The following is a 142,647-nucleotide window of genomic DNA, read 5'->3' on the forward strand; positions in this document are numbered from 1 at the left end:
CTTTTCCTGCTTCCTTTGTTTCTAGACAAGGTGGTGGAGGCACAGTGGTTATCAGGGATTGGTTATCAGGATTACACAGAACCAGAAGGAGAGTGGAAACAGAGCTAAGACAGCAACCACTGCCTTTAAGATATAACTGGTGGTTGTGCACGCCTTCAATCCCAGCACTCAGGAGACAGAGACAGGTAGATCTCTGTGAGTTCAAGACTAGCCAGGTCTACAAAGCAAGTTCCAGGACATCCAGGGCTACAGAGAGAAACCCTGTCTTGAAAACTCCCACCCCTGTGCCCCCCCAAATAGCTCTCAAAGCTGAGTCTGGTGATTCAGGGCTTGTCATCCTGGCTACTCAGGCAGCTGAGGCAGGAGACTCACACGCTAAAGACCTATGTAGACTACAGAGTGGGTTTAGTCCAGCTTGGCAGCTTTGTGAGACCCTGTCTTAAAGTAAAAAGTAAGAGGGGGTGGGGCTGGAAGTCTACAGCTTGGTGATAGAACTACACTATGAGCCCTGCGTCTCTCATTTCAGGATCTGAACTCATTCCCCAAATTCGATTACTGTCCGTCTGTCATTTGTGCCGTTCCCCCATTGCAGACCAGGAACTGAGAAGAGCTGAAGCTCCTAACCCTCCTCACAAAAGTGACAGATCTCCTAGGCTAGCCCAGAGACTGTGAAGATAAGCAGGAACAAGCAGGGCCCTTCATCTTTCAGGCCTGTCTGCATCTCGGTAGGGCCAGCCCTGTCGCAAGGGGCCCTGGATGAGGAGAGCACTGTCATTCCCTCCTGCCGTCACTCAGCCTGCTGCACCTTGTGCAAAACTATTTCATCAGGTGCTCCAGGTCAGCAAAATTCCCACAGCAGAAAAGTAAGTGGAAGCCTTGACAGAGATGCTCTAGAGGCCATTATGGCTGCAGAACGGTGACCCTGTCCTCCAGGGTACATCCTGCCCCACACTGGGCTCTCGGGGTAGCAAAATTAGACTTGGAACCAACTCTTTTTCTTAAATTTAGCTTCTAGCTTGGCACATAGTAACTGTACACACTCGTGGGGTAAGGCCGGCCTTTCGATTCATGGAACCACGTGTGGCGATCTAGTCAGAGAGGGCAGAGCTATCAAATATTTGTCTTCCCCTTATATATATTATTGACAGCATTCAAAATCCTCTCTTTGAACTGCTTTAGGATGCACACTAAATTCTTTAAAATCTTTATATGTGTTTATTGTGCTTGGGCCTGGGCTGAGAGTGCAGGATTGTCACACCTATGGCACAGAGTGTGTGCGAAGGCCAGCGGACAGCTTTCACAAGTACCAAGCAGGTTCTAGGGATCAAACTCGGGCCCTCAGGCTTGGCACCAAGTACTTTACCCACTGAACCATCTTGCCTGGCCCCCTACAGTAAATGCTTGTTAACTACAGACCACTTCCTAGCAGAAGGCTAGACCTCATTCCCCTGTTTCCACTGCTGCTATCCCCAGTCTCGTCTCTTTTCTGCTGCTGTGCCAAACATCTTGGCATAAGAGCACCTTAGGTGAGAAAGAATCTGGTTAGCTTATAATCCCACGTTATAATCCATTGTTGTGTAGTCAGAATCAAACACCACGTTCACAGTCAAGAGCAGAGAGAGAATGATGCCTGGATCCCTGCTTGCTTGATCCCTCCTCTCCTGCACTGTTCGGGATCTTGCCTGAAATGATGTCACCCACATTAAATATCAATTAAGGCTGAATAACAATCAAGACCCCCCCCCAGATATGCCCACAGGTCACTCTGAGGTGGATAAAGGTCTCAGTCTCTTCTCAGCTGATTTGAGGTTGGCATTTAAAGAGATCCATCACACCCAGTGTCTTCCTGCCTCTCTTATGCTCTCAAGGCCACTGTTCTACTCGAGAGCAGGGGCGGCGGGGCCTTACAGTCTCTGTGTCAGTCGTTACTTCAGAGAGTATCACTGAACTTTGTCTCCCTGAGTGATGGTGATTTCTCCTGGGGAAGCTGAGTGCAGCAACTGTGTGCCCACACCACCCTGGTGATGGGTCGTGTAGCAACAGCATGAAGCACTTTCCACTTCCAAACCTGTAAAGAGGCAAGAAAGTGCCTCTTCCTGGGCACGACTGTCCCTACTAGTTTTGGAAGTTTCTAGCATTGTTGGACTCTCTGAAAGCTTCGTCCTCCATCTGAGAAGGTTGTAAAGGATGAAGAGAAGAAGGAAGATGAGGAAGATAAGGTGGAGGAAGAGAACTCTATAGATGGAAACTCTATAGGTGCCTTTGCCCTGGTCCGAAGGACTCAGTCTTAAGGGCGATCCCTGAGAGAATCAAGAGAAGGCAGGACATTCTTTTTCTCCACTGCACAACTATGGACTATTTTGGTTAGTATTTTTGTCTCCTCACATTTTTTGGCTTTTATATCTAAAACAAATAAATAAAAACAGCGTGTTCTGTGAACTCTATAGAATGTGAGCTAATTTGGTCCTGTCCTTTCTCAACCCATTTGTAGGCTCTGTCCATGGCCCACGAACATTAGAAAATAACTTGTCACCCACTCAACTCCCCGTCTTATTCTTAAAAGAAAATATTTATATTATGCCACCAAAAGGGTTTCCATGGCAGTGATGACTACAACACTATCGCCTTAGCAACCAGTTGATCTGTCTTGAATGAGTTGAAATCCCCTTTACAGACAAATAAGGAAAATCTGTCAGAAGCCCTGCTGGATTCTGGGGAAGCCTTTGAAGATGCGTCTTCACCCACTGCCTAGATCCCCGATGGTTCCTCCTCCTCTGGCATGGCCCCTCCTGCCACTGTGAGCCCTCTTAGTGGCCCCTTTTCTAAAGCCCACGATTCAGATCCTCAGGGGAGAAAGCAACGGGTTAAGGGTTGGCATTCAGAGCCATGCCAAAGATAGCAGGAGGCAGGAGAAAGACACACACTGTCCCTTTTTATAGAGGCCTGGAGCTCAGCCCTGTAGACCAATGCATGCGTTTTCATTCTCAGCTCAAAAGTATTTTTGAGGAGTAAGTTTTACCAGACCATTTGGCCCTGAGATGGCAGATTGCCAGAGCATGTTGGTAAGTCTCTTTTTAGGCCTTGGTGAAGTGTGGGTCAAGGAATTTTTTTATGAAACAAGATATATCATCATCTCACCCAAAGTCACCTGGGAGTTCCCCCTGCTTACCTACAGGAACTGCACAAAGAACACTGGAACAAGAGGATCCAATGTTTCTCAAGCATCTTCTCAGCCATCAGCCACACACTCCTCCTAGTCAAGGCAGTTATTCGTGTGGTGAGCACTAGACTTCAGGACGCAGCTTCTGCTGAAGGGGCTCTAGTGAGCTGGCCACAAAAATAAATAAGAGTCCTCTCTGGGATTCCATGTGATGGAACCGATGGAAGCATCTCCATGTAATTCAGATTCTGTGTGATGGAACCCTAGGAAACATCATGGTGTAATTCAGATTCCGTGTGATGGAACCCAGAGAAACATCGTGGTGTAATTCAGATTCCATGTGATGGAACCCAGGGAAACATTGCGGTGTAATTCAGATTCCGTGTAATAGAACATGGGAAAACATCGCGGTGTAATTCAGAGTAGTCTCTGGAGTCTCCTTCCCCCCTGACTTCACAGAAAAACAGCTTGGAAAGCTAGGAGTACTGGCCTATTTTCTTTCATTTTCTCCCATGTCTGACACAAGGGGAGCTTGTTTTTTAAGAGAGGGAGAATGCAGTGTCAATCATTTTACTAGTAGGCTAGGGAAACACATGGCAAACACCAGGAAAACCCATTTGGCGTGGAAACTTGGAGAAATGCATCAAATTATGGAGCCTGGGGGTGATAAATAAGAGTATTGCCGTCTCCCTTTCCATGCTAACTGGGGCTTACAGAAGTCAAAATGGGTGTCTTGTCCATGAGTGAGGTGTGTGTCAGCCCAGCTCCAAAGCACAGCTTCAACTCCTGCACCCTCCTGCCATGAAAGTCAAATGTCCGAATCAGCCACTTTCTGTTATTGAATAATCTTTTTATACACTAAACATGTGCCTTTGCCAAAGTGACTTCTGATTGGTTTAATAAAAGAGCTGATTGGCCAACAACTAGGCAGGGAAAAGTTAGACAGGAGAGCCAAACTAGGAGAACACTGAGAAGAAGAAGGGCAGATTCTGGGAGTGGCAGAGAGAATCAAGATGGGCAGGCCACTGAGAAAAGCTACCAAGTCACCTTGCAAAGTGTAGATAAGAAATGTTGGATACTTCAAAATGTAAAAATGAGCTGGTAACAAGCCTTAGCTATTGGATGAACATTTATAATTAATATTACGTCTCTGTGTGGTTATTTGGGAGTGGCTGGTGGGACAGAAACTTCTGCCTACAATTTTCAGAGGGGTAAATCATTTTTTTAAAAAAAACAGAATCAAACATTTGCTTCAGAAGGAAGTTGAAACACACGGCCAGAGCCCTTTGTCCTAGTCTGCTTTCTGTTGATGTGATTAAAACTCTGACTGAAAACAATTCGGAGGGGTTTATTTGGCTTACAAATCTCAATCCAAGTCCATCCTGAGGAGATGTCAGGGTAGTAACCTGGAGAGAGGAACTGAAGCAGAGGCCATAGAGGAATGATGCTTACTGGGTTTCTTCCAATGGCTCATTGTACTTTCTTTTTAAATATTTTTTTTAAATTAAAATGTAATTGTATACTTTCCCCTGTTCACTTTTCTGTGTACTCTGCCTTGCTCTCTCTCAAATTCATGGATTCTCAATTTTTTCTTTAATTACCAATATATATATTCATGTGTATATGTGTAAATATATATATATAATCATGTGTGTGTATGTGTACATATATACATACATTTATAAGTATATATGTATAGTCTATTCATTCTATATAATGTTACTTGTATGTATATGATTTCAGGACTGACCACTCCTAGACAAAAAACTATAGGCAACTAAAAAATGCTAAGAGCAAAAGAAATAGTCTTTCCGGGGAAAGAGTCCCCAATTGATTATCTAATGCCACGTGGCCATTTTTCTTTCTTTCTTATATAATCCAGGATTACATAGCAGGAGTGGTACCACCCATGGTAGGCTAGGCCTTCTCACATCACTCAGTAATGATGATGATGATGATGATGATGATGATGATGATGATAGCCCCCAAGAGGCTTGTCTACAAGGCCACTCTGATGGAAGCATTTTCTCAGTTGAGGTTTCTTCTTGCCAAGTGGTGCTAGCTTATGTCAGTTTGAAAAAAAAACTAACCAGCACACCCTTCTTGGAAAGCAGAGTACCTGACAATATCATGTCTGATGTATTCAGATGTCTGACCTGAATGGCAAGATGGTGAAGGTGAATGACATGAGATGAAGGTGGGCACCTGACAGGAACTTGGCCTCTGTACGCATGTTTATTTGTAAGTGAAGCAAGCGGTATTTACACAATAAATCTCTGTTAAGCTTCTTAAGTCCTTGGGTTACGTACAACGAGACTATGAAAGAACCGATCACTCTGAAAAACCTTCCAACACTATTATGTCCCAGCGGCTCAATCTCACACTTAGGCAAATTGGCAGCATTTGTGGGCTCTGGTGTATGTCGATGTAAGGATTGGGGCTACAGCCCTGAACTAGAGGGTGTGCCTTGATGCTGACTTTAACTAGATTACATTGTGGGTGCCAACTTTAACTTGATTCCTGCCCCCAGATTTTCTTAAAGGTCTTCTTAATCTTTGTAAAGAGCCATACAAAATCCTCTTTCTGAACTCTAGAGTGGATCTTTGTTCCTTGTAACAGGAAGACTCTATCTTGCTCCCAAGTCTATCTAAGACTGTGTTTGTACAATAGACTGCTGTATACAGTAGGCAATAGCTAGTGTTTGGGATAGGCAGCCCTATAGAATCCAAGAACCAGGATTAAGCTAACTGCCTGAAGTGGGGTACAAGATGCAACAGTCTGGTTTAGAAGCCAAGAGTTCTGTGAATAGCACATTCATTCCCTCAGGTTCCTACCTGGGATTCACCTAGATAGGAGCAAGGTATAGCTGATATTCTGATACCTGGGAAAGTCAAGTAAAGTTCAATAGAATGGTAGGAATGCTGATCACACAACCAAATAGAGTCTTAACTTTGACCTTCTGCAATTCCAAGGCAGCTAGAACAGTCATTTGTACGACGTGTGAAGAATGGCCTCACAGGCTCATACATTTGAACTCTTAGTCAGCAGGGAGTGGCCCTACTTGAGAAGGACTAGGAGGTGTGTCCTTGTGAGAGTAAGTGTGCCCTCATTAAAGAAAGTGTGCCATGCTGGGAAGTGGTGGCTCACGCCTTTAATCCCCAGCACTTGGACAGCAGAGATCTCTGTGAGCTTGAGGTCAGCCTGGTCTACAGAGTTCCAGGACAGGTTTCAAAGCAATACAGAGAAACCCTGTCTCAAAAATAAAGAAAAAGTAAGAGTAAAGAAAGAAAAAGAAAAAAGAAAAGGAAGGAAGGAAGGAAGGAAGGAAGAAAGAAAGAAAGAAAGAAAGAGTGTCACTGGAGCCCAGTGTCTCTATCTTCCTGGGGCCTGAGTATCTGGATGTGGAACTCTCAGCTACTTTCCCAACACCATGTCTACCTATGTGCCACTATGTTCCCCACCATGATGATAATGGACTAAACCTCTGAAACTGTAAACAAGTCCCAGTTAAATGCTTTATAAGAGTTGTTACGGTCATGGTGCCTTTTCACAGCAATAGAACACTGACTAATACAGAATATGGTATCAGGAACGAATTGTGAGGGCCTAACCCAGTAAGTTTCAAAGGGAAGAATACTAGTAAGTGGCCTAGAGACTGTTCTCATGATAGTTCGCCAAAGAATCTGGCTGCTTTCTATCCTTGTCCAAACAAAAACAAAAAACTGCCTGAGGTTCTATTGAAGAATCTTGGATTAATGGTATTGGCAAGGGAGAGTTTAAGACAATTTAGTATTGACTCTGCCGTATGGTTGTTAGTAGTCACTTTTATACAGATAAATGACAAGGAGCAAGCCAAGCAAAGGAAACCGCAAAATGTGCAGTTTGAGGAGAAAAGGAGCTAATGGTGTGTAATAGAGCTAAATCCAGTGATCAATGAAATAAAAAAGCTTCAAAAGAAGCCTGATGCTAAATAAAACAAGGGCAAGAGCCCACCCAGCTAAGCTTCCAACTTATGAGAAGGAATAAAGAAAAGCTTATGCACTGAGGGAAAACATCAACAAAAGGAAGGTGATGCCAATGTAATTGACCAAGGAGGACGAGCTCCAGCACCATCAAGCATGAGAACTTAGCAGCTTTAGCCATGTGATTCTGATTTAGAGTCAAGAAAACAAGAAAGGGCTTGTGGAATCTCCCTCCATGGCTAAGGAAAGCAACTAAGGCCAGGCATTTGTCAGAGGTGTCCCTGAATAGAATCCCAGAGAGGCCACTGTGTGAAGATTTGAAGGTGAAGCCTGAATTGCGTTGTCGACTCCAAGATATTGGAGAGGCTGGAGCTGTGGGGCACCTGCTAAGAGAGATTCTAACAGGGAGTAGAACCCATCAAGAAGAGAGAAAGAACTGTGTTGCAGACAATAAAGCTTGAAGGAGATGGAGATCTGAAGGGCACTTTGACATCAGACATGGAGATGCAGAGTTTGCAGTTTTCCTCGCTGGTTTATTGTCTTGCTTTGGTCCAGTATTTCCTCACTATGCTCCCTTTCCTCCCCTTTGGAATGATAAATATTCTGCGCCAGTGGATGTTGTTGGAAGGGTTGCTCTGCTTTTTGGTTTTGATTTTACTGAGGCTTACAGAGATTGCTATGAGTCTCAGAAAAAACTTTGAACTTCCGACTTTACAGAGTTTTGAGACTGTGAAGACTTTTGCCATTAGACTGAATGTATTTTTTTATTTTTATATGGCTAAAAGTTTCTGGAGGCTGGAGAGCGGAGTGCGGTGGTTTGAGTAAGAATGCTCCCCATAGGTTCGTGCATTTGAATGTTTAGTCATCAGAGACCTGCACTGCTTGAGAAGGATTAATAGGCCAGTCCTTGTCAGAGTCATTGAGGCCTTGCTAGAGCAAGTGCTACTGGGGATGGGATTTGAGGTTTCAAAAGCCCAAGTCAGGCCCAGTTTCTCTCTCTTTCTGGGACCTGCATATCTGGATGTAGAACTCTCAGCCATTCTCCAGCACCATGCCTACCTGTGTGCTGCCGTGATCCTCACCATATGATAATGGACTCAATCTCTGAAACTATAAGCAAGCCCCAGTTAAAGGCTTTATTTTATGAGTTATCATGGCCATAGTGTCTCTTCACAGCCAGAGAACAGTGGCAAAGACAGCAATGACGAGAGGAGACTCAAATGGGTTGCTGGGTAAAATTGTCTGGAGTTTTTTATAGAGTGATGACCAAGGACTGAGATCACATTAGTATTTGGCCAATTGGAAGACTTCATATTGCTGACAAAGCTGAAGTCAGAGACAGATGAGATGGGACTTCATCCATCCCTGGTGCCCAGCTCTTTTTTTCTGCTGCTAGGGTTTGGAGGTGAGAGGTCATTGTCAAGGGGACTGACCGAGTTCACTGTGTGGAGTGCGGAGTAAGGACTGGACCGCAGAAGACCAAAATGCAAGAGGAGCAACAACCACAGACACCAAGAAAGTGAAGTCGACAGAAGAGCTCGTGAGGCTGCAGATCTCAGGACCACCAGGACACTGCCCTCAGAAAGCCCAAGGGACAGGTGAAGACCCAGGGCTGCAGAAAAGAGAAGGGAGGTGCCAGTCACAGCTGAAAATAGAGAACAAAGCCAACACACTTTATTAGAACAAATAGCCTCCATCAGGAGATGAGAGGAGCCCTGTGGTCCCAGGTCCCTCCCTTGAGTAGGTTCTCTTCTTCCTGCTACCTGTCAGCCAGTGTAGGGCACAATCAGAGTGGATTGTGCTCTGTTCACATGTTGCCCAGCTGGGCACCAGGGACGGATGAAGTCCCATCTCATCTGTCTCTGACTTCAGCTTTGTCAGTTGCTGACCTGGACCTGTGTGCTAGCCGTGAGTCACAAGCCCTGTTGCTACCTCTGTCTCCACCCTGCGGGTGTCTTAAGCTCTCAGTTCTCACAGCTAACAAGAAGCAACTGCAACATTCTGGGTCATCTCTTTTTCTGCAGGGTGGCCCGTCATCTCTTTTCTGAAATGAGGCAGGTTTGTTAGAAGAAATGGGGAAGTCTTACTTACAACTCAGTCTGTTATAATTATCCACACTAAAAACAAAAATATGTAAAAAGCCATATATCCAACATATGTTACCCAGGGATGGAGTGGCTTAGAAAAGCTTCCCAAGCTAGCCTGCCAACACCGGCCTTACTCCTTAGAGGCATTCTGTCTGTCTCTTGCCAGATCTGCCTGGCTGTTTCATGCTCAACTGTGAGGGCCTTTGCCGCAACAGGAATGGGACATACAGAGTGAAAGAAAGGCCAAAATCCCTGAGGCAAAACATAAGTGAAGAGAAACAGGTTAAAATATGTTTTAAGAGCTAGTGAGACAAGCATAAGATAACTCCCAAATTCAAGGACTCTTTTTAAACCAGAATGCCCTCATTGTGTGTCTAAAGTAAGCCCAATTCTGTTCATTTCCTCCCTCCCAGCCCACTTGTGTCCCCTCCCACACTCTCCTGGGGACACCTGGGGACTTCCCACTGTCCTTTCCCTGAGCATTTCCAAACCACGGTGCTGATTTGACCCATCTTTACACATGGTCAGGTATGTTAGGAGGCTGAGTTAGTCCCATTCCTGTTGCTGTGATAAAATTCCCTGACAAAAGAAAGTTACGGCAGAATTTAGTTTAACACCCATCTCCCCCAGGAAGACAGTCCATCTTAGACTGGTGAGCCAGTAGAGATAAAATGGGAAGTGGTGTCAAGCTCTCCCCAGGGACATGTTTCTCCCATCAAGGCTCCACCTCCCAAGGGTTCCAAAACCTCCCTTAAACCACCAGCTAAGCACCAAGCATCCAAACACATAAGCCTATGTGTGACATTCCACATCCAAACAGCTACAGACACACTACTCTAAACAAGCCACAGTGTGACAGAGGACGAGTGACAGTCCTCCCAAGTGAACAATGCCAAGGCACAGGTTCTCTAGCTAGCACACCTCTTGCCCATGCCCACCTGCAGGTCTCTCTGGACAGAGGGTCATCAAAGCCTGGGCATTCCAGCCCCTCACTCCCCATCCAGCTGTAGGGATGCCTTTTTTCATCCTACCTGGTCCTGCCTCTGTGACTTCGGCATGTATACACCTTAAGCTGGGTGACATGGTATGGACCTCTTCATTCCTAAAACTCTATGAGTTAAGAATCCCGTTGCCCTTTGGAATGGAAGGGTCTGTTTCGCCCTACAGGATCTCTATCACTCTACTTTGGACCTGAAGGCTTAATCTCTCCCCTCGGGACCTCATCATAATGTCTGTGATGTGGTAATTTTCCTAAAAGGTTCTTCTGAAAGGCAATTCATCTTGGCTTCCTTTCTATAGCATCTCCACCCTCCCTCCCCTCCTCTCTCCTATATGCCCCAAGTCTATCTTGCTTCTGCCTCCATATCAATCTCTATATTAAGCACCTATCACAAACCAGGTCCTGTATGGAAGAAAACATCAGCGGATTAACTCAGTGTCCACTGTCCAAGAGTAATGGGTCCAGAATGAGTGTACCGGTAATGGTGAAAAACTACAAAGTCTGTTCTCTCATTATTGCCCCAGAGTTCCACAGTTAGGCAGACCAAGACCTAGAGCCCAGCACCTATGTGCTTGTAGTGTTCTATCATGAAGAGGACTTGGGGTTTAGGGATAAACTTCAGGTTCTCAGGCAGGTGGTATAGAGACGTGCAGTGAGGTTAGCAGAGACTGTGTTGACTGGGAATATATGGACCCTTCTGTCTCCACTCTCAACCTTCATCCAGCCTACTCAGCATAGAGACAGAGAAAGGGGATACAGTCCAGCCTCTTCTCTCTGTGGTTAAACACACTTGAGACTTGTCCAGCTTTATTTACATGACTTAACCAGTAGGCTCAACTTAGGCAGGCATAAGAATTCTCTGGGGAAGCTGGGTGGTGGTGGCACATGCCATTAATCCTAGGTCTCAGAAGACAGAGGCAGGTGGATCTCTGTAAACTTGTCAGCCTGGTCTAGAGAGTAAGTTCCAGGACAGCCAGGACTGTGACACAGAGAAACCCTGTCTTGAAAAGCAGAAACAAAACAAAAAATCCAGGAAGTAAAATATGGATTTCTGGGTCTGCTCTGGAGATGCTGAAATGCTGCCTGATGTAACTAACTTGTCATCCAGAGAAAAGGGATGTGGAGGAGTTGAGTACCAGGCTGGTCCCTAGTAGTTGGGATTCAGAATAGACTAGGTGAGCCCACTGTGACTCTTGGCTAGACCTCTGATTTCTGCATACAATCTAAGGGAGTGGTGTGGGATAATGCCAGGGGACCCTCCAGTTCTGACATCCCAGAATCGGGTCATTTGACAACTGCTGTGCACTCAAATGTCTTGAATTCCTGGGTGAGCAGAAAGACACAGAGTGGCCAGGGCTCTGGCCGCACACACCCACCTGCATGTTGTTCTTTGGGAAATGCTCTTTTAAAGATGAATCCTTGGCCCGGTCAGAGCACGTCATGTCAGCCTGTACTTTCCCATCAGTGGCAAATGTTGATAACTGGGCCCTGTGCACTCCTATCACCACTGTCTCAATTCTGCTTCTTCCTGTTGCCATGTCTGATCTCCCAGGACGTTTGTTTATACACTAGGGAAAAGATCACATCACAGACATAAAACATGGGACCCTTCAAGGAATGAGAAAAGAGGGGGGAACCAACTCCAACGGGAGAGATGAAACAGACCCACCTTCCCTCTTGGAGTCCCAGGACACCACAGAGGGCGCAGTCGTTGGGGTTGGACTTGAGGCCCAGACTCAGTTCTGCCACTTACTAGCCTGGGGAAGTGTAGAATTAACTTTTCTGAGCCTTTTTAGAGTTTCTTAGTCTGAAAAAAAAAATACAAAGAGGAATAATGAAACTTACCCGCAGGGCTACTGTCTTAGGTAGGATTTCTACTACTGTGAAGAGACACCATGGCCACAGCAATTTCCTTATAAAGGAAACCATTTAAAGGGGTGGCTTACAGTTCAGAGGTTCAGTCCATTATCATCATGACAGTACACAAGGCAACATGCAGGCAGACATAATGCTGGAGCTGAGAGTCCAAAGGAAACTGGAAGTGGTCTGTCTCTCTGAGCACGACTAGAACATATATAAGACATTAAAGCCCTCCTCCACACTGATGTCCTCCAACAAGATCACGCCTACCCCTTTGAGGTCGCACCTTCTAATAGTGCCACTCCCTTTGGGTCCCATTTTCTTTTAAACTGTGAGGTTTAAAGCCGATTACATGCATGAAAGTGTAGGCGCTTAGGATGCGGTAATAACTCTCACCCTTCCCTCCACCTCCAGTCCTCCCTTGCTGGGGCTCTGCTTTTGGGGAAGGCGTAGCTACAGTCTCTCCAGCCTTAGGAATCATCCAACTAGAAGGTGTGGAGGAGTGAACCTCTTTAGTGTTATTGAAAAACACTCCAAAGAAGCATTTATACCAAAAGTAACTCTGAGGGAACAAAGGGACGTGAACAAAGAAAAAGAAATAAATTCTTAAAATGCAACGCAGATTACGGCTCCCGCATGAGCCTTTGACAAGCTTCTAGCAGTTGCAGTCTTCAGGGACAATGGTACCAACTGGAGCTGGGGGCTGACCTCGGTGGAAGATGGAAGATCTGCCCCTCCTGCAGGCCTCTAGCCTGTTCTCTCAGCCTGAGGACGGTGGGAGCTCAATTGCTGATGGCTCAAAGCCCTCCAACTCACCGATCAGCTTTGTAACTGCCTGAGGGCTCCCATCTAATGCCCACTTACCCCTTTCTTCCCACATGGCCAGTCGTATGTGGTCTCTACCATAAAGCATGGTACAGTCACCTTCCTATGAGGGTTGTACATGCCATCATGTGCCCCAGGGCCTCCAAGAGACTGATGACTTCCACTAAGGTGGATGTTGAACAAACAGAAGAGGCTAACGTAACCACTGCTGCCTTCCCTGCATCTGAGCTGTGGGAGTGGGGGTCGGGCGGCTTTTGAAGGGCAGATGACAAAAATACCACCGGGAATCCTGGAACTCCACAAACCACCACCAATACCCATGCTTAGCCCTGCAGGTTTGGGACCTCAGAGGACAGGTTTTATACAGCTGCCACCTTGAGAGTAGAGTTGGGTAAAACAGGCCTTGCTCTAATTTCAGACAAATCATAGAGGGCTTCAAGCCCACAGCTCTCAAGGACTGAAGGAAGTATAATGTTCTCAACTCAGCATCCAAGAGAGAAAGGCAAAGGTAACATCAAAATGAAGGTTACCTTTGCCAGCACAGCTTCCAGCCCGATGAAGGAGGCCAAGATCAGCTCAGAGAGCTAGAGACCCTGCCAGGGAGTATTTCAGGTGAGCCAGGGTAGGGTCCCAAGCTGGCAATGAATGTGCAGACCCTCTTATCGCCTGAATACTGGGGCTATGGGTGTGTGGCACCCCTCCTAGCCACACCGGTGAGTTAAGAAGCTGAAGGTGGTTAGCAGGGGGGAAAGAGGCATTGTAAGCACCTGGACTGTACATGTGCAGGCCCAGCTACAGGTGATCAATTTGTCCTAATTTGGGGAAGAACTAAAGCCAGAACGCAGAAAGCACAGAGAGGATCTCTGTTGCTCAGAATGGCTAGCTCCGGGCATGGAGCCACTGTGTTGAAGATTCGGAGGAATGATTGCTTGTCATTTTAGAGAGTCAGGCACCATGTATGACAGACATGCCAGCGAGCGTCACACCGGTTGGGGAGTGATAAATGACCTCAGGAGATGCCTCCAGAGGTGAGGTGGCTGCAGGCAGCCTTCCGACCAGAAGGAACATGACCGGCTCTAAACTTGCTCTGTCATGAGTGGTTCTACCTGCCTCAGCTTCCACCTTTCTGCTTGCTGTCAACGGCTGCTCAGGGGCTTGCCGTGGATTCTCTGTGGACAGGGACTGTTCTGGTGGGTCACACTGAGTGCGGCCATGCCTGCACGGTAGAGACAGGCTTATTCTGCCAGAACGGGTGAGAGAGTCATTCTACATTATATCCTTTTAGTATCAGGTCCTGGCCCAGTGAGCTCTGACACTCATCTTGCCCACACTCATCTTGCCTGGGTATGCATTATTTATAGGGTAACTGCAGGAAAGCCTAGCTGTGTATGAGAGTCATATGAGGGGACACTCTAAATGGCTGCTGTTACAGGCTCTCTGTGGGCCATTCTTACTTTTCCTTGGCTCTTCATGGAGACTTACCGTCCTACACCCTAGAAAACTGGCCCCAAGCACAACCCTCCAGTGCTGTCATAGCTGTCCATTATCACAAGAACATCTCCTGCATTTTAGAGCAGACACAGGAGGACCATTCTGTTTCTAAGTTGGAAACACAATGACTAACAGGGACAACTAGACATCTCTTGTGCTGAACATGCCACATCTTTCTGTCCAAAGTGCTTTTCTAGGCTTTATGGCCATGACAATTTGGATCAATCAGCTGGAACAGAATGTGAACCTTGAATTTGTTTTGCTCAATGATGTTTGACTCCCTTCTTGGCTATGCTGGAAAGGTATCATCAAGTTTTCCCTAGGATAAGAATAAAGCATCTGCCTGCCCAGGGAATGGTGGTAAGATGGTTTTATTCTCTGAATACCAACTCTTCTTTCAAAGAATGATCTTTCTTTCTTCCTTCCTTCTTTGGTTTCCTTCCTTCCTTCTTTCTTCCTTTCCTTTCCTTCTCTTCCTTCCCTCTTCCCTTAAATAGGATCTTGCTTGTAGCCCAAGCTGGCCTTGAACTCAGTCTCTTTTCAGTCTTCCAAATGATGAGATTACAACCATGCACCATGCATAACTCTCATTTTTAGTGGCCACTTATTCGAGCTCCAGCATTATTTTCCTCTCTAAAAACATCATTTGGGGGATCTGCCAGTCTCTCATCGTATGTAAACTGGCATGTAGCAGAATTGGAATGTCTTGACCCTAAATATGGAAACTGAACAGTTTCTGGGGAGTCCTTTCACCAGATTCTCTGTCATCCAATTATAGCAAGGGAGATGGACAGGTGACCTATGTCAACCAATCAGAGTCTCCTCTAGGATCTTATGTGTTGAGTAGGGTAACACAGGGATATCAAAATGGCAGAAGCAGCCACCTGAGTACGTCCTGCCCTGGTTTCAGGCCTGCATCCAAGCTCTCAACCAGTCTTCTCTCATTTGCATAAACCCTCTAGTGGCTTCCTAATGAACCACATCCCCCACCTTTTTTTCTTTTTCCTTAGATCATCTTTGAAGACTTTGTCCAAAAACCAAAGAGGATTTCCTTCCCTGGAATCACTTTGATTCTCTAAAAAGAAACTGGGAGATAAAAAACCAGAAGACAAGGTATCGGGAAGTCAAAGAACTTTTCTGTCTCCTTTATTTTCCCTCCGGATGTTGCTACTTAGTGACTGGCTAAGAGGAGAGCTGCTCCAATGAACCGCAGTCACATAAGAGCCAAGAAGCCAAACCAGACAGCTCCCACTCCACCATTCCCATGAGTGGCGCCTTCATACCAACTGTAGCAGGCTCGGCCTCGAGTTGAGGGGGAGCGCCATTGCATTTACCAGTGAACCACAGCTCTTGGCCCAACCATGTCTCTGTTCTCATTCAACCTTCTCCACAAGGGAACTCTTAGGAGAAAACCAAAACAGCAGAAGGGATAGAAAGAATGGAATAGAGGCCGATGCTCTGACTCACTGAGCCCAGTGAAGAAGAGGAGCTAAGACATTAGGAGCATGTGCTCCTTGCTTACTGCTGAAAGCACAGTTCATGCTGGGCACTCAGACTTGCAACGTCCATCTGGAGATGACCTGTGAGTTTAAGTGACCTACGAACTAACAAGGCGATGTGACTCATTCAAGCTAGAGATTCGTCTCCATAGCCTCTAGAATATTGGAGCTTGTTCTGGCCACACCCACCCTGAGACACATCGCCATCAAAAGAGTGAGGAAAATCAGGATCTTAGAAAGAAGCAGAAGGATCTTATGGATTAGAAGGTGGAAATGGGGAGCAATCCCTGCCACCCACATCTGATGGGGCCCTGGACTTCCTGCCTTCTAAACACACCTGAAATCCATGGTTAGAAACTTCACCACAGCAGTTTTGACTCACAATGAGGTAAATCTTCTAAACAGAGAAATCCAATTTACAACAGGTTATTTACAGGTTACTTATAGGAGGCTGACAGGGTAAGGGACAAGAGTCAGTTGTCACACTGAGAGCCTAAGTCCTCATTTGAAAGGAAAGGAAATGATAGTTCCAACCTTCAGGGATTCCTAAGGACTAATGAGTTCATACTTTAACTGGCACTGAGCGGTGTCCGATGGAGACATAGACTGGCTGTGTAGATGTCTGATATTAGCTAGGGCTCTGTTTGTGAGGCAGTGAAGCATCTAATACTGAAAGCGGTGGCACCTGGGATGTGTGACAGGTGTTAGAAACACTTCAAGCAATTCCTGTACCCACTGTAAAATGGGATCAGACATGGGCTCTCGTGCAGGAGGCTCTGGTTTCACATCATAGAGCTACCACCATAACCTTGAGCCAGGCATAACATCCCCAAGTCTTCAGATGAGTTTGCTCCCGAAGAATTCAATAATTGCATGCACAGAGACCAGCTATATTATTTGTCTGTTTCATGTTTTTGAAATCTCAAAAGGTAACATCCAGCATCTGTACTGACCGCCTACACGCGTGTTTCCTGGCTCATTAGTGGCCAGAGTGGGTGTTATCAGTCCCCATCCTCCTCCCTCGGTACCCTGAAGCTCCCTGGATACCAGAGCTGGGCCTTGCAGCTTTCTGGCTGGTCTTTTTGTCCTTTCATGATGACTGCCAGCTCCTTTCTAGATGCGTTGTGTGACTCACCCTTCTTTGCAATTAACTGTGATGTTCTGCTGGAGGCTTCCATTATAAATGATGAGAACAGCTACTTTGGCCTAAGCAGGGTCTGGCAGGCTAGATTGTTTGACCTTGAGAGCTACTACCAAAGGACAGAAAATGAGCCCCATGCACAGACCATGCCTGGCTGGCTTCCTCTGGTGCCCAGCTCTGTCCCTGATTCCACAAGGCATATCCTGTCCCCAGGGTCAGACCTGCGCATTCACACCCACTCTCTGGCATCCCGGTGACTGACAGGAGCCAGGAAGCTAGGCTGGTGAGAGAGGCTGGCAAGAAAACATGCTGTTTCTTCTCTTGGAGTCCATCTTTCTTTTTATTCAGAATGCTTTAATTGTACACCTACTCCGTGCCAAGCACACTGGGGAATCAACCGAATCTGAAGCCGTTCTTGTTCCTTAAGCGTGCAGAATTCAACAGCAAGCGTCGGGAGACCCTTGAACAGTCCCTGACTCCACTAGAGACTGGGCGCCTGTAAAAGCAACACGAAGAAGAGGCAGTCCAACAAGCCAGGGCCTAGAACAGCTTTTGCAGATGCCCTTTAACTCCGTCAGAACTCCAGGAGGTGTCCAAGCATTACCCCTGCTTTATAGATGAGGAACCCGGGGCTCTGAAGAAATGAACAACTCAACCAAAGTTCCATTGACAGAAAGAGAGAGCATCAGGAAAGATTCCCAGTCCAAAACCAAGGTGTTTGTGGGGGTTTTCCCCCAAGAAAGCCAGGCTTCTTGTTTCTTTGAGGAAGCTGAATTTGCTTGGGCCTTAATAAGGCTGGAATCTTGTCGAGCAGCTCTAAGACGGAGGGCTTCCCTCCTTGCTCCGGACAGCTACAAATTGCCCACTACATGATGAGGCTAATGTCCTTCCTACTCTCTCCGAAGGAGCTGGTGAAGTCTGACAGTAAGCTGGAAAGGGCTAGCTAGGCTACTTGCTCTCCCACCTACAGCTTTGCTCCAACCCTTAATAATAATAATAATAGTAATAATAATAACTTTACTTTCAATCCAGATCATATTGCCTACCCTTTGAAACCAACAACCCAGATTTATTTAGCCCCTGCCAGGAGACATTGCTCAGTGAGGCACCATTAAGAACCCATTCAGCTCTAACAAACCAAGCACAAGCTCATCCCTGTGTTTCCTCAAGTTTGTTCCCACTGTGAGGCTTTGGATTATCTTCCCCATGACCAAGTGCTGTGAGACAACCAAGTTCAAGTACCTCTTCTTACAGACCCCACAAAGAGGTTCAGAGAAGGGAAGGAGTGACTTTGGGAGCATGGAGAAAAGACATTAGATGAGATTGTGCGTCCCGGAGGGCCAGACCAGATCTGCTGAGCGTGACTGTGGCGATATCTAGGTATTGGGTCGCCCCACTCCTTCCTCATCACCACTCCAACAACACGGGCCAGCATCCCATGTTCCACTGAGAGCCTGGACAGACTGAGGAGCCAGGGAAAGTGCCCAAGGTCACAGAAGAAGCACAGCAAAGACGAGAACCTGTACCTACCTGTCTCTAAAATCCCGGCTCCAAAGCAGGAAGAAGCGGGTAGTTTCCTTCTGCCCCCTTTGTGGCTTACAAAATCCCCTTTGCTATGGACCCTGGAGGTCTAGGATCCATCAACTCACAGGGACTCTGCGTGGAATAGTTACAGAGGGGTGTCCCAAAGTAGTAAGCAACCCCAGATAAGCACAGATTGACACGTAGAAGGCTGAAGAGAGGGCACTGGCATCTCTGGCTTCACTTCTGGGTGACTTTTGCAGTCCACAAATCAAAATTCATGTCTTTCCAACCTCCAGAAAATTGTATATCTACCTTTTGAAAAATTATAGTCAACCTGCAGAAGGCTCTGGCTTCTTCTGGTGACACAGGGCCATCCTGTGGCCATTTCTCTGGACATTCCATGTACTGAGAAGACTCCCCAAGGCTAAGGAGTTCACTAAGATCTCTCTTCTCCTCTGGACCTACACGTGATCCTTTATTCCCCTTGTCTCCTCTACACTAACAGTCCATGTGTGGTCATGAACTCTGGAGGCCCCATTACCATTTCAACACAGCCTCACTTCCTCCAAATTGCCACGTCACACATCTCTCGTGCTTAAGTTCTTCAAATCTGTGGGCCCCCGCACCTCTACTCCACATCTCAGGCAATGGTGTCCCCCCTTGTTTTGTGGCCTCACGGTCTTCATATGTACATTATTCCCAATATAAGCATCAGTTATTATTCATATAATATTGAGCATGCGCCAAGCACCCTTCTAAGATGCATGCATGTGTGTGTGCACACATGTGCACACTTCTCTGGTCCTCACTGTCCTCTGAGGTGACATTGGTTTCATCTCTACTTTATAGGGATGGAATAAGACATAGGAGGTCAAGGGGTCACTTTCTAAGATCACCTGGCTTGTTAGTGGCAGACCCAGAAGCTGAGTTTCTTCATCTGTCATCCCACCCATAAGTCATGCCCTGTTTTATGTGCCAGACTCTCGGGCTCTTCCTCTGGTCAACAGGGTGCTTGAGATGATGTCTTAGTCCTCCAGCATCTGTGCATCTGTGCTTGGTCCAGTGTCCCATCTACTGCAGAATCTGGGGATATCCCCATGTCCAATCTCACAGTGTGATACAGCATTCCCATAGCTCCAATGCATCTTCATGACTCATAACATGTCCTAAGCCCTGTTTGTGACCCCATCTGTATGGTGTGCTTAAACTGAGTACTTCATCCTGTGAGACTTGAGGGGTGCAATAGGCAGAGACAAGCACTCACCCCATTTCTGAGTCAATCTTTCTTCGTCATTCAAAGGTACTGGGTATGTGTGTACACAACACAGAATTTTGGGTGGTGGCAGCAGATTGGGCACTGTTCCAGGGACTGAAAGCACAGGGGAGCAGCAATAAATACAAAAGCAAGTCTTCCACATCATGGCAAGTGCATTAGTTACTGTTCTGCTGCTGTGATAAAACAGCATGAACAAGGCAACTCACAGAACCAAAGGTTTACTTGATTATAATTCCTGAGGGATGGATCCACCAAGACAGGGAGGCAGGGCAGCAGATGGCAGGTGTGGCGGCAGGATCAGGAAGCTGAGAGCGCACATCCTTAACTGCAAACACAAAGCAGAGAAAGTGAGCTGGAAGCCTTTAAACTCACAAAGCCTGACCCTGGTGGTGCTATTGTTTGCAGCAAGGCCGAACTTCTCTGTAAACTCTCCATATAGCACCACCAATTGGGAACCACGTGTTCAAAGGCATGAGTCTATGGAGGGCATCTCTGTTTCAAATCACCACAGCAACCATATTTAGGCATTGTGTGATCCTTTCCCTGCAGAGATGTGAACTAACATCTACTCAACCCAGATAAGCCATTGACGTTAGACCAAAGTAAAGATGCCAGCAAAGTCCAGCTCGATGAACCAAGCAGTATGAGGTTACCAGGAGATTCTTTCTGGAGACCTGATGAGGAGGAAGAGAGAAATGGGCTGCCATCTAGAAAACAAGGCTCCAGGCAGAGGGGTCGGCCATCCTAGGGCTCTACTGCGGGCTTCTGTGGAGGATGAAGAGCAAGGGACCACGGGATAAGCAGCAGGGTAAGCCAGGGCGGCACTAGTAACGTGATACAGATCTTCGTGGGTCATGGTGAGCATCTGGGTGAGCTGAGAACACCCCCAGAGAGACTGTACACAAACCCAGCACAATCTGCCCCATGTTGGAAAGCCTGTGACGTTTTCCTCAGAGTCCCAGCTCAACCGCAGTGTTTTCAGTGACGCTTAGCAAGCAGTCCTTTCTATTGCTTCTGCCATGACTCAGAATCCGCCGAGTCTCCAAAGTGCCTGTGGCAGCTTGAATATGCATGGCTGTCTATGACTACTCGGTCCCCAGTTTGCAGAACTGTTGGTAAAGATTAAAAGGTGTGGCCTTTTTGAAGGAGTATGTCATGGGGAGGGGGGCTTTGAGGTTTCAAAAGACTGGCTTTATTTACAGCCCCCCCCCCATTTTGTGGGACAAATTGCAAGTTTTCAGCTTTTCCTGCCACCATGGTTTCTCTTTGCCATCATGAACTGTAACACTCTGCAGGGGTGAGCCCCAATTAAATGCTTTCTTTAATAAGTTGCGTTGGCCATGGTGTCTTATCACAGCAATACAAAAGTAGCTAAGACAGCCCTCATTGTGTCCCTCATGATTCGAGCTGGCTTCAACTAGAAGTTGTAATCTAATAGGAGACAGCACTTAAGGAACAGTTGAAGTTCTGATGGCAGGGAAGCCCAGGGGCCCTGTGAGCATTGAAAAAGGGGGCTGCTCATACACGCATGGAAAGTTGGGCAGCTCTGACGGGATATGGTGCTTAACTCAAGACTTGAATGATAAGGAGGGGTTGGCTAGGGGCGGAGGAGCCAGGCTCATGGCAGAGGAATCGGTGCTTTATAGACATCATGGTCTTGGTTTCCTTACCCACCTGTCCTTCAGTACCTAGCAGGCTAACTCCATTGCCAGCTAGACTGGGCAAAACCGATCCTCCTGCCCAATACTGATGCAAAAATCTGTCATCTTTGGCTCCAAGACAAAGTCACATTTTAATCTGAGCTGAGCCTTTGACCACTCAGTACTTCCTCTTTCCCTGATAATTGACACCACATTCCCAACAGCACATTCTCCAGACTTCTGTGCTCTCTCCGAGACCTGACTTCATAATATAATAAATTCCTAACTCCTCACGTACCTCAAAGAATGTTTATCTCTGCAACCATCTCCTTCAGGGGTCTCAGGAAAAAAATAGTCATTCTTGAGTAAAATGACTCCTGGAGAGAGATTAGGCATCTATCAGGCCTTGCCTAGATTTTGCTGCTGAGTAACTTAAAAGACTAGGGTGATAAGAGTTCTTTCTTTATAGAGGGATTGTAGCTACAAATGTGAGTACAATTCAGAATTAGAAAAAAAAATCGCCTGTCTTATGTAGTCCTGTTTGGTTTGAGTGAAAATCATGAGCAGATGAAACAATGAGCTCGCAGATTCATGGGCATGTTCTCAGGGAGAGTCCTATGATGCCACCAAAATCATGGCTTAATCTTACCACAATCACTAAGAATGGGTAGCCAGTGATGGGGACCTCCTGATTAGGTAAAATATACAGTAATTTTGCTTTAACCCTGGGATCACTAGGACACTTTACCAACTACTGATATCTGGGATCCATCACACAAATTATCACCTTAAGTGTCTGGGGTACAGCCTGGGTCTGGAGATAGTATAAAGTACCGCCATATAAATCTAATCAACAGTCAAGGTTGAAGCCACTGCCACATGGACAGAAATCACTACATATGCTCATCCTAATCAGGCCTCTCAAGTTCATCTCCATCTGGAGAAATTTCCGTGGATTGAACATTGCGTTACTCACCAAGGTAGATCATAAAAAGCCTCACAGTTCTTCTGGTAGAACAACACTCTTGCTGTCTGGAAGAGTGGGCAAATCCAGCTCTACCCTGTCCTGTCTGTCCTTTTGGCCACAGATTATCTTGTAACTACAGTCTTTCCTGACTGAACAAGAAGGACAGCAAACAAATATGAAGCGATCTCCAGGAGAGTCTTGAGTACACTCAGATTGACTTGGCCGTATTCCATCAGTTCAGCTGTGACTGTTGGTTTACTATCTAACAGTGAGGTGTAGTATGTTGTGACGGCCCTGAAGACTGTGACTAAGTAAAGGTCTCGCTAATAAGAAGGCAGGCCGTCTCTCCTCCATGATTTCAGTAGTATCAATACATTATTAAGACAAGAAATGGAAGCAAGAAGTGGCCACATCTATGTATTATGGGATGTCCTGTTCTAAAACTGTTTGTGTTAATCATGCTTTTTTACTTTAAAAAAAAGGCAAAATAAAGCCCAATTACTTGAATTTATAAGAAGATTGACTTTAACACTGATCTCTGCTCCTCAGTTCCATGTTGTGAGCTTGCAACAGAAAAGCTGCCCTGAAAGATGAGCTTAGCGCTGAGACTGAGACAGTGGCACAGCTGTTAGGGGAGTAACTGCCAATCCTGAAATCCGCTGGAGCAAAGCAGCTCCCCCATTTTTGGCCAAATTAAAGCAAGCTTTTGTTAAAATGTTAAATAATGACCAAGATGGAAACTTTCCAGGAGAATGGCCCTGAAGCATGTGTTGTTGGGCTTATAAGAATGAAATCCATGGACCAGTGTACTTTCCCATGAAGCTTTGTTGTTATTTTTCAAGAACTACAACTCCCAGAATCCCAGGAAGTTACTAGGTGTTTGGCAGGTGTGGCTTACAGGTTAACTTTGGGTCTAACATAACCCATCACTTTCTGCTTGGGTTTGAACCCACTTCAAAGAAGAAATTCATCCTCCGAGGCACCGTAAACCTTGTCAAAAGCCCTTGGCTGGGGAGGTCATGGGCCCTATCGGGGTACCTACCATTATTGGTTTGGTGATGGGAAATGTCAAACTTTCTCCTAAATACTTGTTTGTACCCACAGATTAGTACTGCTCTCAGGCTAGTTAGAGAAATTTCTGTTTGCCATGGCAACAATTAACGCAGACTTGTAAACTGGTCAAGGTGCCAAGAGTAAGTGACTGTTGAGTGCTCAGCCCTTCATATCCCACCCCAAGGTTAGGAAAACTCTCTGAGAACAGAGGAAGCGTGTAAGAGCAGGAGGAGGGGAAAGAGTGTCAGGCAGGCTGTGACTGATGTCTTCTAGGCAGGCTGTGGCTGTCACACCCAGGACCCCACAGCTGTGGTGCTCACCTGCCATTCCATCACAGATGGGGAGGGGCTCATAAGGTCTCGAACCTCTCTGATGACTAACCATGACTTGAGAGGTAGGGTCAAATTCCTTATTGATACAGTCACTGGTAAGAGCTCAAATTAACCCCCGGCCCCACCCTATCCCAAGGTCAAACTCCTGCAACCAATTCTTATTAAATGCAATGGGACACAGAACAAAACCCCAAAACACCAAAGGCAGGGGTGGAGGGGAAGGGGGGAACATGACATGACAAAACACAACAACAAAAATATGTGACAGCAGAAGGAAGACTTACTTGGAAGAAATTTAGTATGGGGGATGGGTAATGGAGGTATCATCATATTGTGTGTATATGCCCATGTGTGTGCACATGTGTGTTCATGTGTGTGCGTGCACGCACGCACGCTTTGGAATTCTTACAAAGTAGCTGGAACTCAGAATCCTGCACACTGTTTGACCTCTTGTCTGGGCATTAGGGAAATGGCTAACTTGTGTAAGCTGCAGACCTGGTCCTCATAACAGTACCTGCCAATCAGTGTTGTGGGGAACACAACCTGAGACTACAGTACTAATCACAGGATGGTTCTGAACTAGAGAAAAGAGACACACTTCCCCGCCCCGCCCCCACCCCTAAAAATACCACGTTTTGAACCAACGGCATCACACATGCTCAGAAAGCAGTCTACCCGGAGCTTCCTCCAGCCCCAGATCTACACCGAATGATGTTTTCTGAACCCCCTGTGCTGTTGCCCAGGACCATGTTGCTCAGCACTCAGATCTTGCCAGGGTAGGGCTGTTTCAGGTGCCAGAAGCCTGCATTTGCTCCAGCATGGCCCCCAGTCAGTAGCACTGTGTCCTGTCCCCCAAGCTGCGTCCTGGGGGCTCTCAGTCTTGAGCCTCCCTCGGGCCCGGAGGGAGGACCCTTGTGGACAGTCTGCCTGTTGCTGGCGGTGGTGGGCGGTGGGTGGAGGCTCTTGTTGGAAAGCTCAGGGGAACAGATGGGGTTTGACAGTGGCAGCTTGGTGTATAGTAACTAACTACTCATCATGAGGGGCGGTCCGGAAGGAGGCCTGCAGTTGAGTGGGCGACAGGGATCACACGGAGGGAAGTTGGCAAGCTGGAAGGCACCGTGTGGGTGGAGGCGCAGGCGGAGCTGCAGGGCAGCCTGCTCCTGAGTGAGGTGAGCAGGCTCAGGGGGCCAAGCATTGCTTATCAAGAGAAACACACTGCGTAACATTTGCTCAGCAGCTCGCAGAACCCAGTGTCGGTGTACCGTTGCCGTGAGAGGCGGGAGAGCCGTTCTTTTCTTTTTCTTTTTAAAAATGAAATAAAAGGCTGGGGGGGGGGGGAGGAAATCTCAGCGGGAAGCAACAGGTAACAAACTATTAAATGAAGAAGCATGGGAAGGGGATGAGGACGAGGGGGTACGAGGGGTGGGGAAGAAGGTGGACACACATGCTATAAAGGTTTTTCCACAAAGTGGAGAGGAGATTCTGAAACAGACAGTTCTTTCTCCCCTTCCCACTCCCCCGCCCCCAGGAGGGCTTGGGTCTTTTAAATGATTTTTAGTAGTTTAGGGTGGTCCCCTTGCCCTAATTTTGATTTATATAACTTAGAGAAAGTGGCTCCAATAGGCCCCCATAACTTCATATAAGCTGAAACATGTTTATTACAGGCTTCGAACACATCTGACCATCTCGGACTAGTCAGCCGGAAGGGAGGTCCTGCTGGTGAGGGAAAAGTCCAGAAGGCCTTTGCCTCAGTTCAGGACAGGGAAAGAAGAAGCAGAAGTTTGCAGTCTTCCTTATTTTTCCACCTCTCAGAAAAGGTTCTAATTGCACGGACAATCTACAGATTTGCAGAGCCCGGTTATATGTAGCTGCCTTTGTAAGGGATAGGAAGGTTGAGATAGGGAGAGGTGGGAGTCGTGAGCACAAAAAAAACCAGATAGCTGCCATCCTTCTGGGAGGGGCCCCTGACCAGGGTTGTTCCACTGTATCCTTTTCCAGGCAGTGACTAGTTGATCTCTCTCTCACTCGGCACTCCTGGGGCCACAGTTTGAGGGTGCTTGGGGGACAGGGCTGTGGATACACGGCCCACTCCTGCATCCTGTGGAGGACCACTGTGGAGGTCAGCTAGAGGGCAAGAGTGTCTTGATAAGACAGAAGGAACAGGGCGAAAGGAATGAGGGAGCCTTGGCAGAGCCTGGATCTCAGGGTAGGCAGCCACCGCCTTCGGCCAGAACCCCTACAGGGCTAATCTACTCTGGTCCTGGTTCAAAAGATGGCAAACCTGGAGGGTTTCCTTTACAGAAGGAAGCAGGGCCCCATGCGCAGCCCAGCCCATTTGCTTTGATCGCTGGAGCAACGGGGTTTTTACCCTGACAGTTCTTGACATTTTGTCAACCACGTGGGAAATTATTCCTGCCAGCTCATTGTGCTAAAGTTTAGACTGTTGCTGACACCCTTGGAAAAAGAAAGGCCTTTTGCATTTGATCCGAACCAATTCCTGTTAGGAAAACATTCTTTTATTTCCAACATTCGGTTTCAAAGCCCCCTTCTAAAGTGGGGGGGTGGGGATGGGACAGAGAGCTCGGGATGCAGCTCAGTGGTCTAGCACCTGCTGACAGCATACAGGGCCCTGGGTTCCACACCCAGCACTGCATTATGGTGGAGGCTAGGCTATGGAGTCTAGAATCGAGGCCAACGTACGCTGTATGGAGAGGCTGGGCAGGAAGGTGAGAGGAGAAATTGGTGCTCAGCTAAGCAAAATAGTAAGCCAGGATCTAGATTTGTCTGTATAGACCAGTGGTTCTCACCCTGTGGGTGGTGACCCCTTTGGAGTTGAACAACCCTTTCTCAAGGGTGGCCTAAGACCATCAGAAAACACAGCTATTTGCATTACGATTCATAACAGCAGCAAAATTACAGTCATGAAGTAGCAACGAAAATAATTTTAAGGTTGGCGGTCACCGCAACACGAGGAGCTGTATTAAAGGGTCACAGCATTAGGAGGGTTGAGAGCCACAGGTTTAGAGGCTTTCTAGGCCTTCCCATTCTGCTTCCTTACATTTGCTCATTTGCAGTGGACCAAACTCCACACATGGTCTCATCCAGTCCTCAGAACCTCGACATCCACGAACTCCTTTAAGTTGCTGTTTTACAGAGATGAAAACTCAGGCTTGGAGACGGGAACACAGCGTCACTGTGGTTTAGGAGGAAACACTTGTCTGCGGGAAAAGAGACCTGGGTCCTATTCCTGGCCCTGCCCTCCATGGTCAGGCATACAGGCGTACATCCTCTCCTCTCAGACTTCCTTGTCTGCAAGAGTAGCTGACCAGATGGAGTCATATACCCATCCGATCCCAAGAGGGCTGCTGCAGTCCTCCTGAGGCGACCAGGAGGCTCCTTGCAGGGGGACAGTAACACAGCAGGACCTGCTGGGCCATCTGTTCATGTGCTACAGTTCACACCTCTGTCTCTGCAGCTACACAGTTACAGTTTCTTAATCCTACCAGCAAGATGTTTAGAGTTCCATTAACTCCCCCATTAGACAGGACATGCCAAGCTGCTAAGAGCACCCTGGGGAGTGACACCTCATACTGTCATCTGCCTTTCATGAGATTGGTTTTTAAACTAGTGTTTGTGCTTATTAAAATATCGACTATGGGTTTAAAATCAGGGAACTCAAGACCAGAGCCCATGCAAAGGTGGAAAAGGGGACCGTGCCCCATTCACTACTATGAAGGGGACAGCTGAGGGGCTGGGAGCTGCCCAGCTGCCTTTGGGAGGCTTCCGTTTGCTAGTGGGAGTTGTCACCCGGCTGTAGTGGCATTTCAGTTGTATTTTAATAAAGAAAGACTGCCTGAAGATCTGAGAGAAAAACAGTCCTGCTGGCCAGCCTTGCAGACCAGGTTACGGTAACACGCACCTTTAATCCCAGTAATCACAAGGACACAAACCTTTAATACCAGGAGCCACACTAGTTGCCATAGAAATCGGGAGGTGCATGCCTTTAATCCCAGTGGTACACTCCTTTAATCCCAGCCCTAGAAAGGAATATAAGACGTGGGGAGACAGCTCTCAGACACAGTCTCATCCTGAGATTCCGGGAGGCAGGATCGCCATTTCAGACTGGGGTTGAGGTCAGAGCCCGTGACTGGCTGTTTTGCTTTTCAGATCTTCAGGAAGAACCTCAGTTTCTCTCTCTGAGTTTTTATTAATTGTGCTGCACCCGGTGAATTAAAGCAGCAGCTGCAGACAGATGTGAGTAGATGCCCACAGAACTAGAGAGGGAGGCAGTGAGGCCTTGTGAGGCATGGTGGACAAACTGAGTTTGAATCTGAGCTTTGTCAAAGGTGCTGTGAGCTAAATATTCTCTCTCTCTCTCTCTCTCTCTCTCTCTCTCTCTTTCACACACACACACACACACACATTTGTTTCATCATCCTTAAGAGGGATGACAAGGATTTGCGTGTAAGGAAAATATCTGGGAGATGATCCCAGGAAGCCCTGGTAAGAGTAGGGAGGTGGGACAGGAGAAATCTGTCACTCAGCTGCTCCCCATGCCATGCTGTGGAAGCCCAGTCCTGTTGCTGTGGGGTATATATAACTTACGTCATCATTAGTAGGGGATGTTCCTGGCTTAGCATTGCTGAGCATCCTCAAGACAGGCTGAGAATTTGTTAGAGGACCTGAATGGGTTTAAGGATTCTGAGAGAATAATTGGTCTTCCTATTACCACTTCAAGGTGCAGAAAGAGTAACTTGCTTAGGTTATGCAGCTAGCAAGTGGTAAAACCAGGCTTTGTAGCCGAGTTGCCTGGCCTAAATAATAATTATACTAGGCTGATTTTCTGAACAAAAATAAAGAAGGGGGAGGAGGAGGAAGGGTGGAGGTGAGGATGATGCCGATGATGATGACCACCCTCTCCTCTGTGGCGGATTCCCTGAAGCCTGTCTTTCATTGTTGTGGCGAGCCTGTCTTCATCTCAGGAAGTCCAAATGGGCAAGGCTGTCTAGATACATGGACTCAGAAGGCACGAGCCAGAGTCCCAACCCAGCTGCAGGATGGGCGACCCGGCAGCTGGCCAATGAACCTGGAGACTCTGGTCAACACCTCCCTTTCTCAGGCCAGCCTTTGGTCGCGTTCCCCTACTCACTCAGGATTTGTGCCTGGGCCTCGCCTTTTCTCCAGACCCGGTGGCTGAGCACAGGCTGCTGCTTGTTCTTTCCTACAGGAGTGTTCTGCTTTCAGTGAGGATGTGGGGAACCGGGAGGATGAGGGGGTCTTTCTGTCCCCTGAAGATGACCTGGGACTCTAGGAAATGACACAGCCCTTGACTCCCGCTAGCTCACATTCTGAGGAGAAATGAGAGATGTAGTTGGTTAGCTGTGACTCTGGACACAGAAGACAGGTGTGCAGGAGAAGTTGCACACATTGTGGAACAAGAGCTCCTGTGGGAACATTTGGGTGCTTGCGAACAAGAAGAGTCACAGGCCCAAAGGTGGGCAGGGTATCCACCACAGGAAACAGCGTGACTCTGTAAGTCCTGGAAAAAACAGCAAGAGCTCTTTCACCCCAGCTGTATGTGACCCGGGCCTTAGGATGCCAGACACTCAGTGGCCATCAAAACGAGCCTGAGACCGTGTTTGCTGGCTAGTTTCATGTCAGCCTGACTCAGGCTAGTCATTTTGGACAGAACCTCCACTGAAAAAATAATTCTACCAGATTGGCCTATAAGCAAGCTTGTGACTCGTTTTCTTGACTGATGACTGATGAGGGACAGCCCAGCTCACCCTGTGGGAGGTGCTATTACCCCTAAGCCGGTGGCCCTGGGTGCCTTTGAAAGCAGACTGAACAAGCCGTGGGGAGCAAGCCAGTGAGCAATAGTGTCCCATGGTCTCTGCTTTGGTTCCCGCGTCTAGGCTTCTGCTGAGTTCCTGCCCTGACTTTCTCTGTGATGGGGCGTGACCTGAGAGTTACAGGATGAAATCAACCCTTTCCCACCCACGTTACTTTCAGTCATGATGTTTTATCTCAGCAATAGAAACCCCAACTAAGACCCTGTTATCTCATGACAGTGATAATTAAAGACGTGGACACACAGGGGTAAACAGACTAAAATAGGCTTTCTGGAGGAACTATGAAGGAAAGTCACGAGCTCATTGTCAGTAGGAGGGCCCTCAAGAGGGTTGCCGTGGGGGGTCTTGTATAGTGTTTTTAAAACTTTTAGAATGACATTTATTCGTGAGTGCATGCCAGGAGACAACCTGTAAGATTGATTATCTTTTTCCACTACGCGAGTTCTGGGAATCAAACTCGGGTTATTATCACGCTTGATGGCAGCTCTTTTTAGCTGCTAAGCCATCTTGCTAGCCCTGTGGAAAATTTTTACGAGAATTTTGGAAGGAATTAGACAAAGACCGAGGTAATTTTTATGAGATTAATCAGTTCTCTGAACTCATCTTTGGTAACCTAATCAAACTGTCTCCGGCTCTGCATGCTCTTCTGGACTAACCAGAGAGATGGTCAGATGCTGTTCACCAGGTGAGGGTGGTTGACGTGTGCCTCTATTCTCCGCTTTCTGCTTTGACACTGCTGACCTTGGCCCCCTGCTGGCCATTAACTAGCTAGCGGGTGACTCTGGATTGCTGCTCTTTGACTTTGGTTCTCTTCTTGCTGTCTGTTACACTGCTCTTGCCATGGCTCACCTGTATTTTTTTGCCATGGGCCTTGCCCTTGCCACCTATAAAAAGCTGGCTCCTGCCACAACCCCCTAGAAAAATAACCCACAATTCCCTGAGCACAGGAATTGGAGGCGGGGGGGGGGGAGGGGGGCGAGGGTGAGATCAGTCCCTGGGATGACTAGAATGAAGGTGTCTCACTTGGAGCTGGGTTCTCTGAAGCTGGCTCCTCAAGCAGTGCTCCCATTGGCTGGAACAATCTGTGTTCATGCTGTGAACTGTGGCACTGGTCCAGTGTCTTACACTGTGATGGTTAAAGACACTTCATTTTGTGCTAGACATCCATCTTGGTACCTAATAGCCATTTGTCTCTGAGTCCAGTTCCTGGAAGATAGGTCACAGCAACCCTACTCCTTGACCTACCCACCCACTGAGAAATGTGCAGCTATGACCATCTGCTTGTTATGATATGACTCTGCTGATTTTTGGCTTACTTGCTTATGCGTACATTCAAGGACTATGTTGCATTCACCTTGTCCGTTTGATCTTGGCAGAGCAGAACAAGCTCTCGTGGCTTTTGGCTTTAAAAGCCCTTGCTTCACCTGCCTCTGGGCACACATCTCTGATTTGGGTTAGAGACTGTGGCCCTGATAGCAACCTTAATAAATTTGCTCAATTATAATCTGAATTGAGTCTGGGGATCTTTTCCAGTCTTGAACTCCTCAACAGCATCATCGAGAGCATGTGTCATGGCTCTGAGAGTTGGCGTTCTTTCCCGCACACATATGAACCCAAAAGACCCGAAGGGTTTACCAACGAGATGTCACACCACATGTTTTAGGAAGAGTGCCTGCGCTTGACAGGTTAGTGAGCCATGAAAGAGCAGGCGGAGATGCCACATCCCGGTCTTCAGCAGACGCCCAAGTCAGGGAAGTCGGGGACAAAGGGTGACTTTGAGACATCCTTGTAGGGTGGAATGGGAGAAAAAAATTATGCCAACATGATGGCTGCATGCTAAGGCCTGGAGAGAGGGGAAGGGGAAGAGGGAAAGAGAGGGAGGATAGAGGAGGAGAGGTCAGCCCTGTCACCTATACCCTGGGTGTGCTCAGATCATCTGGAGCAGGATGAGGAGAAGGAGAAGAAGAAGGGAGAGGGAAGAGAGGAGAAAGGAGGAGAGGGGAAGGAAGAGAGAGGAGAGGAAAGCTGGGGAGACAGGGAGACTCTGGAGTCATAGAGGTTAGCTCAAAGAGAACAGACTATGAAGAGAACCAAGAGTAAAATGTCAGTGAGCTCTGATGCCTTAGAGACAGGAACGGGGAGGAAGCAGCGCACATGGACACTGGCCTCTATCTTTTCTGTTAAGTAGGAGGTTATCTATAGAGACAGGTCATGTGATGGGGCTTCTGAGGAGGAAACAGTTGCTTGCGGGAGTGCATGAAGGAGTTGACTGGGGACACAGAGGACTGCCAAGCACAGACTGTGTTCTCCTGCACTGACAGCTGTCATCAGTCAGGGGACCAGATGGAAAGATGAGGTAAGACTCCCCTAGCACAGAAACTGTACCCCATTAGTGAAGCAGGTACCGCTAGGTACAGAATTATCCTTGTGAACCATCACAGGGCCTTTGGTGCTGATTTGCTCATAAAAGCATGAAAAGAGAAGTGGATGCCACTTCAGTGAAAGCCAGGGCAAGCCTCTTTATAATTGTGGATCTGAATTTTAAAAAAAAATGGCAGTCCATACATCAGATGTCTGAACATTTGAGCACAATGAATTAAAATGCTAGCACTGCCAGTATGTATTCCAGTTGGTGTCCTATCCACAGGATCATCTCGGAACGCAAGGCTCAAGGAGCTAAGATCTCTCTCTCTCTCTCTCTCTCTCTCTCTCTCTCTCTCTCTCCACCTGTGCCTCTAGGACTTTTCGGATCTGCTGGGATAAGATGGGGAGGGAGGCTAGACATAGACTAGGGTTCCTAGCTGCTGCTCTCTGAATCCAGGACAGTAATACAGCTAGCCAACTCTTTATGAAACAAGGCAGGAAGGTTTGGATGTGTCAGCTCACCACCTCAAATCCCCAGGCAGTTCTAAGCACAATACCCTAATAGAGAGAAGAGGAAAGCATGGTAATTTTGTGGAAGTGAGACCGGTTAGACACGGTTCTGGAGACTTTAAAGACACTGCAAACCAAAGCAGAGTATCTGGACACAAGCCAGTTCCCTTCGCTCCTGAATTATTGAAGATAAGAAGGGTGCATCTATAGCATAGATTCCTACTCATTAATAGAAAAGAACTCCTGATGTGTGGTACAGCACAGATGCATCACCAAGCATCCTCTGTGTGGGAGAACCGGACACAGACCGCCACACTGCCTGATCCCACTCAGGACGCTGGGAGAATGGCCACCAAGGGAAGGACAGTGGCTCCGGCCTAGATGGGAGCATCAGGACAGGCTTCAAGCAGAGGCACCTAAGACACAGAAGAATTTGACGGGGATGACAATGCTCAAACCTGATTTTGTTGGTGTTTACCCAGCTGTATATTTGTAAAAAGTCAACATACCAAACACTTTAAAAGGTGGATTGTATGGTGCTTGGAGGATGTCTCCATGAACTTACCCTTGAAAGCAGTTAGTCAGAACTTCCTCACTTCCTAGGCAAAGCCTGTGACTTTGTCCCTGACCCATCCTTTCACATCCACGAATCCCAGGCCATTCCTGCCTATGTGTGAAAGCGGAATAGCCCATCTTAAATGTTTCTCTGGATGTTCAGAAACCCCATAATCTTTGTAGACCTAAGAATGACTCTGTGGGCCATCTTTTTAAACAAAGAAATCAATACCTTTTGGGGAGAGCGGCCTTAATGACCGACCATGGTGTTTCTGCTACCTCTGCTCTCTGTCTGAGAGAAACTTTGAACAGAAGACGAGATAGGCCTTCTGACACAAGTAGACAGATTGCAGAGTCCCTGTTGCCTGGGGGACCTCATGTAGCTGAGGCAACACCTACCAGGCACACCCTCCCTAACGTGTGGACCTCATCCTATTAAGCCCTATTCGTCACTTTGAGGCAACTCCTCCTGTGCCTCGGGCACTGTTTGAAGCACCTGACCCTTGCCTATTACCGGACTCCACTAAATTTACTTCATAGACCAAAATTGCCACTCTCCAGAGGCAAAGGGTAAGTTTAAAAGTGGGATAAATCCTCTCTATTTCCTCATTCCTCTTTACTCCCTCGTGTGCTGGTGGGGTGCACCCCGTGAGGGCAAGGGTGCCTTCCTGCCGTGGCTCACAATGATATGGGACTCTTCAAGCAAAGTCCTCTTCTTTCTGGGACCTGAGAACAGCGTGAGAAGGTCACAGACTAACGGTCTGATCTGAGTCCGAGGGGACACCAAGCTCTTACATCCTGGGCCTGTTCTGCCACTGTTACAGCTCCTAGGTAAGGAGAGATTTAGGAAGGTTGTGTCTTTGTTCCAGTTTTTAAGAGTTCCCTTTTGACGAGCTCCCTAGGTAGTCATTTCAAAGCGGATATCTTCTCCTACTTTTCTTGTTTTCCAATTTGACATTAATTTTCATAGCTTAGGTTTTCTGAGAAGATACACCCCAAAGCCAGGCCATCCAGCCCCTTCTTTGTTCGCCAGATCTTCTGTGTTTCTTTCCATTGTGGAAGAACAGGACTAGAAACCAGAGACGTGGAGGGCACGGGGCAGGAGAAGATATAATACAACCAGCAATGCCTTAGCCTATCAGTCCAGCACATGCCTGCTCTCCTAATTCCCTCCCAGGCCAGCATGCTAACTCCCACTTACATTCACTTACACCTTAAGGGTCCTCGACACTGAAAGCGTGGTTATGATTATAAGAAACATGAGGCTGACAGTCTTCTTGAAGTTCTCACACACGGGGAAACAGTTGGCCCGGCCACTGTTTCAAAGGGCTCTTCTTGATTCTGGGGCCCGGGAAGTCTGAAGTCACCTCTACAGGCGCTTCGTCTTTCTGTGCCTCAGTCTACTCAAGTGGGAGGCGTAGCTGCATCCTCTTTTCCCATAGTCAGTCTGAGAGCCAAAGTCCTGCGTGTCAAGAGCGTCACCGGGACAGTGTAAGTGTACCTGTTGCCCAGGAGCCCTGGGACACTGAGTAGGCAGGAATGTGGGTCTCCCTCACAGCTGTGGGGTTGCCAGGCTTTTAGAAGAGTCTTCAGGAACTCATCAGTGATTCTGGTTCATAATCCCCTCACAGGCAGCTCTCCTCCTGGCTCATTTATTTATTTATTTATTTATTTATTTATTTATTTAAGATTTCTGCCTCCTCCCCGCCACTGCCACCGCCTCCCATTTCCCTCCCCCTCCCCCGATCAAGTCCTCCTCCCTCGTCAGCTCGAAGAGCAATCAGGGTTCCCTGCCCTGTGGGAAGTCCAAGGACCACCCACCTCCATCCAGGTCTAGTAAGGTGAGCATCCAAACTGCCTAGGCTCCCACAAAGCCAGTATGTGCAATAGGATCAAAAACACATTCCCATTGTTCTTGAGTTCTCAGTAGTCCTCATTGTCCGCTATGTTCAGAGAGTCCGGTTTTCTCCCATGCTTTTTCAGACCTGGGCCAGCTGGCCTTGGTGAGTTCCCGATAGAACATCCCATTGTCTCAGTGTGTGGGTGCACCCCTCGCGGTCCTGAGTTCCTTGCTTCATGCTCTCTCTCCATCTGCTCCTGATTTGGACCTTGAGATTTCAGTCCAGTGCTCTAATGTGGGTCTCTGTCTTTGTCTCCTTTCATCGCCTGATGAAGGTTAATATTCAGGAGGATGCCTATATGTTTTTCTTTGGGTTCACCTTCTTATTTAGCTTCTCTAGGATCGCGAATTATAGGCTCAATGTCCTTTATTTATGGCTAGAAACCAAATATGAGTGAGTACATCCCATGTTCCTCTTTTGGGGTCTAGCTTGCCTCACTCAGGATAGTGTTTTCTATTTCTGTCCATTTGTATGCAAAATTCAAGAAGTCCTTGTTTTTTACTGTTGAGTAGTACTTTAATATGTATATATTCCATACTTTCTTCATCCATTCTTCCATTGAGGGGCATCTAGGTTGTTTCCAGGTCCTGGCTATTACAAACAATGCTGCTATGAACATAGTTGCGCATATACTTTTGTTGTATGATAGGGCATCTCTTGGGTATATTCTCAAGAGTGGTATTGCTGGGTCCAGGGGTAGGTTGATCCCAGATTTCCTGAGAAACCATCACACTGCTTTCCAAAGTGGTTGCACAAGTTTGCATTCCCACCAGCAATGGATGAGTGTACCCCTTTCTCCACAACCTCTCCAGCAAAGGCTATCATTGGTGTTTTTTATTTTAGCCATTCTGACAGGTGTAAGATGGTATCTTAAAGTTGTCTTGATTTGCATTTCCCTGATCACTAAGGAAGTTGAGCATGATCTTAAGTGTCTTTTGGCCATTTGAACTTCTTCTGTTGAGAATTCTCTGTTCAGCTCAGTGCCCCATTTGATAATTGGTTTGATTAGCCTTTTATGGTCTAGTTTCTTGAGTTCTTTATATATTTTGGAGATCAGACCTTTGTCAGTTGCGGGGTTGGTGAAGATCTTTTCCCAGTCAGTGGGTTGCCTTTTTGTCTCAGTGACAGTGTCCTTTGCTTTACAGAAGCTTCTCAGTCTCAGGAGGTCCCATTTATTCAATGTTGCCCTTAATGTCTGTGCTGCTGGGGTTATACGTAGGAAGTGGTCTCCTGTGCCCATGTGTTGTAGAGTACTTCCCACTTTCTCTTCTATCAGGTTCAGTGTGTTCAGACTGATATTGAGGTCTTTAATCCATTTGGACTTGAGTTTTGTGCATGGTGATAGATATGGATCTATTTTCATTCTTCTACAGATTGACATCCAGTTTTGCTCCTGGCTCTTTTTTAGCTCATAGAAACATAGTATGAAGATCTATCTGCCTTTCTGTACTTAGCACTGGGCACTGTAGTACCAGCCTGGCCAGGGCCACCAGACTTACTGTGAGCTTGGGCAATCCAGCCGGCGTGTATTAGGAAACCACCCTGGTCAGCATTACTGTCAGGACCCACCATTGTTCTGGCCGCACGGTTCACTGAGCAGGCTGACTTGGCTGTTTGCTGAGCTGAACAATGGGAACAAATCCCTGCCTGCTGTGTACTCTGCTCCCAAGAGGCAAAAGCTGGCAGGATTCCCCCAGAAAGCTAATCATTCCCCAATCACCCAACTGTGTTAAGGCTGCTGCCTCACAAAGGGGACCACAGGTACTGGGAAGATGGGACTGGAGTAGAAAGAACTAAGATGAGCTGATGGGGGGTGGTGGTGTTCAGAGCCCAGTAGGAAAAAAAATGAGGGAGATTAACATCCCCTTTCTGAGCAAGTAGCCACACCCACCACGTGCCCACAGCACTCCAGACTCCTCTCCACTCCCCTGGCTCCCACTGCTTACCAGGCTCCTCCCCTTTCTCCTTCTTGTCTCCTCCCCTCCATCTTCACTCCAGAAAGGATCTCATAAACTCCCTGGTAGACAGCTGAGCCAGGATTAGTGAAGCCCATGGGTTCTGAATCCATTCATTCACTACCAAAGGGCTCCTCCTTGATGGTCCTTCAGGGACCTCGTGTTTGGAAGGTTTTTGGTTTTCGGGTAGCTGCCTTTGTTCAGTACGTACCCCTTTAAGTTATAGAAAGAGCCAAGGTTCTTCTCACTGCTTGTGTTGTGTTGAATATGAGGAGAAAGTATGGCTTTGAAAACCTCTAACCTGTGTGAACCCTAGAGACAACCTTATTAACGTTGGAAACTTCGGGGAGGCAGAACCAGGGAAGAGGCTAATCGGACAGCCAAGAGAAGGCCAGGCTGCTGGGATAGCGATGTGTGGCTTTTTTTTTTCAAGGCTATGGAATGGCTTAGATGATTCTGATGTATTTCTATGAAGCATCTGCCAACATTACAGCTACTGACTGTGGAGGTGGCTCGTTGCGTAAAGTGAGGCTGTGCAGGCATGGGGACCAGAGTCTGGACTTCCAGGACCCATGTAAAAGCCAGGTGGTATGGGCAGCCTACCTATGATCTCAGCATTCAAGGGGCAGGCACAGGGAGTCTCTGGGGCAAGCTGACTGGGTAGATACATGACGAGCAAAAGAGCCTGTTTCAGTATCTATAAGGTGGGGAGGGAATGGAGGCGGATACTTGACATCAACCTAGAGCCTCCATAAGCATGCACATACATGTATACATGCACCCCCATGTATGAATTATACATCTGTACATGCCCCCACACCATGTACATGTCATATGCACATTTCTGAAAGAATTATGGGATAAAGTAAAACACAATCAAGCTGACAAACCATGTAGAAGACTGAAAAAAATCCAAACCACTCAGAACCAGGTAGTTACTACTAGAAAACAGCGGGAACCCGGTAGCCACCGCGGTCCAGTGGATCCTCACCATGTCCGTCTCCATTTGTGAATCCTAATCGTAGTCACTTTGTAATCAGCGGCCACTAGTTGCTGTGTTTGAGGCTACTCATGGATGTGAGCGAAGAGGAGCCAAGACTGGTGACCCAATGCGTGTGATCCCAGCTGGAGTGGAACAAACTCTACACCTTTTGTCCTCAGCCCTCACGCGTTGTGCCAGGTTTACCTAATGTCATGTTCTTTGTATTCTTGTTCTTTCTATTGATTATTTAACTGTTTTCAAATGCCCCCTAATGACAGCACCAGCATGTTCTCTAGTGCCCAAAAGCTCAAGAAAGCTGTGACAGACCTTCACAGGGAGAGCATGGGCTGGATAGTCGTTCATCTGGTGTGAGTTCCAGTGGTACTGGCTATGAGGTCCATGTTACTGAATCAACAAGATGCTTCCAGTGTCTGGAAACAGAAGAACCCAAGAGAAGAGGTTTAGTGTTGTCCATTAACAAAAGTACTTGTGCCAGAGGTTCATGGAAACCTGATCTTACATCTCTCAGAGCAACAACTCAGCTCTTGCTGTCCAGGGTTTGTGCTATCTTTGGAACTAGTGAAGATGATGATAATAAAGTGTGCACATTACATGTTTTTATATGCTGTTGTCCTATGGGTGAGAGTTGAATTCACTGCCAGAGAGGAACAGGATGCTGTAGTTTTTGTACTAGACTACTAGCTCTTAGGAAAATATAGATGATCCCATGGCAGTCCTGGTAGACCATTAAGAGGTATTGAGTCTTGTAGGTGGAGACCTAGGTGGATCAGAGCTAAGACAGCAAGCTGGAAACTAGAGGGGTAGATGCTGACTTTGTGTGACTGTGGTATTTAGAGTTCTCTGATAGAAGGGGCAGGCTTAATGTGATGGTTCGAATGATAGCGGTCCCTCAGAGTCATGGGTGTTTGGTCTTGGTCCCCAGTTGGTAGCACTATTTGGGGGGAGGGGTTCAGATGCGTGGTCTTGCTAAAGGAGGTGTGTCATTGACAACAGGCTTCAAGCATTTGAAGACTCTGACATTTCTAGTTGTCTCTCTTTGCTTTGTGATTGTGGTTCAAGAGGTGAGTTTTCAACTTCCTTACCACCAGGGACCCTAACCCTCTAAAACCATAAGCCCCAACAAACCCTTCCTTTTATAAATTGTCTTGATTGTGGTGTCTTATCATAGCAACAGAAAAAGTTACTAAGACACTTAGTCAAAACAAAACACAGCTGGGTGATGGTGGCGCACACCTTTAATCCCAGCACTTGGGAGGCAGAATCAGGCAGATCTCTGTGAATTCGAGACCAGCCTGGTCTACAAGAACTAGTTCCGGGACAGGCTCCGAAGCTACAGAGAAACCCTGTCTGAAAAAAATCAAAAGCAACAACAACAACAACAACGACAACAAAAAGCCATATACAACCCCTCCCATCACACACACCAAAGTCAAATGAAACAAGCAAAATACAGAACATAGGCATGCAGAGGTAGCTTGCATTGGGTCAGACCACAGGGAGGACATGAGGAGGGGACAAAATGCATTTGGCATACACCAAGAGAGGAGTGGGAGAAAAGGAGCTGCTGAGCTTGGAAACGATAGTGTGAAGGGTAACAGGGGTGTCTCTAAGTCTGTGGATGGAGACGCAGATGGCTCACAGCTAAGACTGCAGGCTGGAAGCTGGAAGGGGACATGCTGAGTTTGTGTGAGGGACATTCAGAGTTCTCTGACAGCCAGGACGAGAAGCTAGTGGTCCATGGGTCCATCCACTGGGGACACAAGTTTACTATGCTTTCTTAAAACAGTGGATTTAAATGTTTTGTGTGGGACTTGCACCCGGTTCCGAAGCCTGCAGTCTCCTGTGGGCTTTAATCGCAGCACAGTTTGTGTGGCTTGCCTCCCTCTACAGTAGGGGGATGGGTGCAGCAGATGCAGGTAAGGCTGAAGTCATGGTTTCAGACAAGTGATGATTTCTAGCGTGTCCCACACAGACCTCAGGTCACATTTATGTTTATATTCCAGCATCTGGTGTTTACTAATACGGCTCTGTGTTTCATCTGGCAGATTCACCCTGGAGTCTTGGACACTGCATGCTGAACAAGTGGACGCCATATCTGAGAAGTACTCAGTCTTGTCTCCGAGGAGTGCATGGGATAGAAGAAAAGCCAACGTGGTTTTAGTGTGCCTTGCCCTTTGCTTTCCTGAGACACCATTTCAGAGAACGCGATTGAGAGTAGAGGGAGTAAAGGCGGGCAGTAACTGTGCTGTTTGGAGAGTATGCCGGCTAGATGGGATGCCAGCCCTCGGCTCTAACAGCAGAGTCAGTGATCTTCTCGCCAGAAAGGTCTGGAATCTATGAAGAGAGGTCAGATCGCTTCTGACCTTTAGCATCCAGTGCAGGAGAAACTGCTTTTAAGCAGAGTTAAGAAGCTTTCGTGTGTAGAGTGAGGACAGCCTTTCTGAACCAGGGAGGCCGCGGACAGGCCTGTTGTTTGAGGGACATTGTTTTATGTCTCAGCAGCCATTGTTTGTGTCTCTCAGACTCTGGAGCTGTCCTGACACTGCTCGCCTGTGTTGTTGCAAGAATTGCCCTTCTGGTGGCTTTGAACACTCTGTGATGAACACCTAAGGAGCAAAACAGTAGCTGCTATGAGAGAAGAGGCCGTCGCTAACTCACTGTGAACACTGCCTCAGTTTCCCCAGTGGAACATGACTGTAAGATCTCTGAGGTCATGTCAAGAAATTGCACTTTTCAAAGCCGTGTCAGTGACCTTGGGTATCAGCCACCTTTTTCAGTGTCCTCTCTGGCCCCTGGAAAATTCTAATGTGTTCAATGGAGAACACTGGGTTTGGGGCTCTTGTGTTGGAGGTGAGGCAAGTTAGCTTCTTGAAAGGGTCCAGAATTGGCAGCGCAGTCAGCCCTCTGAAGCCCAGTGTGCAGCTTCCCACCCTTTCTCCTCGGTGTGTGTCTCCCCGACTCTCTCCCACCATTCTCAAAGTCCTCAATGACAAAATGAAAGAAAGGGGACCATAACAAAATAAATTCTAGGTTTGCAGTATGCATTGGAATTTAGCGTTCTCATGCGTCGTCGTGGGTGAAAGACTAGAGAAGACATGAGCTTTGCTGTTGAAGGGATTACTTTTACCCTTTATTAATTCTAAAACTCGAGTGCAAATACATATAAGAACCTGAGACAGTTACCATGGTAGTGATAGACCCACCACACTGCCTTCTGGCTCCCAGAAAGGACCGGGCAACATTCTGGCCCCGCCTATCCAAATTGGGGTCACTGTTTCCCTCATCCTGGGCCCTCCAAGGCCTTGACTCATCCCAGCCAGCTGAATGTGAACTCGGCCCATTGAACCTAATGCCCAATTCAACTGGATAACGAACCACGACAGTGATGGAATTCCTGAAGCATGCCGTCTCTTTTAAGGACAGCTGCTTTCAGCATTTCCCCAAGCTCTCAGATGCCTTTCGATGCTCTTAGTGATTCCATGTCCTCATCAGGGTGAACTACATGAAGCCTTAGGGGTTACTCAGAGCGTAAAGACTCCGCTTAACTCCCTTTCAAATACAGCCACAGAGTAGGGACAAGGTGCCACGTGTCCTTTCCACTGCAAGCTCGGCACATCTGGATCCCAAGTGAGGGGCACGGGACCACAGGTAGCTTGGCTACTTCCAAGTAATACCCTGGGTTGCGTTCTTGTTCTCAATAGGGCTCTTGTCTCCCGAGAGTGCTTGCAGTGGAGCCCCACTTCTCCCACCTTTTACATCTTTCGGGGTCCTCTATTCACACTGCACACTGATCCCCAGCTGCTATGAGTTGAATGACTGAGCTGGCTCCGAGGGCTTTCAGAGCATAACCATCCTAAAGAAATTCTACTTCTGCTACTCTCTGCATGGCGAGCGCGTTCCATTTGAAACCTCTTCTGATGTGTAAATTCGCTTACTTGTATAGACAGAGCACTACGCTTATAGAGCGGGTTGGGAAGAAACAGATCATTAGTATAGGCACTCTATACATGGCGGCTCAGATATTTTCTTGAATTAATGCAAAACACAAGCAGAAGGAGCCATTCCGTGTGAGTGTGATTTCCCAGCCTTCAGTGCGCTCTCATCGGGCTTTGCACAAAGGTCTAGACTAGCTATCTGATAGCTGAACTGTTCTGTGTGACTGCCCACTGTGTGGGGTTCTAGATTGTTGGTCCCGAAACAAAATTAAAAGGCACTATAGTCAGCAGTGGGATGCATTACCAATTCTTTTATTTATGATGCCTATTTGGACATGAGCCAGCCAGCCTTCGGCCCCCAGGGAGGACTCTGTGACCTGCTCTTGCCATCACTCAGTGATGCGGCGGAGTGACTGGACGGCAGGGGAGGTCGCACCCCAATCGATGGGCTTCCGGTATTCCTTCTTGTCCAGAAGATACTGTCTGCCACGGTAGTTGGGGAGCTCATAGAAAATCCAGGTGCCTTCTAGAACCTTACAGGAGTGGACCTCTCGCATCCGAAACTGCTCCATGGTGGAAGGGCAATCTTCTGTGGTTTCATGCATCTGGCCATTAAAATCGCCCTTTTCAAAGAGCTGAATCTTATACTGACCTCCACTCGCCTGAAAAACAGCGACAAAAAGAAATAAACAGCCATTATTATAGAAATCGTTAGCACTTTGGGAACTCAGAGAACAGCATGGTTCACAGCCTATCACCCTGAAAGCAGGGTCATCAGAACTGTTTCTACTTTAAAAGGCTGATTTTATTAAGAAGTTTAAGTTTTATAAACATATATGAGATAGAGAGTCATAGAACAATTAGTATTTAGTCTGCACCTGATCTGATTCAGCCAAAAAGGTTGGGAAGGGAGGTCATTTAGTCTAGTGATGAAGTAAACTAAGATTTTCATCCAGTCAACAAAGCCTAACTACCCGAGAATAAGTAAAAAAAAAAAAAAAAAAAACTTAGGAAAAGATGTGTGCTGGAGAGATGGCTCAGCAGTTAAAGAGTGTTTGCTGCTTTTCCAAAGGACCTGAGTTCAGTTCCCCAAATCTACACCAGGCCACCTGCAACTCTGACTCCAGGGGCCCTAACACCCTCTTCTGGTCTCTGAAGGCACCTTCAGGCAAGTGTGTGTGTGTGTGTGTGTGTGTGTGTGTGTGTGTGTGTGTGAGAGAGAGAGAGAGAGAGAGAGAGAGAGAGAGAGAGAGAGAGAGAGAGTTAAAACCTTAAAAAAGAGAGAAAAGATGTGGGGTTGTAGCCACACAGCAAGGTCCCTGACTCACCAAGTGAATAGCTCTGCAAGAGCCCAGGCGATCGTTGAGGCCCATCCAACACTGGTACTCAGGATACTCGCCCTGAGGTAGGATGTACACGTGCCCAGCGAAGTTGGGCCTCTCATACACAGCCCACGTGCCTCCTTCCACTCGGATGGAGTTGCAGCGACTTAGGTAGGAGTAGAAGTCAGCACAGTCACACTCGCAGTCATAGCGGCGGCCTTGAAAATGTTTGTCTTCGTAGAAAGTGATCTGAAGCACAGAGCAAGCAGAGAGCTGAGGAACTGGGCGACGTTGCGCACGCACAGGTGAAAGAAAGCTCGCGCTCACATAGGGACGGCAGTCCCTTCTACTGTGAATAAAATCACACACTTCCACTTTACCTCACATTTGGCTTCTGGCAATTTCGTCAACAAATGAGATCAGGTCTTTCTTAATATGGAGCGCAATGAAAGGATGTTCTAATAGAAGCCAGTAGTCGCCGACTGAGCTGCGGGTTTAAATTCCTTCAGCCCTCTAGTCAGACTGCCATGTGCTGATGCTGATGCAACGGAGACCTTAGAGTTTTGATGTTTGAAATAGGGGACACCAGACCCTCTGGGGGTTCATCAATCGTTTCTAAATATCACCGTGAAACCCCCAAAATAGACACTTCCTAGCCCTTGTTGCACAGTAATTCCACGCTCAGAAAAACTGCTGGGTTGTAAGGAAACGAGAGTTGCGGTTGAGGTGGTTCCTTTCTTGGCATTGTGCCGCCACCTTGTGGTTGATTTGATTTATTGACAACAGAAAAGCACTGTCAATAAGTCTTGCGTTTTTGAGTAAAGGGCGAGTAGTTTTCTGAAAGCAAAGGAAAGGGAACAAGACCCGTTCAAAAAAAGAAAATATGCGAAGAGAACAGCCCGTCATGGGAACTAGTGCATAGTGAGTGTAGTAGACCGAACTGGCACCCGGAAAGACCAAGATCTAGGAGACGCGGGTAGCTCCAACAGCAAAGCACTCTGGGGTCAGACCTTGGCGACTCCTTAGGTGGAGAGAATGGACGTTCGCAAAGGGCACAGGATCCTTTCTCTTTCATCCTGTGACTCTTCCCGAGGTGACACGCCCCGAGCTGTTCTATTCTGCCTTGATCTTTCCTGTCCCCCTCCTGTCCCAAGTCTCTCGCCTCTATTTCCTGTTCCCTATTTTTTTCCTTTCCCATTTAAAAACAAAACAAAACATGTGTTTCATTTCCTCCCCTTCAAATTTGTTTTTCGGCTCCCTCTCTCATTTGAGCATAGCAGATTTATAGATATATGGTACCTGTGTACAGATGAGAGGAAAAATTCCAGCACAGCTTACTAGCTACGTGACTTCCTTCAGGGGTCAGGGTAAAAATGTGTCCTACAGAAGGGTGCTCTGAGGGTAAAATGGAAATAATGGTAGTCAAGTAGAAAGTTTAATATTTGACTCAAAATTGCCAATGGGGGGAAAGGGCTCATGGGAACCCACCCCTGCCTGAGAAGCTTTAGGCAATCAAAGGTTGCTGGGAGAGCGAGTCACATTCCCCGATGGTACAGACACTCCAAGTCAGTCGTTCTCAATCTTCCTAATGCTATGACTTTGATCCAGTTCATGCTGGGGTGACCCCCAACCATAAAATTATTTTTGCTGCTACTTCATAACTGTAATTTTGCTACTGTTATGAATTGTAATCTAAATATCCAATCCACAATGGGGTTGCGGACCCACAGGTTGAGAACCACTTCTCTAAGCTGTCCTGCTCAAATAGCCCACACCCATGCTCAAGCAAGCAACCCTAACTAAATGCAATGGGACTGCATGCGCGCTCACACCCCCCCCCCACCACAACACCGCACACAGAACTAGCGAGGGGGTTACAGAGGTTTGAAGGGAGTGGAAGGGAAATGGGGGGAGGATGGGGGTGAATATGAGCAAAGGACCTTATACACATGTGCAAAACTATAAAGCACATTTTAAAAACTGTTTAAAATGCAACTGCTCAGTTTGTATGTTACGTGTGTGTGTATGTGTGCTTAGGGCTGGCCATTTGTTAACCAGTGTGCTCTTCCCCCACTCTTAGGCATTTCTTAGTCTCCTGTAGTTCTTTGTATTAGGTTGAAGTTTCATGAGCTTTCACCCTTGCACCTTTTTTTTCTTTGCTTTTCTTCTTTTGGTTTTCCAAGAAAGGTTTCTCTGTAGCTTTGGTGTCTGTCCTGGAACTAGCTCTTGTAGACCAGGCTGGCCTCAGACTCACAGAGATCCGCCTGCCTCTGCCTCCCGAGTGCTGGGATTAAAGGCGTGCGCCACCACCGCCCTGCTCGCCCTTGAACCTTAACAAGCCCACTATTGTCATCCTTGTGCAGGTTAGGCAACCAAAGATAAATGTTTAGAAAGACAGTAAGTTGTTTTTGTTGTTATGGACAAAGAGATGACTTCCAAAGATCATTAGCTATTCAAGGCTAGCTATCAGCTGCAGTGCAAACCTCCCGCTGCTCCTTATGTGGGTCATTTTCTTTTCCTTCCATCTTCCTATCCCACGTAAGTTAACACATCAACACTTACACTCCAACCACTCGGCAGCACTGACCCTGCACCCGGAGTCTTTTATTGTGACCTATGATGAGATCTTCAGGAATATCAAGTAACTTCTCTAAGAATGGACGGGTTCTACATGCCTTCCTTCATATGCTGAATTTACTTTTGAGCTGCGACTTACCGAAATGATTCTGTGGGAGCTATGCTATGACAAAGAAGGTTGAGGATTTTAATTCACTGGCTCTCACAATGACAGTCCTGCACATTTGCCTTATAGCAGTATCTGAGAAGTACATATATGCGCAGAGTCAGCATGTTGTCGGCCCCCCCCCCCAAGCCAACCGGTCATCCCACATTGACTCCTGTGTGCTTCCATTTTCCATGGAACTCCAGCCCCAGCTCTGTTCAGTGGATGAAGGCGGAAAAATGAAGTCTGTCCACTCTATTGCTGATGGAGAGATGTGGCCTTTGGACATAAACTTGTAGAGAAGAGTCAAACCGTGCTGGTTTTCCTAGAAATTACGTTTGAGTTTATTTTTGAAAATTAGCCTACCAATCTAAGCAGGAAAAAAATCTGGATTTTCTCTGAGGTTAACGAAAACATGTGCAAAATCTGTTGCTCTTGTTGAGTCAATGTGCCTCCAAGGTAACCGGTAACAAGACGGTGAGAAAGGCCGGGAAGTGAGAAAGAACAGGTGTTTATGTACGCGATGGTGATGTACTAGCTTCCCTCAAGGCTCTTCAGAGTTTTCAGTGGGACCTAAGTGGAAGTGGTGTGTTTTATACTAGACAGCCCTTCTCCCCAACATCTGGATGGCTGTTAGTTCTATTTGTCAATGAGGAAAAAGAGCATCTGGCACTAGCTAGCCAATCACAGAACAAGTTAACAGGAACAGACAACATGCATGGTAAGCATGCTTCTTGTTAGTCTCAGTTTAAAGATGACGAGGACAGTAATATCAATCTAGATGGAGTTTCTCCACTATACTTGGGCAGAGCTTTGAAAAGTGTCCATGTCTCAATAACAAAACAAACAAACAAACAAAAACCCAAAAAACCCCCCAAAAAACAAAACAAAAACTGAAGGGGCTGCTCTAGAGGCGGGAGAGGGGAAACACAGAGAGAGTAAGCATAGAAAAATAATCAAATAACTAGATGCATCATATGACATTAACACGTCCTAACATGTCTGGGTCAACTGGAGAAACTGAATATGGTCAGAATGTTGGGTATTAGATTTAGGAAAAATCTTGGGGATATGTTTATTCAAAGTGGAAAAAAAACCAAACCAAAACAAAACAAAAACACCCCAACTTTGTTTTTAGGAGCTGCATGTCTAAATACCCCAGTCAACAACGCAGTGAAGTTATGTACTCATCAAAGGGAATGGTAAAGCAAATACAGCCGGACGTTAGCAATCGGAGTATCAGTGAAAGACAAGTATTCACACATTTTCCTTATTCTTTCAAGATTAGTAAGTCTGAAAGTTTTCAAAGCAATAAGTTGAAGAAGGGAGGTATCAGGCACCACACACTGACTCCACCCTTCAGCCTCACTGATTACTACAAAAGTTAACAGAGAATCCCTTCCTTCCTTCCTTCCTTCCTTCCTTCCTTCCTTCCTTCCCAAAGCCTTGTCTGAGCGGTCACCTCCAGACAAGCAGTTGAGCCAAACGTTGGTGAGGACTCTGCCTGGAAACAAAAATAACTGCTTGATTAAGATTAATTGACTAATACTGTCAGATTAAGTTAGCGGGACTGGCCTGCCCACTGGCCTTTTGGAACAATAGCTGAGGCTAAATTAGACATCACAGAATGTTGAGTACAATTCTAGTACAGTCTTCATCATGGCCTATTCCTGAGATTTAAATCATCCGTTGCCGGAAGGGAGCCCTCATGATGGTTTCGGTATTGTTTACCCATACAGTACTCAGCACAGCACCGTCGCTAAAGGTCAATCTTTAATGTGTTAGGTGATTCCGCTAGACTGGAAAACAAGCCATTCTCCATCTCCTCTTCCCATCCTTGTCCTTCAAGCACTAGTTTCTTCCCGCCTAGGCAGAAGCAAGAGCCTTTCTGCACACTGCTTCCACCGTGTCCTGAGACGAAGAGCCGAGAGCTAAGAAGTCTGCGCGGTGTTTACTCACCTTGGCTCCAGTTTTAGACATTGTAGGCGCAGAGGCTGATTCCGCATCTACTGAAGGAAATGCAGGGGTAGCCCCGAAGCCACGGCACAGGGACATTTATACCAGGCTGCTCTCAAATCAAACATCTGCTTAGTCGTGAGAACTGGATCCAAAATTTGAGTCAGTCGTTTACAGCCTACTGGTGCTTGCTGGAAAAAACAACTGGGATTATGAAATAAAGGCAGGCTTCGTCGTCCGTCTAATGCTCACCCAGCCCTGCTGCATTCTAGACGCTGCTGAATCAAGGCACCGAAACCCAGCCAAAGTTTTAAAAATTCAAAACAAGTTTTTCCCTGTGCAGCTTGTTTTTTCAGCCAGTGACGGACATTGCTAATGTCTTTTTCTTCTTCAACAGAGAGCACACGGGAGAACCCAAAGACCACTCTCTACTTCGGGGCGGAAGTGAGGTTTCAAGGACAGATAAATTTGCACCTAGAAGTTATGAATGCTCTTGCCTTAGATGGGCTGGGAGTCACTACAAAAAAAAAAAAAACCAAAAAAACAAAAAACGGCAATCTAAAATGGACTATATGTAGATACAGCTCTTGAATTTGATTACTGCCCTATATCTAGGTAGGAAAATGTCTGATTTGGGTAAGTGTATGCTAACGTGTTTGGGTAAAATGATGTCGGCAGTCCACTCACAAGCTCTGATGTTAATGACAGTCAATGTGGGAAAACGTTACCATAAGCATTCTAGTCCGAGAGTATACGGGGGTCAGTGTCCTGTCTTGTTTGTTTTTTAAGAATCTTACTTTGTTATGTATCTCTGGCAAGCTTGGAATTCACTGTGTAGTTGAGGCTGGTTTCAAGGTCACGGCGGCGATCCCTGATTCCCAAATTCAGGAATTACTGGCTTGCCATACCTATTCTTGCAAATGTCATTCAAGTTAGATTTTTTTTGCAGACACAAATTAGAAAGAACTGTGGCTCGTAAGAGATTGCCAAGTTATATAGGGACAGAAAGCTGCCATGAGACTCCAGAACTTTTCAAGCTACACGCTCTCTCTGCCATTACACCGGGATCTGCCTCTAACTTTAGGAACGGGATGAATACTTTGTACAAACTCAGAAAAACAACAAGCCAACCTTGAGTTTCCCTGGCTGAGCAGTCTTCTTCAGTAATTTCACCTTTCTGCCTTTCTACTCTGAGTGTCCAACAAATACCTTTACAAATGGGACACCCACGAGAACGGTTCATTTAAAAGGGCAGATGTGGGGCTGGAGAGGCCCGGCAGTCAGGACCACTGCTGCTTTTGTAGAAGCCTGGACTTCAGTTCCCAGCAGGCACAGAGAGGGAACCTGACTCCAGCCCCTGCACTCACGCGTGCATACCCAAAGACACACACATATAGACACATGCATACTAATAACAATACATCTTTAAAGACGTGGCAAATGGGCCTTGACATGCAGATCACGGAGAAGCGAATAACAAAGCACAGAGTGTATCTGCCTCCTTAATTCTGTGCACTTCCAAGTATCAGATAACCCGCAGAACCCACTAGTGCCACCCAATGGCTCGGTGTTGGCTCAGTCTTTGTTTACTCGAATTTCATGTTAAAGTAAAAACTATCAAGGCTTCAAAGACTTAGCACGCATTAAGAGAGCTAATCTTACTGGAGGGCCATAGGAGTTGCTCTCGGGGGTGGTAACTATTAATTAAATACCCATGTCGGTGACTAGAATCATTTCACTCATGTCTTAAAGAACAAGGCTTCCCACGCAAACTCAACTTTGGTACAGTAACAGAAGAACAACAAAAACATTTTATTAAATTAAAAGTAAAACTTATCTTTTTTTTAACAAACAGGAAACATTACTCTTTAGAGTTTGTTTATTGAAATTTGAAGCAAAAAATAAAAATAAAAAATTTTACACAATTTTATATGCATTTTATACTTTAAGGCCTAAAATACCATTTTTATAAAACTATCTCTGCTATATTTATACATCAGCTGACCATACTGTCACTCTTTTTTAAAAAGGAGCAGAAATTTCCTTTTAAATAGTTACAAAGAACCAGACAACTCGTTTTGTTTTTCGAGACACAGGGTCCTCACCATGTCGACCAGGCTGGCCTGGAACTCACAAGATCCGCCTGACTCTGTCTCTGAATCCTAGGGGTCAGGCATGTGCCACCACACCTGGAATACTTTACTGCTAGGACCAAACCCTTTCATCATACAAACTAAAACATGAGGTTAGCCTGTGAGCCTGTATTCAGCCACTTAGACACTAACGTGTACATACATCTGCCTTGCCCAGTGCTCCATTTGGCACAACATGCATGGGTCTTCTAACCTTCTACATGTAAGATGTCTCTATGAAAGTAGGAAGCTAAAATCCAACCTAAGTGCGTACAGAACAGCCAGTACAGTTCCAGGCCAGCCTGGTCTACATGGTGAGGACCCTGTGTCTCGAAAAACAAAACAAGTTGTCTGGTTCTTTGTAACAATTTAAAAGGTGTTAAATAGAGGGAAAAGGCCGAGGTCTCGCAGGCAGCAAAGCTCCCTTTCCAATACAGTCTCCAGTGGGCACCATCCTCCGTTCTTCCTCACTTTTCCAGAGCCCTGCAGATGAGCAAAGAGAATGTAATGTATATAAATTCATTTTCATGTTTCAGGCAATTATGAAAACTTTTATTTATAAACTCATATAAATTAGGAAGACCATGACAATTTATTATGATAAAATAAGCTTTGTATTCCTCTACGGTGTTAGTTCCTTTACAACAGGAAGAAATTGTTATGAACTCTAATCTGGTAGAGTGGAAGTGAACAGAAATTCAATCCCTCTGCCTACAGTTCTACCTGGAGACTAACAGGAAGGCCAATCCCTACCCCGTACAGTCTCTGTTTCTTTGTACAATCTCCACATTTCCAACCCCAACCCAGCATTTATTAACTACAAATTGTGAACTTGTTTCCTTTTTAAAGATTTACTTTTATGTGCATGGATATTTTGTTTGCATGTATGTATGTGCACATACATGCACGCAGTGCCCTTAGAGGCCAGAAGAGGGAGCCACAGACAGTTAAGGGTTGCCCTGAAGGTACTGGGTATTGAACCTGAGCAGCAAGTACTCTTACCCACTGAGCAATCTCTCCAGTCCACAAAATCATGTTTCTTAAAAAGAGTTGTACAGGTAGATATGGTGGCACATACCTACAAGCCCAGCCCTTGGGATGTCAGGGCAGGAGGACTGCCACAAGTTCAAAGCCACCCCTTTCCCACCGAGCCACCTCCCTACCACATTTTTGTATTTTGAAGTGAGCATTTCCACTTCTGCCTGTTTTCCTAGGAACTACTGGTCTATAGCCTATGTCGATTTTCTACTTTTAGTCTTTAAAAGCTTGAAAATAGCAAGTTAACTTCTATGTTCAAAATAGTCCTTCTGCTGGAGTGCAGCTGAGCGGTTAAGAGCACTTGTTGCTCTTGTAGAGGACTCAGGGGCAATTCCCATCACCCACATGGTAGCTCACAACTGTTACTCCAGTCCCAGGAGATTGATGCCCTTTTCTGCTATAAGGGTAGACATATGGCCCACAGACACATATGAAGACAAACCACTCACACACATAAAATAATTTTTTAAAAAAAAATCTAAAAAGAACCCTGGCTTACGAAAGACCTCCAACAACAACTCCACTCTATGCCATGCAGCTGAGGTAGGCGGGACTCAACCAGACACAGCCTGGGCTTCCTACCACAAGAAGATTCCAGCAACGGCTCTGCTGGAACCTGCCCGCTGCCTCTGGAAACTCTCACAATCTGTCTGTGTGAGGAAGCATGGTCCTGCCCAGCACCGTGATGGACTGAGTGGGACACGGAGACCCACATGCAGGCCTGTGACAGTCACCCTGGCCTCCAAGGAGAAACCATAGTATGGTGAGGGAATGTGTGGTGTGGTATGGGAGAGGGAGACAGAATGGTTCATATCCTGTGGACAGAGGCATATATATCTAAAGAGGTGAAAGAGATGAGGAGTGGAGTGGGCTAAGGGAAGTGGCTTCATTGCCATCCAGGGCCATGGTGATCCTGGGCCTGGGTAGTCATAGTCTCTGTTGATGTCCACGGCTCCAGATAACACCAAAAGCTGAGAGGACAGGAGTGTATAGAGTTGTCCCCATCCTTCACTTCCTGCAACACTAGGCAGAACTGGTCTTGCCCCTCACCAGCTGAGGCATGCATGCAGGGAAGAGTGATGGAGGAAGGTCATTGGTTAAGCAATAAAGAAACTGCTTGGCCTCATAGGTTAAAACATAGGTGGGAGGAGTAAACAGAACAGAATGCTGGGAAGAAGAGGAAGTGAGCTCAGAGGCCATGCTCCCCTCTCCCAGGCAGACGCAATGAACTCCGACCCAGGATGGACGTAGGCTAGAATCTTCCCGGTAAGAGCACCTTGGGGTGCTACACACATTATTAGAAATGGGCTAGTCCAGGTGCGAGAGTTAGCAGAGAAGAGGCTAGATATAATGGACCAAGCAGTGTTTAAAAGAATACAGTTTGTGTGTTGTTATTTCGGGTAAAGCTAGCCAGTGGCGGGAGCTGGATGGCGGAATGCAACCCGCAGCTCCCACAACAGAAAAGGATCCTATACATCATCTGGGCAGCACAATAGAGCTGACCCTGTTCTCAGGGGCATGGGAGAGCTGGCTCTAAGGGTGTGAGAATGGGAAAGCAGGTCATGCCCCTCTCATATGCTATGTGGTAGCATGGGTGAGGGAAAGATGCCCTCCTCCCTTTGACCCTCTCTACTTGCAGCAGGTGGAGGACCTGACCCAACCCCCCACCTGGGGCAAGGGTGAGACAGCCCTGAGGGTGAGAGGGCACAGCTGGTATTGCTATGAGATGTGATGGTGTGAGCGAGAGAAAGATGTCCTCCCCCATTGCCCCTACAGCCTCCAGAAGGTGGGGGAGCTGCCCCTTCCCCTTACCAGCTGCAGCACTCAGGAGAGCAGGCCCTGCACCTCACCTGAGCAGCACAATAGAGCCAGCTCCAAACTTGTGAGGGTGGCAGAGCTGTCCCCACTACTCATCTGTCATGGGGCAGCATAGGTGGGGGAGAGATGTCCCCCTTACCCCTTGCCCCTCACCACCTGCAACAGGTGAGGGTGCTGACCCTCCCCCTTACCAGCTGCAGCACTCGGAAAGTGGACCCTGCTCCCCACTGGGCAGCACAGTGGAGCTGGCCCTGAGAGTGTAAGAGTAGAATAGTTGGCCACACCCCCATCTCACCCACCTACCAGCTGCAGCACTCGGGAAGGTAAGCCAGGTGAACTGGCGCCGAGAATGTGAGCTTAGGAGATCTGTGCCCCCACCCTCATCTGACATATGGTGGTGTGGCATCCCCTGAGAGATGCCCCCTCACCACCCCTTGTGATGGGTGGTAGAGTTGGCCCAGTATGAGCAGGAGAGCTGTCCCTGTCCCTCACCAGCTGCAGCACTCGGGAGAGTGGCCCCTGACCTCACCTGGACAAGCCAGTAGAGCTGGCCGTGAAGGTCCAAGTGTGGGAGGGCCAATCCTGAGGGCATGAAAGCAGCTCATTGCTGCAAGGGGTGAACTAGCTGGAGGCAATGCTGGAGAGCTCACCCTGGTGGAGAGAATGGCTGGCTGGCTGACCAACCCTGCCACTAGACAGGCTCAGAACCAGGGCTATGAGTTGGCCCACCTCAATGTCCACCCCATCTGAGACCTACTGGAGCACATGAAGGGACCGGTCCTGCAGACCCAAAGCTGCAGGATTCCCACAACACGGGGAAACAGAAGGAAAACCAAGAGGAGTGATGGAGGAAGGTCATTGGTTAAATAAAAAGAAACTGCTTGGCCCTCATTGGTTAGAAGATAGGTGGGAGGAGTAAACAGAACAGAACGCTGGGAGGAAGAGGAAGTGAGCTCAGACTCCACAGCTCTCCTCTCGGGAGCAGACGCCTCAGAGAGACGCCATGCTCCCAGCTCCCAGGCAGACGCACGCAATGAAGCTCTGACCCAGGATGGACATAGGCTAGAATCTTCCCGGTAAGCGCATCTAGGGGTGCTACACAGATGATTAGAAATGGACTAAATTAGTATGTGAGAATTAGCCTAGAAGAGGCTAAATAGAAATGGGCCAAGCAGTGATTAAATGAATACAGTTTGTGTGTTGTTATTTCGGGCATAAGCTAGCCAGGCAGCCGGGGTGCTGGGATGCAGCCCCGCCGCCATTATTACTACAGAGGAGTCCCAGTGAGGGCCCAGCATCGATAGTATAGCAGAAACCAGAGGCCTCAAACCAGACCAATGAGTCTGCAATGAACACGTGCAAGTCTAGATGAATGGACAAAAGGGCGAACTGTGTGACTCACTGGGCCACACTACAGCTTCCATGATGAGATTTTTCCTGTTTTCTTTTTGTATTTTCTCTTAAATTTTATTTTGGGGGAGGTTGCATGGGCAGAGGGCAGATGCAAAGGGATGAGAAAATGAATGGGATTGAGATACATGACGTGAAAGACACAAAGAAAAAATAAAAAATTTAAAAAACTTTAAAAATACTGAAAAAACAGCATTTGGAGTAAGTAATTCTCAATAAGTTTATTTCTATCTATAGTCTCATCTGCATATTTAATTTACAACTTTCTTCTAGTGTTCAGTAATAAAATATTTATTTGGATGAATTAAACTAACCTATTAATAATGCTCTGTGTGTGATTATTAAAGACCTGCTTTATTAAATAGTTTGTGGTGATAGGGAAAAGCTATATTAGAGAGGAGGAATAGAACTTACTGCCTGGGCTGGGAGAGAGAGCTCAGCAGCTAAGAGCATACACTGCTTCCCAGAGGACCTGAGGGCAACCTCCAAAGCCAATTTCAGTCAGCTCACAACTACTTGTGACCACAGACCCATGGGATCTGACACTTTAACCTTCTCTAGGCACCTCACTCAACCACACACAGAGATAAAAACATACCTGTACTTACAAAAAAAATTAAAAACAAAAAGAAAAACAACATCATTAATGGAAAAAATATTTTTGGTGCTACAAAAATTGCAAAAAAAAAAAAAAAAAACAAAAAAAGGGGGGCGGTGGTAGCACATGCCTTTAATCCCAGCACTTGGGAGGCAGAGGTATGTGGATCTCTATGAGTTCGAGGCCAGCCTGGTCTACAAGAGCTAGTTCCAGGACAGACTCCAAAGCTACAGAGAAACCCTGTCTCAAAAAAAAAAAAAAAAAAAAAAAGAAAAAGAAAAGAAAAAAAAGAAAAACTTGGCTGTGGTATTTGCCCAGATTTCTCTAGGTTCCTCTTGAATATTCTAGCTTTTTCATAAAAAGATATGTGGGTATGTATCTAGACGTGGTGGGGAAGAAGAGAACACTGGCAAGGAGAGCATAATCTAATGCGCCTTCTCTTCTGTTTGGTATGCGATGGAAGATTTCCCAGGAGTTCCTTAAGTGCTCCGCGCTCTACATGCTTACCAGTGGCTCCATGCGGGTCCTATCCAGGCACTTGTTTGGAGGCTGCAGTGTGTGGAACGAGGCTGTCCAGCTGCTGCCGATGTCCTGTATTAATCAACCATTCATAGAACTTGTTCTCCACAAGGACCTGGAACTGCTTCCTCTGTTCCCTGAAGTTGGGATTGAGAGCAAAAGCGTTTGAGAAGGCAAACCCCAACAGATCTACTCCCGCAACACCACTGAGTTACCCCTCAGTTCTCACTGTTCGGAGCACAATGACAGACAACATCTCAAGGTTTGTTCGCTGTCACAGTCTTACTAAAGACTGAATGAATGAGGCAGTGTTCTGACTGATGGGAATAAATGCATGAAGAAAAGAGACTGGTCGATTGCCCAGGTTGGCACACTGTGATCTCTGCGTATGTGTCCCTGTCATCTGTAAACCCTTGTAGGGAATACGGGGAAGAAGCAAGATAAACATATAATACAAAGTTAGGAACCTATAAGAAAACGATTTGTTGGACAACAGTGGAGCATGAGGTGACAATACAGTGTTACTGGGAGTGCTACTGTAGAAAGAGGGTTGACAGAGGATGTTTCTCCAGTATACACTTGAACAGAAGTCTACATGAAACAGTGGAGGAAGCAAAATGACTGTGTGGAATGGACTACCAGACACAGAAACAGAAACACTAAAGGCCCTAATATTAGCGACAGCCTGATGTAGGTAGGAAGGAGAAGAGTAGCCACAGCTGGGACAGCTCGCACATCAGCCTGGCTGTGCTGTATTTCTTCAGGACACAAAGCCACAGCTTCCACAGGACACCAAGAGCAGCAGTCAGGCCTGGTTGTCAAATGTGACCGAACCTGACTCAGTTCACTTAGCAAGTTTAAGGGCCACTGTATGGCACCCAGGATCCCACTTTAGCTTCTGCCTTTCAGACATCTGCTCCTCCAGTACTTCAGAGACACTCAAGACTAGCCCTCGCCACATGCACACATCTCATTCTTAAGACCTGTTACAAATTCTGCGTCCTGATATGCCTCCCTTAACTGTTCACACTGGTGTCTTCTGACTCTGTAACTGCATGCCATGTCCCTGGCTTCTGGAGTTCAAAGACCAATATTCCTTGAATAAATAATTGGGGATAACATAGTATCTACAGCTATATCTGTTATCCTGTGAATGCAATTAAAAAATAAGCTATTTCAGTGCCCCTAAGTAGGATGAAAGACAGTATTTTACACTGCAAATCTAGCCTTAAAAAAACAAAAACCACTCTCCCACTTTAGCATGGACTAAGGAAAACTGACAAGAAATAGCAACAATCCATGGTCAGCCTTGGAAAGACGCCATTCAAGAATGTGAGTTTAAGTCTTTGGTGTGGTGGCAACCATGAAAATCTCTATTTTAAAATAAGGTTCTTGGGGGATTCTGGTGCCGAGTGCAGTGCAGTCAGGAAGCCACCAGAATAGTTCATGTGTTAGAGTATGCCAATAGCTAAGTCATTTAAGGCTGAATCATGTCCCATCTTCCAGACAAGACTGCTTCAATTCATGTAAGTCTTCACTACCTCTGCCAAATAAATGTAAGCTTATTTTTATTGTGAGGAGGAGTCTTATCTTGCAGCTCCCATTAACTATGAATGTGTGATCCTCCTGCCTCAAGCCTTTTAGGTGCTGGGATTACAGGATTGTGCCACAGAGCAATTTCAACGTCTTCAAGAAAGGGAGCCTAATACCTGAGTACTGGCTTGTTCCTGTCCTTAGTAACACAGCACCTAGCATACTAACCCGCCTGTTCCCGTTCTCCAGTAACACAGCACCTAGCATACTAACCTGCCTGTTCCCGTCCTTAGTAACACAGCACCTAGCATACTAACCCGCCTGTTCCCGTTCTCCAGTAACACAGCACCTAGCATACTAACCCGCCTGTTCCCGTTCTCCAGTAACACAGCACCTAGCATACTAACCCGCCTGTTCCCATTCTCCAGTAACACAGCACCTAGCATACTAACCCGCCTGTTCCCATTCTCCAGTAACACAGCACCTAGCATACTAACCCGCCTGTTCCCATCCTCAGTAATTCAGCACCTAGAATACTAACCCACCTGTTCCCGTCCTCAGTAATTCAGCACCTAGAATACTAACCCGCCTGTTCCTGTCCTCCAGTAACACAGCACCTAGAATACTAACCCGCCCGTTCCTGTCCTCCAGTAACACAGCACCTAGCATACTAACCCGCCCGTTCCTGTCCTCCAGTAACACAGCACCTAGAATACTAACCTGGGTTCAAGCCCTGAGAAAGGATGCACACGCCATTTAACCAGTGTGGCTGGATACTATAAAGCATCCAGATCAATTTGTTTTCCCATCAAGTTTCCCATGAACAGCAACACTGACTCTAGAAAATACTTACTTCGTCAGACGAGCCTCCTTCACGGTTTTCTGCCAGATCTGTATCTTCTCCTCCCTTTGAGCCAGTGCTTTCTGGTAGGCAGCGGGGAGACCCCCGGGTATCTCTGCTGTGTCCCCTTCCATCTCAAAGGGAATAATAAAGACGTAGAACTCACACGGTGGCAGGAGCTGGAAGACGCTCGTGTCACTGTTTTCCCTGCACACAACCATTGGGTTATCCCAATAGTTGGGTACCGTAGCGAGGCCTGTCCTGGCCATGTGGTCCTCCAGCATTGGGTAATGGGTATGAAACGGGGCAAAAGTCGCTCTTTGGTTCCCAGAGAGAATAAGTGGGCGTGAAGGCGTCAGGACGTGAAAGGTGCAGCCTGCTGTGGAAGAGATGGACAGTCGGTGGCAAACAGCAATGACTTCCACGTTCTCACAGTCATGTAGGTGAAGAGCTGTCTCCACGGGACCCAACACGAAGGTGCTATTTCTGCATTTTTCAATTGTCACAGACCTGAAAAATTTTTAAATAAGTTAAATTCTTCTGAATGAATTACCTAGAATAAAATTCTGACTTTTAAAAGAATCCTCCCCAAAAGAAAATATCAAAATGCTTACCGCAAGGGGGAGAGCAGATATATGAAAGACTCATTGCAGCGATGAACCCTGACGTGAGCTCCCACTAGAGTGTCTGAGCTCTTGGCCAGTGTCTGCTTGTAAACCTGGCTCATCACCACCATGCGGTGCAGCGGAGGGGACACATGAGTATTGCAAGCAATCTTTGCTCTTTTGGTCGTACCTTCCACTATTTAAGGAAACACACAAATAATAAGATAGTTGCAAAACAAACAAACAAAAACATTTTTTTTACCCATGCCTAAACTCAAATACATGTGAAGAAAATATAATATTTAAGAGTTAGGGGCTAGAGAGACGGCTCAGAGGTGAAGAGCATTGACTGCTCTTCCAGAGGTCCTGAGTTCAATCCCCAGCAACCACATGGTGGCTCACAGCCCTCTGTAGTGAGATCTGGCGTCCTCTTCTGGTGTTCAGGCAAAACATGCGGCCAGAATACTGTATACATTATAAATAAATAATAAAAAAAGGGAAAAAGAGTTAATGACAAAGTACTGTTGATTGTTCTTTTCTGTGTATATGCAATCTTTCAAAATTATTGTGAAAAATATAAACCTATTGTTATGCCCCAGTTTCTGGTCCCCAAATGAATTCATGGAGCCAGATTTCTGATGCAAATTACATGAGAGTTTTTAACATTCAAACTTAAGCTTGGACCAACACCTTTCCAGCATCCCTGCATGGTGGGAGCAGGTGGCAGGGAGCCCTGCGAGGAAAGAACTTTTAAAGGGAACCGCTGTAATCAGGGGAGTTCATGTCCTGTCATCTTGGGATTGGTAAGGAGTGCATAGGGTAAGGTATTTCTAAAACCACTGGTCAATTTGGGGTGTGAAAATATAACAAAAAGCCATAAATTACTGACAAGGCATCTTCAAGGACAGGATGCCTCCCAAGAACATCTGGACCTTGTTAAATTTTATGACCCTGCACCCTAGTTCCTTAATTGGCTATTTTCAGGGTATCCATTCAAATTCTGCCATCACAGAACACTTCTGGAGCTGAGATTGGGCCCTGCTCTATACGGTCCCTTCTTTAAAACAGAGTTTGCAAAGTCAGGTCCTCACACTCTAATACATTCAAGATTTCAGACAGAGCTAAGGTGTACTCTCTAGTTTACCTTTTAGGTTAAGTAATGTGCCTACGGTCCTGAACTACTGACAGATCCCAGCAGCTTTCCCTCCAAGCCTCACTGTGCCCTCCCAATTGTAATGGACTTCTCAAATTGCCATAACATCAGTTCCGCAGCCCTCTCAACTTACTAAGAGCATCATTCCATAAATTCTACCTGAGTTCGTCTTTAACCCAATTTCATTATTATTCAAGAGCACATCTTCCCCTCACAGGGTCCCTTCTAACACATCAGTCCGACACTTGCTTCTCTGCCTGCACTTCCCACAAACTATGAAGTCAACCTGTACTGGGCCAGTGTGGAAAGGATACACAATTATGATAAAATTATTTTTTTAAAAAAGACTTAGCTTTTAATTGAACATGATATATGGTTGTGTAAAAAAACAGCATTACAAAGTTTAAAAAATAGTTTATTATCTTACCACCTCTGTTAACATTTTAATATACTCTTTGTTAGCCTTGAACTCACAGAGATCTACCTGCCTCTGCCTCCTGAGCGCTGGAATTAAAGGCGTGCGCCATCATGTTGGGCTAATGTATTTTAAACATATATACGGAAGCTATTTTTTGTATGCCTATCTTTGAAACTCTGAGACTGGAAACATAGCTTACTATTTTTTTTCCCCTCAACAACTTGGCCTGTCACCTAGCTCAGTAGCACAGACATCTGCAGACATGTTTTCCTGGTTCTTCTCAAGAGCCCACAACATTAGAACCTATCTGTTAGCCATGATGGATGACCAGGGATAGACAATGACATAGCAAACGCCAGACTCTTGCTGTTGTTCACACGATTTCTATTTTAGAAATATATTCTGTGCCTGTACCTATGCAGCTATAAGACCCTCATCTCTAAAGTCTGATGTGATGTCTACTGGTCGGCCAAATTCTGCTGCTAAATAGAAAAATCAAAAAAGCCTCAAGCAAATAAGCACCTGGCAGCAAAGGGAAGAAAGAATCAATGGAGGACAAACTATAGTCATGTGAACCGTAATGAAAAGCCCAAGTCAACTCTGAGGGTCCCGTCTACCATGCAAGTTACATACAGAAGATGGGTCTGCTCTTATACTGGGCTATTTTTTATTTACGTACTTAAGTTTTTTTCCCTGTACTTTTATCATATGTGTGCAGGCATTTGGCCTGCATGCATGCTGTGTATACCACATGCATGCAGTGCAGAGACAGGGTCTCACCATGGAGCCCACTCTAGCCTTGTGTTTGTGATTCTTCTGCCCTGTCTTCCAAATGCTAGATTACATGCATGTGCAACTGCACAGGCCAGCAGACATCTGATCATTAATACACCAGAAAACAGTAGGTGTCCTAGATGGCCAATTTAATATTAGGTAAAATACATTTTAAAAAATACCTTGGTGAGCCCAAGCCAATTTCTTCCCAGATTTGAGGCAAGCAGATGGACCAAATGGATTTGTAGTCAAAGAGGCTCTCAACCAGGCTTCCAGCTTATAGAGAGAGAACGTCTTGGAGACCTTTGAGAAGCCACTGTCCGCGTGCAGCGGTTGCCACAGGGCAAGTTCATGAAGGGGGTACACCTTCCTGGTTCTGCTCACGGTGCCTTCGATGAGGAAGCTGAGTGCCAGGATGGCTTCTCGAGAGAGCACACTACTGTGGGTTGAGTGGAAGGACGCACTCAGTTGTCCTGGGTCGAGAAGCAGCTCGAGGAGATCCGACAGATGGTCGCAGATGAAAGCCTGGTGACTGTAGTCATTCCAGTTCTAAAATAAACAAAGAAGACCCGCGCAACAGAATGAAGATATTCTGTAAGATAACGCTTTATATTTTAATTATACTGTGTTTACATGCCATCTCATTCTCTCAAAGAATGTAGGTAGCTATGTAAAAGTGACCTTGTGTATAACGTATTTGTAAACTAACTCAAAAGCACTACAGATTCAACACCCCTTATCAAGTATGTTGAGAACAGAACTGTTCCGAATTTCTTCAGATTTTGTAAAACTGACATTTTTATCCGAGGATGAGACCAAATCCTCACACCTCACACACAGCCCAAAGGTGATTTCATACAACAGTTTTAGTACACGTGTTTGGCTGCCATCTGATTAAACATGAAAGAAAGTATGGTAGTCACTCACTCCAAAAAGCTCTGGGTCTCTTGGTTTGCAGTCACAGCTTTATGGCGCATAGATTTAAGAGAAATACCACCTTGGGAAGAAGGCTTGCGCTGGCGAGAGCCCCTGCTATTTGCCTCATCTATGTGGAACATGTTTGTCTGGAACCTCTGGCTGGCCTGGACTGAGTAAGACAGCTCTGTCCTCAAGGAACTCAGGAGCCCATGGTGAGAAGACAACAGAGATAGAGGAGACACCCACGTAAGAGCTGCACAGAGATCTGTAAGGCATTCTACAAGCTCAGAGAACTCTCTCATCTGAGGGGAAAACATCATGGCGGAGTGCTATCTGAGTAAATTCTTGATGGATGCTGGAGGTGAAGTGAGCAACTATGAAAAAAGACATTCAAGTTACAGAAACAGCAAAGACCTCAGCTCTGTCAGAAAAATAAGTTCTGGGTCGGGTACAGGAAGCATACTGGGAACAGAAACTAAAACAGCAGGCAGGACCAATCACAGTAGGCCTCGGTCGTCAGCTACTAAAACACGTGGACTATAGCTGCCATGTCAGAGACATTTAATCCATATATTTTTCCTCTTTTAATTTTTTTCTTTTTTAAAATTGTATTATTTTTCTATTAAATTTATTCACTTATTTTATATTCTGACCTCAGTTTCCCTTCTCTCTTCTCCCTCCATTTCCTCCCCCCACCTCCTCTCTGCCCCCCTAATCTATTCCTGTTTCTGTTCAGAAAGGGACAGGCCTCCCATGGATGACAACAAAGCATGGTAGATCAAGTTGCGGTAAAGACTAAGCACTTTCCCCCATATTAAGGCTTGGTAAGACAACCCAGTATGAGGAACAGGTTCCCAAAAGACTGCCAGAGCATCAGGGACAGGCCCCACTCCCACAGCTAGGGGTCCCACAAGTAGAGCAAGCTATACAACTGTCACACATATGGAGAGGGCCTAGGTCGGTCCTATGCAGGCTCCCTGGCTGTGGGTCTAGTATCTGTGAGCTCCTATGAGCCCAGGTTAGTTGTTCCTGGATTCCCTTATGATGACCTTGATGTCCCCTGGCCCATAAAATCCTTCCTCCCTCTCTTCAACTGAACTTCAGGAGCTCAGCCCAGTGCTTGGCTATGGACTGCTGCATCTGCTTCCATCAGTTACTGGATGAAGGCTTTCTAATGACATTTAGGGTAGTTTCAATCTGATTACAGGAGAAGACCAGTTCAGGCTATCTATCCATTCTTCCTAGGAGTCTTGGCTGGGGTCATCCTTGTAGATTCACGGGAGTTTCCCTTGTACTAGGTTTCCACCTGACCGCAAAATGTGCCCCCCAATCAAGACATCTCTTATTACTCTCCCCCCTCTATCCTGCCTCCAATCTAATTCTTCATGTTCCCATCCCCACCCACCCCTAGTTTACCCAGGAGATCTCTTCTATTTCCTCTTCCCAGGGAAATCCATGCATCCCTCTGTGGGCCCTCCTTGTTACTTTCTCTCTCTGGGACTATGGATTGTAGCATGGTTGTCCTTTACTTTACTGTTAATATCCACTTATGAGTGAGTACACACTATGCATGTTTGTCTTTCTGGGTCTGGGTTACCTCATTCAGGATGATTTTTTTTTCTAGTTCTATCCATTTGTCTTTAATATTCCTGATGTCACTGTTTTTAACAGCTGAGTAGTACTCCATTGTGTAAATGCACCACATTTTCTTTATCCATTCTTTGGTTGACTGACATCTAGGTTGTTTCCAGTTTCTGACCATTACGAATAATGCTGCCATGTACACAGTTGAGCAAGTGTCCTGTGAGTGAGCATCCTTTGGGTATATGTCCAAAATTGGTATAGATGGCTCTGAAGTAGGTTGATTCCATAGTGGTTGTACAAGTTTGCACTCCCACCAGTAATGGAGGAGTGTTCCCCTTACTCCACATCCTGCCCAGCATAAGCTGCCATTAGTGTTAACATCTTAGCCATTCTGACAGGTGTAAGATGGAATCTCAGAGTCATTTTGATTTGCATTTCCCTGATGGCTAAGGATGCTGAACTCCTACAGCTGTTCAATGTATTTTTCCTTTTAAATAAACTCTCAAACACTCATTTGGATTGCAGTGAAAACAGATCAAGGAAGAGCAATTTTAAGATTCAATCGACATTTCTCATTCTTGTTACACCCATGGCAAGCAATATAAAAATGACCGTGATAATAAGGAATCATTGATAGAGTTTAAACAAACAAACAAAAAACCCACCTGTACTATACACAGCCCAGCAAAGTAGGGTCTGACTGTAGACTAAACGCAGGGTGACCGGCTACGATCTAATGATGGAGTCAAGCAAGAACAAGAAGTCTGGGTAAGAGCAGAGGAAGCAGGATGTAAAGTGCTCTTCTGGGACCAAATCAGTGAGAGCTGGCAGCTACTAGGTATGGCTAGAACTAGAGAGTGTTCATGGGGGCAGGCATAGCTTCCCCCAGGCTATGGGAAATAACAAGTGTAGATTGTACTACAGGGATACACACTCATCTCCCAAGCTAAAGCAGAATCCAAGCTTATTGCAACGCAGGAACTGGAAAGCCATATGTTCCTCTTTCAGAGGCCACGGTCTCAACACACACCTATTCCTCAGATAAGAAGAGGTCTGTGCTTTAAGACTTTCTAATCCGCAGGTCACTCTAACAGGCCCCAGTGCCACATAAGAACTCACACTAGTTAGTCAATTCTTCAATCGAAAGGGTCTAGGTCTTCATTTCAAATCAGACCAATGAAAGTCAGGCATGGAAGCACAGGCTGTCATTTCAATTTCTTAGGACACTCAGGCTAGAAGATCACATATACCCTGGAGTTTGGGGTCAACTTTTTTTTTTAAGATAATGAGATTCTGTTTCAACAAAGTCAAAGGAGTAGCAGTGAACAAGCTACTCCACCGAAGAGTCCATTTCTCCATGTTCCTTGAGCCTTGGGTGTAGGGACTATGCTGTTGATGGTGAGAAGTCCTTTTGTCTACATGTTGCTTTAATTGGTTAATGAATAAAGTTGTTTTGGCCAGTGGCTTAGCAGAATAGAGCAAGGTCAGAATTTCAAGCAGATAGAGGAGGAAAGAAGGTGGAGTTAGGGAGAATCCATGTAGCCACCACAGGAGCCAGATGCTGGACACTGGACTGAACCTTCCCGGTAGGCCACAACCACATGGCAACACACAGATTAATAGAAATGGGTTACTTTAAGAAGTAAGAGCCAGGGCTGGAGAGATGGCTCAGAGGTTAAGAGAACTGACTGCTGTTCCAGAGGTCCTGAGTTCAATTCCCAGCAACCACATGATAGCTCACAACCATCTATAATGAGATCTGGTGCCCAGAACAATATATATATATATATATATATATATATATATATATATATATATATATATAATAAATAAAAAAAAAAGAAGTAAGAGCCAGCTAGAAATACACTTAAGCTACTGGCCAAACAGTATTGCGATTAATATAGTTCCTTTATGTTTATTTCGGGTCTGGGCAGCAGGAAAATGGACGATGCACCTACCATTTGGGGCTGGGTACTCCACAACCACTTATTCCCTGTATTTTGACCACTAATGAAACTCTGCCATTGCCTGCATTTGCTGAACAAAAGAAGCTGCTTTGATGAGGGGTGAGAGACACTCATATCTGTGAACATAAAGACTCGTGTTTAGAACACAGCGAAACTACACTGATAGCATAGTGGCAGCAGTAGGTTCTCCTCTAACATCCATGCCTTCTCCAGCCATAGGAAGTTATTTGGCTGGGTTTACAGCACTAAGCAAGAATCCTTTCCCTCAGATCTGATTAGACAGTTGTTGGTTACCTCCAAGATTTAAGTGCTGCTATAGTATGTTGGAGATACCCGGCCAGGCCAGTCACTGTTGTGATTTGTAGGCTTTAATTGTGGCAAATGATAGAACAACTGTAATGTAGAGGACCAAAATATCTGCTATAAGATATTACAACAGAGAAGCTGTATCTATGAAATCTTAACAACATGGTTCCATTAAAAAAAAGACCTGCTGGGTGGTGGTGACACATACCTTTGATCCCAGCACTTGGGAGGCAGAGGCAGGCCTCTCTCTGTGAGTTTGAGGCCAGCCTCCAAAGCTACAGTGAAACCCTGTCTCAAAAAAAAAAAAAAAAGCAAACAAAACAAAACAAAAAAACTATAGCTGGGTAGTGGTCCAAGTGGTTCTTTAGTCCCAGCAGAGGTAGGGGGCTCTCTATGAGTTCAAGGCCAGCCTGGTCTACAAATTGAGTTCCAGGATAGCCATGGCTGTTACACACACACACACACACACACACACACACACACACACACACACACAGAGAGAGAGAGAGAGAGAGAGAGAGAGAGAGAGAATAACAACAACAAAAAGACCTGCATGATGCCAGCTGACATGCCAAGGTGGATGGGGAGGGATTTCATAAGACCTCACCCCCCAGATAAAAAGGTACAGGTAATCACAGCTACTAAGAATCACTTTTCTCTAGAAATAAGCCCTCTGAGAGGTTATACAATCCTAAGAGGCCAGCCTAAACACACACACACACATAAATATATGCACACACACACAGCAATAATAATTAGGGAGAGACCATGAATCTAAAGGGGAATGGTCTAAATCTAAATCTAAAGGAGAGTTGGGGGACAAAAGGGAGAGTGAAAATGATGTAAATATAGTACTCATATAAAATTCTCAAAAAAAGCAAGATAATTAGAATTAAAAAGCTCACTCATGCTACAACATAGGACTTTTTAAAAAGATTTACTTATTTATTCATTCACGTATATGTGTTTCTGTGCCTGAGTGTACGTGCACATGCGTTGAGGTACAAACAGCACACTGAGTGACCTCTATCTATCACTTTCTATTTGCTTTGTGGCTGCGTCTCTCCCTGAACCTGGAGCTCACATTTTCTCAGCTAGGCTAGAAGCCATCAAGCCAACAATTCAACAAAGAACTTTTCTGTTTTTAATTTCTAAAAATTATTATTTTATGTGTATGGGTATTTTGCCTGCATGTATGTCTGTGCACCAGGTGCATGCCTGGTACTGGTAAAGGCCAAAGGAGCGTGTTGGATGCAGTTTATATACCTACACTATGCGTACAGTCAAACATTTACTGACAATACGCAGTAAGAAACTTATTTAAGGTGAAAGCAGAGTTTGCACTGGGCAGAAGATGGAGGGTTAGCAGCAACTTGGGTGAAAAACACCTCTCTAAAAGTACCTCAGGCTGAAAGGCAGCTCTGCGAGCAGACATCTTGCAGAATGTTCTGCAGCTAGAGAGAATAAATGAATACCAAAAATGGAATAGAAACTAAAGGATTTCCTACTGACCAAGGTGGCCAAGGCTCTAGACATCTTACTGAAAGAAATTCTTCCAAATCATATGGCAATGAGATACTATCATAGCCACTTGACAACATCTGGACTCAACCTGACTATATCTGGAATCAACTAAAACCCAAGATTTCGTCCCACAGCTAAGGGATTTTCTTAATCTGGTTATTGCAGTAAGAAGACCTACCCTAAACCTGGACCACAGTGGTGGCAGTCCCAATAGAAGACTGGAGGAAGGAAGCTCTGCTTTGTGCCTGCTTGTAACTTCTTCAGGATTCCAGCATAGATTGAAGACCAGCAGCTCTCCAGGAATCCTCTGGGATACAGCACCAGACTGGGAGTGCAGAGACATGTAGTCTCAGGGACTCCATGACTACCAGATTCTCAGACTTTCTACTGTAAGACAGCCATTGCTGGCTACATGGACCACATCCGGTAAGGAGTCTAATAAATCCTTTTACTACCAGTACTGTTCCTTGAGAACCCTGACTAATAGGTGCACCTTGTATTGTAAAGAGGAACCCTGGAACAAGACTTCCTTCTACTGTATTGTCTGCCAGAGAGCTGCTCAAATGAACAAATGCAGAAATGGATTTGTTCCTGTAAAGCTGAGTATTTTGTCTTAAGTACTGAAGGGTCTGACTATATTAAAACTGGGAAAAGTTACAGGAGTATAATAAAGGATCCCTTTAAGAGCTGAGTGGTGGTAGTGCACACCTTTAGTCCCAGCATTTAGGAGGCAGAGGCAGGCAGATCTCTGTGAGTTTGAGGCCAGCCTGGTCTACAGAGTGAGTTTCAGAACTGTTGTTACACAGAGAAATCCTGGCTTAGGGAAAAAAATGATCAGAAAATATATGAAGCAGAACCACCCTTCAATTAAGACTAAGAATTCTCGGTATCCTGGGATAGCTCCACAAGTGTTGAGTATGTGCCACAGGGTACTAGGGCCTCACACGTTCTGAGTACCCAGAACCTTACAGTTCTATTTGGCACAGTATGGCCCTGCTACTGGTATTGTGCAGATGGACTTCCCAGAGAACACACCGCTGCACTCGCAAGTGTCCACCACACAATGGCGTGGCTCATCGAGATGCGTCACCACGTGCTCCAGTGGCTGCTACATCTTCCTTGAAGGATGACTTGAAAAGTCCTAACTACGTGAAGAAATCCCAAACTTAAACACAGAGAAAACATTAAAGGTTTGACGGAAAAATACTTTTGGAGAGGGGTTGCTTAAGCAAGATGAAATTGCTGAGTAAATGGAAACTGTGAAATTAATACAGAAAAAAAATCTTCATCAAAATTTGCGCAGTATTCTTTCACCAAGACTAAAAGTCAGAGGAAGCAAGGGTGATGGCATTGGACTTCATGCTGTGGGACTGGAGGTTTGAAAGCAGAGTCAGTTTGAAGAAAAAAAGAGAAAGAAGAGAGTAGTGTCGTGTGCTGGAGATGCAGCAATACCCCGACAGAGCGAGCCACACAGACACACAAGAACTAGAGAGAGGGCTGTGGAGATGGCCCGGGGTGTGAGAAGACTTGCTTCAGAACATCAGGACGCACACAGAAACCTGGGTGGACGTGTAGAGCCCCTGGCAGGGCACACAGGAGGGACACAGGCCTTTCTGCCTGCTAGTCTGGCCCCAAAGCAGTGAGCTCCAGGCTCATTGAGAAACACTGTGCAGAAGGTGCACCTCTGAACACACACACAGACAGAGACAGACATTTTAATTCCAAACATGATTACTATGGCGTTTAGAAAAAAAGGAACGAGAAAGTTCAGAAGGCAAACGCTAGGAAGTGATTTCCTTCCTATCCACATGACATTTTCCTTCTTCTGATTCTGTTTTTAGCAGTTTGGGGGAATGAGAATAATAATAATGGCTTTGTCTCTGAAAAACTACTAAACAATACCTTGTAGAGCTTACTGAAGGCTACCTGTGAAGTCTCCAGTTCTCTGGGCTACATACTGTGCCAGCCCAGCCCGTCTGCGCTTGCCATGCTGGAGGACACAGGAGGAAGTGACTGGTAGATGCTATCCTTGTTCACATCACTGGTAGATGCTATCCTTGTTCACATCACGTTTTCAAGAGTGGAAGAAACGTCTGACAAAATCCTCACTTTTAAGGAACTTTCAAACTTACAAATTAACTTCTTTTTGGCTTATACAAATATATATTTTTTTGTGTGTGGAAAATGAGTTTACTTTTACTAATAAAAAATAAATTTTAAAACAATCCTTTGGAATACATGTAATTTTACTGTTTATTAAAGATTAACTGAAAGTTGCATGCTACTCCCATAGCACAGGAAATAAGAGCAACAATCAACAAATGGGACCCCAGGAAACTAAAAGGCTTCTGTCCAGCAAAGGAAACTCCGAGAGGAAGAAATCTCTGCCAGCCATTTATCTGACAAGGATTAAGGATACTAAGAAATCATAAATATTAAGAAAATAAAGAACCCAATTAAAATGGGCAACGGGATTTGCCAAAACAGTTCCAAGGAGATGTGAAAATGGCTAGGAGGCTTCAAAACATGCTCAAGGCGCTTAGTCCTAAGGGAAAGGCAAACAAGAACTCCACTAAGATCTCTCTCAGCAGTCAGAGGGCACAGATGAGAACAGAGGCTGGTGTGAGTGTGGCAGAGAGCGCTCGTTCTTACACACGGCTGGTGTGAGTGTGGCAGAGAGCGCTCTTTCTTACACACGGCTGGTGTGAGTGTGGCAGAGAGCGCTCTTTCTTACACACGGCTGGTGTGAGTGTGGCAGAGAGCGCTCTTTCTTACACACGGCTGGTGTGAGTGTGGCAGAGAGCGCTCTTTCTTACACACGGCTGGTGTGAGTGTGGCAGAGTGCTCGTTCTTACACACGGCTGGTGTGAGTGTGGCAGAGAGCGCTCTTTCTTACACACGGCTGGTGTGAGTGTGGCAGAGAGTGCTCTTTCTTACACACGGCTGGTGTGAGTGTGGCAGAGAGCGCTCGTTCTTACACATGGTTGGTGGGAGCATGGACCTGCAGACTACTGGAAATTTCCAAATCACTAGAACGAGGGCCAGGCATGGTGGTCACACTTTTAATCCTAGCACTTGAGGAGAGCCAGTAGATCTTGCTGAGTTACAGGCCAGCCTGGTCTGCAAAGCAAGTTGTAGGCCAGCTGGGTATACAAGGTGAAACCCTATCTCAAAACAAACAAACAAGAGAAATTAAGAAGCAAACTTGAAACGGATCTACAGTATGACCTAGCCACACCGCTCCTAGGTATATACCCAGAGGGCTTCCGATCCTACTGCAGAGACACTTGCACATGCAGGGTCTCAGCTGCTCTACTCACTATAGGCAGGGGAAGGGACCAACCTGGATGCCCACCAACAGATGAACAGGTAAGAAAAATGTAGTACATACACACAGTGGAATTTTAGTTAGGTGTAAAAACATGGAACAATGAAAGCTGCAGATAAATGGATGGAACTGGAAGAAATTATCCTGAGTAAGGTAACCTGGGTCCAGGAAGACAAATACCACATGTTCTCTATCATAGTTGGATCCCAGCTTCTTCAAATCTTTTGTTTTTGTGTGTAACTTGGTGCTTCAGTGGGAGCCAGGAAACTAGAAAGGGGCACAGGATACCTCGCTGTGGGATACAGGTCAAGGGGGCCTCAGAAACCTCCAAAGCAACGCAAGCAATTGCCATTGCCCTTGGTCACAACTACGTGGGAAAGACCCTATTGCTGAAGATACTAGACATTGGCTAAGTGACAAACCAATTTCAAACTGACCAGGAAACCGCTTCCCTGCTGGCTGGGATTAACAGCAGCAGAAGGTGTTGCATCAGCTGGTTGGAAGAAAAGACTTCAATGACCCTAACTCTCAATACTGAAATACTGATTAGCCAGGTAAGATGTGCCTGTGGCCAGCAAGACAAATGCACTTGCTGCCAAGCCTGGTGACCCGAGTTCAGACCCTGGGACCCAGATGGCAAAAGGAGAAAAGCAGTCTTTGCAAGCTGTGCTCTGACCTCCACACACATGCTATGGCACAACTCTAAGTGTGCACACCCACTCTAAAGAAGAGCCTTCATATGTCACTATGGTTTACATTTTACAGCTTTCAACATACTTCACATACAAAAAGAGATGAAAATGTTTGTTTTTCTTTATAATAGGAAAGAAAAGCTGTAAGACCTTACATAAGACTCATTATGTGTGACAGTTGATCATGTGAGACAACTTATTTAAAATACATAAAATTACTTAAGCAATTTAAGAGGTGAAAGGGGAATTTTTTTTAATTGCTTTTATTGTGTTATACATTGTTCTCTGCTTCCCTCCCTCTCCTCTGCCCTTCTCCCCTCTCCCGTATCCCCACACTCCCAATCTACTCAGGAGATCGTTTCCTTTTCTCCTTCCTATGTAGATCCATGTATGTCTTTCTTAGGGTCCTCTTTGCCTCTTTGTTGTCTAGGTTCTCTGAGGTTGTGAACTGTAGACTGGTTTTTCTTTGCTTTATATCTAAAAGCCACTTATGAGTGAGTACATATTATATTTGTCTTTCTGGGACTAGGTTACTGAGGGGAGTTTTTTGTTGTTGTTATTGTTGTTTTTGTTTTGTTTTGTTTGAGCTAGAGTCTCACTCAATAGCCCAGGTTGGTCTTGAACTCATAACCCTCCTGGCTCCATCTTCCAGGAACTAGAATTATAGGTATACTCTTATAGCGGCATATTACTTGTGTTTTAATAAATAAAGCACTTGCCTGAAGATCAGAAGGCAAAACAGCCAAACTAGTCAGCCATACAGACCAGGGAGTGGGAGAGGGAGACAGAGGCAGAAGCAGAAGGATCTGTTAGTTCAAGGCCACTCTGGACTGAATCTGTCTAAAAGAGAAACAGAGCTCATACAAAGGTGAGCCCAGCACTTGGGATCACACACCTTTAACCCCAGCATTAGAAAGGTGGAGACAGGAGCTCAAGCGAGTGTAGAGTCTAAGGCTGGTGGAGAACACCGCTGGATCGCCCCTTTGGCCTGAGCCTTGGTAGAGGTGAAAGGTCTCTCTAGTGGTTGGCTGCTTTGCTTTTCGGATCTTCAGGTGAGACCCCATTATTTGTTCTTATTACTCTTGCTTCATTACAACACACTTTTTGGGGAAGGGGAAGCATTTCCCTTACAAGATATGATCAATACCTTTCTGTGACAGCTGGCCCGTTCCGTGAGGCTAGGAGACTGAGGTCTGCTTCTGGAACTGGGCCACTCTTCCCCAATCAACGATGTCCTCAGGGAGATCTTGTTTAACTGTTGGATGTACAAGAAGAGCAGAAACTGCAGCGTGTCCACTGAAAGCTGTCCGGGAAACAAAAGATGAACACACCTTAAAACAGCACCCACCATAGTCTACAGGTGCGTATGGGTTACACAGCTTCCTGATCTTAAAAACATCAAATTTAGAAATGGCTATCGCTTGACGCCCAGACAGAGGAACTTCTAAACTATGTAACTGTAGTCACTTCATAGAAAACTATAGGAAGTCTTTCTGAAAACCAATGTCCTTTCCAAAAATATACTGCAGGCGAAAAAGCAGCCTCAGCATCTCAAATATGTAAACGAACAGGTGCAAGGAGGAAAAAGAAGGAAGTTGAACCAAGTATAAAAGTTTAACCTAGATCCACAGGCTGACCAAGAAAATCTAGGGCATCAGTCTAACTGAAGCTGGTATCAGAGTGGCAACCAGAGCTACAGTTTCTTATACATGCGCATTTGGAGGGGAGTTGTCTTGGGGCTGGTAGCACATCTATAATCCCGGCACTCAGCAGGCTAAGGGGGAAAGACCATGAATCCTGGGCTATACAGTGAGACACTGTTTAAAATAAATAAAACCACACACAGCCAAAACCAAAAATGCCTATGTTCTGCTGTCATCATCATATCTGAGAAGGCTGTGGTTTGAAGCTCGTGATTTTCACATTCCCATCCCAGCACACATGCAGGAGTGAGACAGCGATGAGATGCATCTGGGTCCACACTCAGATCCACACAATCTCTGGCGAAGAATTTCTAACCCCGTGTGCTCGTCAGTTTTTGTCAATTTAACAAAGCTAGAGAACCCTGAGAAGAGAGACCCTGAACTGAGAGGCGCTGTCTCTATCAGTGTGACCTGTGCCTATGTCTGTGGGACATCTTGATTAATGTTTGCCATAAGAGGGTCCAGCCCTGGGAAGGTGGTCTGAGTTGTGTAAGAAAGCACACTGAGCAAGCTAGGGGAGGCAAGCCAGTAAACAAGGCTCCTCTCTGCTCTCTGTTCCTGCCCTGACTTCCCTGGATCGACTGCACCTCTAAGCAAATAAACCCTTTCCTCTCCAAGATGATTTTGATCAGTGTCTTAACAGAGCAGTAGGGGGGCAAACCAAACCTGAGATGCTGAAACACAGATTCCCAGGATCACCCAAATGCAGTCAGTCAAGTGGATTTTAAGCAGCCCAAGCTTGCCTCCCGTTGGCTAGGTAGCCGAGGAGGACCTTGAACTTCTGATTATCCTGCCCCCACCTTAGAGCTGGGGTACAGGCATGTACTACCACATCCAGTTTATTCAATGTCAGGGAATGAACCCAGGGATTTGACAACGTAAGCAAGAACTCTACCCACTAAACTACACCTTTCTTTACTTTCTTAAACTTTTTGTAGAGATGTTAAAAATAAAGTAGATCACACGTACTCTTCACCCAGCTCCTGTCTTTACAACTAGAACCGCACTGCAGCACTGAAACAGTCCAGAGAGAGAACACTCCCGTCTCTCCTACCACCTCTACCCCTCCCCTGGCTCTTGGCATCCACTCACCAGTTCTTCATCTCAGCGTTCTAAGAAGGCTACACAAGAGGAACCACCCTGAGGCAGGCAAGCACAGGAGCTAGTGCAACTTGGGACCTTCACTAGGTTTTGGGTTACGCACACCGCCATCATGCAAGAGTGTACTTAGCAGCCTGACATACCATGCACACACAACCTTCTCCAAACACTGCACCTGGCAACCTCAGGACTCAGCTCCCCACCTGTGCCAGGTTACTCACACATACCTCAACAGTACTGTATGTTTCCCTGCCCCTGGCAACAATGACATTTATAGTTTCTAGTCAAGCATGTCTATAGGTATGATATGGTATGTCATGACATGTCTATAGGTACATAGGTATGAAGAACAGAAGGGCCGATCCAGCCTGGGCTGGTTTTGAATGTACATAGAATAAAGTAAAATTGTGTTCTCTAGAAATGCTTTAGTGAGACTCCTCTATTGGCCATCTTAAGTCTATGCATAATTGGGTGTGCACATGACCAAAATCAGATGCACTGTGGGGAGGTTCATATGCAGTAGGAAAAATGAATACATGATCCAATCTTTCAATCAAAATAGAGAACCACCTTATTCCCCTTAATAGCCATCCCTTCCTTCTCTCACACTCCATAAAAAGACCCTAGACTACAGTCCCAGGCCCTTCAGTGTCTTCTCTCACGTGGCCTGCTGGCAGCCCTGACAATGTTTCCCTCTTAATCCATACTACCACCTTCTCCAAGTAATATCACCCCGCTTCTTTTGTAAATCTGTGTGAGCCCTTATTTTTAATTCTTGGATAAAGAAACACCGAAGCTAACAATTATTTTGATGGATTGGCTTCTTCACAGCATACATTCCTTGATTTTATACATCTAGTTTAACAATCATTGCTTCAGACAGTCTTCCCATGAGATAGTAAAGAGTCTTCTTTTTTCTACTTTACTATCCACAGTAACCAGCAAAAACTATGGTACACAATAAACACCCAAAACCCATAGGTGTTTTTTAACATTGTATTCATCTTCATGTCCAGGCACTACTGTACCTAGCATCTAACCCATAGTGAGAGAAATACGTGGCTGATGACTGACTGCAGTGCCCTCCACCTAGTGGTTGTAGGACAAACTTCTTTTCAGCTTCCAAAACCTCTTTTAGCTATTAGCCCCATGCTAAGTCCTTCTCGTCTTCCAGGGCACACACCCAGGTGGCATTCATTTCCCAGTCTCTGCTGCAATTAATATTGTGCGTTACTATGACTACAGTCAGTGGAATGCAGATGAATTCAGATTTGCCACTTCAAGACTAGCCCACAAGACTGAAGAAACAGAAGCCAAAAACTCAGGTCCTATTTGGCAAGGCTGGGGCAACTGTACTTTTCTCTAACTGTTTGATTCCCATCTTTCCAGAGACCTATAGAGCCCATGAATGGGAACAAAACCCATGTAAAGACAGACATAGAAAGATAAATATGAGGTCCTTTCTATGTTGTACTTTTGTTAGTGTAACAAAACATACATGGCAGCCTACTCTGTAAATTGGAGCAATTATTTTGGCGCACAGTTCTGGAGGTGCAAGGCAACCATTTGGCAGTGGCCTTCTTTGGTCAGAGTCACAAGGTTGGCCTGGGGGTCAGATGGCAAGAGTGGGAGTGGCAGGGGCATGTAGTCTGTCTGTTCTTGTTCTCTCCCCACCCCTCTCTTTCAAACCCATCAATATTAAGTCTACTCTATTGACCTTATCTAATCCTAATCACTTTCCTAAGGCCCTGTCTCTAGCCACTGTAATTAGATTAGGTTTTGGAGTGTGATTTTTAAATTTTATTAGCACACCCTCATTACATGAAGCAACAGGCTTTGTTATGACACTATCCTACATGTAAATCATACATACTAGTAAAAGCTATGGACTTTCATTCTTTTATAGATGGATAAAGTTCCATTAGGTATATACACATTTTCTTTATTCATTTATTTGTTGGTGGACAACTAAACTGAGTCTGTATTTTGGCTACTACATAGTGTAGCAATAAACACCCATGTCAACTATTTCCTTGGTATGCCCACTTAGGACACCCTTGGGCACACACGGTCAGGCTCATTTCCATGGTGGCTGCACCTGTTTACATTCCCACCAGCAGTATGCAGTGACATTTCATTTATATTTTAATAAATAAAACCAGTTTGAAGATGAGAGAGTAAAACAGCCCACTGGGATTATAAACCAGGCAGTGGTAACACACACCTTTACTCCCAGTAGCCACAACTAGTTGCCATAGAAACAGGTTCATGCATGCCTTTAATCTCAGTGGTGCACGCCTTTAATCCCAGAACTAGAGAAGATTATAAAATGGGAGGAGACAGCTTTCAGTCTCATTCTGAGATTCCTGGAGGAATGTTTTGCTTTGCTGACCTTCAGGTTGAACCCCAGTTTCTTGCTCTAACTTTTTATGAATTGTGCATCAGCAGCATGGGAGGACTCCTCTTTTCCCACATCCTCATCTGTATTCCTCGGCGTTTGTCTTCTACAACAGTCATTCTGACTGTGGTAAACTGGATTCTCAAAGCGGTTTAAATTTGCATTTTCTTAATGGCTAAAGACACAACATTTTTCTCACATATTTATTGCCTTATATTTGTTGAGACTTGCTATTCAATTCATTAACCCATTTATTGGTTGCATTGTTTGTTTTGTTTAATTTCCTTAGTCCTTTATAGATTCTAGATATCAGTCCCATTAGATGTATGGTTTGCATTTCCTCTTGTTCTGTGACATTCTCTGCACTCCTCTGAGTATTTCCCTCGCTGTGCTGTTTGAAATCGCACACAATCCCCAGTATCGACTCTCGAGCCTGTGTCCTGTGCTCTCAGAGTCCTTCTCAGCAAGTCCTCGTCTGTACCTTACGCTGTTCTCCTCTAACAGTTCTAGCGTTTTAGGTATTTGATACATTTTTCTTTGGTTTTATTCAGAACAGAGGGTTTATTTTTATTTTCCTACACATGAATATCCAGTTTTCCCAGTACCACTTATTTATAAGATGGTACCATTTCTCCCTGTGTTTCTGACGCCTCTGTTGAAGGTTTGGCGGCTGTAGCTGTGCTTGTTTTCTCGTGGTCCTCTAGTCTATCTGGCAGTCTCATGCCTGTTTCTGTTACTATGGTTCCTTACTGTAATTAGAGATCAGCTACGGTGGCATCTCCAGCCTTGCTCTTTGGCCACAGAACTGCTTCAGCTGTCCAGAGTCTTTGTGCTTCTATACGAATTCCAAGATAGATTGTTTTTCCTAGTATTGTAAAGAATGCCATCAAAACTTTGAGTTGTACAGAACCTGTAGATCACTTTTGGTAATACTGCCATTTTTTTACGGCATTACTCCTGCTAATCTGTGAGCATTGGTACCCTTTCTATTTTCTGTGTCTTCCACTATTTCCTTCTTCGGTGCTAAAAATGTTTGTTGTAGAGGTCTTTTACCTGCTCTGGTAAGTTTATTCCAAGGTTGTTTGCTTGCATTTTTCCTCCCTATTTCTTTCTCAGCAAGGTCTTTCTCAATATATAGAAAAACTACTGATTTTTATACATTGTTCTTATATCTTGCTACTTTTCTAAAAATGGCAAAGTCATTAGGATTTTTTACATAATATATATGCATTTTACTTATTTTTTATTTTGAGATGACGCTGCCCAGGCTAGACTTAAACTCACTCTGTAGCCCAGGCTGCCCTGAACCTGTAATCTTCCTGTCTGTTTAATAGCTGGGATACGGGCCTGTCCCTCAGACTAAGTCTTTACCCTCTTAATCTCTCATGATGAGCATTAAAATCCAACACAGGATACCCTGAAAGACACTCCAACCACAGTACATCCAAAGTCTAAAAGAGTCAAGTCCACAGAAGCACAGAAGAAAAGTGACTGTCAAATGCTGGAACAAAAGGGAAATAGGCGATTGTCAAAAGCTAACAAAGTCTCAGTTACACACGGTAATTTAGTTCTTCAGGTCTGCAATACAGCACCATGCAGCTAACAATACTGCAATTACATATATAAAGTTTTCTAAAAAGTTAGAACTTACATGTGCTTAAGTTATGCAGTAGTAAAATAAAAATAACGGATTGCGACAAATTTAGGAAGGTGACAGATATGTTCCGTGGCCTTCACCGTGGTGACTGCTTCACAGTCAAGACCTATTCTCAAGCTCACTGTGGGGGAAAGGCAGCTGTGTCCTCCCACTGTTCTATTCCCATCTGTGATTAAAAAAAACAAAAACAGGCATGGTCTACAAGGAAGCAATTCTTCCCACTGCCAATCACAACCTGGAAATCGGCCACAGCTTGTGTGGCCTCTGTGTAATACGAGCAAAAGATCAGCTACTGTGACCCTATTGCATTTCTTTGTCTTATTTCATTTCCCCCCCTCAGCAAAGTCATTTAACACTAAGTGACTCCAAAATATAGAAACATAATTTCTTGAGTCAATGCATGGAGCCCTGAGATTCATCCCATCAAGTGTGGCTGTGTAGGAATGTTGGACAAATGATAAACAAGCTGCTATTGGCCCAAGCCACAGGCATCATAATTAAACTACTGTATATAACTAATATACTCTGTGAAGTTATTCCTACCACAAGAATGAATCACTCTCAAGTCCATTTCTGAACTTTACTGTGCGACCGTTTTACACACCAGTCGTTCCTACTAGCTTACTGAGTCCATGGGGGCAGAGATGCTGTCTGCTATGGTTTGGGTGGAGTTTGTCCTCCTGTGAGTCTTGAGTTGATGCTGGACTCACAGTGTGGCAATGTGGGGAGATGGTAGGACCTGTATGAGGTGGAGTCTAGTAGGAGGTCTCTGGGTCTGGCCGAGGGTGCTGTCCTCAGGGAATATACACTCTCCCAGTGTATATATAACTCTCTTGAGCTAGCTCTTGCAAGAGGGCTATGTCTGCACCCACCTACAGATTTACAGAAGGCAGAATTTACAGTGACAAACTGGAGTGCCTGGCAGAAGAAATACTCAAAGAACAAAACGGTCGAGTTGTTCCCGGGTTACCTTTTAACTTCACAAAGAACGGTGTAAAAGCACCATCTAAGAATAGAATGTAAAATTTAAAAGAAAACAAAGCAAAAGGATTTGAAGGATTTGCAGGTCATCCAGCAAAGGAGCAAAGAAAAACTATGTAGGGTGCATCCAGTAACCTTGCCAAAGAGATCGGCATGGATAAAATGAGGCCAGATGCATCAGGACAATAGGAGGGAGACCTCGAGGGCACCTTAGAAGTCTGTGGGGCTACTTTTCTCACCACAGCCCAGTGGCTTAGAGGAAGAACTGTTTCAGAGTTCTCTCCGGAAGTTCTTTCCAGAAGAGCACTCTGGCCACTTCGGCTATGCTCAGGTAAGACTAATCAAAGGAGGGAGTGAGCAAGCCAGGTACAGCTAACCGCCCTAATCAAAGGAGCAAGTGTCACCTTGCAGTTTCACAATTACTGTAGGCATGCATTATGCAAGAGCTATGGAGGCATGGCAGCTTCCAGCCAGATTTCAAAGGAAAACTTAGAAGGCGACATAGAGGCCTGGCGTAGGAGTCCTGCTAGAGAGGGTCAATGCCTAATGAAACCGTAGGAAGGAGACTACCCCCAGGACTCTGTAACTGGGAACTACCAGTCTACAATGCCAACCTGGGAAAGGTGTGGTCATGACACTCTGAGCTGAGAGCTAAGTTTGGGCTGAGCCTAGCAAAGACACGGAGGAAGAGCTACTTGAGGCGTTAGGGATACAACCCCTTCCCAAGACGAGAGAATTCGGAGGTTTAACAACTTGTGTCTGCTGACAGCTTCTGGATATGATCTGGGCCAATCATTACTTTCTTTTCTTTTGCTTTTCAAGACAGGGTTTCTCTGAGTAACCACCCTGGCTGTCCTGTAACTCGCTCTGTAGACCAGGCTGGCCTCAAACTCACAGAGATCCGCCTGTCTCTCCCTCCCAAGTGCTGGAATTAAAGGCCTGTGCCACCATGCTTGGCCAGTTACTACTCTCAGTTTAACTACTGCCTTTGAGATGGAAATATTTACCCACTCCATAGCCTGTTCCACTATATACTCTGAGTAGATAACTTGAATTTACAGTCTCACAACTGAAGAGTTTGCCTTGAATCTCAAATGAGACATTGGAGTTTAAATGCGGCTTGAATAACTTAAGACTGTGGATTATTTGTAGAGGATGACTCCATCTATGAGCATATGAGCTACGTGGAGCAAGAGACAGAAGCGGGACGCTATGGCTTGTACATGATTTGTCCATTCTGAGAATTCATGTTGAAATTTAATCCTCACGGTGAGGAACTAAGAGGGTAAAAAACAGTGTGACTAGTGTTGGGTGGGATTAGGCGGCAGCTAGGATTAAATAAAGATATCAGATCAGAGTCCTGAGATTCCATACTGGTAGCTTTATAAGTGGAAGAGAGACTATTGTACACACACAGGAAAACAGTGTCTCTCACCATGATGTCCTCCTGTACTGCTTTAGGTCTCTACCAGGAAGGATGCTATAGCCCAGTGGCTCTCAACTCGCCTAATGCTGTGACCCTTTAAAACAATTCTTCATTAAATTATTTCTGTTGCTACTTCATAACTGTAATGTTGCTCCTGTATGAATCATAGTGTAAATATCTGTGTTTCCCAATGGTCTCAAGTGACCCATGTGAAAGGGTTATCTCTCTCCAAAGGGTTGAGACCCAGAGGTTGAGAACCACTGCTATAGCCATCACATAACCTCTTGACCTTGGATCTCCAGGACAATGAGCCACAACAGGGCACCTTAAAAATAACCCCCTCTGTGGCATTATCTTATTAGCAACAGAAAATGGGTGAATTAATAAATACAGTCATAAAAATATTTGGTTTTAGTATACAGCAGAAGTTACTTTTAGACAGTCAAGATAGAATGAAGGGGCTGAGTAAGGGGAAAACAACAGACTGCTAGACTCAGGCACCTCTACCTGTAACATCAGCCGCACACTTGCCCCAAGATACTTCTACAGTCAGTGGAAGAGCTGCCAGCGCATGGCTCCTTCAGGAGTGGGGGGACATGAACTACGTACGACACAAAAGGACTAATACACTGATCACATGCGTCAAAACACTTCCAAGCTGGAAATGCCACAATTCAGACCGCACTTTAGAATCACGAGGGCCAACAACCCAGAGCCCGAGCTGCACACACACACACACACACACACACACACACACACGAGGACACACACAAGGGAGGGGTTATTGTTCAGAGTAACTACGTACACAGCGGTCCATACGTACCTGACTTCTTTGCTTTTCCACCTCCTCTTCAGTAGTGCAGCTGGACAAAATCTCAGACCATTCCAGGCGCTCCTCGGGTGTCCTCACCGAAAGGTTATCAAATATTTCAAAGTAGAGCCATGCTAGCTCCTTGGCCAGCTGCAGCTTTCCGCACGCAATGTGCCTCCATGTAGACCAGGAGAGGCGTGGGTAGGCGCCCTCTGTGGCCCGCGTCCGCACATAGGTGGCTATCTTCCTGAGGTAGTGAAGACTGAATTTGGATGGAGGTGGGACTTGCAAGGCACCCACTATAAAAGGTTCTGCTTTTACCCAGAGGAGAACTCCGGACTGATCCATAGTATCTCTGAAGACATCAGGACAAAGAGGCTTCTTTGCATACCTGTGAAACAAAGTTCCTTTACAAACACTAAACAAATGTCCTTCACCCCTTTTCTTGGGAAGTGACCCCCTAACTATCTTTAAGCGTGTTGTGGCCTCAACTTAACAGCAGCTCTGGCCCTCACCAAAAGCAAAATGGACTTCTGGTCAAATTCCATTGAAATCTATTTGAGAGAAAAACAAGACTATGAGTTCATCACCTTATTTAAGTTATTTGAAATGGCTGTTTTAGAAAAGTATGGAAATGCATACGGTCTAGGTTCTATTCCTGCCTAGAGAGCAAAGAAAAGGTATCGGCAGGGGGCATCATCCTGTACCAGATTCTATGCTGGATCCTGCTGGGAAACATTGGTAGAAATAGAGTGGAATAAAATTTTACAGTAATATCAGTTACACCTAGAAGACAGTTGCTAATAATGATTTGGATATACAGGGACAGCAAGCTGGCTCAGGGATAAAGGCTTCTGCCACCAAGCCTGATGGCCTGAGTTCAACCCCCAGAACTCAGACAGTGAAAGAGGGAAAACCATTTGTGAACTTTATCTACTAATCCCCACAGCTCCCCACACCCCAACTAAATAAATAAAATTAAAATTATTCTTAAAGATTTGAATGTGTGAGTTGACCATGAGGCGCAACACCAGGCATTAGCTCCAGGTGGCAGATAGGATTGTGGACGCAAACGTGGGTCAAGAAAAGTGAACACATTAATGGATGAATTCTTGCTACTGTGAACTGGCCCTGGTGTGCAGCTGTGCTCAGTTCAGGTACAGCGCTTCCAGAGCTGTTACACACAGGGCTATAACACAAGCGGGGGGGTCACTCATATTCCCACCACTAAAGGGAAATCAGCTAACAGCTTATGGCACTTTCTTGTCTGTTTTCTAGATTGGATGCTTCTTTGATTTTGAATGTTCGTGGTTGCGGTGTATAGATACAATTCTGAATTATTTTCAAGGTATCTGAGCACTCCAAATGTACCCCGGTTTACTTTTCAACACTTAAAAGTTCCCAATTTTTCATAAAACAAGATATGCAAAACACTGATGCCTGTTGATAGTGATGGACAGAGGGACCTATCTTACTCTCCTTTTCCTTTAAAATTCCCATTTTAAAAGGTTAAAGCTTTCAGCTATTACATATAATGTTCTGATTATCTCTTTCTGCATATTATGCACTATAAATTGCTTCCCAGGGGCTTTTAGATGTGCATTAAAAAAAACCAACCAACAACTAGCATTTCTGGAATTCCTGACATATAGCCCTCCCCAAAGCAACCGTCAAATACATCATCGTCTAACCAAAACATCCATCTCACTGAGCACTTCTTAGCATAATTTGAAAAGAGCTTTCTGTATGACCAATTAGGAATGGTGTGTTATTGCTTTTTGAAAAGAAATAATTAGGAGGCAGAGACGTCTCAATGGATAAGAGCGTTTACTGCTCTTCCAAAGGACCTGGAGTTCAAGTCCCAGCATCCGCATGGTGACTCACAGCCATCTGTTAACTCCAGTCCTAGAGGATCCAAAACCCTCCTCTGTGGGCACTGCACGCACATGGTGCATAGTCATACAGCCAGGCACACAGCCATACACATAAAAAAAAAACCCAAATATATCTCATAACTGACAGAGCGCTTATGTGCCCGCGGTGGGGGGCGCGGCCAGGGGAGGGTGCATCTTTCAGCTCCTTTCATTCACAGAGTCACCTGTATTTCTCTCATTTCAGACAAGCCTTGAGAAGTTAGGGGACTTGTCTAGAACCATGTTTAGTTGGCACACTCTGATTTAGGGTTCTGGTCTGCTTTGAGAACTTCATGGCTACAACTTTGGGACATCGTACAGGAAGAAATTCTAAAACTGAGTGGGTCTAGAAGAGAATGACAACCCTTAGACACAGGAGGCCTTTAAACAGAAGGTCAACTCATACGATAGATGTTGGGAGGCAAAAAGTCTATGGTGGTCCGGTCCAATCCAGGAATGACTGCATACAGCACTATGGAGAAACCCTCAGTTTTCTCCAAAACGGAAACAGGGTGTCTTCGAGACAACAGGCACCTGATGCTGCTGACCCCTGTACTTGGCTCAACAGGAGCAATTAGTAAGTACAAACCCGGGAGGTGGGGGGTGGGGAGGTGAGGGGGCAGCTAGCTACTTGGACAGCGCTGGCTCGGGTTGCGGGGGTTCCCCGGGACTCCCGAGGTCAGGCCGCGCTGAGGTCCCGCGTGGAGGCGGAATAGCCAGGGGCGCAGATCGAGTCGGGTTCAGGGACAGCCAATCCACCCCTCCCCGGAGGCGGCTGGACAGTTCCCGCGCAGCACTCACCACCAACCCTCTCCGCAGCCGCTGCCTGAGCTTCCCTCTCGCCCGCCCGGCCGCCGCGGTGCAGTGCGCAGGCGCCAGGCCTCCCACCACAGAGCCCTGGCGGACCAGGGCTAGAGCGACCAAGAGCGACCCGCGGTTTTCCAGCCCCAAGGCAAAGGGCTTCCCGCCGCTGGGAACTTTCTGGCGCTGTGCCCTTCACCCCGGGAGTGAGAAGTCTCCCTGGGCTCCGTGGAACCGTGGTCCTCCCACGAGGCTGGCGCGCTGTGATGGGTAATTACAACGCTCACCGCAGTTTAGAGCTACTCGTGGCGGGTACGTGTGGTCTCAAGTGCTAAACCGAGGCATGGAAAGTCAAACTCAGCACACCCAAAGTCTTAACACAGCAAGAAGCTGAAGCGAGAGTCAGGATCCGTTGGGAATGAAGCAAGAGCCATGGCTTTCACCCCTGAATTGGGCTAACCTTCCAGCCAAGCTACAGACTTCAGGAAACTTTTTAGATTCCACCCAGAAGATGGGAAAGGAAGAAATTTCCTCATACTGGCTTTCGATATTCCTACTTCCCTAGTTCTTTACGGCTTCTCTAGATGTGATAGTAGACCTTAAAAAAATAATAGTTTCTAGGCCCGGAGATGGTGGCGCACACCTTTAATCCCTGCATTCGATCTCTTGTGAGTTCGAGGTCAGCCTGGTCTACAAAAGCTAGTTCCAGGACAGGCACCAAAGCTACACAGAAGAATCCTGTCACGAAAAACCAAAAAAAAAAAAAAAAAAAAAAAAAGTTACTGCGGGTGATAGTGGTGCATGCCTTTAGTCCTAGTACACAGGAGGCAGAGACAGGAAGATCTCTAGTTCGAGCCCAGTCGGGTCTATGGAGTGAGTTCTGGGACAGCTAGGGCTACTGAGAGAAACCTTGTCTCAAAACAAAAGAGTAATAGTTCCAGTTTAGGTAATTTCTCTCCTCCCAGGGAGAGAGGAGCAACAGTCTAAAGCAGAGGGCTTCGGAAAACCACGCAATACTCTTCTTAAGCAAACATTTTTTTAATGGGAAGGGAGACACCATGTGTGGTGATTAATTTCTGTCAACTTGACACAAACTGAAGCCATCTGGGAAGAGAGACTCTTAAATTGAAGAAGTGCCTCCATCAGACAGGTCATGACTGTGGGAGCATTTGCTTGATGAATGATTGATCCAGGAGGGTCCAGCCCAATGTGGGGTGGTGTCATCCCTAGACAGGTGGATCTGTATGGTATAAAAAAGCAGGTTGGGCAAGCCATTGGGAGCAAGCCTGTAAGCATTCCTCCACGGTCTCTGCTTTGGTTCCTGGCTTGAGTCATCCCTTGCCTTCCCTCCATAAAATGGACCATTACCTGTAAGTCATATAAGCCCTTTCCTCCCCAAGTTGCGTTAAGTCATAGTGTTTACTCCAGCAACAGAAACTTCTGATATTCTGGGTATTCAACAAGAGAGGCTCAGAAACCATTTTAAGATCTCTGCCCCTAACACTCTGGGAACCTGGAACAAATGCCCTAGACTTTGCTGGAACCTGAACAGCCGATTTCCTCTAGACTGTTGGAAGGAACTTGGCAACAAAGGCTATTCAGCAAGCGACAAACCTAGTCAAAGCCAGAGTTGGCAGGCTTTCAAGCCAAGTGCCCAGCATCAGGAAGGAGTGGCCAGTACCTGCCACTTGACTCAGGAGGGCAGGGCAGCACTGTGATAAGGACAGCAATCACCACACCTGTGATTCCTCCCAGAAGGATGGCCAACTGACAGGATCAGTTTTCGTGGCCCAACCTTGCAGATGACTGTCTACAGGTGTGCCTGGCATCAGAGGGCCTAGGAAGGGGCACAGAATCCAGGCTGACCACACCAACAGTCAAGAGATTACATTCAGTGGGTGCCTCACCCAGCCCCCTCCCCTACATTTATCCCTTTATTCAATACCCAGGATCAACTTGCAGGCCAGTGTTTTTTGTTCTCATTCTTTTTTTCCCCTCTTACTTCCTTTCTGACTTTTGACAGGCTTTCTCAAAGAACACAGGCTGGCCTGTTTGGTGGGGTATCTGAGTCTCCTGAGAGCGGAGGCTATTTAAGGTTACATGATGACATCTCTTTTCAGGCCTTCTTTAGCCCCAACAGCATCCTCTCCCCTCTTGTACCCACTGCTCACTCATTCTATTTTCCCTCCTCTATCTTTAATCACCCAGTACTAATCAATTACTGGTTGTTGTGGACATTAAGCATGGTGTAGCTGCTGGTCTCTAACTCCCATCAGCTGTGATCATCTGCAGAAGACCTGCACAAGATTGGGTCCACTGTTATTCTACAATGGAGGGGGCAAATGCTCGTGCTGGCGGCCCCTCCCGGAGCACAGGCAGTTCACAGTTGCTAGGGTGGAAAGACTCAAGAAGTCTACCCCTCTCTGAAGACACACAGGCAGTGAACAATTGCTGAGAGGTAGAGATTTTCCTCAAGATGCGGTCTTTTGTAAATTTCCCATGCTCCTGTTGAAACCCCTCACTCATGTTCCCATAAGTAACCCCAGTAAATTCACTGGTTATCACACTAGATGAGTATATGATTGTTTTTGTTGTTGTTGGTTCCTTCTCCAGCTTAATAGACATCTGTTCACACAGTGTTTGTTGCCCGAGCCTGCGGCATCCTGGAACCAAAGATGTCTTTGTGATGAGCACTCACAGTTTTGGAAGCTTGCTGTTTAAGTGTGGAGACTCCACCTAGACAACCCTTCCAAAGGTGGCACAGGATGGCATGGCTTCCAGTGTACATGCTGGGGGTAAAAAATAGACCACTGAATCTGCTGGGTCTGAGGAGGGGCGGGGTGGACCTCAAGGTATGGAGTGCCGTGTCTCCTTGACAGATGGGGTCCACTTGTGTATGGAGACAGGATGGACAAGAGAATACTACAATCCCTCCAAGTAGCATGTATGGGACAAGGCGTCAAGCAAACTAGCCTAGCCCTTTATCTAGACAATAAGACATACAACTAAGGTCTTCCAGAAAACCTACTAAGGTTGACCTGTGTTCAAAATTGCCATCAAATGGGAGGAATTACAAGAAAAAGGCATGTAGATGACAGCCACACTCACCTCTGAACTGGCCAGAGAAAGGGGGTAGTGAGAGACGATGAGAGGGAGGTGCTGATCTGACATTTCTTATGGTGACAGAGGGAAGGAGTAGAGTACAAATTAGATCTGTAGTAGATAGCCGCCTTAGTATTCGATTGCTGTGAAGAGACACCATGACTACGGTAACTCCTATAAAGGAGAACGTTTCATTGGGGCTGGCTTACAGTTTCAGAGGTTTAGTCCATTGTCACAATGGCTGGGAGAATGGCACCACACAGGCAGACATGGTGCTAGAGAAGAAGCAGAGAGCTCTACAGCAGAACCACAAGCAGCAGGAAGAGAGAGCTGCTAATCCCAAGGACACACTTCCTCCAACAAGGCCACACTCACTCCAATAAGGGCAGATCTCCTAATCCCTCCCATGTGGTGCCACTCCCTTGTTGACTAAGTATTCAAACATAGGAGCCTCCTGGGGCCATTCTTATTCAAACCACCGCATTCCACTCCCTGACCCCCATAGGCTCCTAGATATATCATAATGGGAAAAATGCACTCAGTCCAACTTCAAAAGTCCCCATAGTCTGCCAGTCTCAATAATGTTAACAGTTCATAGACTCATGGCCATTTCCTAACTGTAACCCCTTGTAAAATCAAAATCAAAAGGCAGATCACATATTTTCAACATACAATAACACAGAATACACATTACTGTTAAGTTGGGGGTGTAGACCCCAGCCCCTCGCATCCATCCCAGCCCCCAGGCCTGAGAGTTCTATTGGTCTGGACTCCAAATCCCAGGATGCGAGGGGTCAGGACCACTCCCACAGGGTATTTAAGTGAGCTCCCCAAAGAGGAACACATTAGTGGCCTCCCGAGAGCGCAAGAATCCCATTAAACCTGGATATTTCTTAATTTGGCTTGATTGAGATTTTTGCATCAGCAGAGAGCTCACATTAGGAAAAATTCCTAACAATTACCATTCCAAAAGGGAGGAAAAGGAGCAAAATGAGGAGATATTGGACCATAGTAAGACAGAAATGCAACAATGAAAACTCCAAATTCTACATTTCTGTGTTTTATGTTAAAGAGCTCTTCAGATCTCCAACTCCATTCAGCTTTGTTGACTGCAGCACACTTCTTTTTCTTGAGCTGATTCCACTCCCTGTTAGCAGCTCTCCTCAGCAGGTATCCAACAACTCTGGCATCTCTAACATCTTGGGGTCTCCATGGCAATCCAGGCTTCACCTTCACAGCTTCACACAATGGCTAGTCTGGGCCTCCATGCAGGGACACCCTAACACGTCTGACCTCACTCACTTGTGTTTTCTCAGTCATAGGGGGAGATTCCATAACCCCTTTCTTGTATCCTTGACCTTAAAGCCAGAACCCTGAGGCCGAAGCTGCCAGGTTCTGTTACTTTCTAGGGCTGGACCATGGCCCCTCCTTCAATTGCATCTGCATCAGCTTTCCTTTTCTCATGTTCACTGATTATTAAGCTTTTCTTTAACTCCTTTCCAGAAGTTAGAAGTTTAGCTGGGTGGGGACTTGCCCTGAGGCCATCACTCCCTTTATTCCATTTAACATCAGGTTTTTCTTTAAACATTTTGTCTACTTGAGCACTGGACTTAGCTCCATTATACATCCTAGTATTCCTTTTCTCCTCAAATTGTACAATTTGTATTTTTCCTTGTTCAGCCTGCTCTTTTTCATTATAGATTGGCATAGGTGTGACCACTGACAACCACACAACAATCAATACCAGGCTGTCTTGAAGTCTTTGCCAATGCCATTAATCCAAAAACTCTTCAGTTTAGTCTCAGGCAGATTTTCTGGACAAGGGCAAAAAAGTAGCCACATCCCCTGCCAAAATATCACAAGAATGGTCTCTTGGCTACTTCCTCATTTTCTTTCCCTCTGAAACTTCTTAGGTTGGACCCCTGCAGTTCAAATCTCCCTCAGCACTGTCTTTCATGCTCCAACTAGGATGACCCATTAAGCCCCCCTTAACATACTCAACTGCTTTCCTAATCTGAAGGCTCAAATCTGCCAACATGCAGCATGACCAGGCCTGTCACAACAATACCCAGCTATCTGGTGCCAACTTCTCTTAGTCCCCACAGAGCCCCTCATAGGATCCCAAAACTTGGAACACTGAGGCAGAAGTGATAGAAGTCCAGCCTTTAATACAGAAAGGAAAATTCACAGTACACTACCTTAGTAATGGTCCAAAACAAGAAACTGTGATAATCAGGGAATAGTCTGTCAACTGTTTGAATTGGGAATGGCTTTTTCATTGTGTGTGTGCACATGTGTGGCATGTGCTGTTTCCAATACTGCTTCCTGAGTGTAGATACAATGTGGTCAGCCACTTTCATGCTCCTACTGCCATGCCTTCCCCGGCATGACAGATTATCCCTTTAGAACTGAAAGCCAAAATAAACCCTTTCTCCCCCAAGTTGTTTTTAGTGAGGGCATTTTTATCATGATAACAGAAAAGAAACTAATACAGGAAACAGTACCAAGTGGAGTCATTTTTGTAGTAAACCTGACCACATGCCCTTTGGACTTTTGTTTTGTGGAATGTTACAGTTTTAGAACTCTAGGCTGGAAAGGCATTGAATGCTGGAAACAGAATGTAGTTAGTCATTCTCATGGAGGCCGGAAGACAGCAATGCTGAGATCAAGGCAATGGAGCCTTGTGCATGATGCTCCTTAGGAAACAAGGACTCTATTAGGACCTGGACTAGGGCACAGTGTGGTGTTTAGGACCTGGACTAGGGCACAGTGTGGTGTTTAGGACCTGGACTAGGGCACAGTGTGGTGTTTAGGACCTGGACTAGGGCACAGTGTGGTGTTTAGGACACGGACTAGGGCACAGTGTGGTGTTTAGGACACAGACTAGGGCACAGTGTGGTGTTTAGGACACGGACTAGGGCACAGTGTGGTGTTTAGGACCTGGACTAGGGCACAGTGTGGTGTTTAGGACCTGGACTAGGGCACAGTGTGGTGTTTAGGACCTGGACTAGGGCACAGTGTGGTGTTTAGGACACGGACTAGGGCACAGTGTGGTGTTTAGGACACAGACTAGGGCACAGTGTGGTGTTTAGGACACGGACTAGGGCACAGTGTGGTGTTTAGGATCTGGACTAGGGCACAGTGTGGTGTTTAGGATCTGGACTAGGGCACAGTGTGGTGTTTAGGATCTGGACTAGGGCACAGTGCAGTGTTTAGGGCATGAACTAGGGGCCAATAGTGTGGTATTTTGGCTCAGAACCTGCCTGCTTTCTGTTCCTTTCCTAAGCATTTGAGTAAGCCTGACTCTAAAGCAGACTGAAGCTTCACTACAGTACAACACTGAACCGGCTGCATGGTTATTACTAACTACTCTGATGCAGGCCTACGATAAAAAACAAGTGGGGCAGGATGAAAGAAAGGTGCAGTCCAAAGAGGAAAAAAGCAGTAAGCAGCTAACCCTGCCTCTAAGGCATGTCCTGGAAAAGAGGTAACTGCTAAGAGAAGCCTCTTGTTCTGCACAGTAACAAAAGAAAAGCAGTCCTGAGGACAAACCCACAAGGAGGGTCCCAACCCTGGAAAGCAGGGCCCAGGTATGGTCTCCACTCCATTCGAAGCAAGTTTTCACCAGCTGCAGCACACTGAAGTTTTGAACAGTGGTCCAAGGGGCTTGTGCTCCATCCTGAACTAGAAGCAGAAACAGGCAATATGGTCCACATCATACTGGATTTGGATGCATGAAAGATGCAATACCGAGAAGGTCATAGATTCTTTCCCATGAGTTTCAGAAGGCACCTGAGTCCAAGCTGTGTGTGTGTGTGTGGTGTGTGTGTGTGTGTGTATGTGTGGCAGGTTGGGAGTCCCTGCAAAGCCACTGTGCTGAAGTTGTGAAGATAAAGCCTGGGTTACAATGGAGACCCTTAAGATGTTTGAGATGCCATCATGGAGGGACATCTGCCAAGGAGGGCTGACAACAGAGTGGACTCAGCCCAAGAGAAATGTATGTTGCAGGCAGCAAAGCTGAAAGGGCAGAGTTGGGCTTTGGAAACTGGAGTTCCAGGTACCAGAAGTAGTGCTAAAGGATTTGTTATTTGCTCTGTTGGATTTTAGTCATATTTTGGTCTGACCATTCTTCACTATGTCCCATTTCTCCCTTTCGGAGTAGGAATGTTTACTCAGTCCTATTGTATGTTGGAAGTATGTAATCTGTTTTTTGTAGTTCAGAGATTTGAACATAGTTCAAAGATTGCCTTGAGTCTCAGAAGAGACTGGACTTTTTAGAGCAGCATTGGTATTCTTAGATTATGAGAACTCTTGAAGTTGGACTAAATACATTTTGCATCATGAGATGGCTATGAGCCAATGGGGACCAAGGACAGAATGCTATAATTTGAATATGAATGGCTACATAAACCCAAGGGTTTAACACTTGGTCTTCAGATGGTGGAGCTGTCTAGGAAAGTTATGGAACCTTCAGGATACATCACAAGGGGCAGGCCTAGGGGTTTTTATAGGCTAGGCCTACTTGCTCTTTTCTCCCTGCTTTCTGAGCACAGAAGCCATGTGATCAGCCTGTTTTGTTCTCTTGATACCATGCTTTCTCTGCTTGTTGCCACGTCTTCCCTGCCAAGATGGGCTCTATCCTTCTGGGGCTTTAGTTCAAAATAAACTCCTCTCTCCGTGTTTTCCTAGAGGGCCACCCTGGAGCACTGGAATCCATTAAACCTGGGCTTCTTTTAACTTGGTCTCATTTGGTTTGATTTGGACTATTGCATTGGTGGAGAGGCTTATTAGGCTAGGAAAGCTTTATAATAATGTACAATCTGACATACAGGACATATGATAGAAGACCTCCAGGGGATGCAACCCACACGCTGAGAACCACTGCTCTAATGCCATGAAGGAACACCTCAGCAGGTCATTTGAATTTGCCAGTGAGAATGAGGGCAAGCAGGCAAAGGGCAAAAGCTTCTTTCCACATCTTTTCTAGAGGCTGCCACCAGAAGATTGAGAGTGGATCTTCCCACCTCAAGTGATCCAATCAAAAACAAAACAAAAACCCCTCACAGGTGCCAGCTGCTTGGGCTTTAAGTTAATTCCTGACATAGTCAAGTTGATATAAAAGTGTAATTCAGTGAAGAGAATACTGAAGAAATGAAAGCCTCAGCAAAGCAAATAAAAAGTTCTGTATGCTGCAGGACAATGGTCTTGTACCCCGCAAAGATTTGTCTCTTGTACTTGTTTAATAAAAATGCTGATTGGCCAGTAGCCAGGCAGGGAGTCAGTTCTCTCCACCGTTTGGGTGCCACAGATTGAACTTGGGTAATCGAAACTGACAGCATCCCTCTTTACTCACGGGGCCATCTCACCAACCCTCTCCTACTGTTTGTGCGTCTTTGCTTTGTGCTGCAGGCTAGCCGGACTTCAAGTTTTCAGATTCCCTTTCTCTGCCTCCCATCTTCAAGTAGGCATGTTGAGATTACACATGTGAGCTATCACAGCTGGCTTTCTATGAGGGTCTCTAGGACTGAACTCAGGTCATTAGGTTTGCATGGTAAGTGCTTTTCCTCACTGAGCCATCTCCCTGTAACCATGAAATTAGTTCTAAGAGGGAAGTGCCTACTTACATTTTAAAATAATTTTAAAATTCACCTTAGGGTCTTGGGAAAACAGGATAAGACAAACCTCCACTCAGTGGGTGGAAAGTAAGTGATTGCCGAGGGCATTGACTGCAAAGTGGCTGCAAGGGTTAGTTTTTAATTGTCAATTTACCAAAATCCAAAATCAGCTGAGAAGAAAATTTCAATGGAGGAATTAAGTAGATCGGGTTGGCCTGTGGGCATGAATGGGGAATACTGTCTTGATTATTAACTGACCCCCTTCCCTGGATGGAGCCCTGACCTATATACAAGTAGAGAGGCTAGTAGACCTGTGAGGGGGCAGGCAACATGGATACTTGTAAGGTAAAGGGGCCAGCCAAAGAAACACATCCTGACCCTGAAACCAGAGACAGTGAAAGAAACATACCCTGACCCTGAAACCAGAGACAAAAAACACACTTTGACCCTGAAACACACTCTGCTCCTGACCAACTCATCATAAAAACCTGAGCATGAAACCAACCTAAGCACAAAATCCAGCCAATCTCTGAGCTTGTTCGAAGCTCAGGGATTGAAATCCAACCAATTCCCACCCTGAAAAGCTTCACTGTGGAAAAACTCTGCCCCTAAGAAGGTTATATATAAACCCTGTACCTGTTCAGCTGGGAGCTGCCTTTTTCCACCCTGGCCGAGGCAGCCACACTCCTGGATGCTTACCTCCCAATAAATCTCTTGAATGAATTTTGGGTGAAGACCTTTCCCGGAAGTGGAGCAAGGCAGAGGAGTAACAACTTTTGCTGGAGCAGGAGCAAACTGCTACGTTTCTGCTGGGGTTTCTCCCTTAGCAGAGAGAAGCAGAGAAGTAACTCAGAGGAACAGAGCACTCAGGGAAGCAACTGACAACGATCTCTGCAGGGAAACTCTTAGCAGAGCGGAGCAGAGGTGAGCTATAATGGCTCTCTCTGAGAGGAGCAGGATTGCTACATTCCTGTGGGGAAACCATCCCCACCCAGAATAGGGCTATAGGTATAGCCTGGCTTCTGACAGCCAGGATACCTTTCCCTTCCGAGCCGTAACACAGTATTTTTGATTCTGTTCCTGATTGTGGATGTGCTGTGAACAGCTATTTCAAACTCCTGCCCTAAGACTTCTCTGCAATGACAGGACTTTTTATGTAACCTGGAATTGTAAGTCAAAGAGACATTACTCCCCTGTCACCTTTTTTTCAGGATATTTTTATCATTGCAACAGGAATGAAACTAGGACACAGCTCAGCAGGAAAAGGCTCTTGCCAGCAAGACTGACCACCTGAATTCAGTACTTAGGATTGACATGGTGGAAGGAGAACAGACTACAAGTGTGTCCTCTGGCCTCCATGTGCACACTGCGCCGGCATGTGCACACGAGCAAAATAAACACAATATTAAATGGAAGGGGCACAGAAATGAACAAAACTGAATTGGAAAAAGATATAAAGAATCCATGAAATGACAGAATCAACAAATCTCACCCAAACTAACCAACACAGACAGAAGCCCTAATTCAACAAAACAGAGATAAAATGGGAACCATTTCAAGATAACAAGGAAATTCCCATTACCAGGAAAATCTAAAAGAAAATGGACAAATTTCTAGAAGTATAAAACCTGTCAGTTACATGAAGAGGAAATAAGTAATTTAAACAACTGTGTAATAAGCATCAATACTGAAGCAGTAAGAATAATTAAAAAACAATAAAAATCTCCCAATTAAAAAGAGTCCTGCAGCGATTTAAAGAATGGCCCTTATAAGTTAATACATTTGAATGCTTGGTCACCATGGAGTGGACTCTGAAAGGATTAAAAGGATGAAGTGTGTAATTGTTGGAGTAGGTATGGTCTTGTTGGCAGAAGAATGTCACTAGGGAGTGGGTTTTGAGGTTTCAAAAGCCCATGCCAGGCCTAGGAGCGCACTCTCTCTCTCTGCCTCTGTCTCTCTCTCCTTGTGAATCAGGATATAGCACTTTGAGCTACTGTTCCAGCACCTGCCAGCATGCCACCATCCTCTCTGCCATTATGGTAATGAACTAAGTCTCTGAAACCCTAAGTAAGGTCCCAATTAAGTGCTTTATTTTGTAAGTGTTGCCTTGGTCATAGTGTCTTTTCACAGCAAGAGAACAGTGACTAAGACAAGCCCAAACCCAGATCCCAGATAGATTCACGGCAGAATTCTACCAAACCTTTAGGAAAAACACCAACATTTCTCAAAGTAGTCCATAAAATAACAGTTTAAAAATAAAACCAATTTACCCTCCTAGTAACATCAGACAAAGACACTACAAAGAAAATTATAGACCTATCTCTCAATGTAAAAATTCTCACTACAACACTTGCAAGCCAGGCTGCAGAGATGGCTTGGAGGTTAAGAACATTAACTGTTCTTCTGGAGACCTGGATTTGATTCCTAGCACCAACATGGCTGCTCACATCCATCTGCAACTCCGGTTCCAGGGGATCCTCCACCCTCTTCTGGCCTTCTTGAGCAACAGGCATGTACTGGCTTACATGCAGGCAGAGCACTCATGCACATAAGAATAAGCATTTTATTAATGCACAAAGGGGTTTTGACAAAATATCAATGTTTGTTCCAGCACAATTCACAATAGCTAAGATACAGAACTAACGCAGGAGTTCAACAGCAGCAGAATAAAGAAAATGTGTTTTACATAGACAATGATTTTTTTTTGTTTAACTATAAAGAATGCAGTTAGGCTGTCTACAGGAAAATGAATACAAACTGAGATATTCATCTAAAGGGAATTAAGCCAGTCTCCTCTCATTTGTGGTTACCAGGTTTTATATAGGTACTTAAAATTACATATGTATACATGGAATGAAAGTAGAGGCCAATGTTCTAAAGAAACAAAGGGAATAACAGGACAGAAGGAAAAAGAAAGGTAGAGGGCAAATGGTGAGGCAGAATATGCTCCGTGTACATTATATACTTGCGTAATTTGCCTATGCAAGGAAGTACCGTATACAATGGATACATACAATGAAAATGTTTAAAAAGGAGGAAGGGAGCTGATTATTCTGGAACATCTAAAGGTATTTAGCAGGGGAGGATACTAATTATTAAACTAGACAGCTTTGTAAGTTGCCATGGAGTTGGCATTTTACTTTGAGTGAAATGAAAAACCACTAAGGCTTTTAAGCAGCAGAGTGACATGATTTGATATATATTTTAAAAAGTCACAAGGATGCTGGGGAGACAATTTAGTCTGTAAAGCTTGCCACTTACTTGCTGTACAAGCAGGAGGCCTTGAATTCCACCCATAGTAGCAACTGAGGCAACAACGGTTTGAAATCCCAGGGCTGGCCAGACAGACAGATACAGGACCTTGGGCTCCCAGGTCCACCAGTTTAGGCTAATCTGTGATCTCTAGGGCTCTAGTGCGCTCGCACGTGCACACATCATGGGGAGGAGAGCAGGACTATTTTAAAATACTGTATCGAGATATTAAGTTAGGAGACCTTTATATCGAGATACAAAGTCAGGAGATAACTGACTTGGGCAAGAGGTGGAGCTATAGTGGACATAATCGAGATACCATTCATCGGTAAAGATCTGGATAACCTATGCAGGAAGCAAAGCTAAGCGAAGAGGCTTTGCTAAACAACTAGTTTTTCTGTGATAAACGAAACTGGAGGAAAGAACAGCCAACGAAGAAGCTCTACTTCGAACTATAATAACGGCTTTTATTAATTGCAAGCTTACTATGTGCAACTCTGCTGGGAAATTTACAGAAAATATTTCAATTAAAAAATCCCAACACCGCCAATGAACGCTTTCCCTGAGTTTTCTCGAAAGCGGGTTCTGAAGTGGGGTAGGGGGTGGGGTCGTCTCACCGCTACGGAGTGCTGGAAGTCGAATCTCAAGTCGGTCTCCGCGGCAGCTTCTCTATAAGGGACCAAGTCTCTTTTCTAAGAAATCGAGAATATTTGTAATCAGTTTGTACTGTGCGATCATATCCCTATGCAAGGGGCCTTATGTACTTCAGCACCAAGCAATCGCCTTGGCGATCGCGCGTCCCGGGCGCACGCGACGTAGTTTCTAGACTGGTAACCAAGTTAAGCCCTCTCGCAAGCAATTGGTCAGAACTGGGAAGGAGCCCCGCGATTGGTGGACGCTCGGGTTTCCTCGCGGCGCGCCCCTCTCCACCTGAAATTCTCTCCGAGTCGCAGGCGCTTCCGGGCGGCGCGAACCTCAGACGTCTCCTCTTCCCATTGGCCGGAGGCCGCGGCCACAGTTCCGTTTTCTGACTGGCTGCCCGCGCCGTCTCGGAGGTGAAGTGTACCGCGCTGATTGGCTGCGGAGTGGCGGCCGCGTGTGATGTCCCCGACGGCGATTGGCCCACGCCTGGCTGCTCGCCGGCTCTGGGGGCTCCCGGAAAGTGGCAGCCGAAGAGGGGGCGCGCTAGCTGTCTCGGCGGCCCGGCGAGAGACCCCGGCGTGAGGCGGCCTGTCTGGGCCGGAAGGGCTGGTCAGCGTACGCAGCGGCACGGGAGGCCGAGAGTGCGGGACCAGGCGACACCATGGCCCCGCAGAACCTGAGCACCTTCTGCCTGTTGCTGCTGTACCTCATCGGTGCTGTGATGGCCGGGTGAGGACGGGGCTCCGCGCGGCACGGGGCCCGAGGGGCGGCCTTTGCTGAGAAGGACGCGGGTGGCAGCGAGGAGGGGGCAGTGAGCTGGACCGAGGGACGGAGGGGTCGTGTGGGCCAGGCTGGCCCAGCGGAGCCAGATTTCCCAGAAGAGCGGGAGTTGGTTGCAGTTGGTTTGGGCATTGGAGGGAGTTAAGTGGCTGTGAGCAGAAGTAGGGACACGGAACTCTGAGGAAGGGACGGGGCTCCTGATGGAAATGAAGGTAGTGAGTGCCAAGCCGGGGTTCAGGTTATGGACGTGGATTTGCTGAACTCGAAGGTGGGACCGTGGGTTACCAAGCTTGCAACCAGCGTCCGTGGGGCGGACACTAAAGTGATGCCAAGTCAGATGCATGTAGGGAAGCCAAGCTCGGACTGAAGGAAATTGGCTTGAGGGAGCCACAACACCCTTTAGGGAACCTTCGTGCTTCCCACCTTCTTGGGCTTAGCGAACCTGAACTGTCTTCTGGGCTCCCTGTCTCTCCACGGTTCCTTCTTGAGCTGGATGGTACCAGTGGGAAGTGCTGTTCACTAGCAGGTAATAGAATCTGGGAGCCTAGCCTTAGGCCACTCTTAGGAATCACACAAGTTTGAAGGAACTTTATCGATGTTCTGAAACCGGGCAAAACATTGTACCTCCCTTCAAGGAAAAAGAGCAGACTTTGAGGTTCTCCCAGCATCTAAAATGCACGACCCCAGAGTTCCGATGACTCGGGAGGTATACTAGACTGTGTTCTAGAGCGCCTGCATACTAGACTGTGTTCTAGAGCGCCTGCACCCTTAGGCCCAGCTTTTGGCGGGTGGAAACAGGTGGATCAGAATTCAAGGTCATCTTCTGCTACTCTAAGGTGTGAGTTCCAGGCTTGCCTCGCCTACAGCACACCCCATCTCAAATAAATAAGAAACCACAAAAATAACACACCAGAAACGAGCAGGTGTCAGATTCTGACAGTCTGTAGGTTGTTGCTTTACCTCCAATAGCTTTTAAAGTTGTTTCTTTTATGCTCTTTGCATATATGCCTACATTTTGTCATTTTTTTAACCTTGTGAAATATTTTAAATTTCTAAAAGTTAGCATTTCTTACATAGACTGTATTGTTTTCCCTTAGTTTGATTAAACCATGAGTGCCCAAAGTATTTAGCAAAACATCAGCATAGAGTGTTGCAGTTGGGAATTGAGGTGTGTTGATCTCCAGCTCAGTGTGTAGCTGAGGGGAACCTTGAACTCCTTCATGCTCCTTCAGCCTCCTCTTCCCATGCACTGGGATTCCATGCATGAGTGACTATTCCTGGCAAATACTAATATTTTTAAATTCTATAGCTTTAAACTCCAGTCACTCATAAAGTAGCCTCTGGGGAATAGAATGTTGGCACTGAGCTATACCAGCCATTTTATTGAGCTGTCATTTAACCTCTTCCCTCTTTACTTATTCCCTGACAACTTCATACCCACACAATGTAATCATACCTACCCACAATCCCCCACCCACGCCCACACACACTCCCCCTGGGCACACACCAGCATGCCCCCTTCCCACCTTCACATAACTCACTGAGCCCACTTAGCTGATGTGGCTGCTGGGATGGGGACTAATGGTATTGGGGTATTCTTTGTGAGGGTCTTTCCAGTGCCATTTCCAGAAGACAGAATTTGACAGCGCTCCTTCCCTTCCCCTGCTTTTACGTTCTTACTACCCCACCTCCCACGGTGTTCCCTGAACCTTGGGGACTTGGGGAGAGGCAGGGAAGGTTGAAATAGATGTTCCATTTAAAACCAAGCACTTAGCAGTCACTTACCTCTTCTCTACACTTGGACCAATCTCGTTGATGCGCTACCTACTGCCACCTGTAAAAAGATGCCTCTATGACCAAGGCTCAGAGTGTGTGAATCTGTCTATAGCCATAGCCTAAACATTTACAAGACATAATTATATTGCAGGTATAACCTAAAAATCACATGTCTATTTAACAAAATAGCAGTACTAGGTCTCCCCCTACCCCAGGGCCTATGACCGCCCCAGCCATGGGCTTTCAAACAACTTTACAATACCAGATAGAAATTCCCTTCTGTGGAGCAGGCCTCAAATTCAATCAGAAAGCAGTAGGTTAGCCCTCTAATCTTTGCATCACTATTGTACCAGATGTGGGTACATCTTGCCTTTTTGGCCAATGTTAGTAATTTTTCTTCTCACGCAGCCTACGTAACCTGGCTCTGTAGAAGCTGGCCAGGAGGCAGGAAGTTCTCATGTCATCTCCAACTTGATTTCTCTGTATCCTGTAACCAAAATGTGTGTGTCATCAGCTGTAGAGGCTTCCATCGACTTATGATGGACAACCAAGGACAGTGGTGACAGCCTTTTGTCCGGGGGGCGCTGAGATTTTCACTTCATAATCCTTGCCTTCTAAGGGAAAGGTCACCCACTCGTGCAGGGTACCTATGTTCAGAATCCTCTCTCTGTGTTTGTGTATCCATCTGTCTGTCTGTCACTAAGATTTTAATTTTAAGTACATGTACATTTGTGTCTGTGTGCGGGTATGGACATGTAAGTGCAGGTGCCCATGGAAGCAAGAAAAGGGTTTTGTATTCCCCGGAGCTGAAGTTAAAGGTGGGTGTAAGTCACCCATCTTGGGTGCTGAAAACTGAATTCAGCTCCCCTGTAAGAACTTTTAAGATCATGATTGGGTGGCACTTTATATATTTTTTGAATTAGCTAACAAAGTAGTGGCTTTCCATAGTTTTTAAAACATCCTTATTTTTGTTTAATCCACCCTTCTACATAGCATATTCTTAAGAATATTACTTAAGTAAGCCTCACTCTCTATATAGTTAGCCTTTTCATTATTAAATAGCTGGTTCCTTTCTCATGAGATGTCACAAGCTTACAGATTAGGTAGGGACTTCCTGTGAGTGATCAGTTTTAAAAATGATATAGTTGAGCTGGGCTGGGTGGGCACGCCTTTATCCCAGCACTCAGGAGGCAGAGGCAGGCAGATCTCTGACAGTCTGAGGCCAACCTGGTCTACAGAGTGAGTTCCAGGACAGCCAAGGCTTCAGAGAAACCTTGTCTTGAGAAACAAAACAAAATGATATAGTTGAGCTGGACATGGTTCATATGCCTATACACTCAGCATTTATGAGGTAGAGGCAAGAGGGTCAGGAGTTCAAGACTGACCTCAGGTACATAGTAAGTTCAAAGTCTTGAAACTCTATCTATCAAAACCAACCCAAACCCTGACAGAATGATTAAAATACCAAATGACTTTTCAAACAGTGTGACTCAGAGTATAAACTAATCACAGCTTTCTGAATACCTGGACTGCAGGTGTGGGCCATCATGAATTCAGGGCTTCAGAAATTAGAGGCAACCATTCTACTGACTGAGCTACAACATACAATACGTTTTTTAATATTCATTTTCCCTATACATTTGAAGATTTCCATCCATACTGTGTTAATATTTATTCTGTAACTTTTCTAGCTCCATTATTAAAATAATGTTTTGATAATAAATTCTGATAGCTAAAATTCTGTCCAAAAAAGTAGGTGGTGTGAGCATTCGTATGTGTTCAGCTCATTCGGGAATAATCTGGATATGGCCCTTCCCTGGAATGTCTTTTATAGTCCCGTTCTAGCTTTCCATTAACACTTCCTGCAGAGAACCCTTTTATGGCTGATCCCTGCGCAGCTCCGGCTGTGTGCTCTACTTTATGTCCCAGTTCATGCTATGTGCATACTCTTAACTACCAGGATATAGAGGCTCCTGTGTGTGAACTGTAGAGGCTGTATATCACAAAGACCTGATCTTAGCAAGTTAGTGTAGTTACTCCAATGTATACATAAAGTGCATTTTCCCCAGCAAAATGTGCTGTAATTCTCACATACAGAGTAGTGCTATTCTTCCTTCAAAATTACTATTTAAACTTTGCTTACTTTTTATTTTAACTCCTTCAGTGAATCTATCTATAATGTTCACAAAGTGCTACTGTCGGGACATTTATGTGATACAATCTTTGTGAGTAAAAAGATAACTCTCTTTTGAAATTATTTGACTTTTGGAAACAGTCAGAAGTCACGGGGGTGGGTCTGGAGAGATGGCTCAGCAGTTAAGGGCACTTGCTGCTCTTGCAGAGGACCCTAGCACCCATGTGGTGGTTCACAACTACCTGTAACTCCAGATCCAGGGGATCCAGATTTTTAAAAAATCATTGGAAGCCAATATAGGGAGTAAAGAGAGAATTAATTTGATTGTTTGGGTTTTAGCTGTAATTACTTGTGTAGAGCCATAAAGCACAAAAAAAGAAAAAAGTACTTCCCATTTTTAAAAATATAATACATCCTGAGGCTAGAAAGATAATTCAGTGATTGAGAGCACTTGCTGTTCTTACAGAGGACTGGGGTCCAGTTCCCAGCATCCACATCAGACAGCTCACAACTGCGAAGGTTCTGCATTCTACAAGCACATAGAGACAGACAGGCACACATACATATTCATATGTTTTAATTTATTATAGAGCTAGAGAGATGACTCAGACAAACAAATTTTAAAACAAACAAAAACGATTCATCCCTCCCTCCCCGAGGGAAGAGCTATTGACAGTTAATGGTTGCTGGGTGAGGGGGAGTCATTGTTCCTTAGGGATGTAGCTGCTGGTAGTTGCCCAGGCTCCAGTAAATTCCTCCCTGCGCACACTTATGTAAGTCTCCCTGACCAAATTCAGTGGGCAAAAAACAAACAAAAAATAAAACATATGAGAATAGGAAAGGGGACTTATTGGGAAGAAGGAAGTCTCAGTGTGAGTGAGGGGTGAGAGAGGGTAAGGCAATCGTGTGAGAATGACCAGAGGACATTATATGCACACATGAAATTGTCAGAGAATAAAGAAGTAAATTTAAAATGTCATGCGGAACGCTCTGATGAAGTCTCATGTACCCATCCTCTCAGGCGAGATTTCTACAAGATCTTGGGGGTGCCTCGAAGCGCCTCCATAAAGGACATCAAAAAGGCCTACAGGAAACTGGCCCTGCAGCTTCATCCTGACCGGAACCCTGATGATCCCCAAGCCCAGGAGAAATTCCAGGATCTGGGTGCTGCTTATGAGGTGAGCCGTGAAAACCAAAGAGGAGCAAAACCTGTGGGTAGGAGAACACCAGAGTACAGAGAGCCCTCCCTCATTCGTCTCTGTGTGAAAACAGACAGTGCGGTCATTATCAATAGATCCCATTTCCCGCCTTTTTAAGGGCTTGTTTTATTTATGTGTATATGTGCTAGGTGTGTGTGAGTATCCACAGAGGCTAGAAGAGGGATCAGATCTCCTGGACCTGGAGTCACAGGTGATTGTGAGCTGCCTAATGTGGGTGCCAGGAACCAAACTCAGGTCTTCTGCAAGAGCAGCAAGGGTTCTTAATGGCTGAACCATCTTGCCAGCCCCTGCCGGGCGGTGGTGGCATATGCCTTTAATCCCAGCACTCGGGAGGCAGAGGCAGGCGGATCTCTGTGAGTTCGAGACCAGCCTGGTCTACAAAGCTAGTTCCAGGACAGGCTCCAAAGCCACAGAGAAACCCTGTCTCTAAAAAAAAAAAAAAAAAAAAAAGTCCTAACCTGGGCCCATGTGTACGTCTGAGGGCTGGTGGCCCCTAAAATGACACATACCATTTTGTTTCTTGTGAGATAATAGACTTCACATTTCCACTGTTTCCTAGGAATAGTGTTATGATTCGCTAGGAACCCAGTACTCAAAATACTTCCATCAAAAGCCAGGTTTACACTTTTTTATTGTTGTTGTTCAGTGCTTTCCTGTGTGTGTGTGTGTGTGTGTGTGTGTGTGTGAGAGAGAGAGAGAGAGAGAGAGAGAGAGAGAGAGAGAGAGAGAAAGAGAAGGTATCACACTATGTAGCTCTGGCTATCCTGGAACTAACTGTGTAGACCAGGCTGGCCTCACGATGCCTGGCTTTATGTTCTGCTCTTGATAATGAATCTGCAGTTCTCTTTATCCATAACTGAGCGGGCTATACATATCTCACTTATGAAATTGAGGTTTATTTGACCCTAACTACCTTTGTAGTATTGTTGCAGATTTTCTTTTTTTCTTTGTGTCATTCAAACCTTTTTTCCTTTCTCCCAGGTAAATTATCGTGCACAGATCAGAACATTCACACAGTTCAAAGACTCTTTAGCAAATAAAAGGGTTCTTTTTTTTTTCTTTTGCTCTGCTGAGATAAGATTGATTATTGTATTTTAGCTAGTTGAGAGTCTGTATAGCAGTTGGCTAGTCATCTACTCTCCTTCACCCCACCTCTAAAGTAGACTGTGGATAGTGGAAAGCACCCGTGACTCTAGCTACCTGCAAACTGAGCTAAATGCATCGCTTGAGCTCTGGGATTAAACCTGGACTGAGCAACATAGTGAGGAGTTTACACACGTCCAAAGGAAGATTGAAAGCTCTTAAATTTCAAAAGTATGTATGTATGTTTATGCTTCATGTTTCTAAAATAAAAGAACTTTTCTATATTTTATTTTCAACAGTTATTATTTATACATGTATGCATGTGTATGAGTACAGGACATACTCACAGAGGTCGGAGGCTTCAGATGCCCTGGAGCTGTGGTTACAGTGGTTGTGAGCCACCCAGCATGGCTGCTAGGAATCAAACTTGGGTCCTCTGCAAGAGCAGCGTGTGCTCTTAACCACTAAGCCATCTGTCTATTCAGCACTCCCCTCGTTTTTATTTTTTAAATTAATAAGCTTTTAAAGAGAAAATTATGTGGGTGAATGTACCTGCTTGTCTGTAGGTATACTTTGTGCATACCTGTTGTCCATGGAAATCAGAAGAGGGCATTGAATCCCCTGGAACTGGAGTCATGGATGGGTGTGAGCCACCATGTGGGTGCTGGGAACTAAATCTAGGTCCTCTATAAGAGCATCAAATGCTATTAACTGCTGAGCCATCTTTTGAGCCCTCTTTAAAACTGACATACAAAGTAATTGATTTCATATATAAATATTTTTATACTTAGTTTTTAATCAATCTCCTATATACATTTTTTTCTTCTTGCATGTTGAAAGCAAATTTTTACATGCTTAGAAACAAATTTTTTCTTACATTCTTTAGATCACACAAACATTAAGCAGGCAGTGAAATTTACTCTAAAAACATAGAGTAATGTTCATTAATATTTTCTCAACAATGTATTTCTTAACAAATATTTTCTTGAACTGAAGATGTCACAAAGTTACATGCTTGCACGTGTGCGCACGTGCGTGCACACACACACACACACTTAAAGCAGACAACATTCTTTTACGAATGGATTTGTATGCATACCAAAGTATGAAAAACAGAAGTATGAAAATGTAGCTATGGATTTTACTTCAGGGCCCATGAGCCTTTTTTCTTGGCACGCCCGTCTTGTAATGTGTGGTGTGTGTTACAGGGGTGGGTGGTGTTTTTAAAACTACTAATTTAGTGCACCTATCAGTCATGATAATCTGCCATAGTTATATTCTAGCTTACAGTTTAGTGAGAGAATTATTAGCCTTGGAATTGAATTGCCTAGAAAATTAACCTGCATAGTAATTTCCTCTTTCGTGGTGCCTTCTCAACCTTCACAGTCACATTTCCTAAATACCATTCTTAAAATGCTAAATCAGCTTCAATAACTTGAAGGTAAAAGCATGAACTGGGCAATGTGGAATAGATAGGGCATTAAGAGTTCAGTCTGTTAAAACAGCCTGTCAGTCGTGGTGCTGTATGTGTAGGATTCTACTCAGGAGGCTAAGGCAGGTTGAGCATGAGTTTGAGGCCACCCAGAGCTATATTTGGAAGTCTAGGCCAGCCCGAGCCATGTAGGAAGACCTTATCTCAAAACTCTAACACAAACACAAGGTAATAACTTTAAATATGCCTTAATACCATATGATAAAAATCACACTCTCAGGAAGGATTGAGAAGCTCAGGGTCAGGATGGAAGCCAGCTGTAGACATGAGTGTATCTTAACTGACTGACGGAGTATGACACTTTCCCCACTCTGTGTATCCCAGGTTCTGTCAGACAGTGAGAAACGGAAACAGTACGATACTTACGGGGAAGAAGGCTTGAAAGACGGTCATCAGAGCTCCCATGGGGACATCTTCTCACAGTAAGTTGTTTGCCCGTTTGCGAGTATTACATCCTGAGACATCCATTTAGGCACTAAATGAATTATTCTCAGAAGCAGAGGGCAGAGTTGCCTCTGTTTCATCCTGTGGACAACAAAGGGGTAGCTGTGATAGTCCCCATCAGAGAAGGAAGTCATAGGGTCTCTTTACCTCCTATCGCACTTGGCTTGCTGGTAACTGAGGATGCAGAAATGCTAACACACACTTCTCACTCTGAACCCTCCTTGTTGACACTTGACTCCATACATCATGACGTTTTATACCAGGAGATCTAAGCCAGAGTTCACTCTGTGATTATAAACAGAAAGATGCTTGCATCTGCACTTGTGTGGTGTGAACCTTCATTTCTTCAGATTCCCAAAGGCTTCTGTGGACCTGTGCCTCAAGTAAGATTAGGGTTATCTGTTGAGCCTGTCAGGAAAGTGCCTCTTCCCCCACCACTGAAGCGATGTTGGAGACGTCAGAAGGAGAAACTCCCCTCCTCTACATGGCCCTTTCTCTTCAGCTGAAGGGTTCAGAGTGCAGGCATCTGACAACTCCAGCTGGGAGTCCTTTCATTACCTCATACACTGATTCTGACCTTGTATAGGCCAGGACTTCCTTTCACTATGGATTACAGTGTCCCGAGGCTTTGCTTCCAACTTGAAACAAGTGCCCAAGGCTTTTGTACAGAGTGGTAGCTTCTTTGTCCAAGTCAATCTCTCAAAAGCACATGTAGTGAACACACGCAATATGTTCAGATGTCTTAGGATCACATTAAAGAATTCCTTAAATTGGGCCTGGTGATGGTGCACACCTTTAATCCCAGGTAGAAGCAGGTGGATCTCTGAGTTTGAAGCCAGCCTGGTCCACAAAGCAAGTTCCAGGATGTTCAGGACTACACAGAGAACCACCCCCCCCCCAAAAAACCCCAAAAAACAAAACTTTAATTAACCAGAAAGTTTAAATTGCATAGGATTATCTATATTAGACCCTTTTTTATTAGGTCTGTCATGTCTGGATTTCCTCAGTATTGAAATGGATTATTTCATTGATTGAGCCAATATTGAATCCATTGATATGCTGTGTGTTCCTGTATTGCTGTTGTGTATGAATCATATTGTGTTTTTATAGTGGGAGGCAACCTGATACTATGTAAATTTAAATTTGACTCCAGTACATTAAAAATGTCTGTTTATATAGTGTGCTGGTAGGAAGCAGTATTTTATCAGTGTGAAGAAAATAACTAATTGTGAGACATAGGATTTGAGTTCTTTTCCTGATGAATTTGCTGTCTATCTACAGCTTCTTTGGAGATTTTGGCTTCATGTTTGGAGGAACCCCTCGTCAGCAGGACAGAAACATCCCAAGAGGAAGTGACATCATCGTCGATCTCGAAGTTACTTTAGAAGAAGTGTACGCCGGAAACTTTGTGGAAGTAAGTTCACAATACACCTGCTCACACTGATGCACAGAACTTGCTCTTTTGACCAAAAATCAGAGATTTTAATGTCCTTTTTGTCTTTTAGAGGACAAGAGGGAGTGACTGACACACAATTGAATTAATCCTAATCCTAATTCCTAACACTCACAACTGAGCTCATTACCTAGCCCAAGAACTCAGTGAAGCAGCACCGTGCCTTTCCTGCTGTGTGCTGCTCCGCCTCTCATCCCCTACGTCACCGCAGAGATAACTTTACCACTGCTATTCTGCTTTATTACACGTACATGAACCTAAGTGTGTTTTTGTTGTCTTTGAGTCTGTAAAGATGGCATATCATCATTTTTGAGACAGACTTGTTCCTATAAGTCATGCTTGCAGCTGTTAGTCTGCTGAATAAAATCCCATGGTGACCATCAGTAGGGTTGTTTGGTTTTGTTTGGTCTTTAGCGCCGAAAGAGTCCTATATGTGAACATTCCTGTATGTATTCTAGTTACACGTAAGCAAGGATGTCTCTGACATGGATAAGTGTAAGAGTAGAATAGCTGGATCGTGTTAGCACATGTTCATACTTCATGAGAAAACGCCATAGGATGTTTGAAATTGTCTGTGTCAACACTCAGCATGCCATGGCAATTTATGAGGCTCAGTAGATTTGCTCCCCTGCCCCCAGTACTGGAGCTGTGGGAATTGAACCTAAGGCTTCACACATGTTGGCAGGCACTCTACCCGTATGGGATGCTACCTCATTGTGGTCTTGGTTTGTGCTTCCTAATTACGAGCTAGGATAAGTCTCTTTTATTGGCGCTGTTTGTTTCCTCTTGTGAAATGCTCCTTTGCCGTGTGCCCTGTTTGTCTTTCTCTTGTTGACTTAAGACCACTTCATTCTTGCTACTGTTTTTGTTAGCCGTAAGACAGATATATCTACCCATTTATAATATGACTTGTCTTTACACGATATTTAAGATTTATTTTACTTAATACAAGTACTCATTTTAATGTGAAAAATTCTGGTCTTTGTTAATTTTTGAGTCTTTTCTTTTAGAAATCTGCTATGAAGTGAGAAAGTTGTCCTAGTTCTCTAGTAAAAGTTTGCATTCTTTAACCTGAGGTTGTTTTCCTTAAAGTTTGGAGTGGACTTTGCAGCTAGACTGAATACTTTCAAACCCTGCCATTTACTTATTTACTTAAGCATATGGCTGCAGTTCCTCACTGTTCATGAGAAGAATGAGAGCTGCCTGTAGACCTGTGGTTAGATGAGTGTGTGCACGCCTAGAGGTGTCTGAGCTCTTGGGGGGGGGGGGGGAGTCTTCTCCAAACGTTTGTGTTGCTTTGCTGCATGAACACAATGCCATGCAGTCACACAAATACAAGAATGCGGAGCTTTTGTAAAGTTTTTTATTTTTAATTTTGTGTATGTCTGTGTGGGGTGATGTACACACAAGTATAGATGTGCAAGGCATCAGATATAGATGCTGGAAATCCAATTCAATCCTCTACAAAAGCAGTATGTGCTTTTAGCCACTGAACCATCTCTCTAGTCCCAAAATATGTTCTTGGGTTTTTGAGTTTTTTTGGGGGGGTCGGGGGCAAAGTATTACACAGTCCAGGCTGGCCACAAGACCACAAGCTCACTAGGTAATTGAGGAGATACAGATATGCTATATATCATTATATCTACATAGATAATAGATATATCTTTTCATTTCTTGTTTTTGTTTGTACTGAGAGGGATTGATGTTTGAAAACAGTCATCTACACAGAGATGATTGTTTTTTTTTTTTCGTATATGTTGGTATCTGAGTGGTGACAGCACTGGGGATCAGTCTTGGACTCGGTTGCCTAAAACAGAAAGGTGGTTTGGAGAGATGAGTTGTAGAGCGGGTAGTAGCCACACAGCAGATTTTGAATGCTGTGATTGTTCTTTGTGGGATTATGTTTTACAAAACTCAGATTTCTTAATAACAGTAATTTTATGATCTCTTTAATTCAGTAGCCCTAGGTGTGTCGTGGAAATGCTGGTACTTCACCTTGTTTTGGAGTCATCCCCTATCTCTACTCCTACAGCTTTGGGTTGAGCTTAGAGTCGTTTAAGTGTGTGTTTGTGTTCTTGTGTGTCAGTCTCTGTGAGGGGTGGCTTGTAGAAAAGGCAGATGTGCAGAGCATTGCTCCACTGAGGCAACTAAAGGCCGTTTTCTGCATCCTTAGGTAGTTAGAAACAAGCCTGTAGCCAGGCAGGCTCCTGGCAAACGGAAATGCAACTGTCGGCAGGAGATGCGAACCACACAGCTGGGGCCGGGGCGCTTCCAGATGACCCAGGAGGTGGTTTGTGATGAGTGCCCTAATGTCAAGTAAGTGAAAGGCCCTCTGTGGGTCTCTTGACACATGAATGTTCTGATTGTCTGTACCTGGCTGTCCCCTCCCCCACCACGTTCTACAAGGAGATCAGTGCTGTCTCTAAGCTATGAGGCAGTACCTTTCAGTTCTGAGCGACATGTGGCAGAGTTTGTTTCTCCCCCGCTCTGACTGAGAGCAGACCCTGATGTTCGTGTGATGCAGAGTCTCTCTGCCCTGAGTGTTGGCATCTGGAAGCCCTAAACAGGCCCAGATAGCTTTGGCAAACAACATAGTGTGACTGTCCAGGAAAAGGCTCCCAGACAGTGGTGAATCTGATTATATCTGGGGTCTTGTTACTATTTCCTTCTCCCTTTTTAATTCCCTTTGTCTCAGACTAGTGAATGAAGAGCGAACACTAGAAGTAGAAATAGAACCTGGCGTGAGAGATGGCATGGAGTACCCCTTTATTGGAGAAGGTGAGATAACCAGTATTTATTATCTTAACTCACTTCTGCCTTGTCCCATACCTTAATGGCTACCCAGTATGTGGGAGGAGTGGAGCCATTGCCTTCCCAAACAGACTTGATAGAGCCATTGCCTGAGGTAGTGGATTTAGAAGTTACTCGAAGTGCCACATAAATACGTGTTTGGCTTGTGTAACTTTTGGTCTTCTTTGAACTGTTCTGACCAGGTGAGCCTCATGTGGATGGAGAACCTGGAGACTTACGGTTCCGAATCAAAGTTGTCAAGTAGGTATCAGCTGGGAGAGGTGTCTCTCAACCCTGCTTCTCGCTTGAGTGATTATGGAGTTGATGCTTCTACACTTTTTCTTCTGTTTTAGGCCTGTTATACCATCAGTAATGGTGAGGTCCTGACCTTGAGCCCCAGTTATTTTCTTAGGACTTAAAAAGTCAAAAGATGCTGGAAGGAAAGACTCAGTAAGAATTGAAAAGAGCTGGGCATTGGGAGAGTACTTGCCTAGCATGCACAGAACCCTGGGTTTGGGCCCTGGCACTTTATAAACCAGGCTCGGTGGTACATATAATGCCAGTGTTCAGGTGATAGAAACAAGCAGATCAGGAGGTCAAAGTCATCCAGTCTGGGGTAAACAAACAACAACAAAGCAAGAAATAAAAAGAGCTGAAAATGAGAGGCAGTCTGCAATAGGAACCAAGGAGCTCTGTAATAGTTTTCCATAAAAAAGGCCTTCCAGTCATTTAATATCCAGCTTTTATAGGTTTCTTCTTTCTAGTGTGGAGTGCCGCTTAAACACTCCCAGGATTTTTGCCCAGGATTTGGGCTTTCTTATTTATTATTCTCATGTATTATAGTTGGAAACCAGCGATAGGTCTGGGTTTAAGGCTTGACTAAAATATTGTTCCCACTAGGTTATACAGAAATGGTCCCCCTTCCCTAGTTACCCTCTCTGCACTCTATGCTGGGTGATCTTTCCTGTGACTTCTTGCATACCTTGTCCCTTCACAACTTCCCTGAGAAACTAGAGCCTAACATCTTTGGCAAGGTATGGGTGATGCACTTGAGAGATAAGATGTCAGTCTGTCACCCAGGCTGGCTTTGAACTTAGTGATCTCTCTGTCCTCTTACTCACCTTATCTGCTGGACTGCATGGGAAATTCAGCCAAGCATTGTCTTTCTTTTCTGTAACCTAATGGTTGGCGGTTTCCTTACCTTTGTGTCCCTTCTGCTGATTGTGCACGCCTTAGAAATTGAGCTCAGCGTGACTTACGTGACTCTAATTTCAGATAAGGCTGTACGCAAGGCATGCCTAAGGCTCACTGTTTGGAGGAAACAGCTCATCTTTTCCCAAGGCTCTTCTAGCACTTTAAACTCAAGTGGTTTCTGCCTTTTTCTATTTCAGGCACCGTATATTTGAGAGGAGAGGCGATGATTTGTACACAAATGTGACAGTCTCACTAGTTGAGGCTCTGGTGGGCTTCGAGATGGACATAACTCACTTGGATGGTCACAAGGTAAGCAGCCAGGCTTCCAGTTTTGTGGTCATGTGGTGGGTTTAGGTCATCTGGAACCAGGCTCCTTTCTGGTCCTCTGCCGCTGTCTCTCCTCTTTCTGAACATCCAGCAGCAGCGTCTCTCTGTGCCTGCCAGCCTAGGGTTCTCCTTGCCCTCTGCCCTCCCTTCTCTGTTGAGCTGTGGCATCAGCTTTGTCACCAGTGCGCGGGAGAAGTTGTGAGCCAGACTTAGGGTGAGCCAATCCGACTCCACTTGGTTCACTTTTCCTTTCCAGGTACATATTTCCCGGGACAAGATTACCAGGCCAGGAGCCAAGCTATGGAAGAAAGGGGAAGGGCTTCCTAACTTTGACAACAATAACATCAAGGGCTCTTTGATAATCACTTTTGATGTAGATTTTCCAAAAGAACAGCTGACAGAGGAAGCAAAAGAAGGTACTGTGTGTGTGTGTGTGTGTGTGTGTTAGTGTCTGTCTGTGTGTTTGTTCACACATATTTGCACACATGAGTGTGGGTTGAATATATGAAAACAATAGCAAAACCCTTTGGAGGCATGAGACATGGTTGTAGGCCTTTCTGTGTACAGGCAATAAGAAATCCTGCTGTCACTGCTCACTAAAGGCTGTGTACTTCAGTGAAAAAGCTAGACCAAACCAAAAGGGAGGGTGAGATATAGGAGAATTGGGGCGGGTGGGGGCGAACTTCTCTGTGCTAATTGAAAGCAGTAGCTGGTGTAAGCGTTTAAAATAGTAAGAGAACAGGTAAAGGGGTGAAACTGGTGAAAGAGCAAGGGAGAAGGAACAGAAGATCAGCTGAAGTGACTCTGCTCCCTTGTTTTGCCTGTTCTTCTTTCCTGGAGCTTCATGGGATTTGGGGTGGGCCTTGAGAGAAAGAAACAAGTGATCACCTGTGTGTATGTTTTGACATCCACATGTGATCAGGTGTGTATATTGGAGATGTGTACATGTGAAGTTGAAAACGGGGGTTGCCATCCAGCCATTGGGCCTCTCCATGACACCTCCTGCAAACCCTGGGCAAGTCACATCTTTGTTAATGTGGTCACTCGTTCTTTCTGCAGGCATCAAGCAGCTGCTCAAACAAGGATCAGTGCAGAAGGTATACAATGGACTGCAAGGCTATTAGGAGTAAAAGAAATTGGACTTTGGTTGAAATAGGTGGATCGGCGATATTTATTATCTGCAGGGGTTTTTTGTGTGTGTTTCATTATTTTCAATATGCAAGTTTGGCGTAATCTTTTTTTCCCTGATGATCGTCATGAATAAGAGGTTCAAGAATCTGTCTATTGTGTTCAGACAAGAATGACCAGCAGAAGGTTAACTAATACCTCTCCCTCTGGGGATATCATGTCTGGTGCTGCCGCTTGAGGTTCAAGGAGTAACGTCTCAGAGGACGCCAGAGCAGAGGAAACCAGATGAGGGGTTAGAGATAATTGTTAGCCATTTCAAGATGCCAACTGGAGAAGACTGTTTTTAAATACATCTTGTTGTTATTTTTTTCCTTGACTCCTGTTTCTTTTTCCTATGAGTGGATTGATTTTCTTCCCATCAAGCAAGATGGACACACACAGCATGCAAAAGAACGATGAAGGTCCAGCCCTCAGACCCCACTAAACACATATGGTGTCTCATAGCAACGAGCTTGAAGAAACCTAATAGATCAGAGACTGAGCTACATGAATTAAAATTACACAAAGACCTCATTGTCTCTGAGAGAACACATTTTCTCGTTTTCTTTGATAATAATAAAATCTTATGTGAATATTTTACTGTTTAGAAAGTACTTTCTGTGTATCTATCCCAGTTGGCCTTATAATCAGAAACCTGTTTAGGAATGAAGATGGCCAGCTCTAGGAAATAAATATTAGAAGGACGGCAGGTGGTTTTTCTCCCCGTAGCACCAGCTTCAGATGCTATCTGACTGCAGCATACTAGACTTTTGAGTCTCCTTTGTTTCTCCAGTCCTTAGGACTTCTTGCCCAGCCAGTCAGTGTTTCAGTACAGTTGGGCAGTTGCTGTTGCAATCTGTGGAAGCTGCTTTTGAACCACGGTGTAGTTCCGTCTCCCTGCCCTCAGCTGTGCAGCAGCCGGTGCTGTTTAAGACTCTCAGAAACCCAGCAAACCGCAGAGATAGACATGAATCCATCGGACTTTCTGTACATCATATACATGTACTCCGGTTCAGTATGCTTTTTCCACTTTTGTAAACACATGTTCAGGTCAGCCGACTTTCACAGTTTATACACATACACACGTTCGGTGGGGTATTTTTACAGTTTCTGTCGAAGGCTGCCTATGGTAACCCAGGAGTACCCTGGTCATTATTTATAGTTGCTAACGCACTTTTCCAGACTCAGTCCACCCAGAGCCTTGGCTGCTGGTTTCAGCTTGAAGATCCAACACAACTCATGCTCTCACTGTGAAGAAATGTCACTGGGGTCTTTGTCACTTTTTATTCATTGCCTAGACTTGTGATTTAGGGAGTTCCTTCCATCATTGGGCTCTGAGCTTTAGCTCACTCTGAGTGCATTGGGAAGGTTGTGTCAAAGATCCATAGACCTTACGTTAAACTGCAGAGGCATGTCATGGTGGGAACGGCGGAAAAGATCATAAGCCAGGCTCCAAAGCTCATGAGTTTTGCACAAACAAGTGCCCTCCAAAGGCATTGTGGTCTCTGAGACAGCAAAGCATGACCACGTGCTGGAGAGGCACATCTCAAGATTCTGCAAGGGCTTCTAGGCCTAGGAGACTAGTACTGAAGGGACCTGAGTTCTATCCCTGACATCCACGCTGTGAAAGGAGAGGACCAGTCCTTCCAAGTTGTCCGCTGACCACAAGAGAGCCTTGTATATACCCTTCCCCACAACAGATGGAATACTTCTGCATAGGCAGATACCCCTGTTAAAGCAGCCTGCCTAAGAATGATGTGACTGTCAGACAGTCTCCCTGGAGGCCTGAGTCATGTGGTTCAAGAGGTGCTACGAGAAGTACAAAATATGCACTGATTTTTTTTTTGTTCCTTTTCGAGACGGTCACAGGTAGCCCAGATGGCATCAAACTCACTGTGTAGCCCAGGCTGGCCTTGAACAAGAACCTAGGGTTTCTACCTCCCAAGTGTGAGGATTGCAAGCAGGTTCCCCCATGCTCAGATGATGGGTGCCGGAAGTCAGCGTTGGGGCTTTGTCCATGCTAGGCAACACTGCCAGCTGCACTAGAGCCCAGAGCTTCTGGGAGCTGGGTTTTGAAATTTTTACTGTAAAATGTAAATCATCTCAATTTTATATTACGATTCTACTACAATAATACTATTTTGAGTATATTAGGTAAAGTAAAATACTGTCTGCAAAAACATTTACTATTAACATTCATCTAAGATTCTTTCAAAACCTTTCAAAATATGACTCTTAAAACTGTTAAAATACATTTGTAGATCACTCTATTTCTGTACCCAGGCTGTCCAGATCCACGTGGGAGGAAAGAATTGTATGCAGGCATCTCTCATTCTGTGAAACTGTGTTGGGGTCCTCCAGCTGGGCAATCCATTATTTTGCCTCTGCCTCTTCACTGTTAATCTGAATATTTGCTGAGGCAGAGATTTTCATCCAAAACCAAACAAATTGCCACCAAAGAGCAGACACCAACTCGTGGACTTTGCTAGCGAAATTCTGCAGACTGGCAAGCACTAAAATGTTTCCACGAAAATAAGTCCTTTCCATCCAGCGGTTTTCGGTCATGCCTCCAATAGTGTGTGGAGAAGCTCACTTTGATCCAGTTACCACGAGTCTATCAGGAGATGAGCCTGGCTGGGCTTCTTACTCTCCAGGAGCTTGTGTTAGGCCTTGGGGTCAGAACTTCACAGTTTATGGTGATGAGGAGAGATGGGCCATCTGCAGACTTTAAAGCCTCTCTTCACGAAGGTCTTCAAGCCCCGACATGTTTGGCAACCTTCTCGACATGCTTTGTTGACAGCCATTGTGCCCTGAACATAACTGATCCGATCCGAAGACATGGTTTTCTTCCACGTGTTACGGCTGTCTTGTCAATCGCTGCTTCCCCGAGAACCTCCTTTTTCTCCCTCCCTGCTGGTGTTCCTTCTGTCCAGGGTGTTTCTAACACTGTTTGTTTTGACAGAAAAGGGAAGTGAAACGGGAAGTATTCGTGCCCTAGTGGGAAAGTATGTATCTAGACTCACATTCACTGGGCTCACATTCCAGTTTTATCACAAACTATCCCGACTTTTCCACTGTAGAGTGCTGGTTTTAACAATACCTATTTCATAGAACTAGTGCACACTTAGTCACAAATGGGACACCTTTCTTGGGACAGACAAGCAAACAGAAGAAAGTCGGTACCTCTGTTTATCCAAGGGTTGGAAGGATTAATTTGCTTTTTTTGTCCCCCCCCCCCCCCCCGTTTCTTCCACTGCAATAAGCAATGTCTGTCACCAGATGGCGCTAAAAGTCCCCAGATGGTGGCATGAACTCTGTAAAATCAGCCCTGGGGCAATATATTTTTTTTAAAGTCGTTTTCTGGTGATTGCCAATGAAGATCAAGTTATTCATTAGAGCAAATAGCAACCTAAATTCAAATTCAAATAGATAAATGTGTCCTGGCTGTGCCTGCCCTCCCCTTAGCCTCCCTTAATACTGATGAAGAGAAGGGAGATTCCACGTGGGTTTTTTTGTTGTCGTTATATTTATGTATACATTTTTCTGTGTGTGCATGCGGTGTGCATATGTGGGTGCCACCGTGTATGTAGGGAGGTCAGAGGACCGCTGTGGGAGTCTGCTCTCTCCTTCCACAGCGTGGGCCCTAGACATCAAGTAGGTCGGCAGCTCGGCAGCAAGCACCTTCCTCACACTGAGTCACCTTGCTGGCCCAACATGGCCTGGGTTTGTATTTGGAGCTTGCCTCTGCCCAATATAAAAACTACAGTATTAAAAGCAAAGGGGACGTCTGAGAACAGATGAATGACAGCCCCGGGGACCACTGCCCAGGCCTGGAGTGTGTCATCAAGAACAGAGAACTAGTTGAAGCTTTGGGCTCCCCTTTGAGCTCGCTCACTAAACTGGGAGAACAGGGACTGTAGGCAACAGACAAGTTTTCTGTAAAGTGTGTGGAGATCCGTCTTGGGGCATTCCTGGGGAGGCCTATCATTGGAGTCCTATCTTGCTAAGTGCAGTAGCACCTGCTGTAATAAGCGACTGGCTCAGCCAACACAGAAGGAAGGCAGAGATCTGTCGGCACAAGGGGCCGTGTTCTGAGCCGCTCAATACTTTTATTGGCGCTGAGTATCTCAGCGAGAGAGCACAAATGCCAAACGCCTACTGTGCACGCCGGCTGTGGAGTCCTTACAGCTCTTGCCAGAACAAAGAGCTCAGGGAAAGACAGAGCCCATTAACACCAACCCGGTAAGCTTGACAAGCTGACGGGCGTTCACTTGGTGGGCTGTGTGCTGACACCATTACAGGTGAGCTTGTCCTGCATATGTGGGCAGAGTAACTCACAAATGAGCCAAAGGAATAAAGGGTCTAACCCCAGGGGGTACAAGAATGACTTCACATTATAATAAACCACATCCCCTCCCCACCCCTGGGTTTTGTAGTTTCGTAAGGGAATGTTGACTGCTCAAAGCAGAGGACTTCCCCTATGTCTGCTTGGCAGCTGCAGTAGAAGAAAGGCCAGGGTCGCTCAGGGCCGCAGGGACACGCAGATGAGACTATAAGGGTTGTGTCCCATGGCTATGACCATGGATGCAATTACTCAACACAGTGGCTCAAAATAGCAACTTTCTCCATCTCAAACCCACGTTCTAGCTGGGCTTGATGAAGACTGCTTTGCTCCACTTGGCGTCAGGGTGGCAGCTCAGGGCCAAGAGGCTGGAATCATTTAAAGGCCCTCTTCTCATATTCTGACAGTTGATACTCTAGGACAGCACTCCTGTGAACCAGTCTCAAGACAGACGCCCCCAAAGGAAGAGAGACCAGGGTGGAGGCTTTGTTCCTGCCCACAATCGACCTTCACAGCCCCACAGCGCCTCCTCTGCTTTGTTCTGTCCACAGAGGCCACCGTTGGCCTCATCCACGGGAGAGAAGTTTGACGCGATCTTTTGACAAAAACAAAACAAAAACCTTTTCATCTTGAAAGAGTACGTAAAGTTGCAGCGTTCCTGTGGTCATGGGTGGAAAGAAAACTAATCCCAGGCACGCACAGGAGGTGAGCTTGCGAGCAGAGGCGGCTGTAGGACTTTGCAGCAGCAATGGGAAAGCCACACATTTCATAGCATAGCAAAAGGAGCTGAGACTCTGGAAGTGGGAAGCATCTCCTAGGCCATGAAGACCAATTTCTGGAGAGCAAGGGATGTCTATGGCAGGGTAAGGAGACAGGGGCTAACATACTCTATCAAATACAGTCACAGAGAGAAACTTTCCTGTCTGTGTTTGAGTTCATTCCCGTGTTTATTAAGTCAGTTCTGCTAGCCTGGTCTGTGTGTGCCTGCCTTCCTCTTTTTTCTTTGTTATTTTTCTTTTTCTTTCTTTTTTATTATTACTTAAAAAATACCACCCCAAATTCCCACTCCCTCCCCTTCTTCTAGTCCCCTCCCTCTCCCTCCACAGACCTTCCCCCTGACCTCTCCATCCCTAAGGAAGTGCCACGCACCCCATTCTGTGGAAAGTCCAAGACCCTCCCTACTACATCTAGGTTGAGCAAGGTTTACATCCAAAGAGAACAGGATCCCATGAAGCTGGTATATGCAGTAGAGACACATCCCAGTGTCACTATCAGCAGCCCCTCAGTCTGCCCCAGCTGTCAACCCCCTTCAGAGGGGCTTGGTTGTTCCCATGCTCTTTCACTCCCAGTCCAGTTGGGGTTGGTGAGCTCCCATTAGCTCAGGCAAACTGTCTCAGTGGATGAACCCCTCATGGTCTTGACTTCCTTGCTCATACTCTCACTCCCTCCACTCTTCAACTGGATCTTGGGGGCTCAGTCCAGCGCTCTGAAGTGGGTCGTTGCTTCTGTTCCAATCTGTTGTTGGGTGAAGGTTCTATGGTGATATTTAAGATAGTCATCAGTCTGACTACAGGGTAAGGTCAGTTCAGGCACCCTCTTCTCTATTACTTAGGATCTTAGCTGGGGTCATCCCTCTTGACTTGGGTAGGAGTTCTCTGTGTTCTTTCTAGCCCATGGTCTCAGGCAGAGAGAGGGAGAGAGGGAGGAAGGGAGAGAGAGACTCTCTTGCATGGCCGCCTTAAGAACTTTAGTATGACAAGCTGAGAACGTCTTTCTCAATGGGGAAACTGACATGAAAGCATTATACTCTAGTGGTCCATGGAGCACTTTGAAGCTGCTGCTGGGTGAATCACCGGGGAACCAAGGATGTCCAGATCCCAGCCAGTGAGCAGTGGAGGGCAGCCTTACTCCACCACACCCTTCACAAACGGTCTCCGGATTCCTTCCCAGTGCACAGCTCATGAAGTTGCGTGAGGGCTTTCCAATCCATGAGACCTTGTGGCCCAGTTCTTGCTGAAGATGGCTCTGGGCCTCCTGTCCTCGTGTTGGGTCCCTTGTTAGGTTGTTTGCTTCCCCCCGAAGTCTGCCTTCTATCATTTTCTCCCTCCTCTCCTTCTTCGTCTTCCACACACGTTCTTCTCTGGCAGTGTCACCAGCACCTCCCCTGGGTATATATAGCCCTGAGCCAGATCCTGGCTCCTTCCTTCAGGACAGGAAAAGCAGGTCCTGTGCCAGCTGGGCTGCTACAGCATGTCACATGAGCTCCGAGAGGTTATCACTCCCACCTCCCTTTAGTTGTTTATCACAAGAGAAAGCATAAGAATGGAATCAGCTATTAAACATGCTTATTAAATTGGTTAACAAATGCCTTTTCTTGAAGAAAAAAAAGTAGTGAAAAATTCAGGTCCAATAACCAACATTGGTCTTGTGTGTGTGTGTGTGTGTGTGCGCGCGCGCGCGCGCGCGTGCGCGTGTGCATGTGCTTGTAGGGACAGGGCCACTTAGAATGACTGAATCTAGACAGACCTTGACAAATCTGTATGTTTGGTTCTGTGGTTCTGGGCTTGGCATCTGGTCTTCATTAGGGCATAACAAAGTGGTTTTGCCCATTTCCAGGGAATCAGGTTTCCTGGTGCTATTCTTCTGTATCCCAAGATGGTCCTCCCCATAAAGAAAAAGCATGTGGGAGCCTAAGAAGAGGGGCATTCTCTCCCCAGTGAGTATAGATATTCTTAGTGTGGAGGGAGACTCAGAACTCATCTGACACCGGCGGAGGAGAGCATAGGCTTGGAGACACTGCTGGGCTATCTCCCCCTGACAAGGTGCAGGGCACGAAAATGGGCTAACAGCTGTGGTGAAGTGACCTTACATGTTGGATGGAGAAAACATTACTTGCTCACAGTAAAGGAAGAGAGCGCTGACCTCTCCCCGCCCACTCGGAGTCCCCTGTTCCCCTCCCTTCCTGCTGAGGTTCCCTTGCCAATAGCTTTTCCCTGGGCTTGTGTTTGAGGACACAAGAATAACAAGCTGACTGTGGGCGTGCATTCCATTGCATCACAAAGTAAATTAGCCTTGAACTGTTAGTTTGGACTGTCTACAAAAGATAATGCAGCTCTCCCCTTGCTACGTGTAGTTTCTGGGTTTCAATGTCCTCAGGAACCATTTCCTGTCTCTTCTGAAATGTGATGTCCCCAGACGTCTTTAGTTAAATGTCCTATAATCTGCTCAGTTCTCAAAGTGTGCTCTGGAGTAGCTGCTATTCATGAGTACACGTTACTTAAGAGTCATCTAGTCTGATTATCTTAAATATCACCATAGAACCTTCGTCCAACAACAGATGGAAATAGAGGCAGAGACCCACATCGGAGCACTGGACTGAGCTCCCCAGGTCCAGTTGAAGAGTGGAAGGAGTAAGAGTATGAGCAAGGAATTCAAGACCATGAAGGGTTCATCCACTCAGACAGTTTGCTTACACTAATGGGAGCCCACCAACTCCAATTGGCCTGGGAATGAATAAATACGGGATCAAACTAGTCCCTCTGAATGTGATTGACAGTTGGGGCAGACTGAGGGGCCACTGGCAGTGGCAATGGGATTTGTCTCTACTACAAAATTGGGATCCTATTCTCTTTGGATGTATATCTTGCTCAGCCTAGATGTAGTGGGGATGGCCTTGGACTTTCCACAAGGCAAGGTGCCTTACCCTTTCTTAGGATTAGAGGAGGGTAGGGTGGGAGGGTGTGTGGAGGGAATGGGAGGAGGGGAGGGAGTGGGAATTTGGATTGGTATTTTTTAAAGTAATAAGAAATGTATAAGAAAACAAAGAATGACCTAGTCACACAGGGACAGTGTGAGTACCATGCCCTTCTTCAAGGAATCTTTCTCTGTCTCTGGCCACCACGGCTTGTTGCTGAGCATAGCTACCTGTCCCTGCAGAGAATTGCGCACCTCTCAGCTCTGGGCCCTTCTTTGAAACACTTCTGTTTAAGTATGGAGACTTCTGCCTCTTCGTGAATATCGCCGCTCATCTCAGGACACTTCTCAGTCCCTTCTGTACCCAGGCACTGCTGTCTGATGTGTCAGTGACTGCTGCCTGGCTTTAGGGACTACTCCTTTCTATAGGGGACCAAAGCATCCCCCTGGCCACCACTGCCTGATACTTGACACTTGGCTTCCCCTGGGACCCTGTTTCTTCTCTTTAAAGTACTTCGGTCTACCTTCCGGCATTGCTGCCATCTCTTGGCCATTATTGCCTGCCATGAATACCGCTTTCTCTTGAGGGAACACATTCTGCTTGAGTTCTGCTGCCTGCCATAACCACCATCGCTTGGCTGTGGGCACTGTTGGCTGTAACGAGGCTCTTTCCCACTCCATGGCACAGCTGCCTGCCTCTGGACACCACTGCCTCTCTCTGAACCGTCCACTGCATGTAGCTGGGTATGCTGCCGGGCATGCTGCCTACCCTGAGCCCTGCAGGCCTTTGCCCTAGGCACTATCCTGAAGCTTTGTCTCCTCCCATTCCAGCTCAGGTCTTGAACCCAAGAGCTTTGTAAAAGGTTTTAAGATAATGCCTCTTTGTTTTCCTTTGTCCCTAGATGGGCAATGAGCACTGAAACAAAGGTGTTGGGACTTCTGAAGCCCTCTGAGACAGTGTCCCTTCAGTTCTTAGAACAGAACTCAAGGATTTATGTTAGGAGACAAATCTGAGCGGCAGGCACTGCTGTACTTCCCCAGGTGTTCACAGAGGCTCCAGGACAAAGCCAAACTTGTTAGTCCAAGGAGACATGTTCTCCTCAAGAAGGGAGCCTCCTGGAGGAGGAACTAAGAATTCTACATCCGGATCCAAGGCAACAGGGAGAGAGAGAGAGAGAGAGACAGAGACCGAGACAGAGAGAGACAGAGAGAGACAGAGACACACAGAGAGACACACAGAGAGAGACACAGAGAGAGAGAGAAACCTCAAAGCCCACCCCCAGTGACACACTTCCTCCAACAAGGCCATACCTACTCCACAAGCCCATACCTTCCAATCCCTCCCAAGTAGTATTATTCCCTGGTAACCAAACATTCAAACATATGAGCCTATGGGGACTATTCTCATTCAAACCACCACAGCTGACCCCTTCCGTTAGGTGGTCTGTCCCATCAGTCCCCAGAAAATCATCCATAGCATATACTAGATTGGTAAATGGTCGCATATTGTTTGATCTCTCTGAAAAGCTGGCTCTGGGAACAGGGCTGCACTCCCTCTGCCACTGCAAACCCAGGGATATTTCTCTCAAAATGTCCTTCGACACCCCTTATCTGAAGGTAGGCTGGAAAGGGAGCAGGTTATAGCCCGGATGTTCTAGAGCCCAATGCAGAGAGCTGGCATTGAGTATGTGTACCTGCAGCGGGAGAAAACGTGAGAGCCCCGGTGAGGTTTGAAATCAGGCCGGTGGAAAGGAAAAGCTCCCTCACAACTGGAGTGAGGAAACAAGAGAAAGTGTTGCCAGAGAGGAGAGTAAGTTCCTGCATCTGGACATTCTCCAGCAGACTCCAGACACCAGGGGGAATTCCTGGGTGGGAGGCTTTTCTGTCCCTCTGTGCCGGGTATGAGGCCTGCTGTGTGGTTACAAGGCTGACTGAGAGGGAGAACTCTACCCACTCCAGGGCTGTGTTCTTCTGGGTTACAGGCCGAGGGCAGGTACCTGTTCTCTATGTCCTCGCTATATGCAACAGAGAGCCATGCTGTCAAGCATGTGGCAAAGGAACACAAGTAGAAAGGGATCACACTTTCCAGCTGTGTTTCCTTGGCACACAGCACAGACAAGTGCAAGAAAAAGCTCTGAAGTTAGTGTGTGTCCAGAGACTGTCCCCTACAGCGAGCAGAATCTTGTGTCAACTCAATGATGAAGAGACCCGCGGCAACCTCAACTGTCCACAGGATGGATTGTCGAATGTCCAAACTCAACAAGGTGTCATGAGCTACTTGGTGTCGGTGGCCCCAGATAACCTTGAGGGGCAAGGCCATGGATCTTCTGGAAGTCTTTATGTCCAACCCCCAGCAAGCACATTGCACGGCTCATTCACACCTCTCCCTGGTAAAGAGTGACAATCACCTTGAAGATGGCAAAGGGTGATGAAGAAGCCAACAGGGGAGGTGGGTGTGATGCTCTTCACTGACTAGAAAGTTTTCCCTGGAAAACGTGTAACTAGAAACAGTGTAATCATTTACCTCTTGTTTACCTTCTCACCCACAGTTGAGACAATGTCAATGCCACCCAAGTCATCACTGAAGTTTGTAGAGGCTGGTTTTTTTTTTTCCAGAAAAAAAAATGTTCCTAAGAATTGTTTAACTAACTCAAATTATTCAGGCAAACTCAACCTCTTTTCCAATGTTAACCAAACTTCTTACACTTTTATAGTCCTGTAGCCTCACCCTAGCCCAAAAGTCAAGCTAAGAAGTTGCTAGCTGATCCCTAGTGACCAAGAGTCAAGTTCTAGCTTCTGTTGGGATCTCCAGGCTTCTGGCTAGGGGTTACTAGAGAAGCAACATGAGTGGACTAAATCCAGGTTCTGCTGTCCTGATGTGTTGGCAAGATCAGGTTCTAAAACCTCCTTGAGTCTTTGCTTCCTCCACTGTAAAGAAGAGAGGGTGGGAACAGTGCAGCCCTCCTGCTGTAGAGAAAGGAGGATGAAGAAAGTATGGAATATATACATATTAGAGTACTACTCAGCGGGAAAAAAAACAATGACTTCTTGAATTTTGCATGCAAATGGATGGAAATAGAAAACACTATCCTGAATGAGGTAACCCAGACCCAAAAGGAGGAACATGGGATGTACTCACTCATAATTGGTTTTTAGCCATAAATATAGGACATTGAGCCTATAATTCGCGATCCTAGAGAAGCTAAATGAGAAGGTGAACCCAAAGAAAAACATACAGATATCCTCCTGGATATTGGAAGTAGACAAGATTGCTGGGCAAAAATTGGGAACTGGGGGGTGGGGTGGGACTGGGGAAAGGGGAGATGGGGAGAGACAAGTGAGAAGGGGAGATAGGGACAGCTTGGGGGAATGGGATGGTTGGATAATGGAAGGATGGATATGGGAGCAGAGAGGTATATGGTGGACAATGAGGGCTGCTGAGAAGCCAAGGACAATAGCACTGAGTTTTGACCCTACTGCATGTACTGGCTTTGTGGGAGCCTAGCCGTTTTGGGTGCTCACCTTCCTAGACCTGGATAAAGGGGGGAGGACCTTGGACTGCCCACAGGGCAGGGAACCCTGACTGCTCTTTGGACTGGAGAGGGAGGGGAATAGGAATGGGGAGGGGGGAGGGGGAGGGAAAAGGAGGCGGGGAGGAGGTGGAAATTTTTAATAAAAAAATTTTAATTATGAGTGAGTACATCCCATGTTCCTCTTTTTGGGTCTGGCTTACCTCACTCAGGATAGTGTTTCTTATTTCCGTCCATTTGCATGCAAAATTCAAGAAGTCATTGTTTTTTCTGCTGAGTAGTACTCTAATATGTATATATTCCATACTTTCTTCATCCATTCTTCCATTGAAGGGCATCTAGGTTGTTTCCAGGTTCTGGCTATTACAAACAATGCTGCTATGAACATAGTTGAGCATATACTTTTGTTGTATGATAGAGCATCTCTTGAGTATATTCCCAAGAGTGGTATTGTTGGGTCCAGGGGTAGGTTGATCCCGAATTTCCTGAGAAACCGCCACACTGCTTTCCAAAGTGGTTGCACAAGTTTGCATTCCCACCAGCAATGGATGAGTGTACCCCTTTCTCTACAACCTCTCCAGCAAAGGCTATCATTGGTGTTCATTGAGCCTATAATTCGTGATCCTAGAGAAGCTAAATAAGAAGGTGAACCCAAAGAAAAACATGTAGTCATCCTCCTGGATATTAACCTTAATCAGGCAATGAAAGGAGACAGAGACAGAGTCCCACACTGGAGCACCGGACTGAAACCCCAAGGTCCAAATCAGGAACAGAAGGACAGAGAGCACGAGCAAGGAACTCAGGACCGCGAGAGGTGCACCCACACACTGAAACAATGGGGATATTCTATCGGGAACTCACCAAGGCCAGCTGGCCTGGGTCTGAAAAAGCATGGGATAAAACCAGACTCACTGAACATAGCGGACAATGAGGACTGCTGAGAAGTCAAGAACAATGGCACTGGGTTGATGGAGGAAGGTCATTGGTTAAAAAATAAAGAAACTGCTTGGCCCTCATAGGTTAAAACATAGGTGGGTGGAATAAGCAGAACACAATGCTGGGAGGAAGAGGAAGTGAGCTCAGAGGCCATGCTCCCCTCTCCCGGGCACACCCAATGAAGCTCCGACCCAGGATGGACGTAGGCTAGAATCTTCCCAGTAAGCGCACCTTGGGGTACTACACACATTATTAGAAATGGGCTAGTTTAGGTGCGAGAGTTAGCCGAGAAGAGGCTAGATATCATGGGCCAAGCAGTGTTTAAAAGAATACAGTTTGTGTGTTGTTATTTCTGGTGTAAAGCTAGCCGTGCGGGAGCCGGGCAGGATGAAAAGCAGGCCCGCAGCTCCTACAACACTGGGTTTTGATCCTACTGCACGTACTGGCTTTGTGGGAGCCTAGGCAGTTTGGATGTTCACCTTACTAGACCTAGAAGGAAGTGGGAGGTCCTTGGACTCCCCACAGGGCAGGGAACCCTGCCTGCTCTTAGGGTTGAAGAGTGAGGGGGAGTTGATTGGGGGAGGGGGAGGGAACTGGGAGGCGGTGGAGGGGAGGAGACAGAAATCTTTAATAAATAAATAAATAATATAAAAAAATAAGTTAAGACTTTTGCCCCCCCCCCCCCAAAAAAAAGAAAAGAAAACAGGCTGGGACGGTGGGGAGGTAGCCCAGCAGGTAGAGGCAGACGCCTCCAAGCCTCACAACCTGAGTTTGATTCCTGGGACCCACATGACGGAAGGAGAGAACCAGCCCCTGCAAGCTGTCCCCCGATCTCCACATCCACATTGTGACACTCGCATTCCCCTCTCTGCACAAGAAATAAATAAAATGTAATGAAAAAAAATTTTAATAAAAAAAACAAAAGAAAGAAAAAAGGGTAAGAACAGTGCAGCTCTCCTGCATCTCCTAGACAAGGAATGCGAGGATGCTGGCTCCCTGTGGAGGTGAGATTGCAGCCTCAGCAGCCACACACCTCATTTCTTTGACTCTAAACTGGTTTTCGATTTTTGTGGGACAGCGCATGTAATCGGCATCAAGGCCACACTGAGGAGCAGCCCATAGTGGAAGGCCTTCCTCTGGGCCACACTGAGGAGCAGCCCATAGTGGAAGGCCTTCCTCTGGGCGAAAGAGAACGGAAGATTTCCGTCATTTTTCTGGGGTCACATACAACCAATAGCATGAATCATGGTGTTCCTGCGGCTCGGCTCAGCAGCTCAAATGATAAAGACAGCAGCAGTGGTGGCGGCAGTGACAATGTCCCTTGAAACAGAAGAAAGAAGAGAGATCTGTTGAGATCCAAAGAATTCTCTTGCTGTTCTGTGTGTATATCCTGCCTCTTCACTAAGGCCACTCAGAGAGAAAGAGCCTATCGCTCAGAACTGAATGGGGAGCAACCTCAGGGGTAGCACCTCCTTAAATCTGGCACCTTCATGTCTTCCTTACCTCACCTCAGTCTGGCCCTTCTCTTTCCTTGCATGTCCTCATGGAACCTTCTTTTGGATGGAGAGCTCCAGAACCAGTGTGATCACTAGGACCGGGTCACTGCCTTTCATCTTTCTGCCTCTATGGTCAGGCCCATGCCTTCCATCTGTGGTGCCCTGGCACTGAGCGTAAAGGGTTCTTCAGATAAGTGGGCAGTGTCTTATAGGGCAACTGGTGCAGAATTAGCTTCCCAAGATAGCTGATGCACCCTGGGAGAAAGGCTGACTGGCATCCTGTTGGTTGATGTTTTCTGCCGGAGAATTAAAACCCACTCTCACTCCACAGACTAACAGCGCTAACAGCATGATGGCTTTGTGCCATCGTCTACGGTTTCTAGGAGTCCAGTGCGATGAGAGAGAGCCTTCAGGACACGTGATGTCTTCTCCTCCCTCTGTGTCCTGGCACCTAACTTCACAGATAGTAGAAACCCGCCCCCACCAAATGTTTGGTCTTTGAACATAGGAGAGAAGGAACAGCAGGATTATCAGAAGTTAGGTGCCTGGTTTCACGGGGCTTTGGCCTCTTAGGAACCAGAAAGGGCAGAGTCAAGTGGCTGAGCTGTTACTAACCCAACACTGAAGCTTCTTCTTTTCCATGGCAGCCAGTCAGTCTTCTGGCTTTTGCTGGTGTGCACACATTCATGCTCTGGTTTGTGAGGAGCTGTAATTCTAAGAATCACCCAGCCCCCCCCCCCCACCATTCTCTCTCTCTCTCTCTCTCTCTCTCTCTCTCTCTCTCTCTGCTACTACCCTACTGCCACTTTAGGAATTTCGATCCTGAGACTTGGACCCGTTTCCCTCAGCAAACTTTACTACACCGCATTGTATTTACTGTGCACACAGAGCATCGTTGCCCCATGGAGACAGGAGTGCTCAGGGGGGGAATTGTACAGGCGTCATTAAAATACCACAGTCACACAACATGCTCGCATGTCTTCCTTTCCAGCATGCTTTTAAGTCTCTTTAACAGCGTGGAGCAACATTCATCGTTGATGGCGTGGAGCAATATTCATGTCACAATGCTAAATGGAAGAAATGAACGGCCACATATTCTAATTGATCTAGGAAAAGAGGCATGTGGTTAAGAACGACTTCCGCCTCCTTTCACTGAATCTCTGGGCCACAGGGAGTCAACTGTTATTTTAAGCTATCAACAGTGTTACTTTTGGGTACATGGCCACCTTGTCTTATTTTTTCATGCAAAATCTTCTTCTGATAGGACTTAGACCTCTTCCCAGGCATTAGGTGCAGCGCTGGTAGATGCCCCTGTGAGGCTGGCACCAGAACATTGGAGGGACTGTGACTTCGGGGGTGTCCAGACAGATGGGCACCAACGCTGTTAGTGAGAACTCCCCATTCCCCATACGGACACAGCAGCCTCATTCCTCCAGGTTTAAATGGGGAATTGAGAGAAAACCCGAAAGACTCTCATGGCTGGGATAGGGAGCCCTAGCAAGTTGCAGCTGACAGGAGGGCTGTCTTGCTGTGGGTCAAAGCAGAGATAAAGAGCGTACTGCTCACAGGTAGAGACTCCAGGCTAATGATGGTGCAGATTACCTGGCAAAGGGTTCCAAAATAGGTGCTTCCAGAGCAAGCAGAGGTGTACATCCCTTTCCACCTTTGATTTACGAGGCACTTCCGTACATTGTCCCCTTTCCACTTTAGGCTTATTCTAACCCCAGTGGGGAACAAGTGCCCCTAACCAAAATGGGTTTCTATCCACAGGTCTGAAAATCGTCTCTGAGAGTTAGGACCCCTCCCCAAGAGAAGCCGCAGTCCCCATTCAGTTCTGCACCTGGGTGCACAGCCTGAAGCAAATGTAAAAGGAGCCATCGCAGCCACCGTCGCTGCCCTGTTACCCTCCCTCACTGCCCAATCTGTCCCCTACAAGTTGATGCCATTAGGATTTCCTTTGGGAGTTTTCTCTTTCTCTTCTTTTATAAAAAGTACTTTCCTCCTGCTTGAAGCCACATTAAATCACAGGACAAATCCAGCCCAACACGATGATGAAATGGTCTCCGTGGGATAGCTTCTTTGCTCTGGGTCCTTGCACAACACTTCTGAAACGTGTCACTGCCCTGCCCACACTCCCTAAAGGTCATGTCTGGGCTGTCAAAAGCCTTAGATACACTATCATCGCGCTGCAGCTGCAAAGAACGTAGAGCAGACGAGTGTGTTCATAACTGTCCTTTCCTGGGACCCTGGAAGGCTGGGTGGTGAGGTCTGCAGGAAGAAGTGGGGGAGGGGAATCCATACAGCATGTTGGTCATATCCCTCCCTGTCGTAAGAACTCTTTCCTCTCACCCTCATGCTTCTTACCAAAGACCCTGTCATCTCCCACGGCTCCCCGTATCTTTGCTGCATATGTGGACCTTATTCTCCCTCCAGGATGCTTCTCGCAGGGGACCAATCGCCACCACTATAAGACTTATCAGATTGTTACAGGTTGTCCTCTCCCTCCTGGGTGTCACAGCATTCTCATATTAGGGTAGAGGCCCCTCCCTCTGCTGCCACCCCAGCTGCACCCTGGGCCAGCCATGTCCATTTCACCCCTCAGCTGTCTCCTGTCTCTGCTGTTATCTCTGTGCTCCAGTCAGACTTTGGACCATCTTCCCCCACAGCAGCATTGACTTTGGCAGACTTACTGGGGATGGCTGATGTCCTAACCTATTTGCTTTTCCAGAGCAAACTTGCAGGGATTTGGAATCAGAACAAAATTCGTCCCACGCCCTTATGCAATTCCTTCGGCAGGCTCTATCAGATAAATAAAGCCACCTGCCCCCTCCATTGGTCTAGCTCTCCGAGCTGATTATTTGGGCTAGTCCTGATATCTACCCATCTTCTAGAGCCTCTCTGGGGCAGCCATGAAGTCCTTGGTCCTGCTCCTTTGTTTAGCTCAGCTCTGGGGCTGTCAATCAGCTCCACATGCTATGGGACTGGGCTTTAGAGAAGTGGCCTGTGATGACCCAGATGCAGAGCAAGCAGCTTTGACGGCTGTGGACTACCTCAATCAACATCTTCAACACGGGTTCAAGCACACCTTGAATCAGGTTGACAAAGTCAAGGTGTGGCCTCGGGTAAGTGAGCCTTTCGCCACTGGGCTGAAAGAATCTGTTTGGGCTACAACCCAGTGCCTCAAAGGCTAGCATCTCCCAGACAGATAAAAGTGTCACAGAGACTGGTCTCTTCCCAGAAGCAGGACAGGGGAAGGGGAGAGCAGGAGAGGCCACTTCGGTACTGTAGTCATGAATCTCACAGAGGTTGCTCCACGTGGGAAGAAGAAGGGACTCAATGGTAGTTCACAGACCACAGGTGGAAGGTGGGACTTGCTGGGAAAACTTGGGCTCCTATTTGCCAACCTGGAAATCAGTTGTCTCTCTTGGCTTCTGTTTGTCTCTGGTGAAAACTGGAAGTGGCATTTGGCCAGTGCTTAAGTGTGACAGCCATTTGAACATAGATCATTTCATTAAAACACCCCCTTTCCCCCACTCCAGCCTGTGTGGTAGCCACGCTGTTGTACAACACATGTCAGATGCTATGGGCACTAGTGGGTTGAAATCATAAACTCTCCAATATTTGGCTGCTTTTGACAAAGTTGGAAATTCCATATGGTTCAGCTTAACATAAAAATGGGAAAGACATGTTTGTGTCACAAGAGACTTGGGATTTAGGAGGGAAAATAACCATCAGAATACCCAGATGGAAGAACAATATCCAGTATGACCAAAGAGCAGCTGATTTGAGACTAGGGTTTTTGCGAGAGAACTTTAAGGACACTGCATAATTTTAAGAACACACAGGCGTAATGACCAGATAATTAGTATTATGATTAACACACAGTATACATATTGGAGGGAAAGCCACAAGAGAGCATGGTGCACTAAATACAGAGGTTGAGGGCTGCTTTCTTTGGGACTCCCAAGTAGAGCAGGAAGCTCTATGTCATCAGGGAATTGTTTGAGCTATCCCTGCATATCAAGCTCAGTGCTTCTACTCCTTGTGGTGCCGAGGTCTCAGGTGGAGCTGAAGTAAGAGGTCAGCCAAGCCAGGTTGAGATTGTATAAAATTTGGTACATTTCAAGATGTGAAAAGAGGGATAGATAGATGAACAGACAGAGTAACTGAACAACCTCATGGGGTCGTGCAGGTTTCCCAGATTGTTTCCACACTAGCGATGACAGCTTCCTGGCCTCAGAATAAGAAGTAGGAAGCAGGAACTCACTATACATCCAAGGCCTGATGAGCTAGACAATAGGAAAAGCCAAGAGAATCCTCTAAGGAAAAGAAAACTGAAAGGAGAAGAGGAAGAGCGTGGACATCTAAAGAGAAGAAGGAATGAGGCAGAATGAGGGCTAGAAAAGACATAGCAAGATAATAAACTGTTCAAAATAAAAAGGAGGCCCCAGCGCCTCTGTAAAAGAGAGCTCCGAATAAGAACGGGAGCTTGCATAGCCATCCAAGCCCCCCACCTTCTGGCCCCCATTTCACACCTGCTCCATCTGTGAAAGACAAAAACCAAAGACACAGTGCAGAGACAGAGGGGTTGAGACCGGTGGGTCCTCTTCTCACTACCCCCAAAGTTCACCCTCCCCCAAGCTCTACCAGGGCTTCACACAGGCTGACACACTGGATGGTCCGGAAGTCGCTCACCTCTTCCTTCCGTCTTCACAGCGGCCCTTCGGGGAAGTGTTTGAGTTGGAATTAGACACGCTGGAGACCACCTGCCACGTCCTGGACCCCACTCCCCTGGCCAATTGTTCTGTGAGGCAGCTGGTCGATCATGTGAGTGCCAGTTTATGGGTCCTACCTTATGGTGGGTGGGTGGGGCCTGGTCACCACGGTCCAGCAACGAGCAGCTGGGCCTTATCCAACTCATGGCAGCTATCTTGGTGAGCCAGAGTGCAATTTTTTCCCTTTTATTAAATGAAGAAATTTTTTAAATACAATCTTTTCTCATTTTACATAGCTATCCCCATTCCCACTCCCTCCCCTTCTCCCTCTCTACCTTCCCCCATCCCATCCCCTACCCACGCTTGTTGGAGAGGGTAAGGCTTCCCATGGGGAGTCAACAAAGTCTGACACTTCACTTCCAGCAAGGCAAGACCAAGGCCCTCCCCCCTGTATCTAGACTGAGCAAGGTATCCCTCCAAAGAGAATGGGCTCCAAGATGCCAGTTCAAGCAGTAGGGATAAACCCTGGTCCCACTTCCAGTGCTCACTGACTCTGGACTGGCAGCAGGGGAACCTTCATAGGATCAAACTAGGCTCACTGAATGTGGGGAACACTTGTGAGACTTCTGTGGTGTGTGAGGACAGAACACAGTTTCTAAAGCTGCTCTTGGGTGGCACCTGCCCTGAGGCCAATTTTCACAACCCTTGAGCTGTCTTTTTGAAGCCCTCCCTGAAAGCAGTTTATCATTATAAGATCCCTGGAGGTGACCTTGGGCGGGTTACCTCCCACAGCCCTGCCAGGATGCTACCTAGGTGAGCAGCCAAGACATAAGGCTCCTGGGCATCAGCACGGGTTTCTTTTCTAGGCGGTGGAGGGAGACTGTGACTTCCACGTTCTGAAACAAGATGGCCAGTTCACTGTGATGCACGCCCAGTGCCACTCCAATCCAGGTCAGATGATTCTCCTGCTTATTTTTATCTTGTGGAACGAGAAAGGAGCCAATAATTTCATACTCAAGTAGGCCTCACTTCATTGGCGAGGATTTCCGGTCTTGAAGTTTTAACACGGTTTTTACTGACGGAGCTCGTTCCCATGGGTGGACGTCATCCCTCCTGGCAATGACTTGGTGAAGCTTCACGCAGCGGCTCTAAGGTTTAGGGAAAAGGTGGATTGCAGTCAGAGCAGGAGTAGCTCTCTCTAAATAAGCCAACAGTGGTGTGTGCCTTGGACAATGACGGTTGACCCCATTCATCTTTCTGCCCAGACTCTGCAGAGGACGTGCGAAAGGTGTGCCCAAATTGTGCACTGCTGACTTCGTTCAATGACTCCAGCGTGGTGAACATTGTCAAAGCTGCCCTGAATGCCTTCAATGCACAGAATAACGGAAGCTATTTTAAACTGGTGGAGGTTTCCCGGGCTCAAAATACGGTAAAACCCTAAGACTCTTTTGATAGACTTGAGCAATTTGGTGACCCTTGGGGAGTGTTTGGGGGTGAAAAACCAGAAGACAAGGGGATACTGGTTAAAAGGCTGTCAAGGGGTCTCCTAGGCCTGTGCAGAACCCTTAGGGCTCAGCAACACTGTCCCAGAGAGCCACTTCAACCTCAGTCAGACACAAAGTAGCAGTTAGGCAGCAACCTGGTGTCCCCGCCTGTGCTTAACACCAGGGCTCTGGGTTCAGACATAGTAAATTCACTGGATGCTACACACTCACCACCCCACCAGTAACATCGCTGTAGACTGGAAATCAACACAGGAAACTGTATGGGCCTACTCATACTGACAGGCAGATAATGGGAGGTTCTCAGTCTACCCTTCAAGGCCAGAGATGTGGGGCTGGGAGGGGACCAGCCAGTTGTGCAACAAAGGTTAACTATTTGCATGCAACAGAATTGTGGTGTTTAAGAAACCTGGCAATTCGTTAGCAAGCCAGGATATACTTGCAAACACATTAATGTAGGTGGGAATTCGGTAATTCCTGGAAAATACCCGTCCCATACTACATCACGGAACAGATGTGCTGTGCTTGCAAGGCTCCAAGCAGTACGAGGAAGGAAGCCACGAGCAATGCCTTCCATTCCTCCATCTGGTTTGCTTCTCCCTTGATCCTGGTGTATGAAATTGGGGTGGGGCCATTTCTTTATTTCCCCCCTCCAGTCAGGAACGATGCAAACACTGGGTTCAGATGGTTGAGGGACTAAATAAGAGATGCTGGGTTCCCATCCCTGCCTGTCTAAAGTTGGCCCTTTGGCTTCCTGTTTCCTCTCTAAAACTTTACCTCTGCCCTGAACGATGGACAATGAAGCCTTGGCAATCCTTTGAGAAGACTCAACTCCTTTCTCCACAGCCCAAACTCCTCAACTGCCCGGGGCCACATACATGGTCTGTGTGCTTTGTGTTCTTTCAAGCTACACCAGAGCATGGTCTCCCTCCCCCTCCTCTCCCTCCCTCCTGCCAACCTCTCCTTGCCCCTCTCAATTCCTGATTATCTAACCTCACACGCCTCTGCATTTTCATTCGCAGCCTCCCCCAGTTTCTACTTTTGTGGAGTTTGTGGTAGCTGCTACCGACTGCACCGCTCAAGGGGCCACAGATCCAGACAAGTGTAACCTGCTGCCAGAAAAGGTGAGTGGGTCATACCCTGGGGCTCTTGCCACCTGGCCAGAACAAAGCATCACTTTGCAGTTTACATCTTGTAGCTGAAGGAAGAAAGTTGTTTTTTTTTTTTTTTAAAGTGCAACAATGTCCACTTGTAAAACTGGAGAAATGGCAGATAAAGCACGCACTTCTGTTTATCTAGAAAACCCAAGGTCAATTCCCAGCATTCACGGCAGGTGGCTCACTTTTAGTCCCAGCTTTGACCTGTCTGGCCTTTGCAGGCACCTGCACACATGCAAACACTCACAAACACGTATGCGTACGTGCATGCACACACACACACAATACACATAATTAAAATTGATCAAATCAAATCCTAATTTTTAAAAAAACGTCCACTTACTCACTTGTTATAGAACTGGACCATGCCAGGTCTTTCTCTGGGGCCTCACCTCCCCTCTTAAGTGTAGTCAGCAAACTATCTCACGTACGAGAAGCGCATGAAGTATGATGGGAGACAGTGGTCAGTTCCCAAGGCTGTCTGGTGAGTGTGGCTGCTGGGTGTACAGATGCTGGCAGCCTGAGTCGCAGATTTCCTAGATGCGCCTCTGACGCTTGAAAGTCTTGAGGGTTTGAGTCTCCATCTGTGGGGATTTAGTGCAAAGAGAGTGTCAGAAGTGTTTGACCAAATTACACCTGTAAAGATGATGTGTCGTCAATAACTAATGGTGGGACACAGAGATGGGACCCCAGTGTTCGGTGAGAGCCACTGAAGAAGGTGGGGCACATAGGTGAACTGTGACGGATATGGACAGATGTGAGAAAAACATCTGTAGAGTAATTGGAAGACACAGGGCACCAAAGTCAGGTGCAAAATGACTTCACGTCATAGTTGAAGTTGTATTTGGCAGAATTTATTTCAAAATAAAACACCACATCTGCATTAGCAGAGGCTCTCCGTGTGTCAGCATGGCCTCAAGGATTACAGGCACATGTTCTCGCTCGCGTAGCATTTCTGTATATTCAATGCTAGCTGGAGGATTGCATACCGTATGTTTTATAAGCAGAGACCAGAAGTGTCATTTGAAGCAAAGGTAGGGTTTATTAAGGGAGATATGAGGTTTTTAAAGAAACCGATAGCTTAGATTTAAGTGAATATGTATATGGGGGGGGGGGGGAGAAAGAGAGAGAGAGAGAGAGGGAGAGAAGGAAGGAGAGAGAGAGAGAGAGAGAGAGAGAGAGAGAGAGAGAGAACTAACTGGCTTTCATTACTTAGGACATGGGTGTGGCTTCTCAAGAGAGAGTTGCCCAGAAATTATAAACTTCAAAGGGGCAAATTTAGAAGAAAAGAATTAGAAACTTAAGTTCCTTCGCTTCAAAATGTTATACCATAATTGAAACTGGGAGAGAACCATTTCTATATCACTTAAAATAACTCCTTTCTTTCTGGGGATAGCAATATGGCTTCTGCAAGGCAAGTCTTGTCAAAAAGCTTGTTGATGAAGAGCTTTCAGTGGCCTGCAAAGTTTTCCAAAAACAGGTAACTTCATGGATCCCCTTAAGGCTTCTGCCGTGGATTAGGAGGAATGGGACCCTAGTTGCCCTGTCCTAAGCCTCAAAGTGGGAGGGCTCATTGACGGGGGAAGCATGTTCCGGTTGGGTCCTTCTGTCTCACCCTCTGGTGGCTACAGGGGAGAAGAGTCCTCATGTGTAGCTGGCAAAGCCACCTTGTTATGTGTAAAAGGTGGAAATGCTTTTCCTATTTCCAGAGACCAAGTGGGCTGCTCTGCCTGGCAGCTCCTGGGTGCTCCCGGGAAAGGGTGAAGGTTCTCTGTGGGTGGGGTACGTGTAAATGGGACTGTGTTTGTTGAAGTCTACGGGGACTGCAGTAATACTAGAGAGACTGGAGCCCCATAGGCCAGTTACCTCTTCCCGTGAGGATCCTCAGTATTTTACCAGTTCTCTTTAATTATTTTCTCCCAAACTCATGATCATTACTGGAAGGAAATAGAGAGGGGCGCATCCCAGACTCATGGGGAGACCTGCCTGGGAGGAGGAAACAATCTTACCTAAGAAAATGGTCCTCTCTCTCCTCGTGTCCCTGCAGCCACAGCCAGCCAGTCCTGCACCCGCAGTGGACCAAGCTGCACCCCCAGCTCCACCAGATAACCCACCAGCATCTCTGGTGGTGGCGGTTCCTCCAGGCCCTCCAGCCCACCGAACCCACCATGACCTGCGCCATGCCTTCTCACCTGTGGCCTCCGTGGAGTCGGCCTCGGGAGAGGTTGTTAACCTGCCTAAGGTGGTCCACTCTGGCCCCGCAGGTGCTGCTGACCCAGCAGTCCGCCTGTGCCCAGGCAGGGTGAGACACTTCCGTATCTAGGCTAGGCTCAGTGAAGTAAGGTTTCGGTAGAGAGGACATAGCCGCTATTTTGTCCAAGGCTGGACACGAGGCTGGGAGCTTGTCCCCTGACAAAACAAGTGCCACCTCACAGCTTGAATCCCAGTGCTCTTCATTCCTCAGAGAACAGGGGCAGAGAGGGGATGGCCATGGTTGATGAAAGGCTCAAAACCGGCAGCAGCATGGTCACTGTTGTGACGACAAATGTCTGCCACTGTTTCTCTGCCTTCTCACTGACCTCATAGAAAATGGTTGCAACTGTGACTTGGAAAGGTGCTCTTGCCAATCTTATATACACCCATGAATAAAAGTGCCCGAAGGACCTTTCTTAAATAGGAAGGTTCTGAGGCAAACCGTGGTCTTGATCGTTGTCTACCTCCTTCCAGTACTCTTGGGTGTGGTGTCAGGCCAACAAGTGTTGCTTTACCAAGTCTACATGAGAACAGACACAGAAGAGAAGCAGGAGAAAAAGCTGCTGGGTTGCGATAATTAGGAAGTTTGAGACCAAGGTGTGCTTGAGGCCTATAGGAGATGACCATTTCCTCATGAGAAAACAATTCTGTTCACTGTCGGAGGACCAAAAACATTCTTAAAGGTGGGCCCAGTGCCTCCACTTTGGAAAGACTGAGTTGACTTTTTCTAGCTCTCAGGTAAGGAGAGATTGATTGGTGATTAACACAGGAACCTCACTTTCATTGGATTTGTTCATTAGGCTTGGGCTGACGAGACGGCGATTGTTGTGTGAGTCCAGCAACTTGGCTCCAACCCCCTGGAAACCACAGGAAGGTGGAAAAGAGACCCACTCGACAAAGACCTGCTGTGTGTACCGCCTGTTGTGTATACTGCGTGCTGTGTGTGTATTGCCTGCTGTGTGTACCGCCTGTTGTGTATACTGCGTGCTGTGTGTGTACTGCGTGCTGTGTGTGTACTGCATGCTGTGTATACTGCAGACTGTGTGTACTGCGTGCTGTGTGTGTACTGCGTGTGTGTGTGTATTGCCTGCTGTGTGTGTATTGCCCGCTGTGTGTGCTGCCTGCTCTGTGTGTACTGCATGCTGTGTGTACTGCATGCTGTGTGTGTTCTGCGTGCTGTGTGTACTGCATGCTGTGTGTGTACTGCATGCTGTGTGTACTGCATGCTGTGTGTGTACTGCATGCTGTGTGTACTGCAGACTGTGTGTGTACTGCATGCTGTGTGTGTACTGCCTGCTGTGTGTGTACTGCCTGCTGTGTGTACTGTGTGCTGTGTGTACTGCCTGCTGTGTGTGTACTGCATGTGTGTGTGTACTGCATGCTGTGTATACTGCAGACTGTGTATACTGCGTGCTGTGTGTGTACTGCGTGTGTGTGTGTATTGCCTGCTGTGTGTGTATTGCCCGCTGTGTGTGCTGCCTGCTGTGTGTACTGCGTGCTGTGTGTGTACTGTGTGCTGTGTGTACTGAAGACTGTGTGTGTACTGCATGCTGTGTGTGTACTGCGTGCTGTGTGTGTACTGAGTGCTGTGAATACTACATGTACTTCATCATATGTTGGGGGGGGGGGGGGGTTGGTCTCTCTAGTTCACCTGCTTTAAGACCAGAGTAAAAGCACTGCTGTCAGAACAGTTCTAGAAGGGGAGTCTGGGAAGATGACCTGTAAACGTCTGTAGGCATTCTTAGGTACAGATGGCGTGATGGAATAAGGAGTTCCTGTGTAGGGTGAGTCCTAGGCAGTGTCGGGTTTTGCTTGCGTTGAGTCATTCCGATACCTCACCCCTGGGCCCTTTCAGACAGGGTTTTACTATGTAGGACCAGTTGAGTGGCTACAGTGAACCAAGACGACTGGGTCAGGCATTGGTACTTACTACATCACCTGCCTCAAAGTTTTGTCAACATTACAGAGAAAGAAGCACTGTCCAGGAAAGCAAGGAAATCCCAGGGGTCACAGCATCCCGATAAAAAGAAAAGGACACAGGCTGCTGTGCTGGGGACTGTAGGATGAGCCACCAGCATAAAACCTGAGAAAAGCCACTGTTTAGTTGGTGACTGACAGGTTACGGTCACCATTGCCTGGTGTGGTTGCACTAGGAGGGGTAACTTGAATGTCCAAGGCTGCCCAGTGGGACATGGTGAGGAAATAGAGGGCAGACAAGGTCCCCATGATCAAACAGATTATGAGGCTTACAAGAGACCAAATATTGTGTAAAAGAGCAACCCATGGGAAGAAGGGGTTCTCTCTTGAGAAAAATGGTTCCGAGCATCATCAGGGAACCAGAGGAAGAAATGGGGACCTGAACAATGAAGGCGGGTGTGAGCAGGTGGGAATTCTCGTCTTCCTTTGAGGAAGCTTGTCAGGGGACCCCTGAGGCACTTTTCACATAGGACTGCGGATGATTTACCCACTTTCCCCTCTTGCTACACACAGGTGTGGCTATGAGAGCGTGTGTTGAGCATTAGAGGTTCCCCAGCTCAGGTAGCCAGTGCACAACCCAAATTAAGGAATAAGGAGAATGATATGCATTGAGTTGCCTTTGCCTGAGAAACGGACGGATCCAGGATTTCAAAAGATGTCACCAAGTCTCACCCTACCTGTAAGCCATGCCCCCCACCCCGTGCCTTCACTCCCTTAAACACGGGTGCCAACAGTCTTGCGTTGGCAAGACCCATCTCTTGTGGTTAAAAGACCTTCCAAGACATGAAAGGAAGGAGCATTCTGGGACAGAACAGCAGGCTCGCGGGCTCTGTGGCCAGCCACAGATTAGTGTGGTTAAGGATGAGAGAGAGGATGGATATGAAGAAGAGAGAGAAGGGGCTGGAAGTGACAAGAGCCAGGCCACGAGCAGCCCCGATATCCTCAGAAGGAACTGAGACATTATTACAGAGGAAACACTAATGGTTTTAAACAGGGTTGGTGATGTAGTCTGTTTTGCATTAAATAATTGGGGGTATCTGAAGAGATGGTTTAGCAGTTAGGGACATTTGCTGTTCTTGGAAAGAAAGGACCTAGGTTCAGTTCCCAGCACTGGTGGGCTACTCCAGCCAGTTCCAAGAGACCCAACACCTGGCTTCTGTGGGTACCATGCACACATATGGCATTCGTGTATTTAAGCAGGAAAAACACTTATACATATAAAATATAAATAAATTCAAAATAAAGATTCACTTATACACCATGCCTCGTAGCCTGGGGATGAGATGGAAGACAGCCAAACAGAACCACACCCCTAAGCGTCACTTGGAAGTGGGGGCATTTCCTTGGAAGGCCATTGACGTTTAGAGGTCAGATGCCAATGCCTGCAAACATTCTCTAACATGCAAAGCAACTCTAACAATGATTAATCGATGTCTGGTTATTAACTGAATGCCAATAGTACCTACAAAATTGCTTGAAGGGAAGTAGGTTGAGAACACATGACCAGACCCTTCTAGGGGAAAGATGGATGTGACCGGTCTGAAGTGGCAGGCAGCAGACGTGATACAAACTTTGAGGTCAAAGCCCCAGATCCTGCTTTTGGATTTGAGGTGGTGGGACGAAAAAAATGACAAGGCATGGAACTGTGCCTTTGCAAGCTAGGGTGGGTAGTGGGACCCACGGCTGTGGTAGGAAACGCTGGTTCATTCCATTTGACTTAGTTCAAACTCTCTCTTCCTTAAAGTTTTACTGTCTAGCTGACCCATATAACTACCTCCTGAGTTTTGAGGAGGCGTAACGAGCAGACCAATCTGCAGGAACTGGTCATACAGCTCGCCTTTCTTCTCCTAGTGCCCTCATATAAACAGGTGTGTCAAAGTGTGAGGACAAGGGGATGCCTCAGATGTAAACATGGAAACTTCCTGACGCCCTCTAGGTTTGCAGAACACACACACTCTCTCTCCCTCTTTCCCTCCTTCCCTCTTTTTCTTTGCTTTGAATTTGGTGGCTTCAGAAGGTTGAGTTCTCGATGTTCTCTTAAATCTATGTCGTCCATTTGGCAAGTCCGTCCTCTCTTATGACCATCCGTCATACACAGATAAATTCCACTGCTTTGCTCCAGCTCAGATGTCTTCCTGAATCCAGCATGGCATCTCCAGTGCCTCCAGAACATCCTCACTTGAATCCAGCAAGAAAGGTTTCCATTACTTTCTATAAATAATGCTTGCTGGAGGCTTAGCATCATTGGAAATGTATTTTAGTATAACTTCGTCCTAATTACAAACACACAATAGGGGGATGAATTAGGAAACTATTAAAGCCACCACCCTCACAGTGTCTTTGCATACAGAAGGGCACATAGACGCTGCCCCTCACTTGCTAAATGTTGTTGTTTGAGGCACCATGTAGCCTTGGCTGACCTGAAACTCATGATGAAGCTCAGGCCTGGATTCAAATTCTCCATCCTCCTGCCCCAGCCTCCCAAGTTCTGGCTTTATAGGCATGCGCCACTCACTGAGTTTATATTTTCTTGACACTGTCTTTAGTGTTTTGCAGAATGCTCCTTCCTTAATTAAAATATTATGTGTATCCCATTCACTTGCCTCCGCGAGGCCTTGCAGTCACGACTATTCTCCACAGGGTATCCGACGCATTTCTAGGTACTGGCGCCACCACTACCGACCACCTACATTTAAAATATGTCATCATTTGCGTTCTATATCTGTGCTACAACACTATGACCAAAAGCAACTTGGAACTGAATGGTTTATTTGGTTTACAAGTCCTGATCACAGTGATTGAGGGAAACCAGGGCAGGAACTGGACCAGCGGTCATGGAGAAACGCTGCTAGTAAGTAAGGCTTGCTCCTTGTGGCTTGCTCAGTTTGCTTCCTGTACAGCTAAGGACCATCTGCCCAGAGGTGATGCCACTCACAGTGGGCTGGTTCCTCCCACATCAATCAGAAATGCAGGAAAAGACTCACTTATTTGTTTGGGGATTCAAATTTTAGTAATCACAAGTAAGTTGTATTTTGAAAACTTTACTATTTAAAAAGGAATAGGAATATTCAACCTATGTGACATACCACTTTTAAAATCTTTTTTTTTTTTTGAGGCAAGGTCCTGCTTCATAAACCAGCCTCGGTTGCCAAGTGCTGGGATCACAACCACACAACCCTCTATGCCTGACTTAAATCATCAGTTCTCTAACATATTATGCTGAGATATGCTATTTTTCCCACTTCTAGCTCTACTTCCCATACCTGGACCCAAGAACCACTAGGGATAGGTGACATATTGTACTGGGTCGTAAAGATTACTATAATGCTTAGTATATGTGTGTGTGCATGCGTGTATAATATTCAGTCAGGCATTGATGACTCCAGCCTTTTCATGTGACCTGCTAAAACTAAGAATGTCTGCAATCTTCATTATAGTATTATGTCAACGAGCAGAAATTACAAACAATAGAAACTATTTATGACTTCTTTATATGTTATCTAGCTAACTAATGTATCAGTTCCACAGAATACTTTGTAGAAATTTAAAAGCAAGCCATAACAAGTGACAAAAGAGCACACTGGCCACTCCTCCAGAGGTCCCCTATCGAGTTCCCAGCATCTACAAGGCTGGCAATTATCTGGGACTCCAGTCCCAGGGGATCCAATGCCCTCTGGTGGCCTCTGCAGACACAAACACACAGGCATGTGACCATGGAGGCAAACCTCCCAGACACCTAAAATAAAGATAAACAAAGCTTAAAATTTAAAAAGTACAAATGTATCCAGGAAGATATTTATAATGTATTGAGATGAAAGGGACGATTTTAAAATAGCGAGATCCTGATTTTCTAAAACTAACTTGTACAAAGGTGAAGGTATCAAAAATGACTAGGTAACAGAAAAGGAAGCTTAAACTGTTGGCAGAGATCACGTCCGGAGTATGGAATATGAGGATTTTGCTTTATTCAATTAGTATTTACTTCTGTTTGCTACACTTTCACTAATCTCGTGCATTGCTATCTGAACTTTGCGTGTGCAGTGCCAATATCGAGGTCTGGGTCTAGAACATCTTTGGCAAGCACTGCATCGCTGTGCTACGTTTCCACCCCCATGTACTACTTCTGAAGAAGAACGCTTTTACTTCATTTTGTGTGTCTAAAGCTGGGGTCAGCAGGTTTGTTTTTGAAAAGGGCTAGCCAGTAATACTTCCAGGCCACGGGCCACTCGGTCTCTAACCTCAGCTATTTAGCTGGGTCTTGTTGAGCTGGAGGCAGCCTGGACAGTGTGTAATTTATGTGTGGCTGGTTCCAATAAGATTTGTGTTTTAAAAAACTTAGTACAGAGTTGGAGCTGGCCTTTGAGCACTGTTTCAAAATGGCCCCAAATCATAGAAGGGGGGGTGGGGTTAGGAGAAAGATGGGCGAGCATAGGCTAGGGCAGTCTTGTGTCAAGTTGGGTGCTCGCTTCTGGAGCCCAGATGATCTACTGTGGCAGACCTCTCGACCGGCGAGAAAGAATAACCACCACATCAGGATTCCACTCAGATCACGCTTTCCTGGAGTGCCCTTGATTGATGGGGAGCATGAAACAAGAGGGGCAGGGAGCGAAGGGGCAGGGAGCTAAGGGGAGAGACAGCATGAAGCAAAGGGGCAAAGGGCACTTAGGCAGCTGCTTAAATAGGGAATTGGCACACGGGTCACCCTGTGATTGGCTGCCACCAACAGCTGACACC

The 142,647-nt window shown here is 46.1% G+C and overlaps 4 protein-coding genes across 6 annotated transcripts; 2 read left to right on the forward strand and 2 right to left on the reverse strand.

Annotated features, from left to right (window-relative positions):
• Positions 1-42,257: 42,257 nt before the first annotated feature.
• On the reverse strand, positions 42,258-47,970 carry Crygs (crystallin gamma S). The gene is made up of 3 exons (XM_041678314.1): positions 47,896-47,970; positions 43,221-43,463; positions 42,258-42,554 (listed from the first exon to the last, which is right to left on the reverse strand). The coding sequence occupies exons 1-3, from the start codon at positions 47,914-47,916 to the stop codon at positions 42,282-42,284; spliced, it is 537 nt and encodes a 178-aa protein (XP_041534248.1). The 5' UTR covers positions 47,917-47,970; the 3' UTR covers positions 42,258-42,281.
• A 1,766-nt stretch (positions 47,971-49,736) lies between these two features.
• Positions 49,737-96,607, reverse strand: Tbccd1 (TBCC domain containing 1). Of its 3 annotated transcripts, none has more exons than XM_041677710.1 (8): positions 83,842-83,888; positions 81,140-81,518; positions 72,198-72,305; positions 60,914-61,280; positions 58,396-58,582; positions 57,794-58,291; positions 55,396-55,544; positions 49,737-50,507 (listed from the first exon to the last, which is right to left on the reverse strand). In XM_041677710.1, the coding sequence occupies exons 2-7, from the start codon at positions 81,473-81,475 to the stop codon at positions 55,415-55,417; spliced, it is 1,626 nt and encodes a 541-aa protein (XP_041533644.1). In that variant the 5' UTR covers positions 81,476-81,518; positions 83,842-83,888; the 3' UTR covers positions 49,737-50,507; positions 55,396-55,414. The 3 variants fall into 3 exon arrangements, with proteins under 3 accessions (XP_041533644.1, XP_041533643.1, XP_041533642.1); XM_041677709.1 differs by lacking the exon at positions 83,842-83,888 and adding an exon at positions 96,428-96,607 and having other exon boundaries at positions 49,738-50,507; positions 72,198-72,353; XM_041677708.1 differs by having other exon boundaries at positions 49,738-50,507; positions 72,198-72,353.
• A 301-nt stretch (positions 96,608-96,908) lies between these two features.
• On the forward strand, positions 96,909-112,649 carry Dnajb11 (DnaJ heat shock protein family (Hsp40) member B11). The gene is made up of 10 exons (XM_041678027.1): positions 96,909-97,181; positions 102,164-102,320; positions 105,262-105,359; positions 106,663-106,795; positions 109,008-109,150; positions 109,530-109,612; positions 109,828-109,885; positions 111,016-111,127; positions 111,402-111,561; positions 112,205-112,649. The coding sequence occupies exons 1-10, from the start codon at positions 97,114-97,116 to the stop codon at positions 112,267-112,269; spliced, it is 1,077 nt and encodes a 358-aa protein (XP_041533961.1). The 5' UTR covers positions 96,909-97,113; the 3' UTR covers positions 112,270-112,649.
• Positions 112,650-129,140: 16,491 nt separating this feature from the next.
• Positions 129,141-136,389, forward strand: Ahsg (alpha 2-HS glycoprotein). The gene is made up of 7 exons (XM_041678142.1): positions 129,141-129,431; positions 131,026-131,136; positions 131,891-131,975; positions 132,290-132,453; positions 133,549-133,650; positions 135,080-135,163; positions 135,731-136,389. The coding sequence occupies exons 1-7, from the start codon at positions 129,219-129,221 to the stop codon at positions 136,004-136,006; spliced, it is 1,035 nt and encodes a 344-aa protein (XP_041534076.1). The 5' UTR covers positions 129,141-129,218; the 3' UTR covers positions 136,007-136,389.
• The last annotated feature ends 6,258 nt before the right edge of the window (positions 136,390-142,647 follow it).

The sequence above is a fragment of the Microtus oregoni genome, unplaced genomic scaffold (assembly GCF_018167655.1).
Source record: "Microtus oregoni isolate MIOR12 unplaced genomic scaffold, Mior012 000029F_ref0000214, whole genome shotgun sequence".
NCBI classification, from domain to species: domain Eukaryota; kingdom Metazoa; phylum Chordata; class Mammalia; order Rodentia; family Cricetidae; genus Microtus; species Microtus oregoni.

What these genes read in the sequence shown, in the direction of transcription:
- Crygs (XM_041678314.1), bottom strand. Translation starts at nt 47,916, where the DNA reads ATGTCTAAAACTGGAGCCAAG. An exon ending in TGTCTAAAACTGGAGCCAAG is followed by an intron (nt 43,464 to 47,895) that starts GTGAGTAAACAC and finishes TCTGTGCTTCAG; the next exon opens with ATCACTTTCTACGAAGACAA. An exon ending in CTTGCAGAGCTATTCACTTG is followed by an intron (nt 42,555 to 43,220) that starts GTGAGTCAGGGA and finishes GCTGTTTTTCAG; the next exon opens with GCGAGTGGAGGTCAGTATAA.
- Tbccd1 (XM_041677709.1), bottom strand. Translation starts at nt 81,475, where the DNA reads ATGGATCAGTCCGGAGTTCTCCTCTGGGTAAAAGCAGAACCTTTTATA. An exon ending in GGGCCAGCTGTCACAGAAAG is followed by an intron (nt 61,281 to 72,197) that starts GTATTGATCATA and finishes TGTTTATTTTAG; the next exon opens with AACTGGAATGACTACAGTCA. An exon ending in AAGGAGGCTCGTCTGACGAA is followed by an intron (nt 55,545 to 57,793) that starts GTAAGTATTTTC and finishes TCCCAACTTCAG; the next exon opens with GGAACAGAGGAAGCAGTTCC.
- Dnajb11 (XM_041678027.1), top strand. Translation starts at nt 97,114, where the DNA reads ATGGCCCCGCAGAACCTGAGCACCTTCTGCCTGTTGCTGCTGTACCTC. An exon ending in CATGGGGACATCTTCTCACA is followed by an intron (nt 105,360 to 106,662) that starts GTAAGTTGTTTG and finishes GTCTATCTACAG; the next exon opens with CTTCTTTGGAGATTTTGGCT. An exon ending in ACGCCGGAAACTTTGTGGAA is followed by an intron (nt 106,796 to 109,007) that starts GTAAGTTCACAA and finishes CTGCATCCTTAG; the next exon opens with GTAGTTAGAAACAAGCCTGT.
- Ahsg (XM_041678142.1), top strand. Translation starts at nt 129,219, where the DNA reads ATGAAGTCCTTGGTCCTGCTCCTTTGTTTAGCTCAGCTCTGGGGCTGT. An exon ending in AAGTCAAGGTGTGGCCTCGG is followed by an intron (nt 129,432 to 131,025) that starts GTAAGTGAGCCT and finishes CCGTCTTCACAG; the next exon opens with CGGCCCTTCGGGGAAGTGTT. An exon ending in TTTCCCGGGCTCAAAATACG is followed by an intron (nt 132,454 to 133,548) that starts GTAAAACCCTAA and finishes TTTCATTCGCAG; the next exon opens with CCTCCCCCAGTTTCTACTTT.